General features: G+C 43.7%; 7 protein-coding genes across 7 annotated transcripts; 3 read left to right on the top strand and 4 right to left on the bottom strand.

The window, feature by feature from the left end:
* Positions 1-3,494: 3,494 nt before the first annotated feature.
* LOC131264821 (nuclear pore complex protein DDB_G0274915-like) lies at positions 3,495-8,293 on the bottom strand. Its single transcript, XM_058267087.1, has 3 exons — positions 8,277-8,293; positions 5,338-6,745; positions 3,495-5,276 (listed from the first exon to the last, which is right to left on the bottom strand). Exons 1-3 carry the CDS (start codon positions 8,291-8,293, stop codon positions 3,495-3,497), a joined length of 3,207 nt encoding a protein of 1,068 aa, XP_058123070.1.
* A 3,192-nt stretch (positions 8,294-11,485) lies between these two features.
* LOC131267207 (tight junction-associated protein 1) lies at positions 11,486-27,164 on the bottom strand. The gene is made up of 4 exons (XM_058270013.1): positions 27,144-27,164; positions 21,748-22,083; positions 11,986-12,069; positions 11,486-11,692 (listed from the first exon to the last, which is right to left on the bottom strand). The coding sequence occupies exons 1-4, from the start codon at positions 27,162-27,164 to the stop codon at positions 11,486-11,488; spliced, it is 648 nt and encodes a 215-aa protein (XP_058125996.1).
* A 2,709-nt stretch (positions 27,165-29,873) lies between these two features.
* On the bottom strand, positions 29,874-33,529 carry LOC131264820 (inactive histone-lysine N-methyltransferase 2E-like). Its single transcript, XM_058267086.1, has 4 exons — positions 33,496-33,529; positions 31,927-32,196; positions 29,987-31,846; positions 29,874-29,920 (listed from the first exon to the last, which is right to left on the bottom strand). Exons 1-4 carry the CDS (start codon positions 33,527-33,529, stop codon positions 29,874-29,876), a joined length of 2,211 nt encoding a protein of 736 aa, XP_058123069.1.
* A 5,261-nt stretch (positions 33,530-38,790) lies between these two features.
* LOC131267208 (uncharacterized) lies at positions 38,791-43,159 on the bottom strand. The gene is made up of 4 exons (XM_058270014.1): positions 43,114-43,159; positions 39,884-40,009; positions 39,544-39,813; positions 38,791-38,822 (listed from the first exon to the last, which is right to left on the bottom strand). The coding sequence occupies exons 1-4, from the start codon at positions 43,157-43,159 to the stop codon at positions 38,791-38,793; spliced, it is 474 nt and encodes a 157-aa protein (XP_058125997.1).
* A 1,473-nt stretch (positions 43,160-44,632) lies between these two features.
* Positions 44,633-45,739, top strand: LOC131264818 (leucine-rich repeat and death domain-containing protein 1-like). The gene has a single exon (XM_058267085.1). It carries the CDS (start codon positions 44,633-44,635, stop codon positions 45,737-45,739), a length of 1,107 nt encoding a protein of 368 aa, XP_058123068.1.
* A 948-nt stretch (positions 45,740-46,687) lies between these two features.
* Positions 46,688-47,383, top strand: LOC131264817 (vasorin-like). Its single transcript, XM_058267084.1, has one exon. The coding sequence runs from the start codon at positions 46,688-46,690 to the stop codon at positions 47,381-47,383; it is 696 nt and encodes a 231-aa protein (XP_058123067.1).
* A 9,075-nt stretch (positions 47,384-56,458) lies between these two features.
* On the top strand, positions 56,459-102,454 carry LOC131264816 (leucine-rich repeat-containing protein let-4-like). Its single transcript, XM_058267083.1, has 4 exons — positions 56,459-57,271; positions 61,344-61,932; positions 70,433-70,599; positions 102,449-102,454. The coding sequence occupies exons 1-4, from the start codon at positions 56,459-56,461 to the stop codon at positions 102,452-102,454; spliced, it is 1,575 nt and encodes a 524-aa protein (XP_058123066.1).
* The last annotated feature ends 41,725 nt before the right edge of the window (positions 102,455-144,179 follow it).

Genomic DNA, 144,179 nt, shown 5'->3' with positions numbered 1-144,179 from the left:
TGCTTTCAGTTTTCTGCAAGCCTGCCCTCGTCCGCGATTCCATTCCGTTTCACTTCCATTCGACCCCCCCTGAATACATTTCGCTAGCTATGTAAAGTTCCTCTAACCCCCCAGCTCAAGGTCCGTTTTTACTTTTCATTCATGCCTCTTGCCTATTTCTTGTTAGCTAGAACTAAATATATTTATTCATATAGGACACTTAGACGGTACGCTAAACTAGTTCGAACGTCTGCTGATGGAAGAAATGGATCGTTATTGCTTAGGGTGCCGTTGCGGTTGGGGACGACTTTGATCCTTGTCTGTAAGACTTACTTCCGAAACGGTTGGGAATGTGTTCAGAACACACAGAGAAAAGAAAAATATCCCAATGTTGAATGCAAAAAAAAATAGTAGGTTTTCGTGATTGAAAGGTATTGAAACAGAAACAATTACAATGACCATGAGAAAAGGACCCATCAAGGTAAAAGTGGAATGGAGAATTGAGAAACAAAAAACAGCGGAAACTTTACATTACAGATTTCCTGTGCAAAAATCCCTACGGTCGAACGGAAACAATTTTTACGATTCTTAAGCTTCCTGCCTGGGGAAAAGGATCGCTTCCCGTATAAGAACCATGGCGAAGGGAACTACCTGAAAGTATAAACATGTTGCCTCGATGTACTTCCGATGGATTCCGATAGGAAGGTGCAGGGGTTTTGCTTTATCATCGGGATTGCCATTAGTTGTGGCACCGAAAGCAATCGGGTAAACAGGAAATGGAATGTCTTGATGCTCTTCGGAATGGAATGTTGTTGCTGGACGATCGCATTTCTTACCGGCAAGCAGAGATAAGACGCTGACGAAGGTTGATGAGGGAGAGTTAAAAAAGCCACAATGATGATGATGCTGATGATGATGATGTACAGGGATGGATGGATGGAATGGAACGACAGTGCCACATGTAAATAGATACGTTTACGATAGAATAGAGTTGATCGTCTCAAATTAAAGCGTTATTGTTTTTATCAGTTAGATTAGATGGTTAGAGCAATAGTATATGATGATACACTCCTTCCCGTCGTCCTTTTCCCTTGCGGTATAAGCAAACAATTCATCTAAGTGGTGGTGGTATTTTGTTTGATTTTCTCTTACGTTTTTTTTGTTTTGGTTTGTTTCAGTGCGAGTGGCGCGAGTGCAGAGTAACTGTATGTATATAGCAGGTAACGTTCGTAGAACATCACGTTTTGGGACAACAAATGGCGTATACGAAGCGGAGCAGCTGAGCTTGAGTCGCCGGCGCGTTACATTGCCGTTTCTGTGCGTGCGGGTTCCGTACCGAGGATTAATCTACTTGGTTATATCACATGAAGCCATCAAACAGGTAGTCACATTCTGTGGGTGGATTAGTTTGTACCTTACTGTTTGTGTGTTGTCGTTATTTCGTTTAACAAATTAAATACCCCGCCTAATTGAAAGGAACGGAAACAAATGAGCGTTTTAAAAAAAAGCCTAAGAAACAAAACTCTATTATAAGAAGCGTTTCTTCTGCCAGTTTGCCTAGCGTTCTTCATGATGCGTTTTGCATTGTAACGGCATTCGGTAACCTATGCATGGCGCGTGTGTGTATATATATAAAGTGGTTTATGTTGCACGTCAGCATCCTTGCCGTTAGCTACCTCTCGGTCCGATTTATCTAACTTGGCGCTCAGTTTGATAAATGCGATTAGATATGAATGTTAACGCACGCAAGCGAAGGGGCTATTATAAACCCGTTTAAATGGTTTGCACCTCGGTTTAACTCGGGTGCGGCTTATCTCTACTCTTCCCCCAACGTCCACACGCGCACACACGCACACGCTCCTGGGTTTTGGTATTATTTTATAGGCATCTCCTCCTCCTCCTTCAAACGGGATTACACTTGGTTAGAATTTGGGTTGTTTTGGAATCTGCTTATCTCAAGCGTGGGCTGAAATGTAGAACTTCCCTTAATGGATACATGTCCGACGAGGTCTTCAAGAGTCTGCTGGACATTCCCTCTTTTCAGTGAGTGGGCTGGTATAAATATGCTTATTATCTTCCGTGTATAACGATCTTCTAGCTGGTTGCCCCTCGAAAGCCCTATTTTAGACATTATAACATTCCACTGTCGGCCAGTAGCTTCTAATCTCTACCACCTCGATCACCCCTCGATACTCGCGCCCTTTCGTTAGTCCGGAACGGTGTGTGGAACACTTGACACTTGTCTAAGGAGAAAAGGCGCATGGTTACATGGTGAGTGTTTAGTGGAGCGTGTTGCGTTTGTGTTCATTCTTGCCTTCGCCCTTCCCGATCCCTATATTGGCTAAGCGTCTCGTTGCGTTGCGAGGAAAAGAACGTATTCTGTGCGTTCGGTCACTTTTCCTGCGAATACCTAGTGTGCGTTTTTAATTTTTGCTACCCTCTTCCGTTTTTTTTTTCAGTTCAAACCCTGCGCATTCCGTATATGGTTTTTGTTTTTACAAACAGATATTACACTCTCCTTTCTCGTTCTCTAAAGCCAAACGGGAAGAAAATTCGTACAACTAATTCGCTCTTTCATTTGTGCACAAAATGGCGGTTTGGATGAGCCGTGTCTCGTCACATTCGCATTTTTCTCTGTTTATCTCTATCGTTTCAATCTTTTACGTTCTCGGTCGGTGAGCAATATTACACCCGAACGTAGGTAAATCAAGCTCTGAAATCACAGTAAGAAATTAGATGCTAAAAATACACTGGTTTCACGTATGTGACGTAGAAGTAAAAATTGTTATAAAATAGAAGACAATACAGAACATTAGTCTACGTGGCAAAAGCATTTGTGTGAAGTGACAAGCAATTCTTTTTTTCTTCAATTAAATTTAAAGGAACATGTTTGCACGTTGATTTGATTTGATGAACTGACTTAAAAACCACATTCTGAAAACATTGAACATACATTTGTTTAAAATAGTTTAAAATAATCTCGAAAAAAATGTACATTACGTTAGGAAAAACCACTTGCCACTTATCGTGGCACTTGTTGAACTTATCTCGATAAATCAGTATAAAAGCCACCTTGCTTCCCGAAGGTCTTCTTCTCGACTTCCGACTTGATAATACCAACTGACACCGCCATTCTGTGCCATCCCTTTCCGATAAAGCTCACTGCACTACATTGAGTTGGACGAGTTACTACAGCGAAATTTGGCGATTAAGTCTAAACATAAATGAGCACTTTGATTTCCTTTCGAACATTGTTCCACCCAGGTGTGGGATGTAAACACACACACACACTCGCGTACAGACACGGGTTTGTACGCCGCTTACACTATGATCCTAAACGACTAGGGAGCTGCTGGATAGCCCGGAGTTCCTACTATGCTGGATACGGTATATAGCCCTCCGTGGTGTTAATGCCCTCCTGGGTGTATTGAGTTAGATACTTAGCGTCTACGCGATCAACAATATATCAGTAAGCAACGTTCGGTATATGCATCCGGCCTGTCCTGCCCGCCGGCTTACAGGTTCGTCTCCGTCCGATGGGGATTGATGGGGTACTTGTTGCTACCGGTTCGGGTGTGGTAGTTGCCACCACCGACGGTCCCCAGCCCCCCGCCCGTCGGCGTCATACTGGGATAGGTGCCGTGGGGTGTCTGAGCGACGGCAGTGCCCGGAAATAGGCCCTTCGTCGATGGGGCCGGCCTCAGCGGTTCGTCGCGACCCTTGACACTGGAAGCGGACGAAGAAATGAGCGACGGTCGCCGCGTGTGCACCGTGGACCATTCGTTCTGCTTCAGCAGGAACTGCTTCACGTTGTACTCCATCTGGGCCAGATCGATGCTGTTGCTGTCGTCGTCGTCGTCATCAGCGGCGTTGGCGGCGTCCCCGGCAGATGGTGGAGGTGGCTGAGGACCGCCAACCGACTCCACGAGGCACTCGGTGTGCGCACCGTCCCGGAGCTGCGGGCCCGATGTGCTGTAGCTACCCTTCCGGATCGCCCCGGACGCACTGGAAGCCGGTGGACACTGGAAGGGAACGCCCGTACTGCTGGAGGCGGTACCTGCCGTCGTTGTGCCGGTGGCGTTGCTATTATAGTCCAGCATCAGACCGGCGGTGGCACTGCGATGCTGGAACCCACCGCTAGACATGCTGCTATGCAGGGCGTTATTATATCCATGCTTGGCGCCTCCGACCTTCACAGCGCCATTCAGTTGAGCAAACGTCGAATTGGGAGGGTTATGGTGTGGACTATTATTATTATTGTTGTTGTTGTTGTTATTATTGTGTGGACCAGTCTGAATGTTGCATCGGGCGAATGTTTCCCCTCCAATGTACGATCCAAGCGGCTGCGTGGAGTTGATCCGACCCATCCGGATATCGCCAGCCATCGCCGTTGGAAGAGGTTTGCTCTGGTCCGCGTGCGCAAGGACGGATGTACGGGCGGAGGAAGTCTTCACGGTCGCCGGGGGATTGTTGTTCAACGTGTCGGTAAGCAACGCCGCTCGACTAGCTGCCGGTTCGTGGTCCGACTCCGTGTGGCTAAGGTTCTCCGAGTTGCCTAGCTTGGAGTTGTTCTGCACCCACTCGGCCACGCGGGACAACTGTTGGCGACGCAGGATCGCACTCTCCTGAATGTCGATCTCGCTCGAGATGGAGCTCGATTGGGTGCAGGACTTCTTCGACGTGACGTCCAGCCCATCCAGTTTATTCACGCTTATGTCGAGCCTTGGCGGCTTGGGGTCGAGCCGCGTTGGGCCCAGCTTGGTGTTGATCAGCAGATTGCTCACCTCCTCCCCGATCGTACACAACCGATCGGACGAGTGTGGGCTCGTGGTGGTACTCATATTGCACACCTGCTTCCCAGCGCCACCATCGCCGCCAGCGGCATCGTCCACACGACCAGCCTTACTGCCGTCGATCAGGTGCCCATGACCTTCCGCAGTATCGCCAACTCCAGTTCCAGAACCTCCTACGGTCGCTGCTGTCACATCACCCACTCCACCCTGCTTGGAGGGCGTCTCCACCAGCTTTCCCAGCACACCCGATTCGCCACTAGAAGAGGCCGCCGTCGGCAGGTTAGTAGTTTTGATAGCACCGTTCAGTCCGATCGATGGATCGTCGTCCAGCAGCAACTCCTCGTCGAGGAACTTGGCTCGGCGCGTGTACATCACCGGCGTCGGTGGCTTCGAGTCCACTCCCTCAAGCGCATCGTCGATGAGATTGTCCAGCAGGATGTTGCTCGAACCGTTCTGTATCCGAAGGGCGCAAATTCGCGGTCCGGACATCTTCGGGTTTTCCGCCTACAAGTAAGAATTATTGTTAACGAAAGATCTCGAAAGTAAACGCACGTACTCAGCCTACCTTGATCGTTTTGATGAGGTTCCGGTTGAAGATCTCGAACATCTTCGCACCGTCCTTCTCCGGATCTTTGCTGCTCGTGCGACTCCACAGGCTGTTGGTACTGCCGACGGTGTGGTAAAGGCCACTGCCGACACTTCCGCTTGCCGACGCCGTGCCGTACTTGGCGCCCACCTGGTTGATCGTTCCTTGGCCCGCGTACGTCGACTTCGGCGTCGTGTGGCTTCCGCTCATCTGGTCCGTGTCCTTGATGATGTACGAGGGTGAGTCGTGCGAAAACTTAGACTCGTTGCGGGTCGCCGCTGTTTGAGGCGGTGCAGGCGGTGGTCCACCCCGCTCCGGCGGTGACTGCGTTAAACCGCAGCCTGGGATAGTTTTGGTGGTCGATTGAGGCGTTGGTGGAGGCGGAGGCGTTGGCTTTTTGACACCAACGTGCGATGGAAGCTTCGCGGAAGCGTACGGAGTGGCCGGATTGGTAGGCTTGCCGAGAAGCAGCGGCGCGTGAGGATGATCACCCGGTGATGGACCGTTGGCGCTGGAGCGGTCGTGCGTCGCAAGCCGATGGTGCCCCAGGATGGGATTTACCATCAGGTCGTCCTTTTTCGTCGGCGGAAGTAGCATCGTAGCGAGTGGATCGGTACCCGTTTCGGCTAGACTGTTTGTTTCCCCGTTGGACGTGGCGTTGCCCCCGGATGCGTTGCCTCCGCCCGTGGGGGACACCTTGTCCGGCGTGGTGAGATAGTCAGATACACTGCTCTTCGTCTCCGAGATGACGCTGTCACTCGATTTGATCAGCTTCATGATGTACGGACTGTTGTTGTGGGACGGCGAGTTGAGGTTGCTGTTGCAGCGCAGGCAGAGCGAGTTGTTCGTCTCGCCCTTGATGAGCGTCTGCGTCGCGACGCTGTAGTACTTCTGCTCGCTGCCGAGCAGATCGGCCAGCAGGAGCGATCCCTCGTTGCTGCCGGCCCCGCCGTCTCCCCCGCCGGGCACGTTGCGCGTGCAGACGCACGTATCACAGTGTTTGATCGGGGTGCCGAGCAGCAGGGCGTCACTCGACTTGAGCTCGTCCTCCAGGAACCGCGCCATCACCGACGGTGACACGACATTCTGCCCGTTCGGGGGCGCCACCGAGCGGCTGTCCCCGAGCAGACTGTCGGTGGAGTTGGCGGTGTTGGTGTGGGCGCTGCCGAGCGGCACTAGTGTGGCGTCCTGTGGCGAGTGCTGCTGCTTACTGCCGGCCGCCTGCTGATGCTGGTGCTCCTTTGGCTGCCCGTCCAGGTTGGCGTCTGTATTGGTTCGGTTCAACCACCACGGGATACAACAGATTGAACCGTGCGAGTCGTGGAGGGAGACGAGAGAGAAAAATAGGTTAATCAAAACGGCAGTGGAAGTGCTGGTGTGACTGCTTCTGACAAAGAACAGCACGATTACGACATTTAATCTAGATTAACATGCAACCACTCCGTGGTGCCAAAGGCTACTACGAGTTTACATTTAGCGCTACTCCAAAACAGCCTTCCGTCGTCCGGTTTCCGGAAGGAAGCAAGCAACTACTAAAATTATTCTTGCAAGGTCGACCTGAAATGAAACTGCCGTAAATCAGCAAACGGTTGCCAGCTTCGGATTTCCTTCACTCCTACCAAGTTCGACCAAGAACTTGAGCGTGTCCTCTCGTTCGACACTGCACCACTAAACCGCTCCCGTGTGCATTCGGGTGAGAACTAATGAAACATTCCTTCGGTCCGTCCAAAAAACCGACGCGTGCTTGGATGGTCCATTGTTTTTCCTCTTTTTGTATTGTTTTTTTTGACTTGGTTGTTTATATTGCTTTGAGCTTTAAGGATCGACCGCTTTGCCGTCCTCCTCCGATAGTATGGCGTATGGTTCTGGTGGGTTTGGTGGAGTATTGATTTGTTCCGTAAAAGCAGCGATGGGATACATTTCGGTGCTCTGTGTACGTGTACCTTCCGTTTCTGATTTTCGGCCGAAAACGATCCCGCCAGCGAGGGTTTAGTGTGTGCTAAATGGTTGGCCCTTTTTTCGCATGATGTGCACGTTTTCAGGCGGTTCCGGGAGGAATTGTTTTAACAGTTGAAACGTCGATTGGCTCGGTTGCGTTTGTGAAGTGTTCAACCGGGGTTGAGCCGGAATACCAAAGCACACAAAACGGATGGTCGAAAGAAAAAAACGGCACAACACAAAAGTTCCCGAAAAGGAATGACACGGACATGTGAACCCGGTGTAAGACCGGTCGGTTTGACGTTAGAAGTAAAGAAAATATACAGTTCTATTAATAAACGTTTCGGGCGTTCGATCGGTCGTCGCCCGTCATTTCAAGCTTTCCTTCGCTTTGTTACATGCTTTGCGGGCGGGTTGGAGAGGGGGCCTCGACCTCTGACGAGTCCTGACCGGGCACGCGAACCTCGCAAACCACGTCCCTGGTTCCGGCGAATGGACGAAGGAGGAATAAATGAATCGAAAATACAAAGCGCCACGAAGAAGCACGCGACTCCGGTCGGCAAAACGGTTCGCCGGAGCAGGAAACTTCACCTCCCCCTGTAATGGCGGCACCGTAAACCGCGGGACCACCCAGGGGTTCTTAAGGGGCACATTAGCGCAAGCGGCGGGAAACAAGCGGACGGACGGATCAACGGTGCGGAACTGAGCGCGGAAGGAAAGTGAAATACTAGACAGGAACCGATAAATTGGTGCACACCATACATTATTCTGCCAGTGGCCTACCGTCCCCCTCTAGGCTCCACCATCCACCCACCCAAGAGCCAGATCCTGACCGGGCGATTACCTCCCGCCCTCTCTCACGAAAAGGAGCATTTTCACGGGCGTTTATGGTAATGGGGAAAGTTTCCCCGAGCAACATAAAATAAACTCCGCTGGGCTGCACATGAATTTTTGCAAAACTAAAACAAAAACGTCCGTACCGAGTCTGGTGTGCCATTTTCGTGTAAGTTGTGTGTGAGTGTCTGTGAGCTAGGGTCTCCCTAAATAAATAATCCCCATTCACCAGTGTATCTTCCGTGGGACGCATAAATCCGGAGTGATTGTTGTTGACAGTCGTGGCAATAATTTAGCCCCCGTTTGTGCGTGTGGATGGGTGGATCGGAGGCAAGCCGTGCCATTGATAGCGATTTTGGACTTGTTCCGGACGATAAAAATACCAGTAACAGTTTGCTGGAGTTCATGTGATTTTAAATTTATTTTGAGGACTCAAAACTACAAACTTCACAAAAAATCCACTGAATCGAAATATACCAACTAAGCGACGTTGGCCGCTGGTTGGGAAACACTGACCCAAACAAATATCAATGGCAGATTCGGGTGATTATGATAAACCGGGTCGACACTACCGGCTCGCCTCTCGTGCGGCAGAGGTTTTGCATAATCAACACTGATTTACCTTTAAACTTTCGGGGCACAAGTTTTCCGGCATTCGGGTTCGTGGCCTTTTGTTTGTCTTTCTGCAAGCCACCCAAAACAGGCAAACAGGGAAAGTAGCAGCTGGCTGCTGGCGAGAGTTTTGTAGTGCAAATAGCATGTGGATGGAAAAGTTTTGTTCCGGCGGGCGGATGAGATGATCCACCGAAAACGGTGCAAGCAGACAAATCACTCCTTCCGGAACAGGCAACCACACACACCCACGGGCATCAGATGATTTGATTAAAATGAAATTATGGTAATGGGTAAATGGTATTTATTCATCCATTCATTTGGTTACCATCCCCCGGCTATCCATCTCGGACGTGAAATGGATTTTCCTGCAAGGTGCAACGATCCAGCCATCCAACTAAGGTAGTTTCGGACACTGTTTATCCTTGCAACATCGATGGATTTGGTACGCCAGCGTCGGTAACAATGCACACATCTGCCCGTAACGTTTACATCATCATCGTTCCGGGAAACCATTAGCCGTAATCCCTTTGCCCGGCGTGCTTTTTGTGCTCTCTGACCGTGCCGTGTAGCGAAACAACGGGATGCTAAAGTTCTGAACCGGTAGCATGTTTGTCAGGTTTGTAAATAATGGATAGTAGCACCATTTTAAATCCGTGATAATCGTACAAAACAGAAAACTTGTATAACAGGACGAATCGGTGGAGAGTACAGACGAAATCATATGAAATTATTTGCATTTTGCAAATCTGTAAATGTACTTCAAATGAAAACTTTTTATAGTATTTCTAGTGAAATCTTGGCCAACAAAAGGGTTACACAATCCCTTTCGTGGAAAAGATGAAATATAAATTTCGTTCGAACGTTTTTACAAAATGAAAAGCTCTAATATGTCTCCCTTCCAAGTAGGTTTGACAAACACAAAGATATCAGAAACACTTTTTAAGATACAAAATGGAAAAGAGCTTTTTAAATTTTTGTTTTAAATTTGAGGGAACAAATTAAAATGCTTTTCCAAGGAACATTCGAAAAATTTGCATCAACTGAACCAACATTCAAGAATGGATTTTAGAACGAAACTATTTTTCCCCATTTACCGAGGTACTTTGCCTCCAGTAATGGTAAGCTTTCCACGGTTGGACGTTTGATAATACACTCGAGAATAGTTGTGTTGTTCTTTGAAAAAGTAAAACATTTCAATGCAAGAGTTTCTTTGAAAGCTTTAATTTGGTTGACAAACTGAAGAAGAAAGCATGACCATCGTTTTTGGACCATTAAAAAAAGATTCTTGAAAGTTTTGCATCTGTAACCCAGATTAATTCATTAATACAGTTAGCGAAGTTTTTTATTAGTCCATAGTCGGTGCCATTGATTAAACGAATATGCAATAAAAGAAAGTTGTTCTACCACGAGCAAACCACGGAAAAGACAGCAAAATGTAATTTTCTACTGGTACAGCGACCCGATTACGGTAAACAAAACTAATTCTACTTACGCCACTAACGGATCCTTACATACTAAACATACTTTTAACCTTCTACAACTAACTACGTGCTAGGTGGTACTACGAACTAAAGATGTGAAGAAAGTGTACTTTGTGCATAATTTTCATCCTGGAAGCGCGTGCCAACATGGATTCTAGCGTACCCGCTCTTCGTTTGTGCTACCTTCACGTGCAAATACGAACAAGGAGGCTTGGGAAAGGAGAATTTAGACCAGGTATTGTGCAGTGACAGCCGTGGCCGTGCATTACGAACTGAAAAGGGCGTTACGTTAAAGGGAAACATGAAAGCTTCTTCGGGAGGTGCAGGAACTTTGTGCCGCATCCTGGAATATGTCGTTTCGGTGTGGCGAGAAGGGACAAAAAGCAAAAGAAAAAATCAAAACACACACACAGGAGGAAGGAAAAACTTATTTCACCGAAGGGAAAATGCAACGCTCTAATTAACGCAAAGCATGGGACCGGACGGAAGGTAATGAATGGAAAGTTTTCATAATGACTACGCTGAAACCTAGCGACGATAAGGGATCTTGGGATAATTGTTTCTAGGAAAAACGAAAAAAGGGTAGTTCTTTTTTTTTTGGAAAAACTGCACTGATTTTCAGCACCCGGTGGCTTGGAAAAGGGGAGCAAGTGTAACAATCGGAAAAGTAAATACTGGTCAGAGGCACGCTGGCAAACGCGGTTGCAAGATAATGGAAATTAATGAAGCTGAATGCTTTAGCATAAGTACGGGTCAGTTCACTAACCAGTGGGTGTCAGGGTGTTTGGAGAGGAAAAAAAGTGTGGAGGAAAAAAAGCAAAATGGATAAGAGAAGAGGTCGTGGGGAAAAAGTGTCGCGAGCTAGTGGAAAATAAATTGCGAAGAAATCCAATTTATTATCTCTTTAAATTGGTTTGGGAGAATAAGTGTATGGCCGCCGAGTAGATCAACTAAACCGAACGAAATAAGGATACGAACGAAGAAGGGTGTAGTGAAGTGTTTGGAAGGACATATAATAAACGAAGAGTTTGTGTGTGTGTGTGTTTGTGCAGAGGGCTGGACGTGTCTAACACTACTCGGTGCTGATGACGGAGGTCGCTGTACGCCAGAGGTTCGTCAAGCATATTTACAGCCATCGTACGGCATGCAGGCAATGGCAGGGCAAAGGCAAAGGGCCGCAGCAGCAGGAAGGGAGAGCACAACGGTCGGGGTCTACTTGCGCAGGCAACAAACTATGCAGCGGCTACACTCTTCGTGTACTAACACTTACCGAGTCCCCGCATGGAATAGACCATGGCGGTCGGGGGGAAGGGGCAGATGGTGGGCGGACTGTCGGAGGCGGGCAGGACGTGGTAGGAGCTGGTGGTGGCCATACCGACCCCGCTCGTGCTGCCCTCCGAGTCCGAGTGGGAGTTCGTGTCGAGGCGCATGTAGGTGGCAACCTTCGACTGGATCTCGATCGGAAGCTGAAATTAAAAATGTAAGAAAAGGAGTGCAAAAGCGAGCGACGATGAGCGAATTACAATGTGTACGCTATCGTAAAAGTATCTAATAACATTTTTCAAAAGCACGCTATCCAACAGTTGACAAACAATTTTTCAACCTCAATGTGAACTTATTCATTCCGGTCCGTCTCCGGGACCAACTTTTCGTTCTATTTCCTTCAAATGTGTCCCATTTGAAGCTCGCTGACGGAGGAATGAATGAATGAGTGATGGTCGTGAATGCAGAAACTTGCCGACCCGAGCTGTTCACTTACCGAGGAAAGTTTTGGCGAGACGAAGCTGTCCGGTTTGCACTGCAGCAGCTGTATGGCGACGCTGATGTCGGTCTTGTAGCGTTCCTGCAAGAAAGTAGATAAGAGGAAGTGGTGGTTAAAAGCACGGGCACAAACAAAAAGTGGCCAAGTGTAAACTCTCAAATCGACCACTCCACACTTCACTTGTGTTAGCTAAATTGCGAACGGTTCGGTGGAAGGATCGTTCGTTCGCTCATTGCGCTGCCTCGCGGTCATAATATATCCCTTGGCGGTTTGAAGAACCAAACCGAAAGCAAAAATCTTTACGTCGGCGTAAAAAAGCCTTGCGGGCTTGTTCCGGCCCCCTGCCACCGTGCTCAATCAACCACAAGGAACCATTTCCGGGTGCACTTTGGGCAAGGGTGGGACAGCGCGGGATGGCGGATGTTCGCCATCAACGAAATCCATCAACGGCAGCATCGCGCGTCTGAGTAGGAAAAGTGCTGCGAAAGTAGTAAAAGATTGATCCATTTCGAGGAAGCGCCCCGTTTTTTTCTCCATGTGCTGGACGGCGTTCCATGACCCCGCGGAGCCGGGATCGTTAACGTCAGGGTCCCTTTGGCCTTTTCTTTTATTCCACCACCCCATAGGTTACTCCATCATCGTCTCTAATTTATTTCCCGGCCGCCAATCACTACCGCCGCGCGCCTCGGAAGCAGTGCGTAATGTTAGGAAGATGGATTTTTCTTCCTGATTCCTGCGAGAAAATTAGAGATGAATAAAAAATACGTCGGGTTGCTGCAATGATCTAGTGAATGCTCATTAACCAACGTTCGAGGGTGTTCATTTCTTAAAAATGGCATTCAAAACCATTCTTTTCACTTGAATATATAATCGAAAGTACAATTTGGTAGTACAGTTAAACATGACTAAAATTGACTATTTGAAATTTCCAGGAAAATATGAAAATACGAAAAAAAAGAAAATGAATAATAAATTAACATCAATAAACTATAAACAAAAACAATACATACAAATATGAACAAAAAGTTTTAATAGAAAAATAACGTTGAATTTTTAAAAACCAGTTCCAATTATGGCACACAGTAAAGCAAATGAAATATCGTTCATAGTATACTTGAAGGATGTTTTTGTTGAGCAAAATATTTTAAAACGAGATCCATGGATGATGATCCTTTTATTAGATTCCAGGTCATGAACGTGTTTTCCCCCTTGTAAAGGTCGATGCCCCGCGTCCTGTGTGAGTCAATGGTTGCTCAGCAATAGCGTTGAATGTGTACACATTTTTTTTTATTTCACACTAACGTCCTGCAAAAGTGGGTGAGTCAGAATGGGGTCGCACACAAGAATTCGTTCAGTATCGGAAAAACCAGCACTTGTCGAGGGGAAGTAAAGAAGCAGAAAGGCACCAACTTCAACGTAATGCACGCGCAGGAGCGCCCACACTTCCAAAACAATATCCTCAAACATACTTTTCTGCGTCCGATGCGTACGCAGCCGGATGGTTGAAGTAGTATTTTCCTCCATCCCGGGGTTACTTGTTCGCACTTTTCCAACCATGCGTTCAATGATGGAAGAAGATTAATGGGAATATTTCTTTCCCCGGCACAGTCTCGAGAAAAAATGCTGCAATATCGCTGCCGGAAAGGACGTTTTCCGCCCCGGAGCAGCAATCCCGTGAAGAATGGAAAAATTTAATTATGTACACACGCCGTTACGCTCCGCACGGCAAATGGTTCCGGGTGGCCACCGGGGACTGCGTTTTCCGCCGGCTCTAAGGAGAGGTTGCACCGCCGGCAAGGATATGAAATTACGTTTCGTGGATCTGGTGGTTCTAGACGGTAGTTTGGTGGCATGAGTGATGAGATTCATCAGTGGTATATTTGTCCGAGTTCAATTACGGCCCGCTAACGACCGATGCTGGAGGATTACTCGAGTTTGGAGTATGATGTATGCGTTCGCCGCGAACGATGAGTGTTGAGTGTGTTTGTATTCATTTTTGCAACGAAAATTTTGAAGAAATAGTTCGGAATAGCCCTAAGAATATCTCGCAGATACAAAAACGGGAGTAAACAATATCATTTTTCAGAACAAGCCAAGCTCAACAACACTTCAACTGTTTATTTCTTCTCCGGTGGAATGGCATCCTTTAACAATTTATAAACTTTAGGTTAGTACGCTCTCGTCACCGTAACCCTGGTGAACTCATTTGAATTGCTGACAGTGTGCTGGCAGTTGGCAAATTCGTCGTCCTTGACACGTGTCTCGCCACTTCTCGGCGAGCTCTTCGCGGCAATCAGCATAATCATTTCATCTTGACAGGCACTTCTTTAATTTCCATCAGCCGCACGGGCCGTGCCGTCGTTTTAAGCCGTTCATTACAGCCTTAAATCTAATCTCTTTTGCACTCACACTATCGCACTGCTCGCTTCCCGTGTTTCGTCGGTTAATTATGTAGGAAACAATTTTCCACCATTCCCGCAGGTCATTGTGAAGGGGGTGCTGGTCTGGGTGGGATTTCTCCACACTTACCGCCGAGGAATCAGTGACATTCATTTTGAGAGAAACTGTTTTTTTTTCTCCGCCTCGTTGCTGGAAAAATGTAAGGCGAAACAAAATAAGCAAATGTAAAAAGATGTTGTTCGACTGAAAGGACCCGGAGTGTCCTTAATAACAGAAATAAGACACCCAGTTACGCAGGCTGACGAAGCGACATCCTTTATTACTCCATTCGACAGGACGGGGAAGGAAAGGCCCACGAACGAACTCAATTTCATAAGACAGAGAGAAACAGAGAGAGAGAGAGAGAGAGAGAATGTCACTGGAAGGGTTTATCCTATCCATTATTCACATACCTTCTTCGCGTTGGAAGAGATACCCTGCGAGCCGGGACTTTTCTTTGAAACCGCCCCATCTTTGGATTCCGGCGCACAAGAAACGTTCCAGCAATTTACCGCCCAATCCATCGCCCAACGACCAGAACAGGTGAGGGTGGGTTTGATCCAGCGTTCTGGTGGAAAAATCTCCACAAGAACTCGCTGAAGAAGTTTTTTCACGCACGGTTACCAACATCCCCAGGGGATTACAATACAATGCGGCCGAAAGGGGGGGTGTGGTGGAGTGAAGAAAAGAAACGTAATCCATCGAGTGGTCGGTTATCAAATAAACCGTTCCATCCTTTGGCTGGTGCCCTTCTGTTCACGCGCCACTCCGCCACGTACACTCCCCATTCCGATAATCGGTGCAACAAGAAGCGGTCGCGGGGAAAATGATACTCGCTCGGTTGGCCAAATATTCGTAAACACGGAAACCGATCACCGCATGACCTGACCTTTTTCCTTTCCGACGCTCCCGAATAAAGAAGGACGTCCGCCCCATCCCGGGGGAGGACGAAGGATTATCACTTCACTTCCTCCCGCGAGAAGTGTGGGGTTTCGGCATATTTCTTCCCCGTTATTGTTGGGCGCGACTTTCGCTCGACCCCGATGTTAAAGGTTTCGTTTAACGAGGGTGGGAAAATAGGAAAAATAAGCAGAACAGCAACTTCTTTAAAAGAATGCTTACTTTGCAGGTGTTGGTAGAATTTTCACGTGGAATTCACAGAAAGGTATTAAAATTGGGCTTCTTTTCCAAAATGATCCGGTAGGTTCTATCAATTTAGATCAACTTTCTGTTCTTGTTGGAGGGCTCCCTTTTGAATTGATTTGTTTGATTTCAACTCAGCAACATGTAGGGCACATTTATCATTAAAAATTACTCCTGATTCTATCGCAAACTAATCGGGAAACCACTTTCTTTATCAGAGCTAAAACTTATATCACAAGCTCGATAAAAAACTGTCACTTGAACCAAGATCCTTATAACATTGTTCGTGTTGTTGAAGCAGCTCGTCTGCGTACATGTTTCCGAATTCGTTTCAATTGGCCACATCGTTTCGTGTTCTCAGCACATTACAGCCAGAAGTGTTCAGATATGGTTTTCGGTGGAAAATCTGATATCTAGGTCAAGAGGATTTCAACTGTGACTCATCGGTTTTCCGGACGAGACTTTCAGAGGTTTTACAAAACGGAACATCTGTTTGCCTTGGTTTTTGAACTTGTCATGATCTTTCCTCGCATGCTTTCATTCCCATTGTGTTTCGTAGGGAAAAAAGTAGAACTCCAGGTTTATGCGAGACTTGCAAAAGGCGACATGTCTGAGGGAAAATGATGGTTTCCCGGTGAAAAACAAAAATGTAAAAAAATTGCGACTGTAAAATCACGTCCCTGACAGGCGTTCGAATGGGAGGAAATAAATAAAAAGCACATCCCAGCCGGAAATTGTTTTCCACTGGTGTGCTTTTTGACCCGTCTGCTAGCGAACTTGCGAGCAAAGCTTCGTTACTTGGGGCCGGCGAGCGTCGTCACTTGGCAGTCGCGTACGAAATGTCGCATATTTTTGCACCATTCAACCGAATGACAGTTTGCTCGTTACCGTCGTCACTATCTTCCGCCCTTGGGAACACGTTACCGCCTGGCGGATCGAGGCAGACCGTTGGAATATGCCGGATTACCGATATCGGCCCACCTTTGGCGTAAATAACAACCACCGGTTACAATTCGGCACGTTCGTCAACATCACCCATTCGGTGACCGTTTTGTTTCCCCCAGCAAAAGGATGGTGATTTGGTGGATTGTTTTTTTTTTTATTTTTGCACTTGGCTCTTTCTAGATAGTCCCAATTTTTCGGACCAGTGAAGCAAAAGAGCGCACACCGGGGACACTTATTCTGCTTCAACGGACTCAGCAGATTATTGGGACGATTCTGTGGTAAGTGACAGGAGCCTTGGACACGTATCTCAAGACAATAATAAAAATGGTTGTTGCAAGCTAGTTGATTCTTTTATATTGTTGAGCCGACCGTTGGTGAGGAATATTTAGTACTAGCTTGACGCCCCGGCGTTGCTCGATGACGAAGAGATTGAGAAAAGTATTATGGTTTTGACTAATACTTGAAAGATATGTTTGAATTTAATAGTTACAATAACGACATATTTAAAATGTTTGATATTTCATCAAATTCCCCTTGATGTATAAACCTTAGGGTAACTATGTTGGATGGGGGGTGCCCATGGCGCAGCGGTAGCGCGAGGAAACACCACACCACAGGTGTGGGATCGAATCTCGAGTCTGGCACCCCCCGGTATTACGAACGGCTGACCACCGATCTATAATATACCGTCTTTCGGTCACACAAACTCTCTTCGGAGAGAGGCCTTGTCCCACTAGGGGATGTCGTGCCACATAAAACAAAAAAAAACTATGTTGGATACACTTTGACATTTGTTTACATGCTTGTTGTGTCTGTGTTAGTAAAACTGAGTTTAAATTGTAAAATTTAGATGATTTTATTACAAAATTGTGATCAAAATGATGATGATGAAATGATGATGAGTCCCACCGCTTACCCCTACATAGGTTTGAGAGGGACGAAAGTATCTTGCGATATTGAATATTAATCATCAAACGAGAGGGGGCATTGGGGCATTACTCTCCATAACAATCGCATCCATCTCTGCTCCATTCATACAACGGTCGCCATCAATTGCACAAAGAGGTACATCTTAGATTTCCCAACTAGCAAAAGGGGACCACTTTCCGGAGTAGGGCAGGTATTTTCGCACAGATTTGGTTAACACCGCCAGCTATCAATGGTTGTGGTGAAACACACCAGTACTACTTAAGGGACCTGTTCTTGTTCCTTGCATACAACGGTCCCGAGCAATCACCTCAAAAGGCAAATCGCCGAGTCCCCCAAGGTAACGAGGCACCACCTTCCGGAGTGTAAAAGGGTATTTCTGCTCTGTTTGTAGTTCACACCGCCAATTACCATTGGTTGATAATGTGGTGCCACTATCAAGAACAGAAAGGGACCCAACTACAGCGAGATGTGTAGATACTACTAGTTCTTTTCGTACAGCCATGTCCACCAATTGTCCTCATTTACGCGCGCGTGTCTCAAAACTATGTAGACTCATTCATTCTATTAAGTTAAATTAAATAATAAAAATAAAAAGTCCCTGTTCATTTTTTTACTCATCATCACCATAGTCAAAGACCGTGTTGACAAATGCAATACTACGGGGCTCAAAAACTACAACATTTACTAAATACATTACAAGCACAGCGTCAGACCACCTGCTTCACGTATACGGCGCAAAGGCGTTTGAACTCCCTTAGATTTCGCGCTTGTTTAATCTCTCTCGGCATCCTGTTGTACCATTGTACTCCTTTAAAAAACAACGAATTTCGGGCCTTTCCGGACAGATAGCTGGGAAGTCTCGGCTCACCGGCACTACGAGTGTTATACCGATGCACGTCAGACCCAACCACTATCCTTTCCCCCAAATACGTTGGTACCAGGCCTTTCAAAATTTTGTACACAAAGACTGCAGTTTGGAACACTATCCGCTGCTTGACCGACATCCACTGTAAGACGTCGAGCATAACAACCGAAGGAGTATACCAGCCGCAACACAAAATCATTCGCATGACTCTGTTTTGCAACCTCTGCAGTCTCTGTAACTGTGTTTGATTGCCGAGAAATAAAATTGATGCACAGAAATCAAAGTGCGGTGCTATTAACGATTTGTAGAGCTGAACTTTTCCGAAAAAATTCAGATTGTTGCCCAATCTACTAATCACACCACACTTTTTTGCCACTTTTGAGGTGACATTGTCAATATGAGGCCCAAAAGACAGTTTTTCGTCTAATATAACTCCCAGATATTTTATCTGGGAGACTCTGTCGATTGGTTCCTGATTGATGACAATAGCTGATTGGTCAGTAATTTGTCTCGAAGACAATACCATGAATTTGGTCTTCTTGATGTTTAAGGCCAATTTCTTGTATTTTAACCAACCATCTAAGGCAGTGGTGTCAAACTCGTTTGACCTCGTGGGCCACATTTCGCCCCAAAATAGGTTTGCGGGCCAAACTTGGATTGATGAAAATATGTTCTTATCAGTGTGGTTTGTTCCAAACAGTCAATTTTTTTCAATCCAAAAGTCATCTATCAGTGTGGTTTGTTCCAAACAGTCAATTTTTTTCAATCCAAAAGTCAAAATTTAACACCTTCAAATTTTTGTAAATATTATATTACTTCTTATAAAATTTACAACTTTCAGTAAAAGATAAATTTTCTTTAACACCATTGTGCATTTTGGTAAAGATTAAAAAAAAGTAAATGAGCGTTATTACTACAGCTAACTTATTGCTCCATATCTGTTATTTTATTCAGAATGCTCTTGTAGTTCATGATGTTTGTTTTGTATAAACACTATTTATTCGCTTGTCTCGAAAGTCTGTGCGAAATCTTTGCTCTTGTCAACTGCGATATATCGGCGTAATGTGGATCAAAGTTGTATGTCACTTTCTTATAGAAATGGTTTAAATTGAAGTTCATTCAGTTCTCTTGCAATTCATTCGATTCAACAAAAAAACATTTTGCTATTCAAACCAAAGCTAATACTCAAAGATCCAAACTTTCGATGTATTGCTTCAAAGGGGCCGCGGGCCGGATCCGATGTTCTTGCGGGCCAGATGTGGCCCGCGGGCCGTATGTTTGACATCCCTGATCTAAGGCATCTAAATCGACATTCAAAAGCTCCTTGGTCTGTTTTAAATCTTTCCGCGAGACAAACAAGACTGTATCGTCCGCAAAAAGATTGATTTCACATGACTGTAAAACCTTTTTCATGTCGTTTATATACATAATAAACAACACTGGACCAAGAACACTTCCTTGTGGAACCCCAAGGGTGTTTTCGATAGGGTTTGAACAACAGTTCATGAAAATTGTTCGTTGCGTTCTTCCACTGAGATAAGAAACAAACCTTCAACAACATCTGCAGTACTTAAACTTAATGTGTGAAAAGTTTCAGAAGCGACGGTTCAGTATTGGTCGAATTTTTAGTGTACATAGAACTCCATACATAAAAAAAGCTAAAATATGTAGTAGATCTTAACATTAATTGTTTTAGATGTTCCATTCCGTTAAAACATTCAAAACAACAAACTTTCCGTTAATACTCTTTTAGGATCAAGTACCCCAAAAAGTTAACCACGTTTATTGGATAGGAAAAACCATCCTTTCTAACGTATTAACGTCTATAATTTAATTGCTGCTTTAAACCTTCGTTCGATCATCCTACTTTCCAAACTTCCTCCCGCAGTTAGGTGTCACCGTTTTCACGTCTCCAAGCCGAATACTTCCTATAAATCAATTTAGTGTGCTGTCACTCAGCCCAAGCTCGAAAACCGGGCTTTGGAAAACCCCGAAGATAAGCGTCCCCTCCTCTTTTTTGTCGTTGTTGTGCCAAGCAATGATCTACGGATGGCTAACCGCAACCCTGCGAGCGGTTCTATTTTGGTACAGTTTCCACACAGTCCCCCAACCGCCCGGTAACCGCCACCACAGGCCATCATTCATCCACGACGGCTCGACGAACCGGGAAAACCGGGCCCAATCCAATTGGGTTCTCAGGGGGAATCTGTGGAAAGGGCGATGATCGAACAAATCGGAGCGAACGAGGGAAAATGGACGATACCTCCTGGATGATGCGGGGAGGATCTATTCAACGGTATCCAGTTTATATTGGAAGTATCCTTGAAAGGGTGCTTATCCACACAGCCACACAAATACATTGGATGACCCTTTTTCAAAAAGGCTGAAAATATGATTCATTACGAACGCTGTTTTAAAGACGCAATCGAGCGGGAAATATGGAGCGAAACACTTATCCGAGCAACAGGTTGAACTGCGCCAGGGGTTGATGGTCAATAAAAATAGATTTTCCGAATAGAACGTTCTAAACAGCATTTTAAAAATGTGTTTCATTCGATTTCCCTGTGGTTTGATTTTGAATAAAAACGATGAGTTAAAAGTGTGGCTAGCATAAGTTTGTTTTATTCGTTGTGGTCTCAATCAATATTCACACACACAGATGAAAGATAATACAATATAGTTCGTCGGTCCAGCATTCGAAAACGAAGCGCAATGACATCACCGGGAAAACTTAATGTGCATTCGATTTTCCCAACCCGCTCGCAATGTGCTCGATTATGTTATCCGATGAATGTCACTTCAGCACACAATTGAAAATCGGGTCAACCACTCGGTATGTTTGCCATGTTTCGCATGGCGGTATGTTTGCCATGGTCTTTCGTTCATCCCCGTGCTCCCCGCAATGAGTCATCGAGCGATCGTTCCGAGCCGGAGCCGTTGTCTAAGTTCAGCGATAATTGGCTCGATTGTGAGGCGGGATGCGAAAGTCGGTCCGAACGTCGCCAGAGGCTCACTACTACGAGCCAACCAGCCTGTCCGGCTCTCGAACGATGAGCCTCGAGGCAAAAGCCGTGCCACGGACGTGGACAACATTGGTAATCGAATCATGTCCGCAGCGGGCCGGACAGGGGGCACGGGTTGAGGAACGGCAGGGATAAAATCGATGACCTCGACACGGAAAAAATAGTTTAAAATTTGGAACAAATGCTTTTGTGGTGTTTTTTCGTGGTCAACATTGAACCATCCATCGGAATAAAACACTCATGGCGGACTTGGGCGGACTTTTATCAGAAACTGGGCGCCTCCATCGAGAAAATCGAATTAAAATAAATCTATATCGAAGGCATACATATATCGAAGGCATACAAAAACATTGCTCCCATCGTTTAAGTTTTGATACTGAAAGATAAAAAAATAAGTGATTGTCGTATACTTACGATTTCCCGCTTCAGGCTCTGGATGTTGTAGTTCGCCTGGGCCAACCGGACGCTGAGCGTGGCCACGTCGCTGGTCAGCTGCGCCCGCTCACCCGAATTCCGGTCAACCAGCTTCAGCAGCTTGTCCTCGAGGTTCTGGTTCAGCTTCTGGACGCGCTTGTGCGACTCGTACAGCCGCTCGTACTTGTCCTGCCACGCGATGATGCTGTCCTCGAGCTCGACCTGCCGGTCGCTCTCCTGCAGGCAGGCGCTCTCCATCGCCAGCAGCTGCGAGTGTTTGTCCGCCAGGGCGCCCTTCAGCACCTCGATTTCGGCCGCCAGCTGCACCTCGCAGTTCTGCCGAGATTCGTCCGGGAACGAAGGAGGATGGAAAATGCGTCAGTACCTTCGGTCCTGGGCACGATTTGCGGGATTTGTTTTGTTCCCCCCCAACTCCACCAGTGTGACGTTTTATGGGAGTGAAGGGTTCTGGTTTTATTTTACGATGTAAAAAGTTGAAATCATTCGGCTGAATTACAGGTACAAAGGGCGGAAAAACTCATCGCTCGGGTGGAAAAACGCCGCAGCCAAAGGTAAATGGAAGGACTTGCAAAAAGAGACTTTCGGAATGTCAGCTTTGTCATTCCACTCCAACACTCTAACGGTTTGCGGTTCGAGGAGTGCCTCTGCATCGACCATCTTGCTACCAAATGGGTTGTGTGTGTAAGAGTTTTTTTTCTGTTTATGCATAGCTGTGGTTTACGTATGATTGTCGACGTTGTCGGTCTCTCGAGGAGGAAGATTTTTTCACGATTCCAGCTTCAGATGGAGCATACAAAACGATAACAAAGCTACGTCAGCCGGAGTTGCAGGAGTGAAGGCTACCCGAATACTGATTTTTCCATCCATAAATGATACCACAACAGTAGAGAGGACGAAAACAAAAAAAGAAAAGGTGGAGTCAGAAAAATGACACAACTCTCGAATCCCCAATGGACCATGTAAAGCACGAGGAAGCACTATGTTACGGGCGATGTGCATACGGTGCCCCGGCGGCCATTGTTGGTGAGCAGCGTCTTTTGCTCTGCGTTGTGGAACACGAAATGCCGGAACAGTCCCACGGCTCGAGCGAACCACAAATGAGAGCAAATAGGCAGCGAAAAAGTCAGTCCTTCGCCGCGCAGTGTTCCTTTCGTCGCTTTGTTCTGTATATATCCCTTTCGGTGCACGCTTCAAACCAACCCGCGCCGCCTTTGACCCCTTTGATGCCCTTTGACTGATACACTTTTTTCCCGAAGGGGAAAACATAACAACAATGGGAGCAAAAGAAAACATCGCACGGACAAACATAATCACTCGAAAGTCACAAATTGTAATGGAAACGGCTTCAACACACAGCACCGTGGACGTGTCTGCCGTTTGCCGGGTTTTTATCCGTTGCGAAAGGGCTTTCCCGGCCGGAAAAGCGGGGCTGGATTTTGGTTGGTTGCGATCGGCCATTAAATCCAGCCGCAGACACATTCCATATTGCGGATTACGTGGTGTGTTATTGTGCAACCAGAAGCGCGAATCTGTAGCCACCGCGTTAGCGTTTGCAATAGGGGGGGATGAAGATTAAACCCGGGATTAATGAAAGTTTCACGAGTGTAAAACACTTCGATGCCCGGCTGGGGCACGTACCGATAGTGTGTTTCCATTTACATCAGCCATATCCAATGAAAGGTTCCGATTGTGAAATGCCTTTCTTCACAGTTCACTTCGTTTAAAGAGAGATTCTTCTGTCTTTTTGCAAAGGTTGAGTGTAATCTAAATTCTTCATTTCGTGGTTTTAATTACACTTTTCCAAACGTTTGAATGAGTTTTATCATTATGATTTTATAACGTTAACAAAAAACCTTATCTTATATTCTTTGTTTGTTGCCTTCAGATTCCTTTAAATGGAGAATATTTATTTGGAATTAGTAAAAATTTAAACTTCCAATTTCGTTACATTCTGTTAGTTCGAGAAAAAGGTAAACCCTAGAATGTAGATGTGCCCATGGCGCAGCGGTAGCGCGAGGAAACACCACACCACAGGTGTGGGATCGAATCTCGAGTCTGGCACCCCCCGGTATTACGAACGGCTGACCACCGATCTATAATATACCGTCTTTCGGTCACCCAAACTCTCTCCGGAGAGAGGCCTTGTGAGGTAAGGCTGAGACTAACTCATTCTTTGTACAATAGTCACAGCTTAATATTTTTTGTTCAATATCGTTTAAAGATTGCTATAAAATTTATTTAGGAAGCGTTAATTTTTTTAAAAATTTTATCCTGTTCGATATTTAGTGTTTCAAAATTAAACGAGATCACCTCCAATCCCTGTTGTAGTGCGTAACTTTTGAATATATACAATTAGCCGAGAATTATTTGATTTTAATTTTCTAAAACAAGGTACGACACATCTGTACCCCCCATTACCCTACCCTGCCAAGTTCGGCCAAGTAAAGTAAAAGGTCTCGGCAACGCTATTAAGCCTCGCCTTGGCACTGGTGGCGCGGTGAAAACCATGTCGCCGGCTTTAAATTTTATTTATTACAGTTTAATCTAGCGTCAAAACGCTTTTCTGCTCAATTCTCCCACTCGGCGGCGCCGGAGATAGTTGCCAACGATGGCCCACAGCCGTGGTCGTAATCTTGTCTTGGCGGTTCCGTAGAATCCACACCCGAACGCGAATGAAAGAGACACGACACTCCATCATCGTCCCGATAGACAAAAGACGGCGTGTGGCAACTGCGGTCGCCAATCTTCGCGCCATTCTCCGGAGACTGGGAAGATTGTCGCACGTGTGCGTGTGTGTGTGTGTGTGTGTGTTTGTGGTTTTGTGTGTTTCAATGTTACCGCTGATAAGAGTCGGCAATCCGGCGAGTGGGATGAGACCGAGTTTGGCGCCCGCGTTCCGGTGGCGTTGTTTCGAGAGATAGTTCCAAGCCGCAGCATCGAACGGCAGCTCCAACCGCCCCGAGGTCTGAGATGATGCTTAACGGAGTGGAATTTGTGGTTGGGCCGGCTTTTTTTTGGAAAGTAGTACCCATCGTACGATCGATTGTAACCAAACCTCAGACCGGCCGCGAGGTTAAGCTGGAGGTCGTGCACTATCGGCAGCCGTCGGTAAAATAATCACCACAAGCCGCGATAGGACTTCTAGTTCCTGTTTTAGATTGCTGTTGTTGAAACAATTTGATGTGTTTGGCTCTGACGAAAGCAGTGTGGAGTGATGAACCTTGGACTTGCTGTTCTGGCTGTTTGTTTCAGAAAGTACAGACACTAGAATAACTTTAGACTATACGATGCTGTTCCTTACCGGCAAATAATAATCGATGAATCCAACACGGTGAATTGAATACGTGCCAAATAAATGTTCAAGTTAATCGACTCGAAAAACCAATCTCCGAAAAATCGAAACCAACAACATTTAGTACACCGTCCGGGGGAGAATCCAATCATCGTAAATGGATGCTGAAATGTCCCGTAACAGTTTACGTTTGTGTGGTGAAATAATTACAGGGAGTAATTGAATTCCCCCCTCAGCACCAGCTTCACGGCAGCATCGCCAAAAGGTAGGCTGCATCTAACACGCCATGACGGACGACCTGTTGCCAGCCAGCCTCCTGGAAGGTTCCATCTCCCTGTGTCCTTCGGCTTCGGCCTTGCAATCCCGCTGACAACCAATTAAGCTATTCGCTAGCAGGGCGCCAGCAGGAGACAAGAATTAATTAAAAAATAAAGCTAACGTGCCCAAGTCGGACGGGGGGGCCCTTAGGAGGGCGGGGGTGTACACTGTATCCGGAACCTGCTACGTCATTGCCAAACGATGACGACAGCGAGCGTCGACCATGGAAACCGTATGATGCAGGTGTGTTAGTGCAATGCACCAATGCACCGGAACCTGCAATCGAACATCGTGCATCGGAGGAAATTGAGTGCTGGTGTTCGCGTTCCCGTACCGTTTTCCCCCAAACACGCAGGACTCGCGGGGAGAAAACTACAGAAATTGCATTTGCGAACGTGCATTAACGTAATCACATCACCGCAACGGGAAAACTTTCTATCCTATTTTCGCTCGGGCGAACAACCAATCATCAACAATGGTTTACGTCACGAATGCAAACGAAAACGAACGGGGGAGTTTTGTGTTCTGTAAAGTTAGTGTTCTCCATTTTAAACGTTCACTTTTGCGGTGTCAATGACCATCGGAAAATGGTACGTCGTTACCGTAGGAGAAAAGGGGTTTGCAAACTAGTACGTTCCATTAAAGGATTATGATGGAAGGCTTTCCACCAAAGCCTTCTTGTTTGAGTAGTTTTTCGAATCGATTAGACGATTTTTCTGCCCTTTGTGGTATTGTGAAATCGAAGACAACGATCTGTAGCCCACTCTTCGGCCAACTCGTCTCGGACGTCCTTCCACGCCTGTGACACCGATAAATTCATATACGATATACGAACAAAGAACCTGTCGGGCGAAATTCCGCGGTCACCTGGAACGGTTCGCAGGGTGGGGTGTCGGTTTCGAACTGCAACGCCGGGTCAAACTGGTGTGGGTGGGGAGGATCTGAGGGGAGGAGAATATTTATGGTAACCCTCCGGCTTTAAATCGGCCAGCGATAGCTCGCTGCGAAACTTTGTATCGTTTCGAGGTAGGGGTTGTTGCTATCGCTGCTGGGTGTTTCCTGCACACGAGCAAAATAGGGCTCCGGAAAATGGGGGTTGGTACGGCAGCGACGGGGAGGAGAGTCCAATGGATTAGTCATTCGAATCTGGAGGGACACATCGCACCAATACACCGGTGCAGGAGGTATCTTGTGTGACAGCAATGGCACAACACATTGGCTCGTTTTCAATCAACAGATATCCTTGTTCATTTTCGATGATTTCTATGAGCGCTGGGCGGTGAGGTTCGGGATTTTGTTTTGATGTGCACCTCACTTTCACAAGCACACACTGTTGGGGACACGTTTGATGGGCGTCAGAGCAGTTTTTCCACACCGTCCACAATTTTTCTTCTCGAAATACGTAGAACTCATTCGGTTCGGACAAGTTTTTATTTACATTTTTACACGAAGGACGAAAATTCACGTTTTATTACTGCGGACTGCGTTGCAACACACACTACTACAACTGCATGGATAAAAAATCAACACACATACACGCACACACAAAAACCAACATACACACACACACCCACTGGTCACACATGCACATCCAACACACGCACAAGACACGAGCGCCCTCTTCATTATGGTCGTCGAATCGGAAAATCAGACGGGAAGTCAAAAGGACACACGGAAACAGGAACGACTTGACGGTGGAAGGTTTTTCCTTGATTCTAGCACGGGGCGTATATTTTTTTTCCCCCACCGACGGGATGCGCAATACCTGCTCGCTCGTGGACGACATTTTGCAGGATTTGCTTTCTTCCTGTCGGCTTTTCTTCGCACTGCTGCTTCTTCTGCTGCTGCTGCTGCTGTTGCGTGCTGCACACCTATCGAACACACTTTTCTTGCATCACAGGGGTGGAAAATGGCAACGATTTCCCCCCCGCGTTCACCAGCCACGGCGGAGACACTGACCGTCGGAACACCCCGCCGCGTCACGGGCGATCTTTTGCGCAATGTGCACTTGATTTTCGTATTTTTATCTACGCTGCGAGTGTGTATGTTTTTGCATTGGCTCTTATTTCAACTGTTGACGAAAGGCTTCTCCGCGAGCCACCTTGTTTGCCCGCACAAGCACACTTTGCTGGGGCCACCGTTGTAAATAATATTTCCTGGTTGAAATTTGTACTTCACTCGCGTTCGCTGTGCAGCTTCCGGGCAGCAAAACAAGCGACCGACCGACCGACCGACGAATGACGACGATGGAAAACAGTGGTTCTCGCTGGCAGGATTTTCCGCGACCGTGAGAGACATCAGCGCGCACACGGCATACCCTTTTCTCTCTCACTCTCTCTCGGTGTTTGCTAGCGTAAGGAAAACACTGATTATGGAGCATCGTTCGGAGCGGAGGCCATGCTGAAATCGTCACATTGAGCCAAACCATTTAGTGAGGAGTGGACAAAATTGGGACACTTTAATAGTGGAATACATTATATTAAATGAAAATAAAATTCAAAAGTGGCGATATCCATGTTTTCCATTGCTGCTCATTTCATATACGTATCTAATGTTTTACATGCCATTTCGGATTGAAAAGATTGTAATTTAAAGCACTTATAACATACTTCCTTCCCATAGTGCACCATGCTGGTGCGATAGGGAGAGAAATTGTAACATTTTGCGCGAAAGAGATTCCCATTTCTACTCTCCCTGAAAAGCACTAAATGTTCTAGTGTAGAAAGTTTCTACTCAACAAATCTCGTTCTCCACCGTTCATCAAACGGATTCTTTTGAGCGAACAAATATATTTGAAAATCCGTTCTAGAAATCAGTTGTCAAGGTGGATACCGAAATAAAATTTAAAGAAATGAAAATAAATGACAACAAAACAACCGTGAGCACCCTTCACTGCCAAATCATCATTGTAAAATAATTTCCTTATAACGTAATTAACGTTCTTCAAGCCTAACAACATCGTTTGAACGAGATTTACTTCTTTACTAAGAAGATCTTAGTTTTTGAAAAGAAAACTGTGCGGGATAGAGGTTTAATGCTGAAATAACAAATTTACGAATATCGTGTTAGAAGCTTCTATTAACCAATTAAAAAGGTTTTTAAGACCAACAATTTAGTTTATTTATTACAAAATTATTTGAAAGATAGAGCCAACAGAAGAGAGAGAGAGAGAGATTTTTGGCTTTTTCAATCCTTGGTGCAATTCGTTAATATCTTTTTTGAGGTTGGACATATGACACCTCAAATGAAAGGTCTTTTTAACACAATGCTTTTGCACTTTGTCCAAAGTACGATTTTTCCATCTTTCGTAATGTTTAAGAAAATTCATCGACTATAGGTTCAACGATCAATCAATAGTCGGCTTTCGAACAAGGTTAATAAGATCAAGGTTTGGATAACGGAATTAGAGTTGCGTGAATGATCCTACAGATGTCGCTACCTCCTTCAAATTACTGCAGATTTAAAATATTTCTCGAATTATTTCAGGTTGTTTTTAAAATAATTTTATCAACTGACCGTGTTGGGAAGAAAAATAAATTTTTAATAAAATCATCCGAAATTAATCTAATAATCATCCAACAAGATCGGACATTTGATAACAATTGAGGTTTAAAAATGGCACGAACGTTTGCTGCTACACTTTATAAAGCGGTTGAACTGCCTTACGTTGTTTAGAACATTTCTTTCTACTACCAATACAATTTTCTGCCGCCGTCAAATAAATTATCATCACCATTTATTTCGTATATCTTTAGTTTCATCTCCTTTCACGCTGGGCGAAGGAAGGTGTCTTTTTTTCCAGAGGTATTTGCTAAAATAAACTTATCAGCTAGGCGTGTGTGCAGAGTAGGTGAATGTGCTCGAGTAGTCGATTCGACGTCGGCCGTTGAGTAAAAACAAAACTAAACCACAACAATGGTAACAACAACACGGCAGTACGTTCCACCGCCTGCTCGGACGGCGAAGTGTGCAGCTTACGAAGAAATAAATAAATAGTTCACTTAACGCTACTTGACCTACGGATGCTGCGGACCGAATGGTGGGAGGTGGTCTGCCTCGATCCACGATCGATTTACAGGTGAAAGATGAAGGATGAGCAATGGAAAGATGAGCCAGCGTAGAAGGAAAAAAGGAGGAGAGAGATCAGACCATAACAGGGAGGTAGAAAGAAGGAAAGAAAAGCATAACTCTCCTTCCCTCCGGAACGACCGCAAGATTGTTTTTTTTCCAGCCGATCAAACCGACCGGTGATGAGCGTTGGAAATCGGGCCGAACCGAAGCTTTTGTTTTTCCACCGCCGGGGAAAACCGTCTGCGCCTTACCGTCTAATGATTTCGGATAATAATTTTCTACACAATTTCCGATCAGGTAACCAAAATCGGTGGAACCAAGTGTGATGGGTGAAAGCGGAAATGATACCACCGCACGTTACGGGGGGAGCGGAGGTCGTCGCGGTTTGTTTTGGGCTGGACTGAAAAAGGGCCGAAAACGGTAATTACGCCTTTCCGGGTGTGCACTTGCCGTAAGCTCGGATTTCAAGATCTGTGGAGAAAAAGGAAATGGATTTCTCAAACGATCGATCGTGCGCGGTTATTCTCGTGGACGTACCATCTTTTCCGCAGGTTCTGGCGCAGCGAAGTTTTCCCCGATTGGAGTACGTAACGCCGTCGGTTCCGCAAACCGGCTCGTTGGTTTGGACTGCCACCGTGTTCTGGATGCAGCGTCGTTCGCAGCTGTTCTGAATCTGCTTCGGAGTTCTGGTCGGACCGGAGTTCGGCGTGCTGGCCGTAGAGTTTGCCGTCTGCTGATGCGTTCCTACCGGTTCGTCGATGCGGTCCTGAGCTGTCGTCGCATCCTTGGAGTCCTTCGTTGGGACTGGAGTCTCGGTGGTGACACTCGTGGCTAGCACGGTTGTGTGCTTCACTTGACGGATCACTGCTCCGGACGCGGCATGCTGGCTATCCGGCGCTGGTTCCTGCTCGTGCACGTTCTCTACGACGGGCTTCACAATGTCCTGGTTGCGACGTCCAAACTTCCAGTAGCTCTGGGCACCCGGATGGTGATGGTGATGGTTATGGTGATGATGCGGCTGCATTACATGGTACTGGGGAACGTTGTGCTGGTGGCCAGTCGCTTGGTGGAGCGTTTGAGCCGTAGGACCCGACACCGTCGGTACCGCGTGTTGCTGAGGCTGCTGGAGCGCTTGGGGTTGTGGCAGAGGTAGATACTGTGGGGCTGCGTAAGCCTGAGGTTCCGGTAAGGTATGCGGGTGATCACCCGTGGTATCGTTGTGCCCTGTTCCATGATACTCGGTTACCACGTTCTTCTGGTGGTTCTTCGAAGACGGGAATTCAAAGTACTTCTGGATGAACACGTGCGGTTGCTGGTGGTGGTGCTGCTTCTGGTACTTCTGCTTGATGTGCGAGCTGTACGTCTTGTGGAGTGGCTTTTCGGCCGGTGAGTCCACCACGGACGGAGCCTTTTGGACGACATATTCGATCTGCTCACCAGTGGTTCCTCCAGCCTGCACGTTGCTGTACGAGGTCGCCTGATGTGGATGTCCGCCATGGGAGGTTGGCGAGTGCTGGACCTGGTGCGATTGTGGAGCGGACTCTTCCTTGGGGAAGTAGTAGCTCAGGTGCGTCTGAACGGTCGGCGTAGATGATGGTGTCGCCTGGTTAGCGAAAGGCTTCTGAGCATGCTCCTGCTCGGCATTGATCGTCTTCGGGTTGTAGTAGTTGGTCGACACGGACACTTGGGGTAGCTTCTTGGGCACCTCGTGCCACTGGTGTTCGCCCACCGGCGACTGCACATGGTGGAAGGCCGCCGGGGCGGCTTGCGGTTTGCTGAACTTGGACGCCTCGGCCTGACTGCCGACGTAGCTGGTTGCTCCACCGGACGGGAAATGATGGTGAGCCTGGTAGTGGTGATGGTGATGGTCGCCCGGCGATGGCTTCGACAGTGGGATCGCGTTCACCTTGTAGTGGCTGACCTCCTCCTGCTGCTGCACCTTGAAGTTGAAGCTCGCCGGCAGCTGCTCCGGCTTGACGAAGGCCGGCTTGTCCTGCGGTGAAACCAGGGATGAGAAGGAAGGTTGTGGTTGACCAAGTTTCAGTAGTTGGACTTCGGAATTTACGGCCGGTACGTAGTTGGGCGGGGGCGGCGATGGGAGCGCCTGGGCCGGGATCGCTTCCGACGGCTTGTGCGAGACGGACAGCAGCTGGCTGGGCTTCAGCGCGGAGGGCGTCTTGTCGTTCCCAAACGCCAGCTGGTGGTGGTACTCTTCCTTCGTTTTCTGTGGCGCCAGCAGATGATGGATGTCGGAGGGCTTGAACTGCGGCGACGGCACGAAGTGGTTGTGGCTGACCGGGGCACCGTGCTTGGGGAAACCCTTCAGCATACCCTCCAGGCTGAGGATGGGCAGCATGTGCTCGAGGGTGAACATCTCCCCGTCACTCGTATGTAGTTCTGAAAATGCACGCGAAAGTAAGGACTCAGCCATACCAATCAACACCCTCACCGCAATCCGAAGTCGATTGCTTACGTACCAGGATACGTGCCATACGTGGCCACACCGCCGGACGCAATTTTCACCGTCGGCTCCTTGAAGTACACCTTGCGCCGCTTCTCCACCGGCCGGATGATGAGCAGCGGAATTTCCCCGTTCGAGCGCTTCGGCTTCCGGATGATGGTCTTCTTGTACTCGGTCACGGTCGTCGGGCTGGCCACACTGTCGCCCAGCGGCCCAACTGAAGCCGCCGGCGCGGAGTGAACCACCTTCGGCTTCTGCCTCTCTTCCGCCAGAACCACTGACACGGCTTAGCGAAAAGGGAAAAGAAAAATGGTCGATTGAAAAGCGGCTGGCTTTTATCACCGATGAAAAGCACCCCTAATGCTGACGGGTCCGGAGGACGGTCCGGCAGCGTAATAGGAAAATTGGACACCGCGCCACTTTCACCACCACCATGCCGTCGATGTCGAAAATTGCGCTCTGCAGATCGATGAAATCGAAATGATTTGCCGCTTCTCAACGCAAAGAAAGACGAACTATTTTGGGCGAGTAAAAGCGATGTGAAGCGATTCTTTTCCGATGAACACAGTTCCATTCGATAGAGCACTCTGCCAGTGCCAAGGCAGTTTGATGGAAAGCTTTTGCACATAATTACGCCACTTTCTCTCGCACGCAGAATCGATCGTGTCTCGGCATATGAGCGAAATTAAATCAATTTCCAAAAAGGATAGCAAACTGGGGCAACCGTTTTTGCATTTACAATTGATTGGAAGTAACCGGTCACTTGAGTTCAGATATTTTTCTTGAAATTGTATTGTATTTTCTTGAATCATAAACACATTATTTTTTGTTATAAACACTAGAGTCGTGCTTATACTCTACAACAATATCTTAGTGGAAAAATTACTCTTTTTCTCCAAAGAAAATATTTGAATGTCTTAAATTTTATAAGTTTCATTTGATTCACGTGTATAAGCGCAAAGAAGAACAGATATATGAGCACAATTAGAAACACTTTAAGTGCATCTTCTCAATGTAGCAATATTGAAGTGTTTGTGGAATATTTTCTACAGCAGCATTTTTCAATTGCTACGAGTGTTTGCATTCAAATGTAATACAAACCAAAAGAGTGCTGTTGATTATGAAAGGAATTGTCCACATTTTCAAGGATGTTCATCCTTTCTTCAAATTTATTTTTATAAGTTCTGTTTCATGTGGTTCAATTTACGTCTAAGAGTACTTTTGAAAACATTTACTATGGAAAAGAATGGAAGAATACAATCTGCCGTTCCTTTTTTAATTCTCTTCCGCACGTCTGCATCGTTCTGTACGTTATCCTGTATAGAGATTTAATAAAATATGCTGTTTTACGAGCTGGAATGCAGATCCAGACGGATTGTGATGCATGGCGGTTGACTAAGGAATTAAATGAAACAATCGCAAATAATGAGCTCTCCAACGTCAGTCTGCATCGCCAAAGTGGAAGTGTGACAATATACAAACTAGCGCGTCTGTATGTTTTAAATTGCTTTACCCAGGAACAGGACATCCGAGTACATCCTCATCCGAGCTCCCACTACCACAGTCTGGGAACGTTTTGTCTTACCTGCTAGCAGTAGGAAAACCCAAAATGACTTCATGTTTTCCGCCACGTTAGTTTCGGTCGCTGGTTATTTTTTCTTCTGTGTCTCGTCGTTTGCGTTTCTCGTTACGGGCCGTTCTGGGCCAACGGATCGGAATGGGGCGTTAACACGTGCAAATTAATTTTCCCTCTTGGTTCGGCTTTTTTCACACTTTTGTGGTAAAATATTTTAATTCACTGTCACCGCACGAATCGTTTCTGTGTTCTTGTGCAGGAACTTGTGATTCCGCTTCCTGAACCACCAACACACGGATGCACTGTTTTTCCTCTTCTCCTCGAGAGCAAGCTTTTGTGTTTGTGTTTCACAAATTATGCCACAGAATATGTTCACGCTGTGTCGCGATGAAAAGAGAGTTTGCACAACACAAGATGGTCCACAGGCAAATATTCACCGGATTAAAAATTACACACCAACAGATTATTCCACCATGCACCGCGTTCTGCGGGACAATGTTCGAACCTTCCCGGGCAAGCTCTGGCCAGTGAATAAACCAACGGCCGGGGTGTGATCAAAATTTTGAAACCTTACGTCCCCGGGCGGCGGCGCCAGCATCCCTCGTTTTCCCCAATTTCCATCGCGAAGGGGGTAGACTGGGTCGGCTCGGCTCGGCTTGGTGTGCGTTGCTGGGCCGCATACATGCATAGCAAGTTTTTGGGCCTGCCTGCTTCGATCGCTGCTTTCTTGACACCGTTCGCCGCCGGTTGATCTTCGGCTGTTCGCGCACTGTTTCCTTTTTCCTCCCTCTCTCTCCCTCTTTCTTTCGCTCTTTATTGGAGCTTTTCCGCAGGCGTCGTTCAACGCTTCCCCTCCCCACGAATTTGGGGTGAATTTTGGAGCACGCGTTAGGCGCCCGGGGAAAATCCGCTAGCCCGGCCATGAGAGTGGAACGAGATGCGCAAACCATGCATTAGCAACCTGATTAAAGGTGAATTTCGGCCCTGTTCGAGCGTTCCCTCGTGTGGCAGCACGTGTTTTCTTCCAGCGCCAATTTATTGTTGTTTCGCAACGAACGAACAATGCTACCTCCATTCGGTTTATTATTTTCCTAGGGCATTTCATAAAATATGGTTGGTGTAAATAAGTAACATTTTATGATCCGCGCGATGATTGATTTATTACAGTAGTTGGCAATGATTGGGTCCTTTTTTGAGGTTTGTTAAAATCGTTAGTAATTTGACATAATTTTTACCATTTCTTTGGTGGTTGAGGTTTTTATATTTTATTTTATTTAAGAATTTATTTTATTACAACAGGGTTTATTTTATTCTTGTTATTAGTTTCTTGCTTTTCCATGGATAACTAAGTTGGGCTTTGCAGTGCACCATGTGATTTAATGCTTGATGAGATCTTGTAGAAAGTGAATTTCCACACAAGCTTGGAAATTACATTCACGGACACCGTTATCAAGCTTGGCTGACATTTTCGCTGCTGGAAAAGTGATATCTGGTTGTTTTTATCCATGCATCGGAAAAAGGAAACTCACTAGCAGCTGAAAACAATCTCTCCCTAGAGCCATTGACACGCGCGATGTTTGCGTTTTGTTATGAAACTTTATCTGCCGTCGGAAATTGCATCCGAAGTTCGGCGGAAGGGTTCGTTTTTCTTTTGCACCGTGCTTTTCCGGGTGCTCGATGGAAGCACTGTTTTAGTAGGCTGTTTTCTTTTACCCGCATCCTCTAGCCTTTACGTTGGCCTGATGTTCAGCCTGCCCAGCCAGGGAGCCAATTGTATTTGAGGTTTTTTAAGTTTTATTTTTTCTCTCGTTAAACGCGCATTAATTGTCCCGGCTTTCGTCCCGGACACGCCGAACGGAACGGTTTTAATGGGCCCGCGATGTGTTGAAACAAAATTAATTGAAATTGAAAAAGGAAAAACATTACCCAGCCGGTTCGGTGGCTTTTCCGGGCGCTGTTTTTCCCTGATGGTGGAATTATATCTTGTGCCGAGTAGCGAAGGCGGCGACGTCGACCACAACGACGACGACGACGACGACGACGTTGGTGATGAGGCTAGATCGGGCAGGTGCATTATCGAAATTAAATTTGAGGTCAGACGCGATCACTTTCTCTGCCTTTGCGCGCGTACGCACATATGTGCGGCTGCCGGAGTTAATTATGAACGAGAGAAAAATAGTAAACATTCGGAGGGATCAATAAAGCACCAGGGAAAAGTATAATGTACTTTCCATAACCCCATATGGAAAATACGTCCGTCCGAAAAAGAGAGAAAACCACACGGAAATTGCCCCATGAGAAGGTGTGTAGGTTTTGTGTATTGGAAAAGGTTTCGAAATGTAATAATCTTGCCACATGTGATGTACAGTATCATCAAATTTCGGCAGTTTAAAATATTCCGTTAATGTAAAACAAATTGTTGGAATAATCCCCGATATTGTGAGAAAAAAACCTAAACTTCTATCAGTTCATCTTTGATAGGTTTATTGTTGAAAACAATGCATAGTATTAAATTGGTTTACTCAAACCCGAGTGCGGCCAGTGCTCAACATCTTGCTTCAACGAATTTTTTTTGAAGATGGTTTAAATTGCTTTTATTTTTATTGCGTAGTGAAGCGCTTTCGTTTTCCTTCATAAAGTACGCATCGCAATGGAAGATTCGAGCGGTTCAAGAGTGAATAAGATATGCAGCTGCCCTCACCTTGCCTCCCGAGGGTTCCCTCATGCGATCACATCACTTTCTACCGCAGGGCTTTTCTGACCGAGAGCCACGTTTCTTCCGCGAAGCATAAACGAAAAGATGTGCCCCTTGAACGGAAATCAAAACACTTCCAATGCATGGCGTCGCCAAGAATGATGGGCCAAACGATGTGGCACTCATTATGCTCCGACACGCTTAAAGATGTAGATCGGAATCGGAGATAAACGCCTCCGTTCGGGGTTGATGGGTGAGTGTTGTTTGTCTTACGCCTCCGGTCTCGACCTTTTGCCGCCTGCGGCGATGAATCAATCTTCTTCAAAGTGTACAAATTGGCCGGTCCACGATTGCTACACAGAACGCCAGAAGGCATATCTGGCACTTATATTGCAGTCCTCACGTGCACTGATTGGGCCGAAATGCGTTGCCAGCTAAAGGTGTCGTAAAAATAATTCTCCATCGACGTGAAATTAGATGGAAATGAAAGATTAGAAAGCCATTGTTGGAGCGTACATCTTTACTCAGATTGCAAACGCGTGGCCATGTTAATGAAAATGATTAGAGATAAAATTAAAAGCAGGAAACAGAAAGGGTGATCAATTTAAATGAGATATTTAGGACAAGAGTCGAACAATCGAAAATTTACAATGTCGGTTAAAGGCCACCCATCATAAATCATAACATTTATGGCCATAAAAATGCTGAACAAAAGACATTAAACTACCTTAATCCAATACATTGCGATGAAATAAAGAATCTTAGGTGCGAAAAAAGATGAAATGGGCAATAGTAATGTTTCCCCCATCGAAACTAGAGCCTTCAATGGTGAAAGAAACCCAGAGTTGGCCCAATTGCATTGACATGATTTTTGGCGTTCCTTTCTCCTCTTTCCGCCTACCGTCCCCACACAAGCGCCCCTTCCCCTGGAACTTCAAAGTGCCACTGTTGTTGGAGCCAAAGTTCAACCCATCCTTCGGTGGTTGAAATAATTCATGGCCTCTCATCCACCGGTACGGGGGTGTGTTGATTTCTTTCGTATTAGTTTTCTTTCGTTCGTTCGCGTTTTTTTTTCGGGGGTAATCAAATGCTTCCGTTTCGATCGTCATCGCGATCTGGCGCCGCGGCGATGGCGAAAGAGGCATTTTTAACGGCACCACCGACCGGTCACTTGTAGGCGGCAGCATCCGATTCCATGCCGTGGGTTTGTCCGGTGCAAAATATGCGCCGTTTTATGAGGAGGGCGTAGGGCGCCCGAAGAGTTGGAAAATGTGCGGAGCAAGAAACGTACAATTTTCGAGTTATCTGAGATCCGGTTCAATGTGGTGACCTAGTTCGCTCGCGCAAAAGGGTTTTTGGCATGGAAACATAGGTTGTGGCATTAGAGAACGGCATACAAATTACATCATAACGTCATTTTATGGTATGGAAGATAAACCATAGCTTACTTAAAGTATTTCGTTTCATTCATTCAAGTCTTTTAGTTTCATTCCCCATCAACTGGTTTGTCTAGCCAACGAACATAGGATTTATTTAGTTTTTCGGCTTTACTGCATAGATCTAAATAATCTGCATTTCAACATATTTCATTCTTCTTATAGGTTTGCAAAATAATCGATCGATTAAATCAGGATCGATCAAAGATCATTGAATAAAATCTCTTGTCATTGTCATTACTACATTGAAAATATTAGTATGTTTATTTTCTCCTCTTTGTACCACATTATTTTTATGTTTGCTTGCTTCCGATTTCACACCATCAAAAGGGTGAGATTTTGATGGTGTGAAATCGGAAGCAAAATTTTGTTTTTGTCCATTGGAGAAAAACTGGTTGTTCCACACCTCATTTAATCTCCTACAAAACGACCAGATACGTACGTCGATACCCTAACTCCAACGAGGCGCAATCGAGCATCCGAACGAAAGCAAACCGATCGAACGGCGCGGGTGCCCACATTGCGTAACGTAGGTTTTCCACACCCCAAATCGACTCAAATGGCCGAAACAAATTGCCCCACGGTTTACCTTTCCTGCCTCCGGGCTTTTAAACTTCACTAATTAATCATAACGCCAACGACACACCCCGGTGCGCCGCCGGATGTGAATGCACGTGACGGTTGCGCAAGTGATTCCTCTCGTTTGGCTGCTTCCCCCGGAAAACTCGGTTGGACACACCGGAGTGTCACCCGGGCCCGCGCCGAAGCTGTCGGCACGATCCACGTCATATCTCGTTAAAAGCACACGGTTGGATTCGTCGAGATTGAAATTTTCTCCTCATTAAAAAAAAGTTTGCCCCCGACTGGTAAGGGGGTGGATGGAGGTAGGCGGAAAACACACTTGTGCCCTGAAGAAAATCCTACGGCGAGTGGGAAAACCGACGGCACGGTGGTAAAGATTTTATAGATTTGTTTTCTTCAAATTTTATTTAACATTTTTCACCGCCCCTTTCCGAGACGTATGTTTAGAAATAAATTATAAATTTCCCTTTTTCCTTCGAAACACTTTTCTTCTGCTTTTTTTCGTATAAATCACTAATATCTAATCTAAAAGGAAATGTTCCATCAGTGGGCGGTTTGTGTTTCTCGAAATCGGTGCATTTGATGGTTTGCCTAACAAATGCCCGACTTGTGGATTGAAACTCCTGTGAAAGGAAAGCGAAAGAAAACAAAAAATAAATATAATTGAACTACAGTCTGGTTGATAGATAAATACTTGTTGATAGTTTTCTTGTTAAAGTAGCCGGGTTTCTTGATTACTGTTACAAATATCTAGAAAACATTTTTCTATTTTGTTTTCAAAATGCAAATGGTGTAGGGATTGAGAAGAGCTAGATGAATATTTAGAAAAATAGTAATAATGAACGAATTGATAAACGAATGAATTGGCAACGAAAATTAGAAGAGCGATGGCCTACTACTGAACCGAGATGGATCTGCAGATGGAAAAAGATGGAACAAAGTAGACATTGAAAAACGAAAAGGATTGAACCATCAGTCTTGTGATTGATGAGAGTGGATAGTAAAAATGAAACTAATAGATGAATTTGGAAGTTAAATTCTATTGAAATAGAGAAATAATTCGTGAAATCACGACACAAGGAAAGTTATCTGATTCAGCTGTTGATAAGTAAGTAATTTTAAAAAATACGAAAGAAAGAATGTTTTGATTTTCAAAAATTATGAAATTTTTTAAATTATTGATGATGTCTTGGATCAAACTTGGATAATTGAAAGTCGTTGATCTTATAGTAGGCATAAGCAAACAATCAAGCGAATGTTTCTAAAAAATCTTGCAAGTCTTCGACTGAAAATGGTAAAGAGTAGGTCAGCAATTTAGGGATGAGCTAAGATTATTTCACTCACTTGGACTAGCTCCGCACCGATTGGCACACTCCAGTTTGTACACGTTGTGGTAGGTGGTCTGGTCGGTGCCGCACACCGGATTGTACTGCGACAGGGTCAGGCAGCTCGACATGCAGTCGTAGAACGCTCGGGATCTCGTAGCGGGTTTACTGTCCGTCTCAAGTTCGGCCACGGGCTGTTGCTTTACCGGCGGAAGGTTGACGGCCCGCACCGGAATGGCCGTGTTCGTCTCCAGGGCGAGTGTCGTGCTCGACAGTGGTCGGTTGCGCGCTGGCGGAGTAGCGGGAAAGCTCAATTGGTGCGTTGTTCGGTGAGGTTGAAGTGGCCATGATTTACATACCGAATTTCTTGCCCAGCGTAAAGGTGTTCGGGGCCCGGTGAAGCCACGGGCTCTGGCGCCGGACTCGCCCAGCAGTGGCCTCCGCCCGACTCGACTCTGGAAGCGTCGCCAGCAGCAATAAAGTTGCTGGAAGATGGTAAAGGGAGATAATTCAAAGTCAATCGCGGGCACAGCTTAAGACACGCGGTGGGTATTTATGAGAATTAATCCGGGCTCCAATTCGCCGGCACCGTTAGCTGGCTGGCGAGCGGGTTAGGGTTTAGGCCTTATTGCACCGGATATTATTGCACCCTTAATAACCGTTGCCCGCCAAGGCCCACCGTCCTCCAACCTCTAGCACGCCATTAGCGAGCGCTAGACACGTAAGACAAAACCGACCAACTCCCTCCCGAAGAGCCAACCTAGACCAGAGGAGCCCCTAATAAACCGGTAATGATGGCATTGCGAATCGCGGAAAGGCTCAAATCAATCGCACCACCGATCGACCTCCACCGACTAACACACAAACGGCCGCGCCTGGCTTCCCCCGGCCGACAAACGAGCTGTCTCCGCTGGACATTGACTTCGCGAAACGCGCACGTGTACACCGGCGTGACGATGACTTGCGGCCTGAAGTCGCAGAAGTTGTTCGGCGGCCCGTCCACCGTGTTCCTTGAACTTGAACGTTGATTTATGGGCTACCTTCCCTCTGCCGCTCGGCGATTCGTGTGCCGATCCACCAAGTCAATATTGGCAGCCATTGCCGTTTGCCTCCATTTTGCACCGTTTCGCGCGACCTGTTACTTAATGCGAGCGGATTGCTAGTGACTTTAAACAGTGTGCGGCTGCGACTATTTGCGATCATAGACGAAAGGAAATCGCTCGATTGGGACGCATTCGTCTATTGCATAACGGAATGGATTGGTGCGAACAATTACAACAGCATACAGATGACTAATCACACAACGGTATTATTGCGAGGCCACCATACAAACGATAGAGAAATTAAGTTTCCATACGTTCCAACCCACCAACAATTGGGAAAGTAATTTGAAAATTTAAAAATTTGCTTCTTTTTTAGCTACAATCCGTCATTCAAACAAATAAACTAAAAGCCCATAAATTAATTATATTTCGATGTACGGATGTAAATGAAATATGGGAAAGTGAAACAAGAAAAACTTTTTGAGACAGTTAAAAACCTTTAATATGGTCTTATTTTTCGTAACAAACATTTACATTTAGATAACGTTTAGATGAAATATAAACCTTCAGTTTCTCGGGATACAGAACGTTCCAGAGTTGATCATTCCGTAAAACCCAAATCAGAGAGGTAGAACTGGCCAACCATCGCAAGGTGCTTGAACCTGTTGCAGTTTCGCCCGATGGGGCGAAGAGAAATCATTAGCTACGCCAACGATAAACAAAGCAAAAGATATCGGAAAAAAGAGAAACCATACGTCATTTCAGTTGACTGTCGGTTGTTTTTCGTTTTTTTAGAGGCAAATGTCTTAGCTTGCCGTTCGTCTGAGGAAAATACAACCCCCACCGGCTCGGGTGTGATTCAACTGCGTGCGTCTTCGGAGCGGATAAATCACGAACTACCTCTACATCCGGCTGGGGAGTACGGTAATACGCATGAGGCTGCCGGAGCATTGCTCTTATCGGGGAAATGTGGAAAATGTGGGAGAAAATACACCGACGAGAGGGAGGAAGAGAGGTATGGGGTTGAAGAAAAACAAAACAAACACGAGACGGATTCAATTAGCCTCGAATCAAAAGCAGATCACGTTCGGTAATTATTGACCACCGATATTCGACGAGTGTCTGGTTCGGCAGAAAATTGCACCGAAGCAGTGAAAAATTGTTCAGCAGCCAGCAAAATCGTGGCCAAGGCCAGTGACCAGGCAGTACTAAGAAAAAAAAACAAATAGCGAAAATGAACTCAACTTCTGTTGATAACATTTGGTTTCCACAGTGCAGGTAGATTTCGTTTCCATCGTTGAAAGTATGAGTAAGCCTACAAGTTCTGTAGGGTTAATAGCTCTTAAGTAGTAAAAAAATTCATTCGACAAGGTGAAGAGAAACACGTCAGGGTCTTTATCCGTTATCTTGTTTCATCACCTCAAATGATGGACCGCCAACACTTCGCTCCATTGCAGACACGCGTCTGTCAGGGCCGCAGGATCTGTCCAGCCGTTGGTAGAACCGTGCAAAAAGCTCGAGACGTGAAAAACATGAGGATGCGTAGCCATTTTCCGTCCCCTTCTCCCGCGACGCTGGCTGCACACCGCACACAGTGCCGTGGCACGGTTCCGTGCGCACGTATGCAAACAAGCACATCGGTGCACGTGTGGCCACGTCGCTCATCCGGAACAATCGCGCACCAAATGAGTCATATGTGGTGGCGCACGTTTGGCTCCGTAGACGAAGGTCCTTCACATTGAAAACCTTCCGAGCTGCCGTACTCGGCTCACACGGTCGCACGCATATTATGTATCGTACGCTCTCGAGGTTAAGCTGGGGGGAGGCACAAGGGGGTTTTCCAAATGAGAAAACGCGCATACACCAAAAGAACTGAACCAATTTCGGAATTAATTCGTTTGCGTTTTCCGACTTATGCAAAGCTTCCGTTTTGGTGTCAATATAAAGTCAACAAGGACATGCATACAGTTCAAACCAAACTCACTAAAACAAATCGAGATATTATACAATTGTTAGAAAATAATTTAAACTTCCCATATTATTGATTTACTTGAACTGCTTAGATAGCTACAGCGAGTTTTGGTTAATGGTTAATAATTCCCTTCAGAGCAGTAAAAAGCTTTATAAAAATAATATGAACTAACCCGGCGCTGTATGGAACGCTTGTGAGGAATTTTGGCCAATTTTACTCTATCTATCTACAGGTTCCTTGTTTTACGGCATTTGCGGCATGATCAGCATATTTTTTAAGCTGTTCCATTTAGATTGAGGGGAATATTGCAAATCACTGTGCTTTGTATAACCGCTGAAGCTTCCAAATAATTTCAATAAATTAAAATGAACTCTAACTACAACTTTGTGAGAATTTAACTGATGTCGACTCTTTACAATTTTAATTCTGATATACCCGGTACACTACGCTCCGGTAAACTGTTTGTCACTATTCTTCCGAACCGAAGAAAAATAACGAAATAATAACGCACGTAATGAGCAGATAATGAGGTTCGCTAGTGGTATCACTAAGCTGAATGTTTCGATTTACTCACCGACCAAAAGCATCCCGGCTAGCGCGAATCGGCCACTCCGGTCCATCACGTTTGGGGTTAGGCGAAAAAAGCACGGATAGCGTAGATGAGCTGGGCTGCGTTGCCTCGGAGCGTCTGTTACCGAACCGTTTCAAACCCGATTAGGGTACGGAGATTACGTACTGCGCCACCTGCAGACTTCTGTCGCCGTGACACTGAGCTGGCGACCCGGGGAGTTCCGGTTTCGGGGTGTTCGGTCCGATCGGAGCTTCACGCGCAAACCACTGTTCTCTGCACTGCTAGGGAGGGAAGCCCGGCGGCTCGTCCGGAGCTAACGATGTACCGACGTTAACTGAACGCTTAGTCCGGTCGCGACTCGAGCGACTCGGCCAAGAAGAAGGCCACCACGATCGCGCCATTCATTCATCGGCGGCGGTTTGCGGTTCCGATTGTTCGGCGGAGTGGGCAGCGTTCTTGGGTTGACCGATCGGAAGTGGAACGTTTATGACGATTGAAAGTGGCGAGAAAATAAAGCAACAAAAAAATAATGAAATGATTCGTACACAAACGCGCGTCTAATGTTAAACGACCAAATCGTTTGGGAGGGGATGTATCTCTGAAATCGAGTTTGGCGTTTGATTTCTTTGTTTGTTGGTACTAGTTCGCTAGTGCCGATATTAACCCCCCGGTGGCAAAGGTATTTTATGCAGGCACAAACTATCGCCATGCTTGAAAGTTTCCTATTATCGTACTGAAGTATGATCATATAGAAGAAACTACATAACGATTTCTTTTAAATATAGGGACATTAAAATACATCATTAACACGACATAAATCCATTATAAATAAATAACGTGAAGCTGTGCTTTCGAAAACTTTATCGATCACGTTAATGGCATTATCGATCACGATTCTATTCGCAAAATATATAAAAAAGAATTAGACTGTTATAATTATACTGAATATGGCCAATGTTATCAACACACTCCGTAAAATACATAAGACTTCTACTAATAATAGATAGAGTTTAATAGATCATCTATCACAACAGCTACGTGCTATTCAGACGTCATATTTAGAAACATCACATTAAATGTAAGGAAGCATGAAATTGCTTTTTATGACTTTAGTAGCTCATTAGCGAACAATGCCGAATGTGGTAAACAACTCTCTATAAAGGAACTGCTATTTGATGCGACTGGGTTAGTTTACAAATGGATGCTATAAAGTTTTATTCTTCCAAAGGCGGTTTCAACAGAAAAGGTATTACTTTGATAATCCTACTCAATCCTTAAGATCCTGCTAACTCTTGCTGTCTATTTCGTAGGGCTTTATCTCTCCCACATATGGATTCTGTTAGTTCTGCTTCAATCATCAGCTAATGGGCTCGAATGCCAAAGAGAAGTAACCAGCTACTGTTTGATTACGCGACTGAACGCAACTGAAAATAGTTGGTCAACGGATATCGCGTCCGTTGTTAACAGAACTCGATTCACGGTCGCAATCGCCAACGTGAAACTTCCGGCGTCGCCGATGGCGATGGCTGCATTTGTTCAGACTATATCGACCCTAGCCGGGTGGCTCCAGTTCGATAGGTTTCACGACAGTGAGCTCCACGTGTCCGGAGCGACCACATCGGCAAGGCTGAGCATATTCAGCGCGCCACAGCTGAGGCAGGTGTTCGTGCAACCAAATGAGCATATCCGTGAGCTGTACATCTACAAAACGGCGATCGAATATTTGCCCCGTGGATTGCGCAACATGGCCAATCTAGAGATACTGCAGGTTTGCGCGGGAAAGCTCTCGCAGTTTAACCTCGGCTCACTATCGTCCTCGCAACGGTTCTCCCTCGTAGATTTGTCGAGCAATAGGGTTGCTTCCTTGGTCGGTATCGGGAATACTGTTAACATTGGAATGCTCGAACTGAGTGGCAACGAGCTGTCGGTCGTGGATATGGCATTTTTTCGGCAGATAGAAAATCTTACCTACCTCAACCTGGAGGCTAATCGTATCGCTCGAATCGAATGCTCACAGCCAGTCTCGTTTGCCTCTTTGGCACAGCTTTCGATGGCTGAAAACCAGTTGTCATCGTTCCAAACACCGGGCATGGAGTTTCCTGTCCTAGTGGATCTCCTTCTAGCTGGCAACAATTTAACAAGCATACCTAGAAATCTGGCCAAGTATCCTGCGCTGCAGCGGTTGGACCTGAATCGGAATAAAATTGTACTAGCAGATCTTGCCTCCATACGGTTAGCCCGGAACATGGACTCGCTTTGGCTGGGCGAGAACAGGATCACGTCCATCATATGCTCGAGCCCAGTTAGTCACGACAGGTTGAAGATCATCTTGCTTAACAAAAATCAGCTCGAGCGTCTTAACTTTTCCGGGTGCAATTTTCCCAACATGACCACGCTCGCTGTGCGATCCAACAAGTTTACAGTAGTTCCCTCGAACGTCTTCCAGCTGTTGCCAGGCGTACGTATAAATTTGGAGGGACATCAGTTCCCGTGTGCCGACCTTTTGAGCTACAGTAAAGAACTCAAAGATCGTAAAATAATCGTCAATTCAGTTTGGGGCAGTGCGCCCTGTCCGACGAAAGGGGGTTTCTTCATAGGCTCGCAGGAAAAGGCCTGTTGCGTGGAATAATCTACTGATAATAAGCAGCTAATAAAATCACTAGAAATGAAAGGGAAGTAAGAATACCGCCAATGTTCATTTGCGTTAATCTAATTCATTTTTAATGTAACCCAATATAACTGCGCAACGATAACTGCGCACTGTTGTCGGGGGCAGAAAATGTAATTTGCCTTAGTCCAGGCCTATAAAAGGAGTGAAAGATTTTTCAGGTATTAAAACAGTGAGAAGCATGGAACCAAAGCGTCTGCATGGTGTCAGAGGTAGGAATCGATTGTTCAATAATATGAACAAAAAAAGTAACATTATACCGTGTGTTTTTGGTTCTTGATAGTGTGGTGCATCTATCGCTGCTGGTTACTATCAGCTGTACTCTATCCGGCAGCTGTAGGCCTAGTGGAGGTCCCTGGAGCCCCGTCATATTTGTGGATTAAACGGCTCGACACGACTCAAAATGGTTGGGCAGGCAGTATTGTTACGGCGCTGGAACAAAAACGTTCAGTGATCACCATTCAAAACGTGACACTGCCCGTCTCTTCAGGTGCGATAGCATCGTTTGTCCAAGTTATCTCTAGGCTCACAGAGCAACTTGCATTCGCAAAGTATTATGAGCGTGTATTTTACATATCTCGAAACACTGTAGCAGAATCACTCTCGATTTATAAAGCTCACGAGTTGGAAGAATTCGAGATTCAGGTAAATGATCATATACAGGAGCTGATAATTTATGATACCAAGCTGAGTCGTTTGCCAAAAGGATTACGGAACCTGTCACAGCTGGCGTTGTTCGATTGTATGTTAAATCGGCTTACACAGTTGTCGCTTGGGGCCTTCTCTAGTACGCAGAAACTCGCTCGTGTGGATTTCAGTGAAAACAAAATCAGTCTCCTTCTGCGCTCAAATCACACCGTCAGCATCGCAAAACTGATGTTAAATGGAAACCTTCTAACCGTACTGAATATGGACTTTTTTGAGCAGATAAGTGATCTATCATATATTGCTCTTAACGGCAATCGCATCATACGAGTAGAGAGCACAAGCCCGGTAACTCTGGTCACTCTAGCGGAGTTAAACTTATCGAATAACGAATTGGTATCATTCCAGCCAGAAGGAATTGAATTTCCAGTGTTAAAAACACTAAAAATAGATAAAAACAATTTGACCACCCTTCCGAGAAATCTAATGAAGTGCCCTCTGCTCGAGTCGTTACAATTGGGACGCAATAAGTTAACGCGCCTTGATCTGTCATCCTTGAGGAATGCGAAAGGTCTGATTCATTTAGATGTGCGTGAAAATAAGATCACAAGTGTGGTGGCTAGCAGCCCGATCAAACTCGATGCTCTTCAAAGCATCCGTATTGACAACAATGACCTTGGGCAGGTTAATTTCACGGGATGCGATTTTCCGAACATCCAAGAGGTGTCACTAGCGGAAAACAGGCTGACAAGCGTACCTCCGAACCTGTTCAAACTGTTTCCTTCGGGAGTACTGAATTTGGCGAGAAACGCAATAGTCTGTGACAAACTGATGAAGTTCAAGAAACAGGTGACCGATGGAAAACTGCTACTGGCATATCCATGGACCTTCGAAGAGTGCCAAATAAATGGAACTAAAGTAGAACTCAACAACCAAACGGTCGTTTGCTGTAATATTTAAACCATTCTAACAAATCAATTGGTGTGAACCCAACAGTAATAGAACCTCTCTAGGGATGGCACTAGGTTTGTTGAATTGAAAGATGTAATGAAGTAAATTTAGCTGTACCAATTAGGAAGATTGACTTAACGTACCACAAATATAGTTTATACAATTTCACTGATTGTAGAAGAAAAATTGTTAACGTGAAAAAACGTGACGAGATAAAAGTGATTCAAGGCAGTTTACTTCGCTATTTCAATCAATAGCTTACAATTCGAATGTTTCGTTGCGATTGAACTTTATTCATTTACGTTTGGATCATGCACAGATAAGCAACAGTATTTCAGTTATACGTCAAATGTTTACTTACGGTTGAACAGTGATACAGAAGCAGTTGAACGATGCTTACCTGGGCTCGAAAATGGTGTATCTTTGCAGCATCGAGCTGACCATTCAAGCTGTGTTACGCGAAATACAACTTCTCAAAACAATATAACTTTTTTTCAACGAACAGATATCGGCTTCATTACACAGGAATTAACAGTTTGCCTGAGTTTTGGGAAAATATCCATAATTGAAGGGGTACTACTTTGAATATGTTTGAATTATACGAATATGAATTTCGTTTGAAAATATTGTGTTTGATTTAAAGTAAAAACGATTGTTAATTTTCAATTACTACACCTGGTTATCACTAACAAATCTCTCACATATTGATAAAAATAGTCAAACTGCAAAAATGGTTGTCTAATGAGCTGCTTGCTCCATTTATGAAATTGTTATATTAACATGTACGATTCGCATTAAACGCCAAAGAATTATTTCGTCAACTCTCAATGGAGGAAATTAAATAAGATAAAAATTAAGTTTTGTCAATTCTTGTAGGACAAATTTTATTATCACAAACAGTATTTTATTTATAGCAATGTTTAATATTGAATAAAAAATGCAACGCGCTCAAACATCGGTATGCTAGAATATTCTTGGTTTATATACAAATTTGCTCTGATGTCCCCACCCATTGCTTCTTTTATCTGGATAAGTGTGAATATATAATCTACTGCCAAACAAAAGCCTTTCATGCTCGTTATCTACGGAAGTCACATGATCAGATATTTCTTTTTAATGAGACTTTATTGAAACACATTTCAATCAAGTGAAATCATTTAAAGCACTACATTAAACATGCATTAAAACGTGGCATACTTAACTATAAAAGACAGAGCAAAGAATTCTTGTTTTTTTAACTTTCAAGGATGCAGTTACAAGGATCGACACGTGTCCTTGGTAGGACTTTAAACATTGCTCAATCAATTTACGTTTTGTAATTTAACAATAGTTTGTCGTTGTTTGTTTTCAATATTTTCAGTAGTGTGGCACGTGTATCTTTGGTGTTGTGTATCTATGGAACTCACTCCGCTAGCAGATGGTCAACTGTGTGGATGGGGGCGTTGCACGATTCCACGACTCAACACGACACAAAACGGATGAGCGCGCACTATTGTTTCGGCGATTGAACAAGCACAGTCAATGGTCATAATCGAAAATGTGACACTTCCGGATGCTCCAGGTGCGATGGCGTCGTTTGTTCAAATAATGTCTACTTTCACAAAGGACTTGGCATTCCAGACGTACTACGAGCGAGTATTCTACACACCTCGGGATACCGAGGTTGAAACTGTTGGTTTGGTCGATGCTCCTGTGCTGCAGGAGATCAAGATCCAGCCAAATAGTCACATACGTGATTTAAACATTTACAATACTGGCCTGAGTCAGTTTCCTCAAGGATTGAAACACCTTGCAAGACTTAATGGTCTGTATGCTTCGAAAAATCAGTTCACTCAATTCACACTAGCATCGTTCTCTAGTACACAGAGGTTGTTACGCATGGACTTAAGCGACAACAAAATCAATCTTCTAGTCGGCACAAACCATACTGTTAGCATTGAACACCTTAACATGGAACTTAATCGACTTACCACCGTGGATATGTCATTCTTTGGTCAAATAGCAAATCTTTCTGTTCTGTATCTAGATAACAATCAAATCATACGAGTTGATAGTAAGATCCCTGTAAAGTTTCGGGCACTGGAGCAGTTGATGTTAAGCAACAATCGACTGACATCGTTTCAACCCCAAGCGGTATCGTTTCCTGTGCTGAATACGCTTTCCTTACGAAGTAATAATTTAACCTCCATTCCGCGAAATCTCGTCAACTATCCTTCACTGGAGTCACTGGACCTAGGGGAAAATAAGATAACGCGCGTGGATCTGTCTTCCATACGGCAAGCGAAGAAGTTAGGCAATTTCAACATAGATCGTAATATGATCACATTGCTATCAGCCTCAAGTCCGTTCAAGCACGATGCTCTAACCGTACTGAATGTTAATAGAAATGAGCTTGTTCGGGTGAATTTCACTGGCTGTACCTTTCCGAGTTTACGTTACATCTCTATGAAAAATAACCGATTGACCAGCGTGCCTTCGAACGTGTTTCAGCTGTTTCCTACGCTACGGTTATTCATGGACGGGAATCCAACAAACTGTGACAGTGCGTTGAAGTTTAAGAAACAACTAGTTAATGGTACACTTTCGTTAAATACCGTTGGGAGAGGAGCATCCTGTCAAGAGCATGAAAGCCCAATAGAAATTAACAGCTGGTCGAATGTTTGCTGCGTCAAATAAACATAGACATCTGTATAGTTAGATGTGAGTAAACTCAATTTCAGCTCACAAAATTCGCTGAAAAACAGAAGACCAGAAGGCGTCGGAAGACCTTATAGCGTCAGAGGGCTTGAATAAGGCATCGTAAAACAAGCGGTCCATCGACGATTGGCGGACTAGCCCGAAGTGATCCTTATTTTGGCAAGAGTAACAAATTCATTTATGATAAAGGTGACAGGGTTTACATTTACAAGGTTACTACTTAACGTGTAAAAGATATCACAGGAGTTTACACATCCAATTTAAGTGAGTTCAAAATCCCAAGAATAAAACTGATGGAAACAAGACGATGGATGGAATGTCAGATTTACATTTCATTTTTATACCACTCGAACACAAAAGGTCCAAGAGGTGTCACTAGCGGAAAACAGGCTGACAAGCGTACCTCCGAACCTGTTCAAACTGTTCAACACTCCTTCGGGAGTACTGAATTTGGCGAGTAACGCAATAGTCTGTGACAAATTGATGAAGTTCAAGAAACAGGTGACCGATGGAAAACTGCTACTGGCATATCCATGGACCTTCGAAGAGTGCCAAATAAATGGTACTAAAGTAGAACTCAACAACCAAACGGTCGTTTGCTGTAATATTTAAATCATTCTAACAAATCAATTGGTGTGAACCCAATAGTAATGGAACCTCTCTGGGATGACGCTAGGTTTGTTGAATTGAAGGATGTGACTTAAAGATTGACTTAACGTACCACAAATAAAGTTCATACAATCAGTGTAGCAGAAAAATTGTTAACATGAAAAGACGTGACGAGATAAACGTGATTAACGGCAGCTTACATCGCTAATTCAATCAATAGCTTATCGTTGGCGCATCGAGCTGACCATTCAAGCTGTGTTACACGAAATACAACTTCAGAAAACAAGACAAATTTATTTTTCACACAACAGATATCAGCTTCATTGGACAGGAATTAACAGTTTGCCTGAGTTTTAGGCAAATGTCCATAATTGAAGGGGTACTACTTTGAATATGTTTTGAATTTCGTTTGAAAATATTGTGTTTGATTTAAAGTAAAAACAATTGTAAAGTTTCAATAGGTCCGCGACAGCCGAGCGGTAGCGCCGGTTAGAAAATCGGCCCACGCCGGGGCTCACCACCTCGACGGGCGTGGGTTCGAATCCCAACCGAGACCGGACCCTCCCCTGTACGAGAGGACTGACTATCCACGTACAACAGGGAAACAAGTCTCGTAAGCCCTTAACGGGGGCAGGCATGACCAAGAGGTCGTTACGCCAAGAAGAAGAAAGTTTCAATTACTACACCAGGTGATCACCAACAAATCTCTCTCATATTGATAAAAATAGTCAAACTGTAAAAAAAGTTGTCTAATGAGCTGCTTGCTCCATTTATGAAATTGTTATGTTAATATGTTCGATTCGCAATATACGCCAAAGAATTATTTTTCCGACTCTAATTGGAAGAAATTAAATTTATTGGCATAAATAGTATTTTATTTAAAGCAAGTTTCAATATTGAATAAAAAATGCAACGCGCCCAAACATCGGTATGCTAGAATATTCTTGAATCCGTATACAAATATGCTCTGAGAGAAATGCCCCTACCTGCCTCTTTTATCTGGATAAGTGTGAATATATAATCTACTGTCAAACAAGAGTCTTTCATGCTCGTTATCAATCGACGTCACATGATCAGATATTTCTTTTTAATGAGGCTTTATTGAATCGCATCATTTAAATCACTACATTAAACATGTATAACAACGTGGCATACTTGACTATAAAAGACAGAGCAAAGAATTCTTGTTTTTTAACTTTCAAGGATGCAGTTACAAGGATCGAAACGTGTCCCTGGTAGGACTTTAAACATTAGTCAATCAATTTACGTTTTGTAATTTAACAATAGTTTGTCGTTTGTTTGTTTTCAATACTTCCAATAGTTTGTGGCACGTGTATCTCTGGTGTTGTGTATACACATCTCGAGATACCGAGGTAGAAACAGTTGTTTTGGTCGATGCCCCTGTGCTGCAGGAGATCAAGATCCAGCCAAATAGTCACATACGTCATTTGAACATTTACAATACTGGCCTGAGCCAGTTTTATCTTTCCGAGTTTAAGTACCATCTCTCTGGGATATAACCGACTGACCAGCGTGCCGTCGAACGTGTTTTTACGTGAGAAATTAACAGCTGGTCGAAAGTTTGCTGCGTTAAATAAACTTAAATTATGTAAATTTGGATTGCACAAACTCAATTTAAGCTCACAAAAATTGCTGAAAATCAGAAAATCAGGAGAAGTTGAAGCATCAGTGAGCTAGAATAGCGTAAGGTATCCTAAAACTAAAGGTCCGTCACTGTGTGCGGACCATCATAAAGAGATCCTTAGTTTTGCTAGTTTTTATGAAAATCCAAAACCATAAAACTGATGGAAACAATATGTCGAATTGAATGTTCGATGTTTTTTGGAGGTGCCCATGGCGCAGCGGTAGCGCGAGGAAACACCACACCACAGGTGTGGGATCGAATGTCGAGTCTGGCACCCTCCGGTATTACGAACGGCTGACCACCGATCTATAATATACCGTCTTTCGGTCACACAAACTCTCTTCGGAGAGAGGCCTTGTCCCACTAGGGGATGTCGTGCCACATAAAAAAAAAGAATGTTCGATTTAAAAAAAAATACCGCTCGAAAAAAAGGAAGCAAACAGATAAATGAAAATGCCTTAAATTATGTTGCTTCTTCTTCTTCTTCTTCTTCTTAGCGTAACGACCTTTTGGTCATGCCTGCCCGTTAGGGGCTTACGAGACTTGTTTCCCTGTTGTACGTGGAAAGTCAGTCCTCTCGTGCAGGGGAGGGTCTCGTTTGGGTTTCGAACCCACGCCATCGAGGTGGTGAGCCCCGGCGCTCATGGGCCGATTTATGCTGCTTCTATGCGTTTTATTATTGATTTCTTTTGATTTGGATTAAACCCACGAAAAATTTTCTTTCGTACGCAATGTTCCGCAATGGAGAAGTTTGCTTGTAAGAAAGGAATAGTTACTCGCTTGGTAACCTTCATCCAGTACCCACGTGTGGCTATGTAATATTTTCGAAATGTCAAACATCATTTTCTACTCGCACTTCGGGAGCAGTTATGCTTATGGCACTCAAGAGTTAACTGTTGTAGCGATTCACGTTTGTAGATGTAACAAAGCTGTCTATCGGAGCTACAGATCGTTGGCGGGCTTAGTAACTGACCATCCTCTACGCCGTGGGCGGCGCGGTTAATCGTTTTCGCCATTGAGCTCTGTCGCTCGATCGTCAAGTCCAGAGTAGAGCCCCTGCCAAAGTAGCCACCATGATTTAGCAACCACAAGAACGAGTTTGGGTTTCCAGAGCAGCAGGCCGAGCAAGAACTGAATAAGAAACACGCTTTCTTTGTCCCTGCGCTGGGTCAACAATTATTGTGTTGCCAGGAGGACTTTGGCTCGCCCACTGAAGATAAATGATGATTGAAGTGATTGAGAAGTGGGAGAAGTTTTCAGGCAGAATGACATATGATCTCGTTCTAATATCATTTGAGTATGAAGCCGTTTTAGATTAGCTTCTCTTCGTTATGGTGAAACGACTGTCTTCAAGGGCAAATGCGTGATTCGTGAAGGACAAACAATTGATCTTATACTCATACTAGCTGATTAACCCGATTTCATTCGGGTAGAAATAAATTCCAAATTGAAGGGTGTTGGCATTCAGAATCAGTTTTCAGTTTTACAATCTTAAATTTTGCTATGTGGTGAAAATTTGTGTATTACCTTTAGTCGACGAAACCATGTAAATATACATTTTGCATTCATTGCATTTTGCATTCATTGTGCTTCCAGCTTAGTGCAGCATTTAAAATTAATCCATTAAAGCAAGTATGAGACAAACTGTGCCTAAGCCACAGATGGACCAGGTCAACAGATAATCGACGATTATTTTAGAGCACTTCTACCATCACCTCGCAATAATTACGGTGTTAAATATTGTCTTTTTTAAATCCGTCGCATCTGTCGTAAGGTGGCATCATCTTTTTTTTAGATACTTTCTATCGTTCAGGTGATCGAAAATTATAAGCAGCAAGGAGGCATAAGAATGTTGGACATTTCACACTTGAAAAATTGGCTTTCTTATAATTATGTTTGGTTGAATTGATTAGACTGATTTTGTATGATTGAGAATATTTATTACGTAGGAGACATGAGATTGAGCACTCAATCTGTGACCATTCGATTTAGTGACCCTAAATTGTACCAAAATTATACTGATATTGCATTGTAACCATTATTGAGCTAGAAGGTAGAATGGTAGCCCCCCTCTCTCCTTCCGCCAAATGAATGAAATATTATCAAATGATGGCTACATTTTAAAATAGTATGTGGTCCAATTGTTGTAAGAACCCATTCCAAAATTGACGAATTATTATTATTTTTCATCATTTCAAGCGATAGTTGTTCAAAAGGGGGGCAGGGAAGGAGAGCATTCCAAACAATAAAAAATTAGCTACATTCCAGCCAAGTACAGATGGACTTGGTAGATTTTGCGTAATGCTGTTGCATACATGTGATAAGAATATTCACTTTTTTGTGAGCATGGCTATGGTTTAGCTGAAAAAGAGGAGGGCAGAATTGAACATTAAGAGTGAAGCCATTCGATTTAGAGACCATAAATAACTCGAAATTGATACCCATTTTGCATTTTTATTATTTTTGGGGTAGGTGGTAATATGAGAGCCCCCTTGAATATCCTTTTGCTACTGAAATCCACGGATAAAAAATCATTTAGGTGCCCAGCCCGTTACATTTATCTGCGTCGTTACAGGGTGTATACAAGCCGTTCGTAACAATGCATGTTTGCAGTTCTGCTATATAGTTTCTATGTTTATCAACAGAAAAATTCTAAAAAAGTATTCTGCTATTTTTGCCAATTCGGATATAAATCTTACCACGAATATCAATTGAACTACATGGGAGATATAGGAGGAAAATTTAATTGCTAACGTTTGAAGCCTATTTGTTTTGTTCATAGTTTGTAACGTTTGATTTGTTTTATAATTTATAACGCTTGGATTTCGATTTAGATTTAATTTCCAATTATTTTTATAAATTTGCAAACAATATGTTGTGATAGGTAATTCTCATCTGCTTTTCCACTATTTACATGTTTTTGTATAAGTAAATCTACAACCTATTGTAGCATACGCTATGCACAATTTTAACCAGACACACTTTTATTGCTCGATGTCAATGTATTCATACTTTGATAAAAGTACCAAAATTGCAAAAATGGTTGTCTTATGAGCTTCCATTTATTGAATTTTTATATTAATAATTTCGATTCGTATTGAAAGCCAAAATTACTAATAATTTGACTTAAAGGAACTCATTTGCGGAAATTCAATAAGATGAAGCTTTCATCTTTCCGATGATGTATCTATTTTTCAACTCAAATGCTGGACTGTGGGGTTTTACGTTAAATAAAATGCACATGAAACACCAATTGGGCAACATTTATTTCCACAGATAAAATTTCCACCGTGTTGGTTATGCCTACCCGTTAAGGGCTTACGAGACTTTTCCCATATGTGTACGTGGATAGTCAGTTCTCTCGTACACGGGTGGGTCCAGTCTCGGTTGGGATACGAACCCATGCCGTTGACCCACCCATAGGCGCTCGGCTGTCGCGGAGAATTTTATTTATAGCATCGTTTAATTTTGAACAAAAAATGCATCTTCCGCAAACATTGGTATTCTAGAATGTTATTCAATTGTGCACAAATTGGATCTGAGAGAAATGTCCAAACCCCTTGCTTTGACATAGATTTATCTGGATAAGTCTAAACACGCAACTTAAAGCCAAACAACAGCCTTTCATGCTCGTTATCAATGAATGTCACATGATCGAGTATTACTATATAATGACGGTTTAATACATCAGATCATTTTCATCACCATATTAAAATAGCATTAGAGCGTGGCATGGTTGGCTATAAAAGACAGGACTGTGAACTCTTGTTTTTTTAATTTTACTTACAAGGATGCAGCTACAAGGTTCGAAACGTGTCAGTGGTAAGATTTTATATATTTATCAATCAATTTGGATTTTTGTCATTTAACAAGAGTTTATCGTAAGCTTGTTTTCAATATTTCCAATAGTGTGGCTTGTGTATCTCTGGTGTTGTGTATCTATGGAACTCTCTTCGCTAGCTGATGGTCAAGTTTGTGAAGAAGGGCTTTGCACGATTCCACGGCTCAACACAACGCAAAACGGATGGGCGCGCAAAATTGTTTCGGCTATTGAACAGGCACAGTCGACGGTCATCATCCAAAATGTGACACTTCCGGATGCTCCAGGTGCGGTGGCGTCATTTGTGCAAATAATGTCTGCTTTCACAGCCGAATTGACATTCCGCAAGTACTACGAGCGAGTATTCTACACACCCCGAGATACCGAGATACAAACTATTGTTTTGGTCGATGCCCCTGTGCTGCAGGAGATCCAGATCCAGCCAAATAGTCACATACGTGATTTAAACATTTACAACACTGGGCTGAGCCAGATTCCTCAAGGATTGAAATACCTTACAAGACTTAATGGTCTGTATGCTTCGAAAAATCAGTTCACTCAATTCACACTCGCATCGTTCTCCAGTACTCAGAGGCTCTCACGCATGGACTTAAGCGACAACAAAATCAATCTTCTAGTCGGCACAAACCATACTGTTAGCATTGAAACTCTCAATATGGCAGTTAATCGACTTACCACCGTGGATATGTCATTCTTTGGTCAAATAGCAAATCTTTCCGTTCTGAATCTGATGTATAATCAAATCATACGTGTTGAAAGTACAATCCCGGTAAAGTTACAGGCACTGGAGCAGTTGATGTTAAGCAATAATCGACTGACATCATTTCAACCACAACCGGTGTCGTTTCCTGTGCTGAATACGCTTTCCTTGGGAAGTAATAATTTATCCTCCATTCCGCGAAATCTCGTCAACTATCCTTCACTGAAGTCACTGGACCTAGGCAAGAATAAATTAACGTGCGTGGACCTGTCTTCCATACGGCAAGCGAAGAAGTTAGACAATTTGAATTTGGATCGCAATGTGATCACATCCCTATCGTCCTCAAGTCCGCTCAAGCACGATGCGCTAAGGGTACTGAGTGCTAACGATAATGAGCTTGTTCAGGTGAATTTCACGGGATGTACCTTTTCGAGTTTACGTTACATCTCTCTAGGATATAACCGATTGACCAGCGTGCCGTCGAACGTGTTTCAGCTCTTTCCTACGTTACGGTTATTCATGGCCGGCAACCCAACAAGCTGCGATAATGCGGTGAAATTTAACAAACAACTAATCGATGGTACACTGACGCTAAATATAGTTGAGAGAGGCGCATCCTGTCGGGAACATGAAAGACTAATAGAAGTTAACAGCTCGTCGAATGTTTGTTGTGTCAAATAGACGTAAACATCTGTGAAACTTTATGGGGGTAAACTCACTTTCTGCTCACAAAAATCACTGATGATCAGAAAATCAGAAGGCGTTGTAATATGAATTTAATAAGAGCAATAGGACTGAGCCATTAATGAGTTGATAGAATTGAGTTATAGCGTGCAGAGGAAAGTTTTTCTTTTTTCTTTCTTTTTTTTACCATTGGTGTAACGTAGAATAAAAACCGCGTTTTTTAAAACGTGACTTGGAAATGATACCAAATCAAAGATCACGTTTTTAATGTTCAATCCGTGTTGGATACGATAAATATGATCGTTAGTTATCCGTGAACTTTGTTTTGATTCATTTGTTGAAAAAAAAAACTCAAGATAAAATGTTGTTTTTTAAACATCAATAAAATGTTTGCGATGAATTTAATTAAATTCACCTGGATGAAAAAATTCCACCTGGAAAAAAAAATTAGCTCTTTTTCTAGTACCAAAAATTATCAGCAGTAGATGTCAGTGGGAACAGAATCAGTCTCCTAGTTGCATCAAATCATACTGTTAGTATCAACATGTTAAATATTGGTCAAAATCATCTCAAAGTAGTGAATAGGGCAGTTAGCAGAGTTATCTATCCTCTTTATTGACGACAACCGCATCATACGAGTAGAGAGCGCATCGTCGATCAAGCTGCCTGCTCTTCAAAAGTTGTACTTGTTAAGTAATCAATTGAAAATTCAATTTCAAACAAATTTGGATAATTTTCCAGCGTTAACCATACTCAACATAGGTAGAAACAGCTTGACCACCCTTCCGAGAGGTTTTATGAAATGCCGTCCGATCAAGTCTCTTGCGCTACGATTTAATAAATTAACGAACGTTGATCTCTCATTTCTGCGAAACATGAAAAATCTTGAAACGTTGATAAGATCACCTCTGTGTTCGCAAGCAGTCCGATTACACTTGATGCACTCAATGCCATTTGGCTTAGCAGCAACAGCGTGAGGAATGTTAATTTTACGGGATGTTGTTTTCCGAATGTTCATACCACCTTATTAGACTACAACATGTTGACAAACGAACCGACAAATGTTTTCAAACCGTTTCCTAAAGTTTCACTGAGTCTAGTAGGACAATGTGCAAAGATTTGGGACGTTCCAGGCAACAAGTGGTTAGAGGTAGACTGCTTTTGTCGATCGAATGGAGTTTTCGAGAGTGTCTGATAAACGAAGCAAAAGTAGAAGTCAAAAACCAGATGAAAGTGTGCTGTACTAAATAAAACGCATGACCCAAGACAGTAGCGTGTCGATAAACAACATGGAGCCGGGTTGCCATCATGTCGTAGCATATCAAGTTAAGTGAGTTTTGCATCACATAACATAATCCGGATAAAATATCAGTTAGAAACTTCGATAACATTGATTTTTTTAACCAATATAGTATTTGTGATTTGTGTCTAATGCATTTGCTCCAAGGTTCCTGCAAGGTCCTGTTGAGCATATTATTTGCATTTTGTAATTTCGTGAAAAAAACGGTTCTCGATTGAAGATTAAATTCATTATCAAATGAATAAATAACCAACAGACAAAGCAAAAGAATTGGTAGGATTTGTTTTATTTATTCAAAAGAGTGTGATTGATGTCATTCCACCACTTACCACCTTGGATATGACATTCTTTGAACAAATAGCTAATCTGTTCTTTCTGAATCTGGTTAATAATCAAAACATACGAGTTGTTAGTACACCACTGCCATCGATACGACATGTAAAGATGATAAACAATTTGAATTTGGATCAAAATACGATCGCATCCGTGTTGGCTTCGAGTAGAGTTCGGCAGGATGTACCTTTCCGAACATACGCGCCATCTCTCTGGCTCATAACCGCCTGACGAGCGTGCCTTCGAATGTGTTTCAGCTGTTTCCTACGGTGAAATCATACTAATCGGATAACTCAACTAACTGTGATAGTTTTATGAAATTTAAGACACAACTAGTCAATCGAACACTGATGATGACTATCGTCGGAAGAAGTGCTTTCTGCCTGGAAAATGAAAGCTTAATAAATGAAGAATGAAAACTTAAGAAAAGGTTATAGTACGCTGAATATTTGCAGCGCCGAATAGAAGCAAACCCGATTGATGATTGTTCAAATTTCTCTGATATCATACTTTAAGAATCAAGATCTTGTATTTAATCGAAAGAGAAAATTATTATGGTGGTAAGAGAAAATTATAAATGAGGGGATATCAAACTGAGTCACTTCACCATCTTTCCATGTAGTCGGTTTACGTTGGTCAGTTCTTTTGCTGAAACTATTTTCATACAAGCGAATATAGAAAAAGAGATTGATCGTGTGAAACACATGGAGGCAAAGATCGAGATGAATCTAATCAAACTTGTTTGCCCTTTAACGCCTTCTTTTTTAACAAGAAGACGCTATTTCATCAGCAATTTTACCTGGATATTACCAATTATATTACCTTTTTCAAGTGATACGTCCCAATTTATAAAACATCAGGTCATTCTTCATTCATGACGACTCCAGAAGCTGCTTGTAACAGTAAATGCTGAATGGATTGAAAACCAATTATACATTTTTGTTGCACAGACAATTTTTCAACACTACTATTTTTAGTTGATCATATTCAGTGGACATTGTGCACTGACCTGGGGATCAATAAAATCAGCTACTGCACCATCAATACAAAAACTATACATATTTATAAAAATATTATATTAATAAAAATGGTTTTATAATGGGCTGCTTGTTCCATTTATTAAATTGTTATGTCAATCTCTCGATTCAAATAAATACGCCAATATAATTATATTATTACCAGACAGGAATCCATTGAAGGAACATTTGTACGAGTTGGACAACATGTATTAAACACAACCAGTATTTTATTTTAAAAAATGTTTAATATTGAATAGAAAATGTAACACGCCCAACCATCTTGTTATTCAAATGTTACAAATTTGATCCGAATGAAAGCAATGTGGATGGACATTGCTTTCTCCAAAAATTTATCTGGATAAGTGTGAATTTGTAAATAAAGCCAAAAAACTGTCATGCTCGTTAACAACGAAAGTCATATGTTCAGGTATAGGTATATAATGAGACTTTATTATATCAGATTTTTTTAATCACCACATTAAACTAGCATTAGAACTTGGCATGGCTAACTATAAAAGACAGGGCAGAGAATTCATGTTTTTTAAACTTTCAAGTATGCAGTTACAAGGTTCGAAACATGTCCCTGGTAAGACTTTAATTATTTCTTAATCAATTTACATTTTGCTATTTAACAATAGTATGTTTGTTTTCAATCTTTCCAATAGTGTGGCACGTGTATCTCTGGTGTTGTGTATCAATAGAACTCTCTCAGCTAGCCGATGGTCAAGTGTGTGAAGGGGGGCTTTGCACGATTCCACGACTCAACACGACACAAAACGGATGGGCGCGCAATATTGTTTCGGCGATTGTAGAGACTAAGTCATCCACATATTGTCAGATCATCATCCAAAATGTGACACTTCCGGATACTCCAGGTGCGGTGGCGTCGTTTGTGCAAATAATGTCTGCTTTCACAGCCGAATTGACATTCCGCAAGTACTACGAGCGAGTATTCCACGCACCTCGAGATACTGAGGTACAAACTATTGTTTTAGCCGGTGCCCCTGTGCTGCAGGAGATCCAGATCCAGAAAAATAGTCACATACTTTATTTAAATATTTACGAAACTGCCTTGAGCCAGTTTTCTCAAGGATTGAAATACCTCGCAAGCCTTATAGTTTTGTATGCTCCGAGAAATCAGTTCACTCATTTTACACTCGCATCGTTCTCCAGCACTCAGAGGCTCTCAAGCATGGACTTAAGCGACAACAAAATCAATCTTTTAGTCGGCACAAACCATACTGTTAGCATTGAAGCAATCAATATGGCATATAATCGACTCACATCATTGGATATGTCATTCTTTGGACAAATAGCAAATCTTACCATTCTTGATCTGTATAACAATCAAATCATACGAGTTGACAGTACATTCCCGGTAAAGTTTCTGACACTGAAAAAATTGTACTTAACCAACAATCGACTGACATCGTTTCAACCACAAGCGGTCTCATTTCCTGAGTTGCGGATGCTTTCTTTGGGAAGTAATAATTTAACTTCCATTCCACGAAATCTCGTCAACTATGCTACGCTGGAGTTTCTGGACTTAGGGAAGAATAAATTAACGGACGTGGATCTGTCTTCCATACGACAAGCGAAGAAGCTCATCGTGTTGGATCTCAACGAAAATAAGATCACATCCCTATCGGCTTCGAGTCCGCTCAAGCACGATGCGCTGGAAATACTCACCGTCAACAGCAACGAGCTTGTTCAGGTCAATTTCACAGGATGTACCTTTTCGAGTTTAGATACCATCTCTCTGGAATATAACCGATTAACCAGCGTGCCGTCAAACGTGTTTCAACTTTTTCCTGTGGTAAAGTTGATGATGACCGGCAACCCAACAAGCTGTGAAAGTGCGGTGAAATTTAAGAAACAACTAGTTAACGGTACACTGAGGCTAAATACCGTTCTGAGAGATACATCCTGTCGGGAACATGAAAGCGAAATAGAAATCAACAGCTGGTCGAAAATTTGCTGCGTCAAATAGACATAAACATCGCTGTAAGCTCAATTTTAGATCACATAAATTGTTGAAAAACCAAAAAATCACAAGGCGTCAGAATATCTTGAAGCGTTAGAGGGCTTGAATAAGAGAAAGAAACCTAAAACGAAAGGAGCCCGTCACGGTTGGCGGACCAACCCGAAGTGATCCTTATTTAACGTATCAGAGCTGTTACATGAGTTTAAACACCTTAGTTTGTTGGAATCTCCACCCATAAAACTTATTGAAAGAAGATGTTGAATTAAATGTTTGATTTTTAATTCTTTATTCCACTCGACCACAAATGAAGTAAAAAGGTAAATTTAGCAGTGTTGTTGTATCGATGTTGTATCAAGTATGTGGCATAAGTATTCAAGTGTCAGTGGTAAGACTTTTCATATATCTACTCGATCTCGATGTTGATTTACGTTGTTTTTAAACAAGAATCTTTCATTTATTCTATTTTCAATTTTTAGAAACTTTTGTATTTTGGGAATAAAAAAATACTTTATTATCCTAGCCCGTTAAAATACATAATTAACAAATAACAGATTAAAACTGGCGGACCGTCACGACGACGCGTGCTGAAACAAGGTGCGATGGTGAGTCATCGTTCGTCCAAGTTATCTCTAGCCTCACAGAGCAACTTAAAATTCCAGAAGTATCTTCTTCTTGGCGTCATGCCTGCCCGTTAAGGGCTTACAAGACTTTTTTCCTTTCTGTACGTGGATAGTCAGTCCTTTCGTACAGGGAAGTGTTCGGTCTCGGTTGGGATTCGAACTCACGCCGCCGAGGCTCATGGGCCGCTCATGAGCAGAGTTATCTATCCTCTTTCTTGACGACAACCGCATCATACGAGTTGAGAGCGCAACGTCGATCAAGCTGCCTTAGTTTGACCACACTTCCGAGAGGTTTTACAAATGCCGTTCGAAGTCTCTTGCATTACGATTTAATCAACTGACGTACGTCGATCTCTCATTTGTGCGAAACATGAAAAGTCTCAAAACTTTGATAATATCTCTTAATAAGATATTGCCTCTGCGTTCGCAAGCAGTCCGATCAAACTTGATGCACTCAATGCCATTTGGCTTAGCAGCAACAGTGTGAAGAATGTGATTTTTTTTATGTGGTACGACATCCCCAAGTGGGACAAGGCCTCTCTCCGAAGAGACATCCGTCAGCCGTTCGTAATACCGGGGAATTTTACGGGATGTTATTTTCCGAATATTCATACCATCTTATTAGACTACAATATGTTGACAAACGTACCAGCAAATGTTTGCAAGCCGTTCCCTAAAGTCCTAGAGAAAATTTGGGACGTTACAGGCAACAAGTGGCCAGAGGTAGACTGCTATTGACGTTGGAATAGAGTTTTGGAGAGTGTCTGAAAAACGAAGCAAAAGTAGAAGCCAAAAACCAGGTATAATAAAACGCATGACCAAAGACAGTAGCGTGTCGATAAACAACATGTAGCCAGGTTGCCATCATGTCGTAGAATAACAGGGGTTGTGAGTTTTGCATCACAAGGCATAACTCGGATAAAATACCAGTAAGAAACCTCTATAACATTGACCATCCAAAGTGCTACAAATGTCACATTCTCAATTTTAATTTTAATAAAAACTGTTTTAGCGCATGCTAAAACTCACGTCTTCTACTTCTTTCTCCTTCGGTGGTTCTCATGGAGTGGTGATGGACTCTCCTGCCTTCTAATCAACATCGCTCTGGAAGGTGTCATGAGGAGCGCGGGCTTCGACATCCGTGTCACGATTTTCACCGGCTCGCTCCAATTCCTCGGCTTCGCGGATGACATCGACATTATCGGGCGGAACCCTACCAGGATTAGATTAATGATCAATGCGACGAAAACAAAGTACCTGGTCGTTGGAGGCTCTGACAGTGACAGAGTCAAGCTGGGGAGCAGTATATCAGTGGACGGTGACGAACTTGAGGTAGTAGAGGAGTTTTGCTACCCCGACACTATCTTAACCTGCGAAATCTGGGGGCACATTATTCAGGGGAATCGTGCCTACTATGGGTTCCACAAACTCCTGAGGTCCAGAAGGCCGGTCGTTTTCTATGGGCATGAATCTTGGACTCTTATGCTTACGGAAAACGTCTATGTCTTGTAGTTTTGGAGCGGTGCGTGCTCCGATCTATCTTTGGTGTGTGTGTGTGAGCAGGGCGTGTGAAGGAAAAGGATGGTCCACAAGCTAGACGGGCTGTATGGCGGGCCGAACATCTTGACGGTGACAAAGGTCGACACTATTCGTTGATTGGGACATGTCATGAGGATGCCCCACCAATAAGGTGCTCATCAGCGACCCACCCGGCACAAGACGACGAGAAGCTCAGCGAGCTCGGTGAATGGACAAGTTGAGCAGAACCTGAGGGACATCGGATGCGACCGGGAGGAGAGCTGCAGCTATGGATCGAGCTACCTTGAGAATGAATGGTGACCAGACCAGGTTAGCACCACGTGCTCAACTGTGAGCGGGCCAGAAAGGAAGAAGATGAAGATACCCTTGGATCTTTCAGGAAGTAACAAACGCAGTGGCGTCTCGTGAGAAAATGAGATGGGTGGGCATCTTCAAAAGGCAAAAAGTAATACCTACTTAGGTAAACCTTATAACGTGGTTTATTAGAACCAGAACGGCATGATACAGGACGACGAATTTGGTCAGGATGTTAAGTGAAAGAATAGTTTGAGGAACCGTGAATGGTCTATTTAGTTCTGCAATCTTTAATTGCTACTAAATGAATCTACCTGAAAAATGAGTTTAACAGATCATCTACGATGTCCTGGTCAGTGTCGATGCACAAATGGACTGGTAATTTCACGCTAAATATAACAATGCTGTGCACCAGCAGTATTACCCAGTCCAGCGTGGCTGCTGAGACATTTTTTAATCAGCTTTCAATTGGTGACTATATTTACGTGTTTGTTTCCTCGATTTTATTCCAAAGTTTTATTTTCTTCCAAATTTACTTCACGAACGCCAATATCTACTCGATAAACATATCCGCGGTTAGTCAATGTCTGTGAATCAAATTCTTATTTGGCAAGTCAGACTCACCTCGGGTCCGGCCTGGGTACAATCTAATGTGCACGGGAAAGGCACCTATTCATTGACAATTTCACATGGACGCATTCAACACATGCACGAGAGAACTAATGTGTGCATATACGATTGGCTACTGCACTGGCGGAAGTCCCCATCCGTAAACAAAACTGATTGACTTTCCAACTGGAACTCTTGCTATTACGAAAACTACCGCTTCTTCACCGTTCGTAATGAGAATTGTAATATGAGACTGTGGTTAAGAAAACTGTTTTTATTTGATTAAAGAAGCTCGTTTGTAGCAGCGGTGCACCAGCAGAAAAGCCCAGCGCAGCGCTGTAAAGCGTTAAGTAGATTTTGAACGCAACTGTTCCGGGTGGAAATCACAATACCATAACTTAACAAATAATTTTGTGATTCATTTTAAAAATTCATGACTGTGCAGTGCACAGGTTGCTCAGGTGGACGACACGCCACTGGACAAACGAAATAAATAAATCAAAAGTGGCAATCAGTCGCCAGACGGTTATTTTCAATAATATAAACGAGAAGTCGTGTGAAGTCGAATTATTCCTTTTTGAGACCATCCATTAATGTTTTCGCTGTTTTTGCAACTGTCTGGTTTAATGAAAAGATGTATCGCTCATCAACGCAAATGCATTGAAAATATTAAACGGAGCAGAACATTTTGTTTCGAAAATGTGCGGGCAAAGTGAAAACCTTCGCTTAAAACAGTATTCAGCTCATTAAATAGCGGAAAGTCTAGTAATGCAAACAGAAAAAAAACATGTCCCTAATGGACTTGTTAGGATTAAAACACCATTTATTCTGCTTCGAATGAATCATGAGAGGAGTATTATCTAAAGACGTATTATAAACTAGCCTAGATGCCACAATTGCGAAAAAAGGCTGGATGGTTGGGTATAAAACCATTCGCGTGTAGCATTCCCTCTGCATTCAAACATAAATTATGGCGTTTAAATCTCCCATAAGTTTCAGTGGTAAGACATCTTCTCAATCGATGTTGTGTGTTTTTGGCTAGAATGTTTGAATGTTGTTTGTTATTTTTCACAGTGTGGCACTTTTATTTCTGGTCTTGTTTGTCTGTTAATAATTTTTATCCGGAAGTTGACGGCCAATTGTGTAGTAATGATGGTTCGCTAACTTGCACGATTCCACTACTCAACACGACACAAAACAGATGGGCGCGTAGTATCGAGTCGGCATTGGAACAGAAAAACACAATGATCATCATTCAAAAAGTGATTCTTCCGGATGCTCCAGGTGCGATGGCGTCGTTTGTGCAAATAATGTCTACTTTCACAGCCGAATTGACATTCCAGAAGTACTACGATCGAGTATTCTACATATCTCGAAATGCAGAAGTCGAAACTGTTGTAATGTGGGAAGCGCCTGTGCTGGAGGATATTCAGATCCAGCCAAATAACCACATACGGAATTTCTACATTCCCAACACTGCTTTAAGACAGATTCCTCAAGGATTGAAATATCTTGCAAAATTAAATTGGCTACAAGCTTCGGCGAATCAGTTCACTCAATTTACACTTGCATCGTTCTCCAGTACACAGAGGTTTTCACGCATGGATTTAAGCGACAACAAAATCAATGTTCTAGTCGGCACAAACCATACTGTTAGCATTGAAACTCTCAATATCGCACGTAACAGACTCACATCATTGGATATGTCATTTTTCGGACAAATAGCAAATCTTTTAGTTCTGTATCTGGTCAATAATCAAATCATACGTGTTGAAAGTACAACCCAAGTAAGGTTCCCAGCGCTGAAGGAGTTGATGTTAAACAGCAACCGACTGACATCATTTCAACCACAAGCGGTGTCGTTTCCGGCTTTGCAGAAACTCTTCTTGACTGGCAACAATTTGACTTCCATTCCGCGAAATCTCGTCAACTATCCCTCCCTCGAACTACTGGGTTTGACAGGGAATAAATTAACACGTGTTGATCTGTCGTCGATACGACAAGCGAAGAAGTTGACCGAGTTAGATCTGGATGGAAATAAGATCACATCCCTCTCGGCCTCGAGTCCGCTCAAGCACGATGCGCTGCAAATACTGATTGTCGATAGGAACGAACTTGTTCAGGTGAATTTCACGGGATGTACCTTTCCGAGTTTAGATACCATCTCTCTCGCTCATAACCGACTAACCAGCGTCCCTTCGAACGTGTTTCAGCTATTTCCTACGGCGAAATTATACTTATTCAAGAACCCAACAAGCTGTGAAAGTGCGGAGAGATTTAAGACACGACTGGTCAATCGAACACTGACTATGAATACCGTTGGAAGAGGCGCTTTCTGCATGGAAAATGAAAGCTTTATAAAAGTTGACAGTAAACTGAATATTTGCTGCGCCAAATAGAAGCAAACCGGATTTATGATTGTTTAAATTTCCATGATTTCCATACTTTAACAAACAAGCTCCTGAATTGAATGGAATTATTCTCGCTGCACCAGCTCTGGTGAGGTGGTTGAAAGGTAATGGTAGCACTTTGAAGAGCCCCTAAATAAATGGGGATATTATGATTGGGAGTATGGACGTGGAAGTCGAATGAATGAGTTTATGTTGAATGAAAGTTGCTGTCATCTATGTGCACCTCACATGTGAATCTAACACGTCCTTGAAAATTCGGAGGCTCATCTTCGTTAGAAATCGCTCCTTCTGTAGTCTACGCAAGTGGCTACGATCCGGTCGAGTCTCCCGGCGAACAAAACTGACGCTTCAACGGACTCTAATAAAGCCTGTTATACTCTATGGACATGAGACATAGACCTTACTGGAAAGAGATCTACACGGTATTTTTCAACGCAAGATGCTACGTTCGATCTTCGGAGGAGTACGGGACGCAGATGGCGCTGCGGATGGCGAGGGGGATATGAAATTGAATCAATCGAACATCTTTCCATGCAGACGGTTAACGTCGCTCCATGATTTTCTGAAATTAATTTAAAATAAGAAGAAAAAAGCTTGATATTCAAAACATGTGCAATTTATACAATTTGTATTAAGTTATCAGCAAGACGTACAAAGAAAATGGAAAAAAAGAGATTGATCGTGCAGTGACAATGGAAGCAAAGCTCTACGAAAAGTTATCCAAACTTGTTTTCCCTTTAACGACTCTTAGTTTTACAAAAATACTCTGTTTCTTGAGCAATTTTACTAGAACTCTACCAGCTTGTTCAAGTGATACGTTTTGAATGTTCCATATTCCATATAGAACTCATTGGAAAGCAGTTATTCTTCCTAGTCTTACCCATACCCAGAATATCAGTCTTACCCCGATATTTTTTCTACACTACTTTATCTGACAGCGATAGCTTACTATTTCTGGTTGATCATATCTAGTGGACATTGTTCAACTTTGTAACTCACTCAGTTCTCGCTAGCATCATTTGCTCGTAACCAAAGGCTCTGGTGACTGTGGGTCTAAGCGACAACAAAATCAACTTTTGAACGGCTCAAATCATACGGTTTTTATTGAAATAATAGGAAGTGATGTGCTGCTAACTGTGCACATGTCACTCGACTTAAGTTGGTAAACCAAGTGACAGTCCTGGAGCAGTTACAATTCGATAACAATAGAATCACATCTTATGATGTGTAAGATCACTTTCTTTGTACCAAACTCAGCTAACCGTTCCATGACACTGTATACGTTACAAAACGCACCGCGTCGTATGGATTTGAAGATATACAAGAAAAGTTGAGTGATAGCACACAGGTATATGATCCTTTTCTGGTACCAGGTACTTTCCTATTCCAAACCAACTGTAGCATAAGTCGATGCTGGAAATACGTGCCAAATTGAGTGATGCATTTGTATCAACTCGATACTAAACAAGTAAGTAAATAGAAATTTGACAAACAAATCGCACCTACAAAGGTTGAGTTGTTTTTCAGTAAACATCAATTTGAAAAATTGAGGACAGCAACACCTGGTGCAATCATAAGCTTATCCTTAGTGCTTCGACGAGTGTCCGATAAACGAAGCAAAAGTAGAAGTCAACAAGCAGTTGAAGATGTGTTACATCAAATACAGATTTAGAAAACAAGACAGTGATCAGTCGAATCGTAAGCAGGCAAAGAATTTTCCACAGAACAGATATCAGTTGTATTGGCCAAGACTTTATAATTTGCCTGAGTATTGTGGAAAGGCCCTTAGCCGTAGGGATACTACTTCGAATAAACATGATTTGAAGTTTGTTTGGAAATATTGTACCTATTTCAAAGAAAAACGTATAAAATTTCAATCATTACATCTGGTGATCAATAAAAATCTCATACAAATTGAAAAAAAGCACAAAAAAAGTAAAAAAGATTGTCTTATGATCTGCTTGTTCCATTTATTGAATTATTGTTAATCTGTCGATGCACATTGAAACGCACATGCACATTAACTTCCATTGGTAAAATTTGAATAAGAATTAGCTTCGGTTTTTTGAGGGGCGAATCTATTTTTTATCTAAATTGTCAGATTGTGGGTGTTTGTTACAGTTGAAAAATATTTATTGGCATAAATAGTATTTTATGTAAAGCATTTTTTCAAAATAAAATAGAAAATGCATCTTGCCTAAACATAGGCATGCTAGAATATTTTACTATTGTACACAAATTTGGTGAAAGATTGTCTGGATAAGTGTGAATTTACAATCTACAGCCAAACAACAGACTTTCATACTCGTTATCAACGGAAGTCACATGGTCGGTTATTGCTATATAATGAGATTTTATTACATCCAATTATTTTAATCACCACATTAAACATGCATTACAGCGTGGCCTGGTCGACTATAAAAGACAGGGCAGAGAATTCTTGTTTTTGAACTTTCAAGCATGCAGTTACATGGTTCGAAACGTGTCAGTGGTAGGACTCTTAACATTTCTCAATTAATATGATTTGTCATTTAACAAGACTTTGATGTTTGTTCGTTTTCAATATTTCCAACAGTGTGGCAAGTGTATCTCTGGTGTTGTGTATCAATAGAACTCACTCCACTAGCTGATAGTCAAGTGTGTGGATGGGGGCTTTGCACGATTCCTCGACTCAACGCGACACAAAACGGATGGGCGCGCAAAATTGTTTCGGCGATTGAACAGGCACAGTCAATGATCTTCATCCAAAATGTGACACTTCCGGATGCTCCAGGTGCGATGGCGTCGTTTGTGCAAATAATGTCTACTTTCACAAAGGATTTGACAATCCGCAAGTACTACGATCGAGTATTCTACACACCTCGGGATACCGAGGTTGAAACTGTTGCTTTATACGATGCCCATGTACTGCAGGAGATCCAGATCCAGCCAAATAGTCACGTACGTGATTTGATCATTTACAATACTGGTCTGAGTCAGTTTCCTCAAGGACTGAAACACCTTACAAGACTTAATGTTCTGTATGCTTCGAAGAATCAGTTCACTCAATTTACACTTGCATCGTTCTCTAGTACACAGAGGTTGACACGTATGGAGTTAAACGACAACAAAATAAGTCTTCTAATCGGCACAAACCATACTGTTAGCATTGAAACTCTCAATATGGCAGTTAATCGACTTACCACTGTGGATATGTCATTCTTTGGTCAAATAGCAAATCTTTCCGTTCTGTATCTGGTTAACAATCAAATCATACGAGTTGAAAGTACAATTCCAGTAAAGTTTCCGGCACTGCTGCAATTGATCTTGAACAACAATCGACTGACATCTTTTCAACCACAAGCAGTGTCTTTTCCGGCACTTCAGAAGCTCTTTTTGACTGGCAACAATTTGACTTCCATTCCGCGAAATCTCGCCAACTATCCCTCCCTCCAGCTACTAGAATTGAGAGTGAATAAATTAACACGCGTTGACCTATCGTCTATACGACAAGCGAAGGAGCTTTTTATGTTAGATCTGGATGGAAATAAGATCACATCCCTCTCGGCCTCGAGTCCGCTCAAGCACGATACGCTGAAGATACTCACTGTCAACAGGAACGAACTTGTTCAGGTGAATTTCACAGGATGTACCTTTCCGAGTTTAGATACCATCTCTCTGGAATATAACCGACTCACCAGCGTGCCATCGTACGTGTTTCAGCTGTTTCCTTCGGTACGGTTATTCATGGACGGAAACCCAACAAGCTGTGACAATGCGGTGAAATTTAAGAAACAACTATTAAATGATACACTGATGCTAAATACTGTTGGGAGAGGAGCATCCTGTCGGGAACATGAAAGTCCAATAGAAATTAACAGCTGGTCGAATGTTTGTTGTGTCAAATAGACATAGACATCTGTAAAGTCCCATGGGGTAAACTCACATTCAGCGCACAAAAGTCGTTGATGATCAAACATTTAGACAGCGTCAGAAGAAATTATTGCATCAGAGTTCTTGATTAACAGAAGGCATCCTAAAACGGTAAGCGTTCGTCACGTTCGTCACCAAGTGATCCTGAATTTGGCAAATGTGATAAATTAATTCTAAGGGTTTACATATGCATGGTTTCTGCTGAACCTATAAAGGATACTACATGAGTTTACACATCGTAATTTATTAAAATCCCCAGCCATAAATGTGATGGAAACAAAATATTGAATGAAATGTCTGATTTTAAAAGAAACCATACAACTAAAACACAAATGAGGCAAACAGATAAATGAAGATGTGTTATGGTAGGGAGATCCTTTATGTTACGCTTATTCGCTAGATATGAAAGTGAGATGCATATTTTATTATATCCTTTAAAACATTTTATGATTTGTACGGGTAAACTTATTATGAACAATTTCGTTTCGTATGCGCTTTCACGTTCAGTAATGGAAAATATAATGTACTCACCCGCGTTTGCGAATGTTTGATGATCCAATTTGCTGGAGGAGTCGCTGTCAAACAACAACCGACTGACATCTTTTCAACCTCAAGCGGTTTCATTTCCTGTACTGCAAATACTTTCCTTGGGAAGAAATAATTCCATCCTCCATTCCGCGAAATCTCGTCAATTATCGTACACTGAAGTCACTGGGCTTAGGGGAGAACAACTTAACGCTCGTGGATTTATCGTTCATAAGACAAGCGAAGGAGCTTATCGTGATAGACCTCAATGGAAATAAGGTCACATCCTTATTGGCTTCGAGTCCTCTCAAGCACGATGCGCTAAGAGTACTGAATGTTAACGACAACGAGCTTGTTCAGGTGAATTTCACTTCACTTTGTACTCTTTCCTATGGTAGTGTTAAACATAGCCGGCAACCCAATAAGATGTGACAGTGCGATGAAGTTTAAGAAAAAAAAACAAACTAATTAATGGTACACTTTATTAAATATTAAAATACCGTTGGAAAAAGCAGATCCTGTCGGGAACATGAAAGCATAATAGAAATGAACAGCTGGACGAATGTTTGATGCGTCAAATAGACATAAACATTTGTGAAAATAAATGGGGGTAAACTCACTTTCTGCTCACAAAAATCACTGATGATCAGAAAATCAGAAGGCGTCGTATTATGAATTTAATAAGATCAAGAGGACTGATCCACCAATTGATCAATTCAATCAATCCTTCATGAATTGATATAATTGAGTTTTCGCGTGCAAAGGAAAGTTTTTCTTTTTTCTTTCTTTTTTAACCATTGGTGTTCGCGTTTTAAATGTTCGATCTGAGTTGGATAGAACAAATATGATCTCTGTTTTGATCCATTTGGTAAAAAAAAATGCTCAGGATAAAAAGTTGTTTTCCGAAGATCGATAAAATAAATTTACGTGGAAGGAAAACTGCCATTTATAAATCCTTGGACCTTCAAAGAGTTGGAACTTTTGGAATAAATGGAACTAAAGTAGAATTAAACATCCGAACGGTTGTTTATAGTATATATTTAAATAATAATAAAAAAAAAACAGTTAGTATGAAGACATCGTCAGTGGAAGTGAAATAGCATGTGAAATAAATTAATCATTGAGTGATCCCTTTTTAAACTCTGATATTTTACAAGAGAATAGTTTTACCAGTTCTTTTAGCTTGATAGCGTGGGATCAGACTCGGAATAATAAGGCTTTGAGGACATTATATAATTTGTTCCAAGAGCTGGTAGAAACTCGGCTCGACCAGTTGAGTGATTAAAACACCATTAATTCTTTGTCAAAAGCAACAAGCGTCTAATATTAGCTAATGACGCATTATTACTCAATCAATTCGCCACGTACAATGGTTGCGTACCAAACCATGAGCAACACATTTCAGTCTAGATATAAACATCAAGTATGTGGCTTAAGTATTCACGTGTCAGTGGTAAGACTCTTCATGTATATATTCAATCTCGGTGTTTACATTGTTCTTCATCAAGAATCTTTCATCTATTTCATTTTCGATAGTGTGGCATGTATATCTCTGGTCTTGTGTATCAATGATCAGCTCTCCGCTAGTTGATTGTCAATTATGTGAAAATGATAGCTACGACTATTGCACTATTCCTGGACTCAACACTACGCAAAATGGTTGGGCACGCAGTATTGTCGCAGCGCTGAAACAGGGACGCGCATCGATCTCTATCGAAAAGGTAGCGCTTCCCGTCTCACCAGGTGCGATGACATCGTTCGTCCAAGTCATCTCTAGCCTCACAGAGCAACTTATATTCCAGAAGTATCATGAGCGTGTATTCTACATATCGCATGACACCGCAGTAGAATTTCTATTTATTTACAACGCTCTTCTATTAGAGGAGTTTCAGATTCAGCCAAACGGTCACTTGCGTCAACTCACACTGATCAGAACTAATATCAAACGTTTACCACAAGGGTTACGGAGCCTGACACACCTGGTGGTGTTGGATGCTAATTTCGGTAACCTCACCCAGTTGGCTCTTGGCTCTTTTTCTAGTACCCAAAAATTATCATCTGTAGATGTCAGTGGGAACAGAATCAGTCTCCTAGTTGGTTCAAATCATACCGTTAGTATCGAAATACTAAATATCGGTCAAAATCATCTCAAAGTAGTGAATATGGCCGTTTTTGAAAAAATATCAGGTCTATCTATCCTCTTTCTTGACAACAACCGCATCATACGAGTAGATAGCGCAACGTCGATCAAGCTGTCTGCTCTTCAAAAGTTGTACTTGTCAAGTAATCAATTGACAACATTCCAAGCAAATGTGGATAATTTTCCAGCGTTAACCATACTCAATTTAGATAGGAACAGCTTGACTACCCTTCCGAGAGGTTTTATGAAATGCCGTTCGATCAAGTCTCTTGCGTTAAGATTTAATCAATTAACGTACATTGATCTCTCATTTCTGCGAAACATGAAAAATCTTGAAACGTTGATAATATCTTATAATAAGATCACCTCTGTGTTCGCAAGCAGTCCGATTACACTTGATGCACTCAATGCCATTTGGCTTAGCAGCAACATCGTAAAGAATGTGAATTTTACGGGATGTTATTTTCCGAATGTTCATACCATCTTATTAGATTACAACATGTTAATAAAAGTACCAGCAAATGTGTTTAAACAGTTTCCTAAAGTTTCACTGAATCTAGCAGGAAATGTTTTAACGTGCGAAGATTTGGAGCGATACAAGCAACAAGTGGCCAGAGGTAGACTGCTATTGGCGTTCGAATGGAGTTTTAGAGAGTGTCTGATAAACGAAGCAAAAGTAGAAGTCAACAACCAGTTGAAGGTATGTTGTACTAAATAAAACAGATTATCCAATACATTAGCGTGTCGCTCAACGACATAAGCAGACATCATGTCGTAGCATATCAGGTTAAGTGAGTTTTGCTTCATATAAAACATCCTGAATAAAATACCAGTTAGAAATCTCGATAACTTCGATTTGTTAAACTTATGATGTATTTGTGTTTTGTGGCTAATTCATTTGTTCCAATGTTCCTGCAAGGTACTGTTGAGCATATTATTCGAATTTTAGAATTTCGTGAAAAAAAGGTTATACCCTCTGTATCATTGCAACGAAAAGTTACCAAAATGTAGAACCGATTTGGACCAATCATGCCAGACCTACGCGACGGAAAAAGGACTACGGATGCAAACTCGGTGCGCCTCATGAGCGCCAGAGCTCACCACCTCGACGGCGTGGGTTCGAATCCCAACCAAGACCGGACCCCCCCCTGTACGAGAGGACTGACTATCCACGTACGTACAACAGGGAAAATAGTCTCGTAAGCCCTTAACAGGCAGGGATGACCAAAGAGGTCGTTACGCCAAAAAGAAGAAGAAGAAGAATAGTTATTAATAAAACAATTGTAAAATTTCAACTACTAAACCTGATGATCACTAAAAAAAATTCACACATACTGATAAAAATATTAAAAATAAAAATATTAAAATGTAAAAATATTGAAATAATAAAAAATGGAATCGCATTAAAACGCTAAAATTATGATTTTATCATTTTACCGGAATCAATCGAATGTAATTATATAAGATAAACCTGTCGATTTTTTAATGACGAATCTATTTTTCATCTAAAATCTTAGATTGAGGATTCTTGCACTGAATTAAACACACATGAAATACTATTTACACAATATAATTAGCAAAACGAGTGTTTAATTTAACGCATTGTTTAATATTGAATGGAAAATGCTACTTTCCTAAACATCGGTATGCTAGAATGTTATTTGATTGTGCACAAATTTGATCTGAGATATATGTCCACACCCATTGCTTCGTCAAAGATTTTTTGGTTAAGTGTAAATTTGCAGCTAGCAGCCAAACAAATGCCTTTTATGCATTTTAGAGACAGTCCGTACCCATGAGTCAAGAAGGAACAAGATAAGAGGAGAAGCATCAAATAGTTACAAACACAACTTTTGCACTCTGTAGCAAGCAGTTGGAAGTAAATAAAAAATTTGTGATTTTCTATACATTACCCCGAAATTCCTGAAAATTCTTTTAAATATTCCATGCCGTAAGAGAGTGTTTGTAATAATGCTCGCTATAAATGGAAGTCACATGCTCGAGTATTAGTGTATAATGATGGTTTATTATATAAGATAATTTAATTACCATATTAAAGATGCATTAGAACGTGGCGTGGTTGACTATAAAAGACAGGGTAGAGAGTTCTTGTCTTTTTAACTTTCTAGCATGCAGTTACAAGGATCGACACGTGTCAACGGTAGGATTTTATATATTTCTCAATCAATTTACCTTTTGTTCTTAAACGAAAATTTATCGTTTGTTTGTTTTCAATACTTCCAATAATAGTGTGGCACGTGTATCTTTGGTGTTGTGTATCAATAGAACTCTCTTCGCTAGTTGATGGTCAACTATGTGGATGGGGGCGTTGCACGATTCCACTAATCAACACAACACAAAACGGATGGGCGCGCAGTATTGTTTCGGCGATTGAACAAACACAGTCAGTGGTCATAATCGAAAATGTGACACTTCCGGATGCTCCAGGTGCGGTGGCGTCGTTTGTTCAAATAATGTCTACTTTCACAAAGGACTTGACATTCCAGAAGTACTACGAGCGAGTATTCTACACACCTCGAGATACCGAGGTAGAAACAGTTGTTTTGGTCTATGCCCCTGTGCTGCAGGAGATTCAGATCCAGCCAAATAGTCACATACATGATTTGAGCATTCGCAACACTGGCCTGAGCCAATTTCCTCAAGGATTGAAATACCTTACTAGACTTAAAGTTTTGTATGCTCCTAGAAATCAGTTCACTCAATTTACACTTGCATCGTTCTCCAGTACACAGAGGTTGTTACTTACGCACTTAAACGACAACAAAATCAATGTTCTAGTCGGCACAAACCATACTGTTATCATTGAAACTCTCAATATGGCAAATAATCGACTCACCACCGTGGATATGTCATTCTTTGGTCAAATAGCAAATCTCTCCTTACTAGATCTGGATAACAATCAAATCATACGAGTTGATAGTACGATTCCAGTAACGTTTCCGGCACTGAAGGAGATCATGTTAAACAACAACCGACTGACATCTTTGCTACCACAAGCGGTTTCATTTCCTAAGCTGCAGGAGCTTTCCTTGGTAAATAATAATTTATCCTCCCTTCCGCGAAACCTCGTCAACTATCCTACACTGGAAATGCTGGGTTTAGGGAAGAACAACTTAACGCGCGTGGATTTATCTTTCATACGACAAGCGAGGAAGCTTATCATGTTGGATCTCAGTGGAAATAAGATCACATCTCTATCGGCTTCGAGTCCGCTCAAGCACGATGCGCTAAGCGTACTGAGTGTTAACGACAATGACCTTGTTCAGGTGAATTTTACGGGATGTATCTTTCCGAGTTTAGCTACCATTGTTTTAGATAATAACCGCCTGGCTAGCGTCCCTTCGAACGTGTTTCTACTCTTTCCAACGGTAGTGTTAATGATGGCCGGCAACCCAACAAGCTGTGATAGTGCGGTGAAATTTAAGAAAAAACTAATTAATAGTACACTGACGCTAAATACCGTTGGAAAAGGCAGATCCTGTCGGGAACATGAAAGTCCAATAGAAATTAACAGCTGGTCGAATGTTTGCTGCGTTAAATAGACTTATACATCTCTAATGTTGGGTCACCGGAAACTAATTTTCTGTTCTCAAAAATCACTGAAAATCAGAAAATCAGAAGGCGACAGAAGAATTTTAATCTCTTTGCGATCAGAAAATAAATAACCTATTGGACACTTCTTCACACCAATTTTTACACCATTTCTTCACACCTGGTCTCGGTAGAAACAAAAATGACTCTATATTCACATTTCTGTTTTGCTTTTCAAGGCATGCATTGTCGTGGTTTCTAGGAATCAGAAATACTTTTTTGTTTGTCATATTATGCTCAATTTATAAATGTTCAAAGCCATCCCGCTAGCTCTTACCGCCTGGACGGTATTCGGGATTCAAAGATAATTTCCATTCACTGGCAACAGCATCTGTCAAAGGAAAAAGAACGGGATAAGAAGAAAAGCATCAAATAGTTACAAACACAACTTGTCCACTCCGTAACAAGCAGCAGGAAATATAAAGTAAATTTGTGATTTTCTATACATTACCCCGAAATTCCTAAGAATTCTTTTAAATATTCCATGTCGTAAGAGAGTGTTTGTAACATTGTTCGTTATCAATGGAAGTCACATGATCGAGAATTACTAAATAATGATGGTTTATTATATCAGATAATTTAATTACCATATTAAAGATGCATTAGAACGTGGTGTGGTTGACTATAAAAGATAGCGTAGATTTCTTGTTTTTTCAACTTTCAAGCATGCAGTTAAATGATGATAATGAGTCCCACCTCTTACCCCAACACAGGTTTGAGAATGGCGGTTATCTTAAGATATTTGACGATCACGAAGTGGTGGGATCAAAGTGACCCTTCACGAAAAAGACTACTCAGCTCTCTTTTCCTTGCGTACAGCGATTAACACAACTTCCAAAAGATAGAAATCTATCTCCTATTCGTGTAGCCGGTATCTTCCTTGTCCAACATATGGAGGGGAGTTACCACTTTCCAGGATTTGCAAATTAAGCAAACCTTATCCGTGAGACAATTGGTCGCGTCGAAAAAATCATCAATGGATGAATTCGAGGCGCCTGTCACGTGATTGCACAAGAGCGACTGATGCAGTTCCTACAGAAAGATCAACTTCAAATTTCCACTTTTACGCGCGCGTGGCTCAAAGATATGTTGTTCCATTTTTTTATTTACATTTAAATTTGCAAAACAAAAATCTCATCATCATCATCTGTGAGATCGTGATGACAAATGCGATGCTTACAAACATTAAATTTCACAAAATACAACTTTGAGACATTACACATTCTACAGGGTTCTACTTAACAACCTGCTTAACGTACACGGCACACAAGCGCTTGAACTCGCGAACGTTTGCAGCCTCGGCAATCTCTCTTGGCATGCTGTTGTACCATTGTATACCTTTACAAAATAGTGAATTCCTGGCAAATACTGACGAAAAGTTCGACGTCCTGGGATCATGAGCCCTACGAGTGTTGTACCGGTGAACGTCAGAACCCCTAACTACTCTTTCTCCAAGATACCCCGGTAACAAGCCCCTCAGGAGTTTGAATATTAGTATCATAGTCTGATACACTATCCGCTGCTCTACCGACATCCATTGCAGGACATCCAGCATAACAGCAGACGGCGTGTACCGACTACAACACAACACTAACCTCATTACCCTATTTTTCACTTTTTGCAACCTTTTGAGCTGTGTCCGATTGCCGAGGAACAATATTGGTGGACAAAAATCAAAATGTGATGATATAATTGCTTTGTAGAGGTGAACTTTCCCAAAAAAATTTTGGTTGTTCCCCAGTCTACTTATCACACCACACTTCTTTGCCACCTTAGCGATGACCCCATCAATATGCGCACTGAATGTAAGTCCGTCGTCAAGAATGACTCCCAAATATTTGACCTGGGAGACTCGGTCAATTGGTTCCGTGTTGATGGCAATGGAAAGCTGGCCGATCCACGACATCACCATGTAGTGTATTTTACCAATGTTTAATGTGAATTTCTTGTATTTCAACCAGCCATCCAGAGCCACCAAGTCTGCATTTAAAAGGGACTCTGCCTGTTTCACGTCCTTTCGCGATATAAATATTACTGTGTCATCAGAAAACAGATTTATCTTGCAGGAACGTAAGACCTGCTTCATGTCATTTATGTACATGATAAACAAAATTGGTCCAAGAACACTTTCTTGTGGAACCCCAAGGGTGTTTTCAATGGGATCTGAAACAGATTTTTTGAAAATTGTCCTCTGGGATCTACCTGTCAGATAATCGCTGAACCAACTGAGTTCCCTCCCCTCAATACCGAATCGTTTAAGTGTTGTGAGCAACAAGGGTCTCGATATTGGTCCTTCCAACACCCCTCTCCATCGATTGGTTAATCAAATCCAGGAGCGTCTCCCCTGCCCCATGAAAGCAATCCTGCAAAGTTTTTGCATTTACATTTCCTATTCCTGCCGTTTTGGTCAGGTCAAAACATATCTGCCTAAGCTTGCTCATGTCTATTGGTTGAAAAGAAAATCTATGCCTGGGAGTATCAACTTGTCTCAGCTCGACTGATTCGTCTACCGTCGGAATGTTGCTGTTAACAAGTGTGACGTTATTCACAAAAAAGTTGTTGAACCATGCTGCGATCACCGCCTCATCGGACTCGAAACAGTTATCGAATTTCACGCATGAAGCGGTATTCTCGTCGGGTTTCAACATGCTTTTAAGAAGTTTTCAAAGTTCCCTACTATTACCCTGATGCTTGCTAATTTCCCTACTGAAGTATTCCTCACGAGTAGTTTTTAAAGACCTACTGTACTCGTTTCGTAGCTTAGTGTACTCACACCAATGTGAAGCCAGATTAGTCTGAACAAACTTTTTATACACTTTGTCTCTTTTCCGCTTTAGACGTTCCAGAGCCAACGTATACCATCTGCCAGAGTATCTAGTCTCCATGGTCCTTTCATAAACTAAACTATTCATAGCACTATCTAGTGTATCCTTCAATAGATCTGCAGCTTCCTGGAAATTTGTAGTTTCCCTCTGTAGTCCCAAAGTGACCGCCTGACAAAGACCCTCTTTAGAGTACCTATTCCAGCATTTAACTTGTTTTTGAACTGTCCTGAAACGTTCATCATTCAAGTTTAAAAGCAAAGTTTCGTGATCAGATAATTTTGCACAAGCATCTGCTACCACGCTAATTGAGTCTGTGTTGCAGTACACATGGTCAATCAATGTCCTGCTATTATTCGTAATACGAGTAGCTGCACTAACCTTCTGCTTCAGGCACATCGAGGCCATAAGCTTCTTCAATTTTTCGGACCTCGCATCATTGAACAAATCAATATTGAAGTCCCCAACCAAGACATTACGCTTGCCAAAATCTAGAAACCTGTCTAACCAGGCCTCCAGAATTTCGACAAATCGTGGGTCACTTGAACTAGGTGAGTGATACAGAACGCCATAGTTTGCAGCCGCCATGCCTCGAGTCACAGTAAACCCTTAAAAACCAGTTGCCTTCCAGTGACTCGTTTAGAATCACCTTCAAGACAACCGAGTTCCCAGCATAAACTGCAACTGTGTCGTGAGTGGGATAAACAGGATACGGCCCTGTACCCCGGTATACTAAACTGATCAAATGCTTCGCACTCCGTTATATGCGTCTCAGATAGAAGGACCAACGCAGGTTGCATCATTTCTACCGAGTCGCGTAACAGAACATAGCTAGACGACAGGCCAGCGGCATTGCAATACATGATTTCATATCGCTGCCCTATCCCCAGCAATCGCTGCTATTGGGAATGGTTAGCAATCTTTGATGCCTGTTTTTTGTATACGGGGCACTCGCTACTAAAAGCAGCATGTTTCTAAATTATTAGAGAAAATCGTAAATGCGAGGGATGTGAAATTGAATCAATCGAACATCTTTCTATACAGTCGGTTAACGTAGGTCCATCCATTCTGAAATTAATTTAAAACAAGAAGAAAAAAGCTCTTTATTCAAAACATGTGCAATTTATACAATTAGTATTAGGTCATCAGCGTAAACGTACAGAGAAGATAGAAAAAAGATATAGATCGTGTAATGACAATGGATTCGTGACTCAAACTTGTTTTCCCTTTTACGTCTCCTATTTTTACAAAACGACACTGTTTCCTAAACAACTTTGCAAGAACTTTACCCGCTTTTTCAAGTAATACGTTTTTAATGTTCCATATTCATGGCGTTGCATAGTCAAGAAACTTTTGGCTCGTAAATGATGGTTTTAGCAGCTATTGAATTATCTGGATGAATGCAGTTCCATCAGTGGTGGTATCAGATTATTTGAAACATGTCGAAGAAGTTCTGATTGGTTACTAACCAATTAAATACATGTTTTTACTCAGATATTTTTTCTACATTACTTTATATGACAGCGATGGCTTATTATTTCTGGTTGATGATATCTAGTGAACATTTTGCGCTAATCTGGAGATCAATAAAACTAATTACTGAACCTGGTGTTCAACACAATATCTCATACATTATCATAAAAATACTACAATAATAAAAATGGTTGTCTAATGTGCTGCTTACTCCATTTCCTGAACTGTTATGCTGATCTGTCAATTTAATACCCAAAACAAAATTGTTTTACTACCATCCAAGAATCCACTGGTGGAACATTTATTGGAGTTTGACAATCTTCATTGGCACAAACAGTATGAAATTTAAGGAAATATTCAACACTTAAGCTTAATGTGTGAAAAGTTTCAGAAGCGACGGTTCAGTATTGGTCGAGTTTTTAGTGTACACAGAACTCCATACATAAAAAAGCTAAAATATGTAGTAGATTGTCTAGAAAATACAACACGCCTAAACATAGTCTAGAATGTTATTCGATTGTGCATAAATTTTATTTGAGAGAAATGTCCATTCCCATTGCTTTGTCAAAGCTTTATCTGGGCAAGTGTTCTTATGTTACTTACAGATAAACAACAACCTTTCATGCTGGTTAACAACGGAAGTCACGTGATCGAGAATTACTAAATAATGATGGTTAATTATATCAGATAACTTTACCATATTAAACATGCATTAGAACGTGGCGTGATGGACTATAAAAGACAGGGCAGAGATTTTTTGTTTTTTTAATATTCAAGCATGCAGTTACAAGGTTCAAAATGTGTCAGAGGTAGGACTTTAAAAATTTCTCAATCAATTAACCTTTTGTTCTTTAACAGTAATTTGTCTTTTGTTTGTTTTCAATATTTCCGATAATAGTGTGGCACGTGTATCTCTGGTGTTGTGTATCAATAGAACTCTATTCGCTAGTTGATGGTCAAGTGTGTGGATGGGGGCTTTGCACGATTCCGCGACTCAACACGACGCAAAACGGATGGGCGCGCAGTATTGTTTCGGCTATTGAACAGGCACAGTCGACGGTCATCATCCAAAATGTGACACTTCCGGATGCTCCAGGTGCGGTGGCGTCATTTGTGCAAATAATGTCTGGTTTCACAGCCGAATTGACATTCCGCAAGTACTATGAGCGAGTATTCTACACACCCCGAGATACCGAGATACAAACAATTGTTTTGGTCGATGCCCCTGTGCTGCAGGACATCCAGATCCAGCCAAATAGTCACATACATGATTTGAGCATTCGCAACACTGGCCTGAGCCAATTCCCTCAAGGATTGAAAAACCTGGCAAGACTTAAAGTTCTGTATGCTTCGAAAAATCAGTTCACTCAATTTACACTCGCATCGTTCTCCAGTACACAGAGGATCTCACGCATCAACTTAAGCGACAACAAAATCAATCTTCTAGTCGGCACAAACCATACTGTTAGCATTGAAACTCTCGATTTGGCAGTTAACCGAATGACCACCGTGGATATGTCATTCTTTGGTCAAATAGCAAATCTCTCCGTTCTGTATCTGGATTACAATCAAATCGTACGAGTTGATAGTACGATTCCTGTAAAGTTTCCGGCACTGAAGCAGTTGATGTTAAGCAACAATCGACTGACCTCGTTTCAACCCCAAGCGGTGTCGTTTCCTGTGCTGAATACGCTTTCCTTGGGAAGAAATAATTTATCCTCCATCCCGCGAAATCTCGTCAACTATCCTACACTGGAAATACTGAATTTGGGAGAGAATCAATTAACGCGCGTGGATCTGTCGTCCATACGGCAAGCGAAGAAGTTAGGCTATTTGAATTTGGATCGTAATAAGATCATATCCCTATCGACCTCAAGCCCAGTCAAGCACGATGCGCTAAGCGTACTGAGTGTTAACGACAATGAGCTTGTTAAGGTGAATTTCACAGGATGTACCTTTCCGAGTTTACGTTCCATCTCTCTGGGATATAACCGACTGACCAGCGTGCCTTCGAACGTGTTTCAACTCTTTCCAACGGTAGTTCTAATGATTGAAAGCAACCCAACAAGCTGTGATAGTGCGATGACATTTAAGAAACAACTATTCAATGGTACACTGATGCTAAACAAGGTTGGGAGAGGAGGATCCTGTCGAGAACATGAAAGCCTAATTGAAATTAACACCTGGTCGAAGGTTTGCTGCGTCAAATAAACATAGACATCTGTAAAGTAGGATGGGGATAAACTCATCAATTTTAGCTCACTTAAGTTGCTGATGATCAGAAAATCAGAAGGCGTCAGTAAGGAAGGCTAACAGAAGGCAACGTAAAATAAAAGGCTTTCGACTTAGTTGGTGGAACAACACGAAGTGATCCTGTTTATACAGAAGGGACAAATTCATTCTCAGCGTTTACATATACAATGTTACTGCATGTCGCAGATAGAATATCACACGAGTTTACACATATTACTCAATCAAACCGCCTGCATCACATAGCATAACTTGAATAAAATCTAGTTAGAAACCTCGATACAGGATTTTCCATTTAATAGCACAAAATAATCAGATGATACCACAAACGCAGTAGATGATTCCACAAACGTGACAGACGACAAGCCAAGTGAGGCATGTATACAACAATCGTGGCAGATGATATCACAATTGTAGGAGATGATAGCACAAGCCGGTACGGATGGTCTGTCAATCGCGCGTATAAACGAATCCACAGCGATTCGACAGACTTGTAGACCCGCGTTGACTTGCGTTTATACGCGCGATTTTGTACTTCACTGACTCCATCGTACTGGCTCGTGCTATCATCTCCCACAATTGTGATATCATCTGCCACGATTGTTGTATACATGCCACACTTGGCTTGTCATCTGTCACGTTTGTGGAATCATGTACTGCGTTTGTGGTATCATCTTATTATTTTGTGCTATCAAATGGAAAACCCTGTAACAATGATTTGTTCAACCAACGCAAAACACAAGTATTGTGTTCATTTCCTCTATTGTTCCTGCAATGTACTATTGAGCTTATCATTCGAATTTTGAATTTCGTAAAAGAAAAGGTTCTACTAATTGGTTGATTGAAGATTGAATTCATTTTCAAATGAATAAATAACGAACAGACATAGCAAAATAATTGGCAGAATTTGTTTTATTTATTGATGCCTGTACAACAACAGTAACGTCTGAACAGTATGCAACGTAAACTATTATAATCCTATAACTAGGATTTTTGGGGGTCCGTTTAAAAATCGGCCCATGGGCGCTGGGGCTCACCATCTCGACGGCGTGGGATCGAACCCCATCCGAGGCCGGACCCTTCCCTGTACGAAAGGACTGACTATCCACGTACACATGAAGTACTATATCTTTGAAATGAAAACTCTTAAGTACAAATCCTTTGGTAGTTCATCAAAGTTTCATCTCTTGTATAGCTTAATTTGTGGTTGGTTTTAAAATAACTGCGTAATGAAACATTTTATAAGCATTTTTATATGTTTAACGATCATCAGCGAAGAAACAACTTGGTCTGCAGGCAAAAACGACCAAAATAAGCGTGGCAGTCGACGTCAACGAAAACAAGATCAAATCTTTTGATCGACATAATTCGGCATTGAAAATTTTGATATTGGAAATAATCATCTTACCACCGTGGATATGACATTTTTAGGATAAATAGTTAATCTGTTCTTTCTGAATCTGGTAATGTTTCCTGTCCTGCAAACACTTTGTTTGTGGAGGATGATTTGAACCTCCATTTCGCGATACCTTGCAAACATCCCTGCACTCGAGCTACTGGATTTAGGGAAGAATAAATGAACGCGCTTGGTTAAATTACGGCGCCGAGAAAAGTATCGCTCATCAATACAAATACATTGAAATGGTGAAACGGAGCAGAACATTTTGTCCTGAAAACTGTCGAAAAAAATACGAAATCCTGCGCTTAAAAAAGTATTCTGTTCTTTAAATAGCGGAAAGTCTAAACATGCAAACAGAAAAGCAAGTCCCTGATGGCCTTGTGGGTATTAAAACACCATTCACCATTCTATTCCGAATGATTCATTAGATGAGTATTATCTAATGACATTTTATAAACTGGCCAATGCGTCACGTTTATAAAAATTGACTGGATGGTTGGGTATAAAAGCACTAACGATCCCCATTCAGTCTGCAGATACACAGAAAATATGGGGTATAAATCTCCAATAAGTTTCAGTGGTAAGACTCTCTTCGCAATCTACGTTATGTGTTTTTTGACTAGAACTACTTAATATTTGTCATTTTCCACAGTGTGGCACTTATATTTCTGGTATTGTGTATCAATTGATGTATTCTTTCCGCAAGTTGATGGCGAGTTGTTTGGTAATTATGGTGGGTTGACTTCTACAATTTCACGACTCAACACAACACAAAACGGATGGGCGCATAGTATCGTTTCGGCATTGGAACAGAAAAACACAATGATCATCATCCAAAAAGTGACACTTCCTGTCTATATAGGTGCGATGGCATCGTTTGTGCAAATAATGTCTAGCTTCACAGCCGAATTGAGATTCCAGAAGTACTACGATCGAGCATTCTACATATCTCGAAATGATGAAGCCGAATCTGTTGTCATTGCGGATGCGCCCGTGCTGGAGGAGATCCTGATCCAGCCTAATAACCACTTACAGAAATTGTACATATCCAAATCTCCTCTAAGAGAGATTCCTCATGGATTGAAATACCTTGCAAAACTAAATTGGCTACAAGCTCCGGAAAATCAGTTCACTCAATTTACACTTGCATCGTTCTCCAGTACACAGAGGATCTCACGCATGGACTTAAGCGACAACAAAATCAATCTTCTAGTCGGCACAAACCATACTGTTAGCATTAAAACTCTTAATATTGCAAATAATCGACTTACCACCGTGGATATGTCATTCTTTGTTCAAATAGCAAATCTTTCCGTGTTGTACTTGATTAACAATCAAATCATATGGGTTGAAAGTACAACCCAAGTAAAGTTATTGGCACTGGAGGAGTTGATGTTAAGCAACAACCGTCTGACATCTTTTCAACCACAAGCGGTGTTGTTTCCTGTGCTCCATGCGTTTTCCTTGCGAAGTAATAATTTATCCTCCATTCCACAAAATTTCACCAACTATCCTTCACTGGAGACACTGGATTTAGGAGCGAATAAATTAACGCGCGTGGATCTGTCTTCCATACGGCAAGCGAAGAAGTTAGGCTATTTGAGTTTGGATCATAATATGATCGCATCCCTATCGTCCTCAAGTCCGCTCAAGCACGATGCGCTAAGAGTACTGCATGTTAACGACAATGAGCTTGTTAAGGTGAATTTCACAGGATGTACCTTTCCGAGTTTACGTTCCATTTCTCTGGGAAATAACCGACTGACCAGCGTGCCTTCGAACGTGTTTCAACTCTTTCCTACGGTAGGGTTAATGATGGCCGGCAACCCAACAAGCTGTGACAATGCGATGAAATTTAAGAAACAACTATTCAATGGTACACTGATGCTAAGTACCGTTTGGAGTGGCACATCGTGTCAGGAACATGAAAGCTTTATACAAATTAACAGCTGGTCGAAGGTTTGCTGCGTCAAATAGACATAGACATCTGTAAAATTGGATGGGGGAAACTGAAGGCATCAGATCTTTTAGTGTCAACATTCTTGAATAATAGACGGTATCAGACACATTATTTCTAAAGGTTTACGTATACAAGGTTACTGTTTAACGTATTAAAGATATTACATGAGTTTACACATCGTCCAGCCATAAAACTGATGGAAACAAGATGTTGAATGGAATGTTTGTTTAAAAAAAAATATTACTCGATCACAAAAAAAAATAAACAGATTAATTTAGATGTGTGATTCTAGGAGGTTCATTTAAGTTTAGCTAATTCGAGAGATGTGAAAATTAGAAGCATGTTTTATTATACTCATTATAAAGACTTTTTTTTTGTATGGGTATACTCGCAAAAAATTTCCTTTCATACGCAACGTTGCGCAATTGAGAAGTCTACTTGTAAAAAAAATGAATTGTTACTCGTATGGTAACCATCATAAAGTACCCACGTGTCGCTTTGAAATAGTTTCAAAATGTCAAACATTATTTTCTACTCGCACTTCAGGGATATCTGTGCTTACGGCACTCAAGGGTTAACTGTTGTAGCGATTCACGTTTGTAGATGTAACGGAACTGTCTATCGGAGCTACAGATCGTTGGTGGGCTTAGTAACTGACCATCCTCTACGCCGTGGGCGGCGCGGTTTATAGTTTTCGGCATTTAGCTCTGTCGCTCGATCGCCAAATCCAGAGTAGAGCCCCTGCCAAAGCAGCCACCATGATTTAACAACCACAAGAACGAGTTTGGGTTTCCAGAGCAGCAGGCCAAGCAAGAACTGAATAAGAAACACGCTTTCTTTGTCCCTGCGCTGGGTCAACAATTATTGTGTTGCCAGGAGGACTTTGGCTCGCCCACAGAAGATAAATGATGATTGGCGGTGTGGGAGAAGTTTCCAGGCCTAACGACATTTGATCTCGATTGAAGATCATTTGAGTATGAAGCCGTTTTAGATTAACTTGCCTTCGTAATGGTGAAACGATTGTCTTCAAGGGCAAATGCGTGATTCGTGAAGGGCAAACAATTGATTGATTTTTCTTAACTTACAAAACCACTTCTGTACGATATAATTAACAGATAACTCATATAGTGATTTTGAATCATTAGTTAATATTCCATTACCCAAAGTTATTTTCTATAACGCTATTTGCATGGTTTTATGTATGTAGCTTTTATACATCATATTCACCAAAGTCATTCAAACAAGTAAATACATTTCTCCAACTATCCAAATCATGCTGTTCATTACGGCCCCCGAATCTTAAACCTAGACGGCATATTAATTTTGTAATGGAAACTTCGTTTTTAATCATTTTCATCAATAAATTCATTATTTTCTTCGTTGTTTTTCGCGGTCAAATCTATCCTTTTGAAAGTAAAGAATATTTTATATAAAGTGCAAAAATATACCATGGGCCTTTTGATTTTGCAAGGTCGCGCAATATGTTTGAAATATGTTTGAAATTTAGCAATGTTTAGCACTATTAAAGTATACCAAAAATCTAACTAAAGACCTTGTTTAATCTTGCTGGCTGTCCATATCCATAAATGAAAAATATAAGTGACTTATTATTTCGGTAGTTTATTATGTCTAAGATTCTCTGAGTCTCCGCGGCCTCTGCTTCTCTGGAACATATTTTTGTTAGCTTCGGTATTTTTTTCCTTTACCAATTCTGGAGGTTTTTAATAAATACATGTCGCTGAGAGTAGAACTGGAAGTCGTTTAAGTGTTGCCTTATTGGTGTCGCATATTTAGAGATTCGAGAAGTATCAGAAATAGATACCAGCCACTTATGTAGATATCTGTTTATTAGCAACGATACAGACGATTTGGTCGTACAAATATAGCAGAAATCCATTCCGAAGTTCGCGATGAACTCATTCAAGCGACACCAGCGAGTGAAAGTGTAATCCCATAAAGTCCTCCCACGAATCGACCACCTGGCCTGTCAAATGCACATGTGACTCGCATATGTCGATTACACACCAGCCCCCTTCCTCGGGGGTCCTATCCATCTTTACGTGCTTCTCCTTGCGCGTCACCATTACGGCTGGTGAAGAAGCTCTGCGAGGGACACATTTCTGGGCTGCCTTGGGACTACTTTCCCGGGGTTCGTACGAATGATCCTTCAGTTTCGCAGAAAAGTCACTCCACCACCAACCGATGGTGAGGAGTGCTGGGTGGATGGGCCAATCGAAGCATGGTGGGTCGGCAGATGATACCGGTGAGTTATGATGGAGAGCTTAGCTGCTTAGGTGGTTGCTTAGCCTGCCGGAACGGTCGAATGCTCTTTTCTCGGTTCTTACGCTGCTTCGACAGCTGCAGCGAAGCGTGAACGATGATTTCAGGCGCTTGGCTGGCTGTTGCGGGAAAGTGTGACGATCCCATGCCGGGTTTCGCTTCATCCGATTCATTGCCTGGCGCTTTGCGGTGTATAATGCTGCCATTTATATTCGCTCGACGGCGTAATGATGTAAATGTCCCGGCAATCCAGCACGGCGCGAGAACGCTCTTGTCTCTCGGTGGCAGTGGCCTGAGCTAGCAAGACCTTCGTTCAGTGACGTTACGACCGCCGAGATGGGCGTGCTGGTGTTAGAACCATGCCAATCGAGCTGCTGATGCCCACGGCCCGACCTCGGATCGTCCTTCGCCCGACCGTCGGAGGTAAATAAATAATGGCAGACGACATGAACTTTGCCGGTGAACGAAACGGAAGAAAGGAGTCAGCGAGATGAAGAGTACATTCAAGCAACATAGCATGCAGCCATCGGCAGTAGAAAGTTTCCAGATGATGCTGTGCTGCCCATGTTACGATGATACACACAAAACAATCAAGGGGTTGTGAACTCACAACTCGACATTGAGGACTTGGTGGGAAGGATCTGTCGAACCCAACGGCTACCGGTCCTCTTTTAATTGCACATTAGGCAGATAGTTCAAGGTCAATCGTGGACATCTTGGACAACATAGATAAACCATGATTAAAAGTGTTTTGAAATATTCGTTCAAGTCTGGATGGTCACTTGGAAGTATGCTGTTACAAAGACGTTTTCAATAATGCATGAATGAGATTTTTGTATTGTCTGTTTGTCTGTGTCTGTGAAATAATTCTTAGTTTATGTAACTACGTGTAGTTTAATATCTCTTCTTTGTTCTAGTTAAATTTTATTATGGTATTGAAGAGAATTCAACATTCCATTGCTTAGACGTATCATTTTTGAATATCAGTTATTCTATTTTCCCGAGTGAGATACCTTTGCATAACATTGCCCCGAAATTTAGTTCATAGAGTTTTAAATTTCACTTCAAAATAATTTGTATCTATATGCCGCTATTTTTACAATTGGAGGCAATGATTATGGGTTGAAAAAGTGATGCTATGCAAATAGTATTTTCTTACAAAATGAACTTAAAAAAAACTAAGGTGAGTAGCTTATTTCAAAGTGGTTAAAAATGTTTCTTTCATTTTCATTCAGTAGTCTTACGTAATTGAATATACCTTGTTTTCCTTTTACAAAAGAAACACACACTTCCATTGCACGCCAATCAATTAAACGGATGTTTTGATTCGCTAAAGACCGCCTCGCACTAGAGCTTAATATTCAAATCCCGTGCCACTCGCCAGGACAAACCAAATAGACGATTGATTACAAATGGAAATCCCTGGAGATTTTCACCTCTACACGATTCAGACGGGTGTCTTCTGTTTTCTGTCTGAAAAAGGTAGAGCTACCAGTCTTCATTGAAAGATCATCACGTTGTCTGGTTTTCCCGATACTTTCGCTTCTACTTCTACAGTAGAATCAAAACATCTGTTGAATGGGAAAACTACTATACGCGGGGTCCCATCCGGAGAGGCGCAGCTTGATACGATTCGCCGAATAATTTTCCAAATGGAATGCTGTGCTGCGGAGAAATTGTTCGCCATCCTTACGCTAGTCGATGGAACGTTTATTTATCTCCCAATGTTTTGATTGTCTTTGGTGTGTATGAATGCAAGACGAGATGCGCAACTTCCAGTGGCGTTGAGACGCGCGGATTTTCGAGTGAAAATTTATCGTGACTAGACATTTGCCTCAAATCCATCCGTTAGCCAGGCTGCGATGTGCAGAAAACCGAGGTCGAGGTGAGCATGCGAGTAAAGGACGGCGAAAGTAAAGTCTACCATCGAAGACAATTGATTTCGATGGAAAGCCAACGCCACGGATGCGACGAGGTTGGGAGACAGACAAACACACACAAACACACACACACATACGCAGAGGACCCAAACGTTACGGAATGCCGGTGGAACACCCACCGAGAGACCATCCGTCTGGCAACGCAAGCATCATCCTGGACAGGTTCCGTGGGTGGAAGACTGGAACAATCTCCGACTGGCCGCGTTCGTCTGGCACCGGAAACACCTGGCTCCGGATTGGGAAAACGTTTCGCGTCTGGCGAAACGGTGCAAACATGCCGAGAATGCTAAACGTGTAACGGTCGGCTAATGGATTGTTTTAATCAAATTTCAGGTTTGGGTTGGAAACTGGATGGAGTCGGCCCGAACGGCACGTCCGCCGAGACGCTATCGAAACACAGAGGAAATTAACTTTCGACCTAACGTCTCGGCCGACTGTGGATGTGCTGCACACCCGGACGTCGTTAGGATGGAACGTACACAATTATTATGATTATGTAGATGTGAATCTGAGCGAATTGTGAAGCTTTGATCGTCGCCATTCGGGGAAAATCAACGAAAACTCCAGGTGGTGTAAAGATGATGAACAAACTCATTCAGGATAGGGTACAAAGCTAAAACTTACCAAGATGGTGTATCGTAAGGTTTATCAAATAGATTTAGAACATATTACTTTCACTTTCAAAGCTGCAAACCATTCCAATTCATTGTAAACCAATTTTTATGAAAGCGGTTAAACAAACTCAACGAAAATCGGTGCTTTGTGGTAAACGCCTAAAGGTATGCAACATGCGCTACGTTCCCCTACAGTTGATCTTGAATGTTATCGTACATACATTCTAGAAAATTTTCTTCATCTTTCTTCAAATACCCTTATTAGACAAGGAATTTATCTGCCATATTTTTCCAGACTTTTACTGCCAAAGTAGGCTCTGGCAGGGCGTTGGACATAAAAATAATGTCCGCTCGTGTAATAACGTAAAGTTCCATAAAAAGGGTTTTGCAGTTATTTGATCATTTTCATGTTTGAATTTAGCTTATTGTTCATCCTTGAGTAACGAACAAAATCCGTTGCAAACAACAAAGCAATAAGTAAACAAATCGCCACTTTGACATATAAATTCCAGTCGAAAGAAAATCGGATACATTCCTCGTCTAATTAGGGTATAAATGGCGATTTCAGGTAAATTCTCAAATTAGGCATCCTCCCCATCGCATCGTCACCATATTTTTCTACGTTTGTACCTGAAGATCATGCAATCTTTGATGAAGATGACACATCTATTCAATTTGAATATCTTAGAATTTCCGTTAGAAGCTGTAGTAGTTTGAACTAATCGGTTAAACTGCACAAGATGGACAGCATAAACCAATGCACTCGACTGAAGAAATGAGTATGAAACGGAGGTGCGCCCGCAGCGAGCACAGCGTTCTTTGGTATAAATTTGTGAAGGCCCGTGAGCCCCCCTTTTACCCGTTAGTTAATTGCGTAGCCGAATTTTCTTAACCTCATGTGAGTTATGCATGAGAGACTTCATGTATCCAGTACAACCATAATCTGTAGTCAACATCAAATGTAGTCAAAGACCTGGAGTCATCAAATTCAAACGGTTCACCTAACGGAATTTGTATCATCCTTTGCATACTTTTAGGTACATCTTCCTACAAAAGATGGAAAAACGATTTTGATTTAGGGGCGGTGTTGGTGGGGGGGGGGGGGGGGGGGGTATTATTCATGTGATATTTGACCCTTGACGTAATGAGTAAAAAGAGTTTCACTTTTCCACTAAAACGGATTCCCAAATCATGCATTATTGTCCACCTACTAGGCCAAATACATTAAACTGGTTGGCGATGGTCATCAATGACTGGAAAGAGCTATAAAAACTTTTGCAATGTACAGAAACCCGTTGTCCGATTGCTGAATCGTGGAGAAGTTTCTTTTCTTTTGCGTCCAGGCACGCACTCACGCTGAGTCATTTTTAATACATCCGAAAGGTCGCAAATGCGTCGTCGATAAAATACCACCCGAAAAACTGCTCGCACGACAAATTGCTCCATTAAGCACCCGCACCGCGAACCGGTGGAACTTTGGGTCGTGAACATATTTCCTCACCCCTATCCCCTTTTCAAGAAAGCAGACGTCCACAAGTGCACAACGAAATGGCTTCATTCCGTTACCAATTCGGCCGCCGTCCCACGCGTACCAAAGTGTGTACGCGTGTGGCAAACGTGCGTGGGTTCCGGGTACGACGCATAACTTCCCTTCGCCCTGGCCACACGGAAACACGGATAGCAAACAATATCAATAATGCGTCCTTGCCAACGCCGGGCGTCGGTAACTTCGGGAATTTTTCCAGACCGGCGTCAAGCCGTCTGCTGGGTCTCGGGGTAGGATCTCGTGGCGGTCTAAGGCAGACTGAGGACGGTGTATCGCGTTGGCTGCAGGACGATGGTAAAACCTACACAATTTGTTAGGTTGTCTCAGGGCTGCTCGGTTTACTTTTTTTACGTCGTTCGGAAAAACCGGTGCCCATTGCACGTGTACGCGTGAGTAATGACTCCGATAGCTTGTCTCGACAATGCCCATATTTTACATGTCTTGTTCGGCCCCAAAACCGGTGTGCGTTGGTGCGAAGCCTACAAGCTCCATGGAGTCTGGTCTGCAAGGCCAAACTTACGAGTGCAATTTGCAATCTGCATTCTGGTGTGCGCATTTGCTCGGGTTCACGAAAGTCCTGCCGGCAACATCAACAACCTGGAGGAAACGTAAGCCATATCCGCTTTGGGGATTCTTCCAAGGCCACGGGTAGGATATCTTACGGTTCAGCAAGTGCGAGGATGTAAGTGAAAAGCATCCAAACTCGTCGGCAACATCGTCATCGAAAAACGTTTGTAGGCTAGGAACTACGCCGCCAGGATAGTAAACAATCGCCTCCCAGATCCGAATTCTGCCACTGCTGCGGTGACATTGATATGCACACCAGACACAGCCCTGTGGGACATTCCGCTGGGACGGATGGGGTAGGACTTGGTGCAGTTGTGCAGCCCACTGAGCTCGAATAGACTTGGCAAGCGCTTGTAGGCTTCAACTGTTCGTACGCCTAGCATGGGGACACGAACACCGTGTCTAGCGTCAACTGCATGCGAGACACGGCCGAGACGAGCCTTTCCCTTCGGTTGAACCACGGTTGATGTATATGCATGTGTATGTGTGTTTGTGTGCCCTGAACAATGGCCAAAACAAGCATGCAAACGCGGTAAGACGACAGGGCGTAGGCAGTGAGCAGCGACGTGCACCGTGAAGTATCTCGGCGTCTAGACAGCGGCTAGACATGCCTCGAAACGTCAACTGCCTCGTGGCTCGTGACCGTCAACCGTCTCCGCCTCCCTGTCCACCAGTGCCACAACGCGACCATCGTTGGTCCTGCCATTTCCCGGTTTCCATCGCGTACGACCGGTTTTGGCGGTCGTCAGCTGCTTTATGCCGACTCTGCCGGGCCACCTCCCCATCCTCTCCGGCCGACACGCGGTGCAGCTATCTTCGTCATGGGCCTGTCACGAGCTGGCAATAATCAATTTTACCTCTCACCATGGTTCCTTTCCGCCCCCACCTCAGGATAGCTGGGAACGCACAGACACACCAGACTGGAGCTGCCTAATGTGGTTTTGGTTTTGTCGGGCATGTTGCGGTTTTGAACCGCCAGAATAATCATCTTTTGGACGGCTTTCCGAACGCAGCGGTCTAACGCAGATGAGGTCATGGTGCACAGGTTTCCACTGGGAAATTATTGCCGGCCATGTAATTCGTCCACATGGAAAGTAGATCCAGTTGTGCAGTGGATATTGAATTATGGGGGAAATGTTACTTTAGCTATTCGTGACTAAAGCATGAGTGATATTGAATGCGTTCAAGACGTTTCTATACATTTAATTTGAACTTTGATATACATTACAAAGACACTTGCATGTCAATAATAAAGTACCTCTTTATATATTTAAAATATTCTTGTAACGCATTTCAAAACTATGTTCTGGTAATTCTGACATAAATGTTCAGTTTCTAGTTTTCAAAAATAACATTTGTGTTCATGTATGTGTTCATGTAAAATGGGTTTGTAGAAAGAAAGTTATTTGTATCTACGTTCTTCTAAACGACATATTGATACAAAGGTGTTATTTTGATGTTGATGGAAAGTGTTTTGTTAGTGGATGATAGAGGTTGGACTGAAAATTCTTGCTAACATGTTATCGACCGGAGGGATACTTAGTATGTAGCCTGATTGACAACCACTAAGCAGAATGATAAGTATAAAGACATGAAAAAGAATTGTAGCAAATTGAGGTTCAACCAGAACGATCAGAAAAGTCCGATTTGTGCGTTTGCCAATGGATCAGGATAGGTATGCTGCAAGGGATTCAAATTTAACGAACTCGTGCTGGTCGGTACTAAATAAGACCACCGTAAACACATGTGTCATAATTGTGGCTTAACTTTTGGGTCCTAATCAGTAGCTATGTCCCGACAAACGATAGTTAAATTATAGAAGTGTGTGAGCGAAGGAACATCACATCCGCAAGGAGCTACGAGTTGATAGTTTAAAGATAACGGAATAATACACGAATGGTTCAGCAGCGAGATCTGAATGATCGGGAAGTGGGAAATTCCATTCGCAGTGAGCAGAGCTAAGAGCATGAGAAACAGCCGGTGAGATGGGCTGTCCATTCGCTTTCTCACTTTCGGCGCTATGCTGCGCTCTCTATTTTAGAAAAAATAGTATTTTGCTTTGAAGGGTATAAACTTAAAATAAAATTTTCGAAAAACGCTTTTAATGCTTTAACTTCGAGAACAATAATTATGCTTCTAATTTGATCAAACCATAGTTGGTTGAGACAAATAGAAGCGGTTGTATCGCATCGTCGAAAACTTTGTAAAACAATTGCAGCAAATCCTTCCACTAAGTCCTCGATCGCGAAGAGTCCACTCTCACATCAGCAACAAACTTTCGCAAACCGTTACCAGAGTAGAGTGAAATATTAATGAAGCGAATAAATAAAAATAAACATCAACACGCAGCGCGTAATAAAATTGGTACCATCGCGATGGCGTTACACTATGGGTAGAACAGAGGCCATCAGTGACATGAACCAAATCCAACAATTCTCACTCTAACCGTTCCAACATCTTTTTCGAATTTTAATGAATGCAATAAAATAAGGTTTTTTGATTTTCCCGCACATTGGTAAAGAGTAAAATTTTGTTTTTAACTTTCAATTTGATTACAAGTGATTCGCGTTCGGCCTTCGCGTAAGCTATAAGTTACCTTATTTTGTGTTCATCTGAATGCAATTATCAAATACTGACAATTTTCAATCAACTTATGGCTTTTCTAAAGGTGAACCATGTTAAAGCATTAGAAATATAGGAGATAGTAGTTTTTGATGGAGGCGCCTGGTGGTAATGGAGAAACTTTGTCGGTCACTGATATAGAATGAACGATGCTGAAGGGTTGCGGTTAATAAACGTTTCTGCAATACTTGGAATTTATTATGTTTTATGATTCATTTTACAATCAAAGTCACCAGTGCGTCAACATAATGGAGACGCCAAGTGTGTTTATCATTTACCATACTAAATTAAACCTGATAAAACAATTGCATTCGTACTATTTTCATAGCAAACCTTTTGTTTCAAAATTTCTTAAAATGTTATAACATAACTTAATGTTAACCATAAACCATTAATGTTGGGCGTATTGTATGATTGGCAGATGGTTAAGAATATTGAAAAAGTTAAGAGGTATTTTTAATTGCAGGCAATTATTTCAAAAGTTTTTCCAGGATTAAACAAAAAATGGCTTTTCAAATCGATCATATATGTAGTGACCGGCGGAAGGGAATTCGATTTTCGGACTAATTTAAAACGTCGCACTCTAACTTTATAGGTGTTCTAGCTGACAGTTCTAACTCAACTGACTAATTTATTTTTCTTCAAAGCTTGATCATACATACATCATACTTCCCTCTCTTTTTCTTTCTATCTACCTCTGTCCCTCTTCATATCCCTCTTAATCCCTACAACACCAACCAATGTTTTAAATTGTACTCATTAGCTGTTTTCTACAAATATCAGCATAGACTTTCATAAATCTTTACTTTACCTATACATATTATTTCATATTATTTGTTAGTTTCATACTGCAGCAAGAGAAAACATATTTTCTATAGATTTAGTTCGTAAACAAAGTTGACCTTTTGACTTTTCACCCCGCCGTTTGCCTATAGTGCGTGGATGAGTGCAGCGAGAGCGTCCGCCAGCACTAGACGATCAGTAGTGCGGAGCTAACGGTTGCGTGAGGACACAACATAACGGTCGGTTCGTTTCGAGACGGTGATGGGCGGGACGCGGGGAGTGCTTACTGACGTCCTGTACCGTGGGTAGTGGATGCTGTGCGACGGCGGCCATGACTATTTGACGTGCGTTCGTCGCGTGTGTGAGTAGGGCGCGAATAGCGGCGTGCGGCGGTTGTGTGCGTGCGAGTTGGTCACGTCTCACGTCTCACAACCGCGTGTTTTCGCGATGCTAGCCGTGGGATGAGATTGCTCTCACTACTGCATCTTCGCACTACCATAGTTCCCCAATACGCTCAAATCCAAACACACACACAAACACACGCGAGCACACGCAACACGCAGTTATCCTACACATGTGCTTTTCCGCGCCAGTATCGAGGTGATATGAAATCGGTTCGGTTGGGTTTACTCCTACCGTCGCGGGGTGTTTCCTTTTCGGTGCCGACAGAAGCAAAACGGGTTCGGTTTTTGTGTGTGAGAAAGTACCGCCACCAGCGGCCAACGGATCCGGAAGGATCGATTCGATCCGCGCCCGGGTTTTCCCGCGCCAACCGGCGGGCAGTAAGGATTTAACGTGGCGCCGCCGGAAACCCCAACTTCGGGAGGGAACGGGAACCGACAGGGCCATTTCTGTGTTGCCATCGTCGTGCGAGTTGTCGCGAGTTGCCATCTTTGTCGAGTCGCGGTTTATTATTAGACCTCGTGAGTCTTGTGAAAATGCCGAAAAAGCGGCCCCAACAGCAGCGGGCAACACAACGGTCCCAGTGTGGGGCTGTTACGGTACCAAGTGAGTGTACGTAGCGGTGCGTTTGCATCATTCGCCGGGGACCGGGCGGCCCGTAGCGAGCGGCAGCCGGAGCGGAAGGCTATAATTCGCATTTCATATGCAAAATAGTGGATGCACTTGCACCGGTTGCGCGGCCAGTTGAATCGACTGCAGCAGATTCCGTGCGTTACCGCCACCATCGTCGGCGTAGTTGTCGTGGTCGCTCGTTGCATTTGCAGCTCGTTGTCGCCACACCGTACCGATGCGCTTCGTGTGAGAGTGTGTGTCCGGCGTGTGTCGCGGGATGGCAGTTTTTTTGAGGGTGAATTGTTCATTTATTTTTGTGGCCTACGTGGCGCGTTACAATTGGTTACGGTGAGGGTATGCTTGCGGCGAGCAGTGTTTATCAAATCCTCACCGGTGACAGAAGGAAGCTAGAAGGTGACAAACAAACCTAACCCTATCTCTGTTCGTCGTGCGGAAGTGTGTGTTTAATTTTGCTTTCTTTCCGACACTCCACTTGCGATAGAGCTTCAAGGTAAGTTTTCGAAATATAACCATCTTTCAAATCGCAGAAACCTGCGGGGAAAACAAACACTGCCAGACACACTTGGGTCGGGGAAACTCGCGGGAACATTCACACACACTCTCCGATCGCCCGGCGAGCTGCTCGTGCTGGAGCTAGAGAATTTTCCGCACCCTAGCAACGGAGAGTGCCGCGTGCTGGGGTCGCCCCTAGGGCTCCAACTCCAACAACTGGGCTGGTAGCGTTACGGGGAGACAGCGTGGAGAAAGAGGGAAGCCGCCCGCTTTCACTTCGCCCGTCCCCACCATTGCATTCCTCCCGAGGCGCAACGCTCACTGGGCGAGCTTCTCTCCTTTCTCACCACCAAGCGAGATCGACGCGCCAACCAGTCCGGTCTATTTAAAGAACGTTATTTTTCCCTCAAGGAGGATTTACAGAAAAATTCTCTTTCATATTATTTTCACCTAGAAACGAGCAAAAAATGGTCGCCGAAACATAACGGCCAGGGCAAGGGGTGGTAAAATGGAACCAATGGAAGGAATAAGACGGACGGGGGAGAAAGATTTAAAAAAAAAGGTCGTTCAAAAATCTCACCAAAGTTGTGGCACTGATCTTTTATTTTAAAGATTTTGTTGTTTTTCGTATGGGCTCTTTTTCATTTCATCTCGCCTTTCTCGTGGAATCTGGTGCTGGTTGTTTTCGTCGGTGTGTGTATGATGTTTTTCCCTTTTTTTTTGTTGCTGTGCACATGCGCAGTTGCGTTTGTTTTGACGGGATTCACCAGCCAGCAGCCGAGACCCGGACCAGACGATGGGAGACAATCGGCCGGCTGATAGTGCGTAGCCGAACGTGTCGAGCGGCATCGGGAAATCTTCTGAAACCTCTCTTCGCTCTCTCGTTCCCTTTCCCTCTCTCTGCCCTTTCTGTTGCGGCAGCATAACAAGAAAAGAAAAACACATACCCAGCTTCCATACCACGCTGCACGTGTTACACTTTCGTCTCATTTCGTGAAAAAAATAAATAAAAAATGAAGCTAGCCGAAAAAGAAAATAAAAGTCCACCCAACGCGATGTAGAAGCAGAGATCCGTGCAAGTAACCTTACGCGCCGAGCAGCGCGCGGGATCTCAATCAATTTCGACATTTCACCGGCCGGACAGTTTTAGCGGCGACTCGGCCGGCGATGGAAGCGAACCGAAGTCATAATTATGTATCCGGTTCGGTTGGCACACATCCTCGACCGTCCCTCGATCCTTCGATTCACGGTGTGTCGCTTTCCCCCTCGCGCAACCGCTCCCTTCACCGTCTCGGTGACTTTAGCACAAAATTTAAAAAAAGAGCCGAAGGAAAAAAAGATTCACAATATCCTGCAAATGTCATCACTCAGAGAAAAATGAGAGCTAAATATAAATATATATTTTCTTGTACGACGCGACTTCCTCCCTCCCCCCACCTTCTACCTTCTTTACTGTCCGAAAAATGGTCCGAATCCGTCCGGCGGCCTGCCGTCGATCGAAAGTCGGCCGGCCGACACGATTATGATGAGGTGCCGATGCGAATTTTCGGCCAGCCTGGCGGCACCGAACCTAGGATAGTTGATAGGTCGAGCATTGGTGGGTTAGGGTTTTTTTTCTTTGCTTTTCCCGCGCTTCAACGCCAACAAGCGCTTCGGGAAACGTTCTGGTCGCTCGAGAGGAAATGTGTGTGTTTGCGTTTCTTCCCCGGCGTGTAGTGACCACTAAGTTGGTAGTAAATCAAACGTACAAGTGGTATTTTAAGTGCTTGATTTCCCGCGCCCCCAACCCCTCCCCCAAGGGTTTGGTGACAGGAGGATAAGGAAAAAGAAAATCCAAACGGGAACGGAACGAGACCAGTTTCGATCAACGCGATAGGGCGTTGCTATAATTGAAACCGATCGAAACGTGGTAGGCGTCCGTTGGTGGAAAAGCTGATCGAGCGGGGGACGTGGTTTTGAGGAAAATCAATGACATTTTAGAAACTCCACAAAATCCTCTGCCTTAGCTTAGTGGCTGATATTTTTTTAAATTTATGGATACATCATGTAGCGTTAATTATTTCTTAATTTCTAGAAATGCAAATCATCTTCATATTAGAGCACTGATTGAGTTGAATCAAAAGTAGATCATTTAGTTTCAAAATATGGAAAACCTTAAAAATCCAAATTCATCTAGGTTTATGTTTACATTAATATTTATATTTCAATCAATTTTGCTTTTGAATCAACTGTTTTCAATTTCGGTGTTTGCCAGTGTAACATTGTAGAAATAAAATAAAAAATCTTTCTTCCTTTTTCCATTTCTATTGAAGTTTTTAAAGTTGACTCTATAGTGTTTCAATATTATGGGATTTATATCAATCAATTTTCTACTAGGTTGAAACATATGTTAGTTCTAGTGTTGTGCCTTATGAATCTTTTGGCGAGATTCATTCATATACATCTTTCTCCTAAGATTCATTCAAATGGATTCATGAATCTTATGCGATCTTCAAACGTTTATGAATCTTTCGAAACCTTAATGAATCTTCATGAATCTCTCCAGGATCTGTCACGAATCCAAAAAAAAGTTGTCCTTTAACCCATTTTGTGCTCATAAATGTTCATCGGTTGATGTTTCTTTAGGATGCATCTTTGTTTCTTTGGGATCTCTCATCAAAAGATTCATGAATCTCCAAAATGCAAAGAATCATTCAGATTCATGAATCTGAATATGAATTACACAACTTTAGTTACTTCAGAAAATGTTTCCTGATTGTTTTCTTTCATGTTGTTCAATTAATTAACCCGTTTTTCACTCTATTTGATTTTTTGCAGGTTTAAGGGCACAACAAGTGCGAAAAACAAGCGTAGGCGGTGTGTGTGTGTGTGTATGTGTTACATGACCCGAGAAAATTTTTAGTCAACTCGTCACTGGAGTAGATTCGAAAAGTAGTGAGCTTAGATATTCGATCATAGTTGGAAGTTCATTTGGGAAAGTTATTGGAAGTTACGAAGTGAAGAGAAAGAAAGTGTGAAGAAATTGTCCAGAGTGTGGTGCGGTGTGTGCGGGGTGTGCGCGGGGCGATATGGTGTTGTGCATCGTTGCCTCAGCGGGTAGCTGTGGTGGTAGTGGGTCACCATCGCGGTGAACACCGGTCGTCGCAGTGGCCCCCCAGAATGTGTCCAGTGGTGCCGCGGGGGCCAGCCGAGCGTACGGGCTCATACTGATGCTGCTGACTTCACTGCTCTCGTCGGCGAGTTCCCTAGCGGTGCCATCGGGGGCACAGAAACACTTCGAATCCACCGGCGATCAACACGGTCTCGTCTGGTCGCCGCCAACATCATCCACCACCATCGTTCAGCAGCATCCAGCAGCAGCAGCAGCAGCGCCATCTTTGCTCGACCAGCAGCAGCAGCAGCAGCAGAAACAGCAACATGGCCACCGGAGAGCTGACGCAGCCCTCGGAAGCGCCCCCGGGGCGGACTCCGTGGAGGAGAACCGGCCCGACCTATTCAACCTCACCCTGACGGCCATGCGCCACTACCTGCGCAACCACCTGAACGCATCGCGCTATGGCAAGGCGCCCCGGAAGCGATCCCACGTCCAGGTGGACGCCGTGGACGTCGAGTTCTATCGGCGGTTCAAGGAGTTCAACAGCAGCCAGGCGGCGCTCGACGGTGCGACGAACTTCTCCGATCAGCTTCACCATAACACCACCCCACCGGACCGGAACTCCGGCGTAAATGGGACGCACGTTGGCCAGAACCCTCCCGATGTTGGTGCCGGTGCTGCTGCTGCTGCTGCTGTTGCTGGTGGTGGTTCTGGTGCTGCTGGATCATCTCCCACATCGACTTCATCACTGCCTGCTGCGCCATCGCCCGCTCCACCTTCGGCAACCGGAAGTCCGCGTGATTACAGCGTGCTAATGGATGATCCGCGCGGTTATATCCCGGCTTCCACCACGCACCCGTTCCGGCCGGGCAAAACGCCCACCCCCGGGAATTCCGTCCAGCTCACAGGTAAGACCAAGCTCAGAAACACAAACTCCTCGATAATTTACAACCCGGAGTCACAAGAAATAAAATCCCAACCACTCCAGTCGTTAAATGGATGCAGTTGATAAAAGCAAAGTGGAGGAAAAAACATCGCAGCGATTCGTTGGATATACGAACGTTTTAGCTCGCGGGCGTCCCCATCCGGACGATCGTTAAATCGCCCGTTTTATGACCATCGCGTCCGGCGGGTGACACATCTTGAAATACCTTCCATACCCGAAACCCGAACACGGTTTCCGGTGCGGAGGGGGATGCGCCCGTGTGACGGCCATTTCGCAGTTGGTCGTTTGATGGCTCAACTGTCGCTCCGTAATCTTATTTCGAACGCAAAAGAGCCGCGGCCCCAGATTTTGGGAGGTTCAGATTGCACGGCATCATGTCGGTCTTATTTCGTTTCTGGTTCAACTCATTAACGACACACAAATATACGACCGAGTGGATTAATAACGAACAGTACCCGGAACCCCGTCTATGCGCGACGAAAAGATTGGCTTTTGTCCGTTCCTTCCTGTTTTTGAAGACAAAACCGCATCAAACAGTGATGTTAGTGTGTCGTATCAAATAAGAAGTGATTTCATCCGATGGATCCCTCTTTTTTCTGTCTGATTGAAATCCTTCAACCCACCATGAGGCAATTTAGGCCTGAGGGCCTTAAATCTATCAATGCACTCTCTTCGCAGACATGCCATCGCTCAGCCAACCTCCGCTTAACACTTCTTATCCTGAAACCATAATGCCAGCATGTTGCATATTCATTTCCAATGCAATCGCCATCCGGTACTGGTCCGTTTGGCGTTCGTCACTCTCGATTTCCAAAAGGGTCATGGTTAAATGGAAATCGCGGTAGTGTCTATTCCAGGCGACTTTGCTGTGTGCGATAAAAATGGCTGCACGGTTCAATTTGTCAAAATGATGCGCATGGCGTGCTTGAAATCATATTTCACGCTGGGATTTTGAGGTTTTTAGTGAAAATGATTAGTTTATTTTGTAGTAAATGTTATGCAAACACTAAATGAACATAGTGCATCGTATTCTTTGATAAAAATTGCACGGGGCGCGTTGCTAATTATTCTGTAATTACTTTCAAGTATTGAAAAGCTGGCTAGCATATTTTAGAAGGCTTGATTTGTCAAATATAAAAAAGATCGCTAGACGAAATGGTCTCACCCTTTAAGAACTGACATTTAACGATCACTTCTCCCTTTTCGTCTGCAAACGAAACCTTTGCGGCTCGTTCCATCTCTTGACCTTATCCACATCGCCCGTCTTTGGTGACTCCCAGACCTTTCCACGTCACTACTGAACGTCACTTGCGTCGCCTCGGTACGGCATCTCTGTATCTAAATTCCGATCTGCCACTGCCCAAATGGCGGCAGGTACTTAGCGGTCCAGGAAGGACAGACTTCTCGATCTAGGGTTTGCCAAATGGATGGATACATTTCCATGCTGCAGTGGGATGCGTTAGTTTCACGAAACCACACCAACATGTCACTGTGATGGCGGTCCGTTTGAACCGCTTAGATACTCCCACCGAGCCGCACTATCGGTTCGATGGAATCTAGAGTTGCCTTTGGATGGTCACAACAGCGACGGTCCCAACTGTTGCGGCGTAACGTTAATGTCGGTCGGTTTCTTTTACCATCTTCTTCGCGCTGCTGCAAACGGCATCCGACTGGACAATTTTGCTGCAGTCGCAAAGTGCTACGATGCGGCCGAAAACGCTCGCCGGTCACGAAATAAACAAATTGGAATCTAGTTTATTTATTTATGCACCCGGTTGAGGGTCATTGAGATCGTACGGACGGGTTGGAGATGGATTGAAATTGGTCGTCCAGTGTCGTCACCATCGTTTGCCGTTTCTCTTTCTTCGCCCGGATCCACCATCCGCTGGCCGACCTAGTTTCGCAGTTCGAGCGCTTCGTGTCTTGCGCTCGCGAGCTTACTTCTTTTTAGGAGATAAATAGACATCGATGTGGTTCAGGAGGCTCCCTATGCATAGGTACATCGGTGCAAAATGCGCCACCGGAAAGAAGCAGTGACCTACGGCGAGCGGGAACAAACCCACCCCTTATCGTTTAAATCCGCCCAGGGTAGCATGGAAGTGTCGGTGCGTCCTACAACGTTCTATTCGCATTTGCATAACAGATGGAAGTCAATTGATAGCTTCACCGGTTGAGCGACGCTCCGGCAAGGACGGAGGCGCTGCAAACGGTGGGTTTTTGGCGATTGTGGCGAACTGATAGTGTGTCCGCCCCGTCCCTGAGCCCCATTCTAGTACTTCTCTTATGTGTATGCTCAATATCTATGCTCGACGACGCCGAGTGGTTGCTCACCCGCTGAGAACTATCTGGCAGCTTTGCTTTCCCGATGATGGAAAAGATTGGTTCGTTGTGCAAAAGGGTGTGTTCTTCTGAAGATTCATGGTAGTCTCCTCGTATAACACTCATAATTGTTTGACAGTTAACTTGTAGATTCAAAACTCAACAAAGCAGAAACTAGCAAAACTAACCGAAGCCGAAACACACCTCTTCATTAATGTTTCAAATGGATTATCCTATACATTTGAAAGCTTGTGATAGTTAAAATGTTGTTGTACAAAAAGAAGTAGTTGTTAGACTACTCTGAGTGAAAACTAGCTTTTAAAGGCAGCAGAAGCGCAGTATGCAGAAGCGGATCATAGGGTTAGCAAACTAAACAGCTGCTTGGGACCCGAGTTACTGAGGGTCCCTTCCTTTTAAAATAAAAAAATTTAAATGTTGGCATAATGTTTATCATCTTCCAAAAAAGTGGCATGTTTTATCAAATCAGAAATGCATTTGCCAATGAATTGTCCTTTGAATAAGAAAAGGTCCCTAAACGTCACATGTTTGTGATTGTTTTTAAGTTCAAATATGAAATATTGATGCACAAACATACACAAAAGCGATCAGCGAAGATTAGTTCGTAGAAGAGGAAAATTCTCAGAATGGTTTAAGGATCATGGACATGGATGAACAAAAGTAAAGCCCTGCTCATTTCCAAACATTGTTCTAATGATTTACATTTGAAATAACCTTTCCTTTTTCTAACTTTTCGTTAAAAACCTTTTCGATCTTTAATAGCTAAGTAGAATAAAACGAAAAAAGTAAATTGTTCGTCAATTTTGTTCATAGAAAATACTATTCGTAAAAAATTAGTCTCTTGCAAAGTTCGCCAAGATGGTTTCATATAAAATATTGTTTTGATAATAATACTTTTGGCATCTAAAACTTGGGATAATATTGAGGGAAATTTTACTTTGTAGTGTATATGAAATTTTAAAAAATTTTGAAGTATAAAAAGGGAATGTTGAGTGCATTGTATATTTTTAGGGCCTAGTAGCTACAAGTACTTGGGGTCTATAGAACGCTTAATCCGCCTCTGACAATATGTTAACAGCTAGGAGGAATTGCTAGGATTTTTTAAAATGGTGAATGGGTTTAGTTTAAACAAGTGAAAAACGTGCCTTATGCCATTGACACTTTATAGAAGTTAATGTAAATAATGGTTGACTACAAATAACAACCAGTTTCATTGCTGCAAACGATCATCTAGCCGATTGCAACAATGTAAGCGATGTTTCACCACACATGGTTCAGCGTGGTCCTACACTGTACACCCGTTTTTTTAAACGTTGATCAACATCGTTACAATGTTTCCTTACGCCTGCGAGGCTCTTTCGAAACGTGCCACCAGTAGGACGGTTCATGCGAGCTACGGTTGTAATTTCCCTTCTGTGGTCGTGTTTCCATTTTGGATTTGTTTTAAATCTGCCCCCCGTGCCGGGCACGCTTGGCCGCTAGGCTTGTGGGTGGAGGGCCCAACAAGTGTCAAGGGGTGGTGTTTCATTTTTTAATTTATGCTCCCTCCGTCTCCCCGGAGTTGTTCGTTGTACGATTTTGAACGTTGCCCTTAATTATCGAGAGTGCTCCGACGAGGACTAGGAGGAAACTTTTCCCAAGCGAACTAGGAGCTATGAGTTTTACACGGTCATTCCAGGAGTTAACCTGCAGTTGACTAGGCTGGAGCAGAGCGCCGGTTACACCGGAAGCACCCGGTCCATGTGGGAGTTTATCAAAGATTTATGCCTAGACATTATTGCACCACTCCGGTGCATTGAGGTACGAAACCCGGTCGACTTTCGAATCCCATTAGCGGCCCGAGATAAAAGATGCAACATCCACGTGTGTGCCGGTTGGTACCGGCTGCCGGGGAGTACCTTTTGGTACCTTCCCTTCCTCCCACCTCACCGCCCACCCTATTGCAATGTAAAAAACCTTCCACCTGGTTCCGGGAGGTTTATCGCATCGGGAAGGTGTGTCTTTCGGGTTCGGCGAAAAGTTCTTGCAGCGAATTATAATTCATTTTAAACGTGTCCTCCACCCGCCGGCCAAGTCGTCGCAGATGGCCTCGGTGTTGGGGCCACTCACAATGGTGCCGGTGCCGAAACTCGTAAACGTCGCGATGGTAGTAAACGCTTGGTCGGAAGCCAACCTGCCGTCGTGAGCGTTGAGTCGATCGTTAAAATCCCGAAAATACGTTCGTTCCAGCTGGCAGCGGGTGTTGCAGATATGACAAAAAAAAAATTGGGCACAACATTGATATGCACACGCTCGTAAAGTTAATGCCTGCCCGATGACGTTATGCGCTGCAAATGAGTTTAAACGGTGTTACAGTGTGAAACTGCATCGGTGTTTAATGTGCGTTCGCTTGTTTTTTTACAACTCTTGTTGCATTCTGTCTCGTCTGCCCAGAGGGGAAGGCGGGGGGGGGGGGGGGAGAATTCGGAGAACGCACCAAAAACGTGTGACTTTGTGATTCAGCCCTTCCCCTCCCCCTCACTACCCAGCCACACAGCGGAACCGTTGAAATGGTCAATAAAAAGTGAGAAAAAAATTGTAAAATTTGGCACAGAAAAATAATTACGACCTCTGCCATCTGTCAAGCCGGTCGCAGTCGCGAAAACCATTCCCTTTCACCATTCCCCTTCAACGTCCGTCGATAAACGTCAGCCTGACAGGATGGCGTATGACAGGAGCACCTCGAGCAGTGTTCGATGTTCCACGAGTTTTTCGTTTCATTTAACGATGCTGTTAAGTGGGTGATTTGCTTTTGGTCGTTTTGGCAACTCCAAGTTTAAAACGATACACCGTAGGGGCTAACGGGCTGTTTTGTCGACAACCCCCCTCTGTCCTCCCGGGAGTTGCCCATAAAGCTTTCGCGGTGGTCGATGGATAGCACTGCAAAGATTGTGGTCGGTTTTGCCGAAATCGTCCAACGGCAAGCGAGGAGTTTGCATTCGACAAACTCATGGTGCCTCCATGGTTAGGCGTTTGTATTAGAAGGTGCAGCATCCAACCGGATGGATGACGATGGTGCGACCGTTAATGACCATTTAACGGCCCCGAAGGAGAAGTTTCTAAAACGGCTGAGGTGCACACACTGCAATAATTAGTCCGCGTTTAGCGACAGGCAAAATTATGGCAACAGAACGTCAAATGAGACGGCGAAACATCGCTTATGTTTTGTAATGTTGTTTTTCGAATTATTTTTGTTACACTATATTTTGAACCCATTAAATCCACACGCTGCTTGGCTTTGCATAAAATACTTTCTACATCTTAAGTGCATCTGCATCGAAACGCATTACATCTACCACCTTGCCGACGTGATCCGTGCCAAGTTGTAGAGATTTTGAAGCAGCACCTTTATTTTTTTCTTGAATTAATTCAAGGTACCGAAAACGTTACTTTGTTGCAACTTCGACTGCACCCGGACAACCGGGACAGGATGTTGACTATAAAACCTCGCTGTTGAATAAAATCATAATTCGTATTATGACAGATGGACAGCGGTGAGGATTTTGGCACTTCCTTCTCGTACAACGCGAGACTCGAGTCCCTCTTTTGGACAGGGAACGTGGTGTGGAATTATCTCGCGAACGCCACGTCCTGCAACGCGATGCCAGACGCAGTGAGACGGTTCGGTTCGCGTTGTAAAGCCGACATTGGAAATGGATTGTATTTCGGTCGTTTTATTTCTTTAATTTTTGTCTGTCCCATCGGCTTGTCGCGATTCGCTTCCGTGAGAGACGCGACCGCGAATGCAGTTGTGATTTAATCCTCCGTAAAGCTGATTTATTTGCATGCACGTGCAATCTCCACGCGAAAGCGAAATGTCGGCAAAAGAAAAGGACGCAGGTAGAGAAAAAAAAACTCCGTCGCATTTCCATCAGCCGTTGGAGACGCTCGATCATCCCATTGAAGATCCGTCTTCTGCAGATCCGCAGCTTATGTCGTTGCCATTTTCTTCATTTATGCATTGCAAAGGTATTTTAAGTGAAGCTTACAAATGAAATCAAATGGTGATTTTCAATATAAAAAAAACCCAACAAAAATTCACCGGCCACGCTTCTCAGACGCCGGCCGAAAATCTCTTCAGTGTTCAAAATATGTGAGTGCCCAGTAAAAAGCACAAGTTTATGCTAGAAATCGTATCCAGTTTGCGGTTTGCTTGTTTGCGGTCGAGTCGTTAAGGAGCGGTACACTACCTCGATGTAACATGTGTTGCACCGGATTTTTTTTCCACCACTTTTTCGATGATTCGAGATTAGAACGGGGGAGCGACGGTAGCGGGCTGCTATAGCACCAGCTGAGACTAGCTGGTGACTTTTTCATAAATACAATCTACTGCCGCCCGTGTTCGCCGACTGCGGAGGCGCAGTCTCGAAAGTTTTTCGTGAACAAGCTTTCGTGGTAAAGTTTTGGGACTGACTACGAGGGTGAGGGGTCGAGAGGAGAGGGACGCTTGAAGAAAAGCGGTAGAGGTGCGGGGAATATTTTTAGGATAAAGTTGGCCCGACAAGCGCCACCGGAGAGCGTAAGCAAATGGGATTAAATTTGGCAACAGTTTGTGCTTCATAATTTATGCAAAATTATGAGTTTATAAATCAAGCGCTTCTTGTTCTCGTCCGTCGCCTTACCTCTCCTACCATTGCGTGTTTCGACCTATCATTCGCGTGATGCTTTCTCTATTTGTCGGGACGAATGAATGGCAGGGCAGGCTGACGGCGGGTCGATGTGTCTCACATTTCCAATTTCTTACCTCATACTTTTCGTCCGGATGCAACTCCGTCTGTCGGACTGTGATCGAGCTGATCGGTTCAAGGATAGCCCTCGTGAAGCTGCAGATATAACTTACTCCCGCGTCGGGAAACGTGAAACCACCTCTAGTAAAATAGGGTAAAAAACCCACGAGACGAGCACATAACGAACGATAAACGCGAACACTGCGAAATAAAGTTTGATGTGGCTCGATATGTTTCCCCTTAGGGTTTACCCCCTTTTCCTCCAATCCTTCCGACGCACGTGGCTTTGTGTATGCGCTAGGTAGTATGTTTGGAATGATGCCATATTTTACACAATTTGATGATTGTTGCTGCTTGTGTCGGTATTTCGGTTCGCGAAACGACCGCGCTAGAGCTCCCGAAACTCCCTGCCGAAGCTGGAGCATTCGAATGAAACTGCAACTTTATTAGCGCCGATACAGTTCCAAATTAAATTGCTTCGCCTCAACTTTGTAGGTTGTGGTGGGTGCTGCCATTTCGATCGAGGAGAGATACGTTTACGAATATTGAAGAGATTCTCATATTGAACCGTTGATCTTATCGGGGAGTTTAAAAAACGTACCCAAACGAACCCGGACTGGTTAGAGTGTGTTTCGTTGACTAATAAAAGTATGTCTTTTAATGAGAAAAAACCAAAATAGAAGCTTAGTCCGAGGAAAGCATAGCTAGGGTAGCGTAATTATTTCATCAGTAGATTATATAAAACGAAGGACGAAGCTAATGAAAAGTACAAGATTATATAAACTGATTAAAACAAAGCAAAGAAGATAGATTAAAATATACCCTAGAGAGCCAGTATTTATTTTTGACGCTCGAATAAAATTGTTGTGAACAATACTGGATGCTGCCAAGTATGATGATTTCATGAATAAATGAGGATACTTCAAGGAGCGACTCAATTCGAGAGAGTTTCACATGGAAGAAGCGTGTAATCTTTCGCCTCGCTTCGGACAATAAATCCTTTCCCTTGAACTTAACATGATAATAATACTCACATTGGCCCGGCTCAGCTGCCAGGATAACTGTCGAACGTGGAGAAGGTCCGGTTCACCTGTCCAACGCCCCGGGAACGTAATAAGCCGCACAATGCAACTCCTTAGGGGCGTTTTATCCTCTTAAAGGTCACTCGCGCCTCGGACAGCGCCCAGACAGTCAATCACGGTAATCCGGCCGTCGATTCCTTCTCTCAATCCCTCCCGATTTTCCGTTCGGCCCGGAACGACCTCGTTATCGTGGAGACGTCCCGTTTTGTATACCTTTTTTTATTTTTTTGAATTTTTGGTCAAATGGTGAAAATTGGATTTACGAACCTTCGTGCCCCGGACCCGAACGTGTCGCGTCTTTGCCCGACGGTGTTTTTGGTGGAGCTGCTTAGTGGCCCAAACCTTAAGGTGGATGCATACCATTTCCACGTGCACCTTTTGCCATACAACACCTGTGACCTGGTACGCCCGGTTATCGAAGTCGGGTTTTGGGTGTTTCACTTTGCCATTATCGTCATTGGCAGCATTTGCAGAGTGTATGTGTGTGTGTGTGGGCAGCTCGTTTGCATCTCGCTGCTGCCGAAAAACCGTGACAGACACCTTTCCGTCGATAATCGGCCCTGGGGTCGAGATCGGTCAGCCATCCCGGTGCAGCCACGTGTCGTTCCGAACGCTTTTGGCAGCGATATATTGTCGAACCTAAACGGTACAAGTGGTGTATGGCGCACACCGTCCCGATTGTTGTTGCCCACCTTCAGACGAAAGCCAAAGGCCAGCCATGTGCCAACCGTGCGCCCATTCTGTCGCACACCGGGACGGTTTCGAGTGGGGCCAGCGCAAGCGTCTAGACACGGGCTAGACTTCATAAAAAGCGACCTAAAGCATGCATGCATTTTCACGCTCCCGAGAGCACGACGGGGGTATGAGTGGGGGTGGGAGGAGGGGGACCCGATGCAGAATGTCGATACGCCGGTGAGCCACGCTTCCAGACACTTGTTTCCTACTCCCAGCGAGTCCCGGAATCCTTCGCTCCACCGCGAGACCTCCCTTCGCCATTCGGCGCATCACACAGTGTTGCATACTACCAGGCGCTTTACCTTTGATGCCACAATTCCTTCCATTTTTCATGCAAAAGGCGGGCGGGGTTCTTCGACGTTTCGTTTCTTTTTCACATTCTCCACTCGATCTACGTCGGTTTGAAATGGGTCCCTTTGACTCCAAATTATCTGTCTCGATGCAGAACGCCTCCCCTCCCCATCCCGCAAAACCCTCCTTTCCCAAATGTCAATCATTGTTAGCACGTTTGTGAGGCATTTGTGACGAGCGCGAAGGGACGATCGCAGAAGAAAAAAAGAAACGGGAACCCGTCCCCAAAATGAATCCGTTCCGGACAGGGGCGGGAAGTAAAACCCATGATCCTTTTTGAGTGACTTACCCCGTTTGATGGCCGTTCTATGCAATCATCATAAAATATCCTCGTCAGTTTGGAGCGCGCGGGAAAGCGCCATCGTTTCCTTTCCAAAATATCCCCGAGTCAATCGGGAACACTCGTAAAACTAATCCCGGCGGTACGGGAAATTGCAATTATCTGTTGCTGATTGTACCCCGGCTGTAATTTCACCATTTTACAACAACGACCTGGGTCGAAAACACGGCAACGGTCCGGAATGGGATTGCAAGACGCAGTTGCAGTGCGGAAAAATAAACTTGCGATTTTTTGTCCCCCGTTAGTTTTCGCCTTAATCAACGGCATAATTACTTTCCTTTCGGCAACGCGCTCTCGCCGTGCTTCCTTTCCAATCGGCAGCCAATCTAAATGATAATTAAAAGCAGACAGAACGGTTCTCCGTTGTTTCGTGGCTGGTCGAGACGATGGAGGCTTTAGTTTAGCAATTTCCTGCTGCCTTTGAAATCATTTGGTTCCTTTCTCGTTAGACTACGTTAATTTCTTTTGCACATCAAACGTTCCAGCCACGCTGGTGACTCTTCGGTGGGAATGTATTCAACGAACAAGCCACTTTCAAGTTGTATTTTTTACGCATCGAAAAGATGAGCTAAGCTATCTAACGTTATTTGTAAAATTATTACCCTTAAACGGACTCCGCATAAAAAGCGTACCAGTTTATCAATAGCGTTATTAATTGGAAATGAAAAAGAAATAAACCTAGCCACCCGAATAAAGAGTCTCTTCGTTGCACTTCTTTCGGTTAAAATCCTGGTCCGGAGTGTCAAGAGGAATATTTTGATTAACATCCCGCTGTCAGCGTGATGGATGATGCATGCGGTTTTAATATGCAGCTCAGCCGGCGCAGCGCGTCGAGCCAAAAGCATAAAAGCAGCGACTTCCAATAGGTCAATTAAATGACTGATGATCATCCAAATGCGACAGCGGCCCCGGTGGGGTTTTGTTTTCTGCCCCTTTTATTCTCGCCATGTTTTTCTTGCGTTCACATTCAAACGAGACATTCCACTGCACTTTGGTTGGCTCGTTGGGTGTCGCTCGGCAGTTCCAAAATAAAAATCGATGTCATGTCTGCCGACAAGGCAGGAGGGGAGGGGGAGGTCCACACTTTAATGTAGGGCCAGCCACCCTTTCCAACCCCGTTTGGGTTTGGGGGGATTGGGGGAAAACGTATGTCTGTCTGTGGCGGGAAGCAGCAACGGAATGGAAAGCACGCGCTGTCCGGAGGTGCCAAAAACAGACATCCGTCATTGGGCTGGACGACGGTGGGCCACAGACAGCGGAGAAGTGATGGCAGAAAAAACAAAGAAAAGAACGAAAATGAAATGGCAAAAAAGGAAACACACCGAGGAGAATAATAACGCCTCATCGTTCACGCGAAGGCGTCAGCGTCGCAGAGAAATTATTCATCGTGCAAAATATTCGTACGAATTGCAAGCATTTTGTTCGGTGTCGAACAATCTCGTCGTATGATTTTCTTTTACATGCTAACCAAATATTTTGCATCATAATTAAATCACAGTACTCTGATGGAATGCATGGAAAATTTATCCAAAAGATGAAAAACGGATTTTTGGTTGATTTTTTATTTTTAGCTGTAAAACAATACAAACTACTGCAGTATTTTATGCTGGCTCAGTTCTGCACGTTCAATTTTATTTGACCAACATTTAGCGAAAAAAGGTGTACTCGTCTAAAACTTTCACAACTTGATCGTTACTAGGAACTAAAACTACTAAAAATTTAGTTTCCGGCTGCCGCCACTAGAGGCACCACAGTAGTGCGCTTTCCTTGGCTCAATTTACTTACGGCCAGACTTTACTGCATTAGAAAATCTGCTGAATTAGTTATTGAACTCAGGGTAAAGTATTACGGTATATTTCCTAGTATAACGAACTTCGTATATAAAGACCCTCCTAAAAAAATATTCAATGTAAATGAAAATTAAAAACTTCAAATATTCACCATTGTCAATTTTATTCCTGTTTTAACCTCCACTCTATGATCGTAGAACTGCTTGGAGGTGATCCAAAATTCTTCTCTGTCGTATGATTTCCTTTCTCTTTTGCGTATTCCATCACTTTCAACGAAACTCTCTGTCTCTCTCTGTTGGAGGCATGTTGCTTAAATTGCGCGATTTTGATGATGAATACCAAAAATCTATAAAAATTAATCAGTTGTTAACAAATCTATCATACACATAGTTGTCAAAAGAGTCTTGAAACGTAAGAATCGAAAAGTTACTAAAAAGTACCCGTGTATAAAGACACCCTTAATCTGACTTTGGTCATTTTTGACCTAAAAGGGGGTCGTTATACACAAAAAAATATGGTACTTTGTTTTCGTGAAGAGAAAATAAATAAACACCTTGATATAATAAGAAATTGAGAAGCAAATAACGTAACATATTGAAGTTAGTGAAGAATGAACATCAAAACATGCTGCAAGTTCTTAACGTTTACAATGCTGTGGAAGAGAAAAAAACGATGCAGCATGTGCATTCATTCCTGTCCAAAGAATACCATAACAAGAAGAATGGTGCCAACGGACGGTGGGAAAAGTCCAGCGTGCAGACAAAAACAAGAAACAAACCATTTCCCAGCCACACTGCAAACCCAAAAGGCGAGTAGAATAAATGTCGTCTGGAAATTTATGTGACTCCTAGGGTTTCACCAGGTCCAACACCCTTGAGTGGCATTAAAAAAAACCTAAACTGTAGCTGCATACTGCCAGAGTGGAGTCCTTTTTCCTTGGCGTGCATTCCCGGCTGGTCATCGGTCGGTCACTGGACGGTGCTCGCCCTCGTCGTCGTCGGCGTCGGCTGTCGCCGTGTCGGGGTTTCGCAACGCGGTTCATAAATTAACTCTAAATGATCGATTAATTATGAGCGCACAGCGCGCCGTTCACCGTGTGCATCCCGGATAAGATGGCGCACTTTTTTCGGATACCCTTTTGATGAACCCACTGGCACTTGCTGTCCAGTCGTCCGTTATCGAACGAATGTCATCCGGTTTTTGTAAAACCAAAAACAAAGGTTTAGAAAAACAACAAACCCCCTTTTGCTGATCCGAACGATCTATCTTCATAAGCACCGATCCTGGCACGATCGCAATACGAGGCAGAGTCCTTCACCTCGCGCAAACGATGCCGATACCCGATATGCACCCGGGGAGAATTTATGCTTCGGACGTGCCGACCTTCCCGTCGATGTTCCTGTCCTTAAGTGCGCACTCTCACAAAACCGGCGAAGGTCAGACGAATGGATACTAAATTAATTAAAGTCGAAAAAAAGGCAGCCAACGTGGTGGCCAGTGTCGTAATGCTGCTCGTTTTCTTCAGCCTCCGGAATTGGCCCGTCAGACGGAATGGAAATTACCTTCGCGCCAGCAACCGGGCCATTGTGCGGCGGCCATTCGTTTGGATAGGTTAAATGGTTTTTTCATTCGCAAGGTTCGCTTGTCAACCACTTAATGCCTCGCGGACGAAAAACGTTTAATGAGCTTGCACTCGGTTTATGCGATTTTTATTACCAGCGCCGAGATGATGGTGAGCCAGCACGCTCGTGCATTATGCGATCCGTGTGCGAAGTGCATCGGGCAGTGAGTGATCGTCAATTTAGGTGGATCCTGTTTGATTTGCCTGTACGTGACGATGTTGAAGAGCGCCTGCGTCAACGTCTTCGAAAGTTGCGATGGAAAGATAAGCGATACCGGCTTGAATCTAAATCAATTTTTAATTGTCTTTATCGTTAAGCTGGGTTTATGCAATTAACTTTGCGCAAAAGACACCGTGCGTTAGTTGATGGCTGTTTCAGTGCGTCCTGAACTCCATCTGCATTCTTTACCTCCTTGAAAGACCTTCGTGAAAGGCACAACATGTCCAACACAAGCATTGTCGGTGCAAAGGAGCTGGATGTAGAGAAAATTAACATTTAAAAATCTTCTTTTTAATCTTGAAACACTAAAGTTGTGGTGGTCTTAATGTCCTATGGCTTGTTGGTGGGGATGCAGAAAAATGATTCACAATTTTGGCGCTTGCATTACATGCCGAAACCTCTTCTGTTCCTCAAGTGAAAAACCATCGGAAACGTTTCAGGAACGAGAAGAATAACCTTTTTTTCCCTGTGGCTTGCGTTTCTCCCCGGATCATGAGTGCATTGCCACATCGTGGTCTTAATTTCCTTTACTTCTTGCCATCTGTTTTGCGCATCGTGGAGTATCCTCCACAGTAGTCTTGTAAAAAAGTCTTGCACCATCAATCTCTGTCGTGAAATTAATTTCTCTCCAAAATGCACATGACATGCAGCGGTGGTTTACAATGGCGCAGCGTTTCGCTAACGTCCAGCCAAAGTGTGTGTGTGTATAGAACTGCAAAGTTAAAAAGGCCACGTAAAAACCACATACACACCGCACATGTGCACGTTGTGGAGGATGAAGGACGGTTGATGCTGTGCGTACGCTGTCAGATTTCCAGGGCGAAATATTAATTATTCTCGAAAATAATAAACAATTACCGAAAAAAGGAGGCCTTTTAAACTGATTTATGGCTGTAGCAAACCACCGCCCAACGACGATGACGACGTTGATGATGCTGATGACGGTGATGATGCGGGTAAACGTGATCCTCAGATCGGTATACTGTACCCTTTTTTTCCATCTCTCACGTTGCCCATCCAAGAAAGGACCCTGCAGTCGTCTTGGGCCGCACGCATGCAAACGGACGCAAATGAAAGGAAGACGGGATGGAGAGTGAAAAAAAAACACCAACATACACCAAACCACCTCCAAAATCCCCGGGTTCGTTGTACGCGCTTCCAAAATTGCACACTCGTTAAAATGGCACGGCATCGTCCGGGGACCCGATGTGCAATTAACTCTGGCGGCTGTGTGGTCGTCTAGGTCACGGCGAACAAAGCGAGTTGCATGCGGGACGGTGTTGCAATTGCACAATCGGTTGCATCGCATGCGATTACAATGTTGAATATTTAAGTTGTCCTGGCGTGCCGGTTTGCCGGTAGCCGGAGTTGATTTATACACACGGTGCTTTTTTTTGTTTTTGTTTGCGGAAAGTAGCGAGACTTCTTGACAGGATATGAAGCCAAATGGGACATTCAGATGACTGTTGTGAAACGTCGACGTTCGATTTGTGCATGTAACAATCTACTAGTATAATTATTCTTTACCAAACACATAAACAATAAGAATGTTCTAGAAACGAATGACCGAAGAGGTCAAAGTCTCTAAAATAAAAAAATAAAAATAGTAATAAGAATAGATAGGGGTCCGCGACAGCCGAGCGGTAGCGTCGGTTAGAAAATAGGCCCATGAGCGCCGGGGCTCACCACCTTGTCCCTTGACGGACCCTCCCCTGTACGAGAGGACTGACTATCCACGTACAACAGGGAAACAAGTCTCGTAAGCCCTTAACGGGCAGGCATGACCAAGAGGTCGTTACACCAAGAAGAAGTAGAAGAATAAGAATGTTCATACTATTAAAATTGCAGTGTACATGATGCGTGATGAATATTTGCAGTAAATTTGAGAATGTTTTTTTTTTTACATTCAGGTTCATTTAACATCACTGGAAGGGTAAATAATTAGTCAACAACACTATGTTGATCGAAGAGGGCATTTGGTCGACCACTGTCTTTTCATCCCACGTCGTATTTTGAATCATAAAGGATATTTCAAGATCCATAAATGTGTTACAATGAACAGTTTTGAAGTTTTTTTATGAATAGGGCATGCCCAAACGCATCTAGCGCACCCTTGAACATCAACAGGTAAAAAATCGCCACAACAACACAACGGCCGACATCAATCGGGAATCTTTAAATCTCTTTCATTAGAAAATTGTCAGACCAGAGGCCAGTTTGTTTTGATTTTTCATACGTTATGTACATTTATAAAAAGCAAGCCAAACCATTTTAAAATACCCTATCGGTGTTTATCGCCACCGAAGCCTTCACTGGCTTAAAAATAACATTTATCTGTTCTTTTCGAAGTTTAACGAGACGCTGGTGTTTAAATTTGGTCTATCTATATCAATCCTGTGTACTTTTTTCGAAGTATCTTTCGTTTTCGTATACTTTCACCGGTTAAACAAACTCCTTTACTCTTGATAACCGATTGCTCTCTTGTTTTGTCATCGTCACGGTTTTTCGCTTCCAGGTTATTTATTTATTTAGTTTTTGTTTTTGATACCATATCTGTTTCTAATACACTTACCATAATATTGCAACCCAAACATAAGAAATAATTTTCTAAAGCTTCCTACAAAATATGATTTGATTAAAAGCTTCCTACAAAATATGATTTGATGTTTATGAGTGTATTTGGTTATAAAATGTTTTTAGGTTTTCTAAATCACAATGTGGCAATGAGAGTGAACGTTTGATCGTGATGGGAAAATGATGATAAGTTCAATTTAACAAAACGGATGAAAAATGCTTGGGTGGTGTGATGCAAGAGTCGTGTCATACAGAATAAAATACGGGTGTTTTGTTGCAACAAAATGCATTCACTTTTACCTTCGATTGATGGGCCAACCATGTTCCATGCCTTGAAACACAAGAAACTAATTCACCTGAGCAATAATTAACCACACAATGTATGGCCGACGGACAATTAGTGCCAGAAAAACCAACAGCCGACTTTACACGATGCTGGGAGGCCTCGGCACCCGTGGGAGCTGGAAATGGTGGCAGAAAAATGCTGGTTTTCCGGTTTTTGCACGCACCGGCATAGAAAATTAATGGCAAACCCTTCGTACATTGTCTCACAATGTTTCACAGCTCGGGGCGAAGGAGAAAAGGACACACGCGCTCGAGACATCGCAGCGTTTGCTCCCCGGAGGGATTTTTGCGAGCCCGCGAATGCCACCTTGCGCCTTACATGGCATATCGGCCGGGGAACAGGAAGACTGTAATTTGAGCTGTCTAGCGAAGTGCAATTTTTCCGTTGGAGGTTTCCGTTCCACTGTCACGCTGTGCTCGACGTCTAGAGGGCGGTACCACATTTGTTTTTTTTCAGTATGCAATGGAAACGGACCGATATCTCATCTGCTGCAACAATGTTTTTTTCTTCTGCTGATTCCCGATCCTCCCGACGCCGAGCCCAAGGGTTTGAGACACTCCGATGTGAAAAAGAAGCCACCTCAAGAAAGTCTCCCAACCCCAGGGAAGCCATGGCGGGCTGGAATTCCTTAGGGAACTTCCCGCTGCACCCATGGTGCCATTAGGGACTTTAATTGCAGGGCGCGTATCAAATGGCGCGTGAGGAAGCAAACTCTCTCCGCGCCATGCTCCACGGATACAAAGTGATGTAAAGTGTCTCGAAAGTTTCGCCAAAAGTTTCGCCTCCCGAAAGTGCCGGGGAGATAAACATGGGAAGCAAAAACAAGCGGTGCCACCAGAGTCCGCCGTAAATCGACACGGCGCTCGACCGGGAACTCACTATCGACTGGGTTTACGGATCGCCGATCGAGCGATTCGGTCGAACTTCCTAAGACAAACGTCGACACGTCGAGCGAGAGTTGGACCCGCACGCCAGATCGGAGATCCTGGAATATCTTAAATCAACTGCTGGCCAAACTTTATCCGTCACGCTTCCGGTGGCCACAGGATCGCTCGGGACCGGGTAGGGTGAACCGCGAGGGTTGGCATTTATTTCCGCTTCCGGTGATGCCAATCACACCGATGGGGGAAACTTTCCCGTCGCGGAAACCGAAGCGCCATGCCGTTTCGGTGCGAAATATTTCATTTAAAAAGCAAATACTTGGCCCGGACGAGGGTTGGTGAAGTAAAGAACCACGATGGATAAAAAAACATCCTCTCCAGCTCGTCGATCTCTGGAGCTGGAAGTTTTCCGCAAGTTTGCATCGCCTAACTCGCTCGGGATGCTGCCAACATCGTTAAGTAACACGAACCATCCGTGCACATGCTTTCCACTAATGGGAAAGTTTGGCCGCTGCAGACAGGAAATCTCCCCCGGGGCGTTGCATCCGGTTCCAGGCGGGAGGAAGGAGTAACGAAATTGATTGGAATGGACGTTCCAATAGACGTTTTGAGCTGTTATGATTTTCGTGCAAAGTTGGTCCGTTCCGATGCTGGGATTATAATGTGACGCAAATGGAAGACAACACACCGAGGCAGCTGTTGAAAGATTCGAGAAGAAATTTTACAAAGTGAAGGCGCCAGGATGCTGGTCAGCTTATTGATTCCTTACAAACACTGGAATGTCGGAGAGAAAGTTTAGTTACCATGTTGTGTTTTCAATTTAAGTATTCAATCCATATTCAATTGTTAATGAAGTAGCTAATACTGAGCCTGTTTTTAAAAATATGCCACCCTTTTTAGGTTTTATTTACTTGTAATGTAAATCAACAGAAATTCTTCCATTTGAATTATTTGACCTTTTCCAATTCGTTGCGAAGTAAAACCAACGAGAAAAACAAATGTAAATGAAAACGCTCATGCCATAAATCGTTTCCTGCGTGTTGCTCGGTGCAGCGTCACCAAAAAATGCGAGGTTTACATTTTAATACTCCACACACACACACTCACACACACAATGGCAGCAGACTCAATATTGCCGAAGCCGTGTCAACGAAGGGGAAGGAGAGGAAATAAATGCCCGTGGCCGGTAAAACATAAAAATTCGTTTTCGCACAAATATTTCGCGCAAAACCCACAAGTCATCCAACAAACGGGCCGATCTATTTATTTGTGCAATGGCATCCGCCTGTCTCGGGATCAGCGAATCCCACACCTAGCGCCGCCACGATCTACAGCGTTTGGGGGTAGAAAATAAAAGAAAAATGTGCCGCGCTAAAATAAAACGAACAAAATGTAGCAAAATCACATTGGCATTCGAACACACATCGCGGCAGTGGAATTTTTCTCGCAATCGCGTCCTTCAAAATGAAGCAAATACGCACGGGCAGTGAGGCACTGAAGAACCAAAAGGACCAATCGAAAAATACGGTCAGACTGGAATACATAATCCTAACCCGTCACGGCGGGTGATATATGATCTCGGTGGTCGTAAAAATGGGTTAAATTAGAAAATTTAATTTTCCCATACATTGTGGTTTTTTTCTCTGGATTGCTTATTGCAATACCGGAGTTTATTCAAAATTTGTTAATTTTTATAAAACTAGGGAAACAAAAAACTACATAGAAAATTAAAAGACCATACGACGATTGGTCTCACGATCACACGATTTTCGTAAGAAAAGGAAATTATAAAATCTTATTATAAAAAAATAAATAAATTATAAAATAATCTACCAACTTTGCCTTTAAAAAGAAATATAACGGACTTTCTTAACACGAAAGATCAACGAATGCTCTCTTCCGTTGACTTCTGGTGTCCAAGTGGAACACCATTCGACTGGCCGGATGTTCTACCAGCTCCATTCAAATATGTGGACATGGTAAAGGAACCACACGCCCGCTCGTGTACTCGAAAAACATGGCGTCACCTACGAAACGTTTGATTTATTACCAACCGGCAGGACTCGTTGTCCTCTCGCGAAGCTGACCCGCAAAAGGTGCACCGCAAAGATGGACACTTCCCGGATGTCTCCGCCCGTCCCTACGCGCATCGTAACGGCGACTTTCGTGAATACACGTCACCTGTCAGCTCGGTAAAAGTGAACGGATTCGAGCCGATGGGCCGCAACATTGTTGCAATTGCGTATTTGGGCCCGTCACGTCGGCGTATCGGTCAAAGTGATCGAAATTATGTGCGACACATTGGTGCGTCCGGCGCAACGGGGCGTGAAGAAGGAAACGCTTTCCCTCGTTTGCTTCGATTTCCCGTTTGATTCGGGTGTGATGCGTCGGGCGGGAGACGACCTGGTACACACCCAGGTTCTGATCGCAATCGACGGAACAACGCACTGATTCTGTCGCAGCAGATCCTCACGCTTTGCAATTACAAAACGAAAAGAAAAACCAATCTTGACATGAATAAACGATGAGCGACGATTGGGTAAAGAAAACTAAACCAATCGTTACTTTCACATACACGTGCACAGAATCAAAAGTGAAACGCCACATTAAGTCCATAACAAAGTTTCAAAAAATAAATGTTAATGAAAAATAAATCGACCCAAACGTACATCATTGCGCGTGTATTTTCTCTCCAAACACTTCCATTATGAAACGAAAGCACCCAGTCTAGGGTTATTCACGCCCGAATAAATAAATGCTCTGTTTGAACTTTTTCCCACGGGTCCGTTCTTTCCACCCCTCCCTTCCTCCCCCCCCATGTGTGGCCAAAGGAATCCGGTTCACTACGCAGTGGACAGATGTGAAGAATGCAAGCGGGATGGTTGGAAATCGTTTGCACTTGCAACATTAAATCAACATAATTTCAACACTTTTCACCTCCTTTCGAAAAGCTATAGGCGACCGTCGACTTCTGGAAGCGACATGGAGATATGTTGAACCCATCGGTCTGCCAATGCGTTTGAGGCTGCATATTTATGTAAACAAGGCTACAACATTAATGACTTAACGCTAAATGCCTCGAAATGCATCATTTTTGATGATCTTTTCTGTGAATGTATTATTTGGGACGATTTCGATGAATGTCACTTTGAATCCCAAGTAATTTATACTTTAATATCTTCGATCTTAGTTTGAAAGTGTGATTGTGTGATGTGTGTGAGTATAATCTATTGAATTTATCGATTTAAATCCTCACTGACAGTTTTTGTAATTTATTTTTTAATTGAATCTTTAACAGGGATTCGTATCCCAAAAGAGTGAATGAATTAGTAAAAGAGTCTCGCTAGTCGCCACAACTTCACTGTTTTGTGATTCAAATCTCTGTGACGATTCATTAACCTTTTTTTTTTTAAACATAAAAGTAATTTGAAGATTCGATTCTTCATGATGCTTGATCAGGCTAATTTAAATCTCTAAAAAGTCTTGTTATTCTCATCGCTGGTTTTTAATTCTACACAAATAATTCATATTTTATTTCTCTTTTTTATTCCAGGTAAGACAGTTTTAAGAACCCAAGGGCCGTCGTTACATTTTCCTGACATCAAATCTTGTAAGAAAATATGCACCTATACATTGACCGAATTTTGCAGGGATTGTTTCCATAGAAAAGTTTACTGATATAGGGTTGTTTAATGAACGCTTTGTTTACTCGCTTTTGTGATAGCCTTTGTTCATTCGCCAAATTTTAAATTCAATTGCACCGATCAGTAGTCAAACTAATGGAGGACACACACACTAATAAATATTATTTTCGCCGTGCACTATTTGTCACAAACTTTTCCCTTGCCAACGTCACAGAATTCAGTGCAGGGAAAAGTGGTACTCGGTTAAACGATCCCGGTCCCGTTTTTGTGGCGTCACGAAAAGAAAGGGTGTAATAAGGGTGAGAAAAGGAAAACCCAAAACGATGGCGACTCGTCGAAAAGGACGAAAGGTCACCGGGAGTGCTGGTGTGCCGGCCTGGCCGGGCAATCTAGCGGCCAGTGTTCCACATTGCACATGCAACGAACTGCACCGCCTCCTGACACCCCATTTTCCACGACCATACTGCAAGAGAGGAAGAGAGAGAGAGAGAGTAAATAACGACCAGGCCGGAGGTTGACCTCGTGTCGGTGCACTGCTGCACTGACGCCGTGTTGGTGGCAACATTTCCCGTCAGCTCGACGACACGATGCACTTCGAACGCGAACTCTAACCCGAACAATAGCCTCTCGTCCGGGAGCAGTATGGGAAAATGGGCCAGGAGGAAGGGATGCCCTGGTGGGGAAGCAAATGCGACCTGGTAGAGAGACTTGGGAGGGAGGGGGAAGGGGGAGGATCAATTGCCAGAGCTACCGGGCGATAGAAAGCGAGAGAAAATTAAAACTAGAAAACACAAAAAAGGATAATGACACAGCCGGGCCGGCAGCGTGTTGATGGCGTCACCAATCTCCTCTCCCGGGGCGGAGAAAAAGCGGGCTAAATTGTCCAACCCCTACTCCACGGGAAGCTCCGACGGCCCGAGGTCATCGTGGAAAAGCATCGATTGCATGCGCCCCGCGTACATAACATAATGCAATCCGAATTTCCGTCTAGACTGGAGACAAACAGAAAAGTGCATTGGCCAATGCACGAGATATGCACCAGTTTCTCGGCCGCCGCACACACACACACACACAATTATTTTTTGCCTTTATCACTACGGGCTCTAGCTCTCCTTCTCTCTCTCTCTCTCTCTCTCTCTCTCTCTCTCTCTCTCGATCTTGCTCTCGTCTCTTGGCTGCTATACATACACACCATTGATCGTTTGTCTTACTCGCGTGCATTCTGGCGGACAAACAAAATCTCTACAGGTTGCAGTTGTTGCACACCGCTCTCCGCTGCAGCTTCGCGCACCGCACTTCTCGGTGCCATTCCTCTCTTTCCCTTTCGCCATGATCATCTCTCTTTCTCTCCTTCTCTTCCTCGCAAAGAACGAAACCCCAGACCGAACCCAGACGGTCACATCGTTCACGTTCGGGAACCGGGAACGAGCACAACAACCGGGCCACATGCAAACGCACACATACCCTCGCACAACGTCGGAGGGAGTGCAGTTGCATCGTCATGCAGTTCATGCACCGGGTGTATGCACCCCGATGACCGGGCGGATGGAGCCGATGTCGTCGACTTTTTTGTCCCGTTGCTCCCTCCGCTTTCTCTCGCAACTCCAACCACTCGAGCCACGCACCGGGAGCGAGTTCTAGAAATGTGGTTATCGTTCGGTTTTTGTTTGCTGTGAGTGCACTCTACTGACGTTTTTACCTTTTTTAACGAAAGTTTTCAAAGGGGAGACAAATTTTGATAAAGTGTAAATTATTTTTGACATGTTTCTCAACCACTATCCTCTGAAAGATAAGCGATGAAAATGAATTTATTATTTCTTTGCTTCTATTAAATAACCAAAATGTCTCATCCGATCCACCTCGGTTTATTGCTCCCGCTTGCAATAAACTGCATTTCTGTGCAAGGAACTGTAAAATCGAACGGTTACGATAATGAAAGCTCACTGTCCCGTTCCACGGATCGATCCATGTGACCCCTTCGTCGAGGTTGAGAAGTTACTTGAATGGGTTCGTTGTCACAAAAATGACCCCTTTCATTTATTGGGCCATTGTTTTCGCCATCGAAAAGCGACATAACCACGTTTTGGCCTGAGGGAGATGAAAAGTCATGAAAGAATGCCGTGAGATGCGAGCATCAAAAATGGTTTTGTTTTTGTGGGGTTGAAACACTCATAACATTCCATTTTAATACATTTTAAGTACAATCGATAATAGCTTTAAACGATTTCTGATAGCATAATATAATGTGGGTAAGAAGGAGTCTTATTCAAATGAACCATGGTGTCTTATCGAGTACAGACTCTACTGGCAACATTACGATTCACTTCGACCGCCAAGAGCAACAGTGTTGATGATGATGGTGGTGATGTTGATGATGATTTAATGTTAAGACTGACCCTCAGAAAGGGTAGCGTGGCGCCAGCGTCTGACGTGGCAATGAATTGAAAATTTAATTTAGATTCGCTTTGAATGTAACTCGTTTGATGTTGGCATACCGACGGTGGAAATGGGTTCTTCGTCTGAAACGGATCGGTCAAAGAACACTGTACACTTTGTCTGACTTAACGACCACAGTCTAAACCAAATTAGCTCTGCCGTATAGCTGCCAAATTTAACACTGGCCTTTCACTAGTTGAAGACGCTTACTGTGGGCTGAATGAAAGCCAGTTTAAAACCAACACCGCTGCAACATCACTGAAAAAAAAATGAGATTATTTTGTGACTTGTGATGGATCGAAAAAATAAACTGATCAGAGGTTTATCGTTATGCAACAAATGTGTTTTAGTTTGAGATGCTCATATGATAAGCACAATTTATCCCAACTTATCTGTAAAAGTATAGTCATAAACTTTTGTTCATAAATTTGTATCCGGTGTATTCTACATTATTCTATACACCCATTTTTATCGAACGTTGGTGAAAAGCGAAATTTGTTTGACATTATGCCAATTAGTGGACGCTTTTTATATCCCTTCTAAGGCCATCCTGGATTTTGAGCAAGGATTTGCATTGTGATGAAACAATTGATTTCCTATACTAAGCCTCTTGAGAGAGTTTTAAGTCTACGACTAGTTTTACTGATCAACTGATGGTGTTTAAATTTCGTGCTTTATAATGTTCCCCTTAAATGGCTGATCGCTCAACGGTAGTCGGGCGCACTATGTTCGATGCACCGGCCGTTAACGGTCAATAGCAAAAATAAAATAAAAAGGTGGGTAACGCATGATGTGCCCCATCAAGGCTGGAGGCATAGTTTGCAATTTGAGCTCATCAATAATTGGCATGAATAATTCCTCATTACTTCGGAAATCGTGCCTCAATGGCGGGAGGAGGCAGGAAAATTGTCGAGCCCGAGGGAGGATGCAATAAAAAGCGAGTGAGTCAATGCGCGATCGACTAAAGTAGGACTGCAAAAAGTCGAAGTGCAACAAGCAAATGCAAGGGACAGAACAAAAAAAAACAAATGAAACAAGCGGGAAAAAACCAACCACGGAACGAAACAGACGCCCCGTCGGAGGGCAAGTCGATATAGAGGAGCGAAGAACGAAAAAAAATAACCCGCCTATGTCTGGACAGGGCAGTCAGTCGGCATTGAGGTTCCCTTCGGGTGCCTTTCCTACCCCGCCCGGAGTGCCCCGATAACCAAACGCCCTTGCTTTCCTTCCGGGAACCTATCGCGAAGGGACCTCAGGGTCGGAACTGCACCAGACAGACAGATAGAAATCAATGCACTTGGGCCGTCCAACCGAAACCACTACTGCATCGCACATTGCAACAAATGGTGCATCTTTGTTGTCCATCGGGGGTGGTGGGGTGATGGCGCATGGCAGGCACGGAAGCGGATGGAGGCCACCAGACCGAGACACCACTGTTGGCCGGCCGCCGAGGACCAGAGATCGTCGGGGAGAGATCATCGGCCGAGAAGAATGCAGCAGCGTCGGCAGTGTCGGCAGCAGCGGGGGACAACGTGAAACATAATTGCATTAAAACAACGATGGATGCACTGACAGCGCTGGCCAGAACGGAGAAGTGCAGCATAAAGCGAAATAAAAGTAAAAACATGCAAAAAATGAAATTGAAGAGCAGGTACAACAAAAAGAGAACAACGCATAGAATGAAAAAAAAACGTATGCATGTATATACACTCACAGCAAACGATGCCTTTGCTTTCGCAAGCGGCTCGGTCTTACAATCTCGATAAGACGCAACGCAAGAAGTGAAGTGCTGCAGAGAAAAGGGACAGTGAAACACAGAACAGAAACAAACAAAATAGTCAGGGAGGCTAGACACTCGGCAACACTTTCCGGCCGGGTTTGGGAAGTGAAGTGCCTACTAATGCTCCTATCGGCTCGATTGTTTGCCTCGGTACAGTTATCCTCAGCTTAAATGCTTCATTTTTTTGTTGTTTGAATACAGTTTTAACTTGTTTTTGCTGTAAAAGTAGAGTTTTTACCCATTATACATATTTATTTAAGGTATTTGTTCAGTTTTCTTACTTTTCCGAATAATTATTGTACTGTTTGTAGCACTTTCTATACACGGTATTTTCATAAATGTCAATTTTCATGTTTCGAATGCTTCATTTTTTTTGTTTAAAGACAGTTTTAACTTATCGTTGCTGTAAAAATATTGTTCTTACCCATTATGCATTTTTATTTAAGGTATTTGTTCAGTTTTCCGAATAGTTCTTGTACTGTTTATAGCACTTTGCATGCACGGTATTTTCAGTGTTTTGAAGCGTCAAGAAACTTTAAATAAAATTCAATGTTTATATTCCAAATGCTTCAGTTTTTTGTTTGAAGACAGTTTTAACATGTTTTAGCTGTGAAAGTATTATTTTTACCCATTATACTTGTTTATTTATGGTATTTGTTTATCTTTCTTACTTTTCCGAATAATTCTTCTACTGTTCATAGCACTTTGTATACACGGAATTTTTGGCGTTTTGAAGTCAATTTTTATGTCCATATCCTACACTATTTTTTTAATAAAGTTGTTTGGACCCTCCCTGGAAGTATTGAGCATTTCCATGACAACCACTGTTTAGTTCCCAATGAGCGAAACCCTTCCCCGGTAAAATGCCCTTTGGCAAACGCAAAAACAATGAGAAAGAATGCCCCGGCATCGGGATGCGGCAACATGTGCCCTCGAAAAGAAGTGTTACATTGTAAAACCGGATCGGCAAACGGGGAACCCGCGGGAACTGAACGTGGGGGTGGTGCTGGATCCACGTTCAGTTTCGCCAGTGCAACGCCAATGACGGCCCTTTATCTCGACGAGTTTTTCGTTGCTTCTTCCGAATCCTACTCCATGCCGGCGGGCCAGACGATCCGACCTCGACCAGGACGGCGCGCTGTGTCCTCAAGTGCAATCCCGCCGCATTGCAATTGCACGGTGCAATTTATGTATGCACCGGCCTAACGATGGCAAGTGAACGAAAAGAGAACGGGGCGAAAAACAACAACAATGAAATGTATCACTAAACCCATCGCAAGACAATTGCGGACGGATGGGAGGCCTGTGCAAAGCATAAACAAAGTAGCATAAGCATAGAACATGGAAGGAATGAAAGGGGCTCATGAACACACGGAGGGACATCCCGGCTTTTGTTATAAATAGTTCAAGGTAGGGTTACTTTTATGAAGGGCACGAAATGGTTTTTATATGAACGTTAAAATTGAGCTTCAAATTGAGACTAACAAAAAGATCCAAATATGATATTAACCTATCAAAATTAAATGCAGTAAAACTGTTGGAATCTTAAATGTGATATAGGAGCCATTTTAGTACAAATATGAATATGAGTCCCGCCAAAGAAGAAGCATCATTTTGGAGCCCTTGAAATCTCCAAGTTTCACCGTCTCCAACACCCGGTCCTTTTCCTTGTGGTATTGCGACACCGGCGTCTAGACGCAAATCAGCATTTTCGCACAACGCGACCGCGCTTCCCCGTATTCTACACCCTCCTAACCTTCCACGGCCCATGGCCAGCTAAGCCGTGACTCACGCTCTGCAAATGATATTCAAACCCGCGGCTCCGTGTCAGTTCCGACGCGTGTGGCCTAATCATGTGCCAGGAAACCGATCGAGCCCACCCTTAAGAGAAAAAAGAGGGGGGGGGGGGAATCAGGTTCGCTAGAGGCTTTTCACGAACACGCGTCTCGAAAAGAACGGTCACCGCATCGGAAACTGTCTCGCCATGGCCAACAAACGCCGTCGGTATCGTCGCCGGACAGGTTTGACCCCTTCTTAGCTGGCTGTTCTTCTTCCCCCACCACTCACCTAGCCCCTCACTCCGTCCTTTTCCGCTGTTTATAGATTTTCTATTGAATATTCTACCCCCGTTACCGCGCTGTGCAAAATGGAACGGAACGTCGGCTTTTCCTTGAATGAAACAATATGCCGAACCGAACCTGTGCACCGACGACCGGAATCTCGGAAAATCGTCGATTATTGAGCAGTCCAAGCGCCAACGGACCGCGAGGTTGCAGTGCTGCACATTTGTGTCGCCCGCGAGGCAAAGAGCAAAAGAAGGACTTCTGACACCGAAGTCCTCCAGGAGGTGCAGACACCGATTTTTATGGAAAAATATAGCAACCGCCATCAGAGAAGGTGGAGGAAACCTGAAGACGTGTTAATATTTCATGAAGTTGCGCTCGCGGTAGTTCCACCAGTTTCCGCCGACAGTATAGCGTTCTCAAAGCCGGTGCTGATTCTGGCCGCCGTAGCCCGAGTGCAATGCGATAACAGAATATCGCTTGGAAAGGCAGAAAAACGATGATTCTTTTTCTACTGTAAACTTAAATATTTCTCTCAAGTTTTACTGAAATACGTAGTACATCGAAATTCATCTTTTTGATGAAAACAAGTTCAGTATTTTTAATACTGTTGGCAAAAATATTAAATTCACCATCAACCAAACGCATAAGAAAAAGTTAGAATGTTCATCCCACTGCACGGAAACAATCCACCGTTCGCACGACGTTCCGGTGTGACCTCATAAGACCCTTTCGGCGAGGTCAGATAATCGGCACGGGCTCTTCACACTCCGCGGGGCTCGGCTCGGATTGTGCAGACGACCGTCGGTGTCCATTCCGGCGCGAGACTTCCTGCTGGCGATTGCTATTCTTCGCGACTAATTGCATTAAATATCAATTTTCTATCTGTCTGCACCTCGGCGGAACTTCCGAGCGCACCGGGCGAGTGCAATGAAAGCAAGGAGAAGAAGGAGGTCAACCTCGGGCGTATCGCCGTGATTGGAAACCGTCGCCCGAAGGTTTCACCTTGCCAACCCGACCGGCTCCTTGCGTGCAGGTATGAGAAAAACTGGCATTTTATATTAAGTTCTCGCGCGCTTTTAAACTGAAGCTTGAAACCAAAAATCATCTTGGCGTAGGGTTTTGTTCTCCGAAGCGAATGTACACGGAAACGGGTGTTGGATAGCTACACTTCAGAATAATATTAGCAGCAAAGCAACATTAATGACTAAAAATTTGGCTCCAAATCAAGTCTGATATTTTTCTATTTTTGAATCTAGTTATAAATATCTTATTCGAATTGGAACACAGCTCTTTCTACCATCAATGTTTATGCACTCTAATGGATAGCTACCTCTTATGCACAATCGGGCTCATATCAACGATGAAATATTTCACTACCACCCGTGTTACCCTTTCGCACATCATTACGCTCTTCGGAGCCCATTCCTGGAAGCCGGAAAGTGGCTGTTTTCACGTCAAAGACGCGAAGACACCGAGAACATAACCGTGGCGGTGTTAAAAGCGAACCGGGGCAGGCTCCTTCCATCCGTGTTGTTAGGTTCATGAGTTTTTAGTGGCTGATTTTACATTCCTTCGGTCGATTAGGCTGATGGCGCGTGCGGCAACGAGCTTGACTCACGTGGCGTGTGAGTCTTTTTTCGATCCTCCCCTTGTAGAGTGCAACAATGTAGCGAAATGACGCCCGTAAGCGATGGGTGGTGGGATGCATCATTTAGCTTAATATGCTGCCATTAATGCGCGTGATTCGTCTGGCAGTAAAAGGATCAGCAAAGCTGTTGCGCGCTGGGTGAGCGGAAAACGGTGCGACCCACTCGCGAAAACTCACCCTCCGCCGCTCGTCGATGAGAAAAGATTTGTTTTAACCGTTCTTCTTTTTTGCGTTTTTGACCCCACGTTGGCGGGGAGGCCCGTGCGCTCCGTAAACAGCTGGATCGATAGAATTTTAACGATGTTGTGACTGGTTTATTTCCCATGCCTGACGCAGATACGGTGATCCGCGGTGCATTGCTTCGGTGGAAAGGTCTTTTTCCCGATCGCTATTGAATCGCCGTGCCGTGATTCCGAGCGCACACCCAACCAGCGTCAGACATAACAAACAACTAGCCGACTCGGGGAGCAGCCCGCTCGAGAGGGACCAAACGCGTCGTCCGATGGTTGCTGGTGATGGCACCCCTTTCCCGAAGCGAGCGGAGACCGAAGCTTTAGTTTATTGTTCTTGGGTGTTTCTGTGAATTGGTGTTATTTTTTCATACCCACTGCCGCCGCGCCACCCATCAAAGTTCACTGAGATGGAGTTATGCTGCGTTCTACATGAGCGTTAAAGCCTTTGGCAGCGACACTTCGTTCATATGGCTTTGTTTTGTCTACGTACCATACAGAGTCAGGTCATTAAGCATGTTGTCGGCAAACATAAAGTGGAAACAATGAGAGTCATGAAATATTGCTAAGGTTTATGGGCAAGCTAAGGTTTATGGACAATTTGGAAGCATACCGATTTTATGATAAGTCTCATCAGATTGACTAAAACAAGATGCAATCAATCAAAACTGACGAACGGTTCGTTGGAAGTTAGTTCAAGTTTAGAAAACTATTTCCGGTCCTGTAGCAAAACTAATCCAATTCCTCGCGACCTGCGAAAAGAACTCATGATTAGGTTTCTACAAAGATTTGTCTAGAAAATATTGCTTCGACACCGGGGTTGTTCACAAACTCTAACTTAAGGACACGTTGAATGAAGGTGAAGGGATAGTGAAACGTCGATTATCCGGGGCCGGATTAACCGTGGGTCTGCCAACTGACAAATGCACAACCGTGTTGAATTTTTTAGTGATTGAAAGATGGGTAAGCATTTCAGTTACAACAGCTTTGAGTCTAAATAAGTTTATTTAACAAATTGCGTATGTATGACATGCATTTGTATCAAGGCTCGATTATCCGTGCAATTCGATTATCTCGAGTTTCGGGGCGAGGCGAAAACCCAGATAATCGATGTTTTACTGTACAGAAGATCCCCACAGTAGTCTATACTCGATATACGCGATTGTTTTTTAATGACAGGCCATAGCATTTATGCCCTTATTAGCACGGATTTTATCTGTCATCTTTGCCCAGACTTTTACTGTCAAAGGCTCTGGCAGGGCGTTTGACATATGTCCACTCGTGTAATAACGCAAAGCTTCGCAAAATGGGTTTTGCTGTTATTTGATCATTTTCATGTTTGCATTTAGCGTATTGTTCATCATAGAGTAATGAACAAAATCTGCTCGAATCCGATTTTGAGGAAAGAATATATCTGTTAAACGCGTTTGGCAGAAAACTTCTGGGAAAATATGACAAATAAAGTCCTCGTCTGGGGGTGCCCATGGCGCAGCGGTAGCGCGAGGAAACACCACACCACAGGTGTGGGATCGAATCTCGAGTCTGGCACCCTCCGGTATTACGAACGGCTGACCACCGATCTATTATATACCGTCTTTCGGTCACACAAACTCTCTTCGGAGAGAGGCCTTGTCCCACTAGGGGATGTCGTGCCACATTAAAAAAAAAAAGTCCTCGTCTAGTAAGGGCATTACCGTTGTTGCTTGAATTATGAATAGCAAATTTTGCTTTGTTTTGGTAGAATAAAGTTTTTTATACGCAGTTTCAAACAGTCGTTTATAGATCATGACTGCAACGGCCTGAATTTCAAGGAAATTTCCAATTGTTTTCACCATCAATCACACGTTGGTTTTGTTTCGTAAAGCTGCATTATAATCACTGCACGTTAAACTGCATATCTATAAAAGTAGCCGGATGAAGTGTGCTATAAAAATTTCAGAAGAGTCCAGGTTTCCTAAATGAATAGTCCAGCAATCCAGCAAAGATAATCTGCGGAATTTTGCGAACGGAGTATGGCCTCTCGGAAACGTAATGAGATAGTAGAAGAAATGGAACGCTTCTGATTGATTTCGATAGAAGCTATGTTAAACAAGCCAATTCCTCTCAGTGTCAATTCTTCGATATGAAGTATAAACGATTTGGCAGAGGAAATCCACAGTACGCGAAAACTCGATATACGCTATATCGTTCGGTCACAAACATTCGCTACTGCATATGAAAATGACTTGTGATTGAATCTCAAAAGGGACAGTTTTGGTTTTTAGAAAAAAACAAAGTAGAATCTTTGAAGCAACCCGTCTTCCTGTTCAACGTGCGACACAAAGTTGTAGAACTTATCAATTTGTACCCACGCACATCGCAACGGAACGATCTCGATCACATTATCATAATCCGCTTGTCGAATGTAATTGGACGGTGTCGAGCTCGTGTTGCATTCATTTGCCCCGTTCCCAATTTTCGCAGCCCGTGCGAGGCAAACGATCTGTAACGCCAATGGAGTCGAACGAGCGAAATCAAAAATCTGGAAACGAAACAAAAGGAACCATCAACACAGCCACGCACGGTAAGCGGACCCCGTCAACTGGCTGCAGTTATGGATCAGAAATTTTTGACACGTTCTCAATACCGGGCCTGAGTGTCGATGCTGAACCATGACAGCTGCCGGTGGCGTGTCGGATCTTAAGTAATCATGTTACTTTTCAATAACTGACAGCACCAAATGGCAGGATGAACCGGGCATTGGTAATGAACGACGCTGTGATGGTAGCGATCGTGAGGCTTTTAAAAAGATTTTAACTTGTAAAATAATATTCGGCGTAACAGTAAACCCACAAACCGGGTGAACGAATGGTTAAAAATGCGAGCAATTTATTGCAAAGGGGTCAAAAATGTAAAATCAATTTAAACACGCACCACCGGACAAGCCGAGTCAGTCGAATTTCGTACCACCCATTTGTGGAGCATTGCATCCGATTCCGCACGGCTCGCAGACATCCCGTCGACTTTTTCTCCCCGACTCCCGGCCCAACTCCTCACCGACGATATGGGACGCAATCAATTCGTGGTTCCGTCTTGGGTTTCATTAAAGATCCTCCTCGTCTTCGGCTGGTGCAGTGTCTGGTGTGTCCATTTCCTGTCATGCCACTCGTAGGATGCTCGCTGATGCATTCCACTGCGGGCTGTCGATCCGACGCTCTTTGTATCCAACGAGGACGCACCGGAAAAAAAACATGTATATCTTCGATTTTATTTGCGCCCGCCTGAAGGGAGGGACTTACGTTGCCTGATAACGACTGTTTCGGGATGGGATGGAGTTTCTTCGGCGTTTTTGGTTGCATTCTTGTTTGTTTCTTCTCTCGTGGCGATTGCGTTGCCATGTTGGCAATCCCTTCGCGCGCCGAACGTCCGGCTGAGAACTCGAGACAACCCCTCCCCGGGGCCGACCTCAATTTCCGAGCGACGGAAAGTGCATCCACGCGAGGCACAATGCACCGTGCACAAAGTGCATTCGGCGTCTTCGTCTTCGGTGCCGTCTTCGTCGTCGTAGTCGTCGTCGTCGTTGGTGCTGTCACTATCTTATCCGGCCACTGACCTATAGCATTTCGCGTTTACGGCGGAAGACAGCGCCGTTGTGGCAGCGCACCGACACTCACACACACCCTTTGATTTGGGTCAGCCATGACAGTGCATTTGATTGAGGTTTCCAGTTTCCCTCCCCAGCGCTACCATCACCATACAAAAACCACCCCGGGGGAGGTTGAGGTGTCACGGTAGGGTGTCCTCTTGCTAGTCTCCTCCCTCCCCCACCCCTCTCTTCGCACTCCAACACTGCCCTTAATCCGACACTGCCCTTGAGGGCACGCTGCGCTTCGTGCGTAAGGGAATCAAGCCGTGCTTTATGAGCTCCCGCTTCCGTTTTGCTACGGACCACAAAAGCCAGAAATGAGGACAAATATGTCCGCGGAGTCTGGATTCGCGGACGGACAGACGGAGCGAACGAACGGGGTCAGCACTTTTAGCCGTTTCCGTCGATGCGCTTCGGGGAATGATTCAGCGTGGCGTGGTTTTATGTTTCCGGAACTCGATGATTGGACTGGAATTTGAGCGGAACGTGGATGGCGGTGGGGTATATCACCACTTTCCCGTCGGACGGCTTCCGTGACATAGGTTTTTTTAAATTTTTTGTAAGTAACTATTAGACAGCAGTCAGTTCCATTGACTGCTTCATCTTTCATATAAGTTCTAGGAAATGTGCGATCCAGTCCACTTTAGTTGTTATTTGTTTGGTTTTGAAATAAGTTTTTCTCCTTCGTCACAAACCTGTTTCCCCCGAAAAAAGAAGGCTTCAAACTTTAATCGACTGCACTGATTGCACTCTTTCAATTAAAACTTTTAAAGCCATTCCTAGCCGAGAGCAAAAATTAATGTTTCCTTCGCTCGGAAGTAATAATCTCAACTAGTTTCCCATTAATGCGCCAATTATTAATTTATTTCCCCCCCAGTCTCGTTAGGATTCCATTTGAATGCACAAAAGTTTCCCTCCAACCGTAAAAGAGATTTATTTAACTCAATCCAATCCCTTGGTTGAGGGGGATCGGGGAATTTGCTAGTCCAGGACTTGCTGGAGGAATAAACTTCTCCGAAACAAACGCCCGCAATTTACTTTCCTCCTAACGGCGAGGCGAGGATCATTTTAGTTCGCTACCCACGCTTCCGCTTAGTGAAAATGAAATCCTTCGGGTGTGTCTGTTGTACTTGTGCTGTTGCGAAAATATTTCGGGAAAATCTTCCCTTCGAGTAGAAGGGTACATGCGAGAACTTTCATCTTGCAGGGGGCGAAATTTAATAAAAAGCTAACGAAAAATGCAACTCCCCCGGTGGACCCGCGCGCAAGGGAAGGCGTAAGGTAAGCTCCGGTGAAGGTAATAGAATAATAAATTGTTCATCTTTCTATTGCTCCGCCGGGTTGGCGAATGAATGGTGCTGGCAGAGTCGTCTGCCCGAGCGGATTCCGTCTGGCGCGGAATAAAACCAGCGCTTGTCTTGAAGCCGCTACAAGAACACAGCTCATTGCGGGTTGCATTGCATTGCACCAGCGCGAGGATGGAGTGGAAACAGGAACCAACACCAGGGCCGGGATGTCGACGAGAGGATTGCGCGGAACAAAACCAAAGACATATGTCAGCCAGTTTGCTCGCTGGCTGGCTGCGATTTCTAGGAAGTAAGGAAGCTAAACAATCGTTCCGACCCTTTGACTTCGTTTCTTCCGCGCACAACGTTGGCACTGTACACGTGGCCTCGGAGGTTCCACTGCCGGGTGCTCGACGGCCGAGACAACCAGACAGAAAGTCTCGCGGCGCGCATAGACATCACTTTTTTATCCATTCACTATTTACGCCACGGTACGGAGCGTTGAAGCGAACCCATGCATTCCGACGGCCGTTTGGGTCGATTTGCTTGTTGGGATTTTCTTCATTCATTTTTGTTTGACGTTGTTATTTTGTTGAACAGACTATCTTAATTTTGGTTATAAATAATTTATTTTCTTCTTTTGAGTACTTTGAAATTCGTTGCAACGTGTTTCACTTTGCCTTAACATTTCCTAAAACTGTTTCTTTTATTAATGTACTTCTTCTATTTTTTTCACGTTGTTCGAGCTCTAAATCATTATACTAGTCTACTCCTAGAGAACATTGTGGTTACTGCTACACTTACTTTTTTCCTGAACAACGAGAATAAATTCATGTCGTTTGTCTGCTGGCAAGTATGCTGAATCCGGTTATGAAAAACCGTCCGGTCAACATTTTTTTCTCCACCGGTAGCTTCCCTCGGAACCGTGGGAGCTATTCTCCATTTGACGCCGTTACTTTTTTGATCCCACAAACCGTTCAGAAGTCCTATTCTAGACGATCGTCGCCTTAGTATGGCGGTGTGTTTGGATGGAGGCGAGATTGCTGAGACACTTAATGCATCCGCTGCACTGTCTGCACTTCCGGGACAAGGATGTCCTTCGAAGCGTGTTTGGTAGTTTTTAGTTTTCTTTGGAGTGTTTCTTCCTCGACCATCTTGACCGGGGAACATGAGAACCGTTTCAGTCCGTTTCTTTTTATTGTGTCCTCAGGCAACCGAAAGACTCCCAGAGGACTCTCGCGCGGTCGGAAGGAGACAGCTCATCGCTCATCAGCGCATATGAAAGCCCGACGGAGACCTTCGATTGTCTGGCAGCGTTGCACCTCAACATCGAGGATTCTCGGCGGGCATCGTCTGGATTGACTAAGGGAAGTCACGGTGGGTTCGAATGTAGAAGCATTTACATTCCACCCAGCGCTCCACCGGGAAGATATTTTACCATCAAACTCCAATCAGGACAGACGCTTGAAATTACAATACAGTGGAATATAAATTTGCTTATAGTTTTTGTGATTTTGCAGGCCCCCATCGATTCCGGATTTTCTTATTAAAAATCAAATTACCCTTAAATATGCCTGCAAATCCATTCAAATGATTTTAAACCCCATTGGTGGAGGGAGCATAAAACGAAATCTGTTTCCCGTCGCGATCGGCCTCAAACTCATAATTAAATACATGTGTGTAAATAATATTTTAACGGTTCCCGATGGCCGCATCATACCTAAAAGAGCCATGAAATTAATGTAATTGCCGCATAACGCCGAATTTATGGCCCACATTTCGCACCGGCAGCCAGGCGCTCGAGCGACCATTTTGCGCCGAATAAAATAAAACAAGGCAAGAAATGAAAAATCTAACCCGACAGGCGGGGAGTTTGCCTACCCCGGACTTCCCTCCCCTAAGGGGGTTTGGAAAACAAACCAAACAATTGCGAATTTTACGATCGACTTTCGGCCGTAAAGTAATAACAAAACACATACAACTTCGCGCTTGTTGCACCCTCCGCCGGTGGGTTTCTCTGCCAAAAAGTTTGAGAAGTCGAACGCCACACAGCGCACTGAGGTATTTGTTACCCGCGAACCGATCCGATCGTTGGTTCTTTTTTTTTGCCATTTTAGATCCTTTCACTTGGTCAAAATTCACTCGAAAGAATAAAACCACCCAAGCAAAGGGAAGGTTTCGAACGAGAACGGAATGTAATAAAATATCGGAAACATTGAATTTATAATTCAACGCCAATAAAAAGTAATATCGAACAAAAACCCTATAAAATCTCCATTTGCCAAAAAGTTCGGCCCTCGGCGGGCGGTGGGAGGGCGAAAAACGTAAACAAGTGAATGACAAAAGGCGACCACCCAACGCGATCGCTTTCCCAGTCTCGGCGTCGAGGTTGGAAGTTCCAGAAAGGGGGGAGATATGCATCGCAGACGGAAATATGGTGACTCTGGTCCAATCGCAAATCCCAGCAGGAGTGTAATCGGTGATGTCTTACGGTTGGTGCTTCAATATCTCCCGCGTAAAGTGGGATCCGCGGAAATCGGGGATTGGAGTTGGACGGATTCCGAAAGATCAAGTTAAGTAATCCCATTCGATTTTACGACAGGCGACATGCCGTTTTGGGAGGGTGAATGCGATTGCAACTGCTTGCGAACCAAACGTCATTTCGTACAAAGAATGCAAGACGTTAGAGTACTAAAGCTCTACGAGACGTGCTTGTTTTATGTTGTACTATCGGTTACTTTTTGGTACACCAGAAATGAAAATAGTACGTGCATTCAGATATGAAAACACATTATGGTATTTCTCTACAAGATTTTGAAGTTCTGTTACAGTTGCTCAAAGCAAAAACCAACCAATCCATCCGCTATCTTCTGTGGGACGTTATGCAAATAGTATAGGCAGACAAAAAGCGAAGAAGGACTTCAGGATAAAAACATTAACTGCCGAAAGATAGCGTAAAGAAAAACTGCACCGACCGTCTGAAACATTAACAGTGAACAAAATAATACCACACCGAAGAAACCCGCCAAATGAAATGCATCGATTTTGTTGGAAGGGAATTGAGAGAAAAACAAAACTCCAACCATTCGTTCGTATGTTCGCGTAAAGAATCACGAAACCATCATCCGGATCGAACGTTTGCCGCGTCGCATTTGGCGTTCTGAAAATTTGCGTCGGGATTTACCGAGCATCGGTGAATGCATTTGCCAAAAGCCAGTCCTTCGAGCGCTTGGAAGGAGGTTTTTCTGGCCGGGAACAATTAATGGACGGTTCGGCAAGGAGCCTCTCGCAAGCACAATTATTTGCAAATCAAAATCCCCAGCGTGGTGGTTGGGGGATAAAAATCGAGAATGATTTGATGGAGAGACAAATAGAGGGAAAAAAAAGCTTCCTCATTAAAACCATCCTTTCTAGAGGATTGCTTGTTTTCGTTTTGTTTTTCTTGTCTTTTCCCGTATCGCCACCATTGCCGTCTTCGAGTTTCGTTCAACCAACGATCACGAGCGGCTTGGCAAGACATGAGAACATCGACATTTGCATGACTTTAGCTCGTCAAGAGCAGGGGTGCATGGTATGAGAAAATTTCAAAAAAAGGAGTCGGTAAGACAATACGCAAGAAAGAACGTAGAAGGAACAAAAAAAAACACAATTCCCGCAGGCTCGGCGACGTTATCGAAATTAAAAGTAAATATTGAAATGTGAGTGGCAGTAATACTAATGATATCGTACCCGATCCGTCGGCGCACGAGAGAAGTCATCGCTTCGATGGGTTTGTTTTTTTCTTTTTCTTCAGAATTCCTCCTTTCCTTCGATTTTTGCAATAAAAACTTAATACTATACTCCCTTGCCAGTGCGACTCGGTCGTCGCCGAGCTCCGCCTGTGAACAGTTGTCTTCTGGTCCTGATTGGTTGACAAAAAAATTCCACCGCTATCCGCTGGAAACTCTTCGCCGTATAAGTGCATTTTAATATTTGATACGAGGTACTAACCCTGACAGTAATCGGAATTTATCGTACATTGTCGGATTTCATATGCATTAACGTGCTCGTTGCCGGCGGTTTCGAAACGCAAATCTGCTCACCATCGTCAACGGTTTTTGTAGATTGTGTGTGTGTGTGTCTACAAGCTTTTTTCCGATTTTTTTTCGATCTTACTTCGATATCGCTCCGATCATACCAATTATAGTGCATTTTTAGAAGGAGTCGCCTGCTATCCCCAATGCAACGTCGTGATAATCCTCGGATGGGTGGGAGGCGAAACGAAACGGGGACAGCTTATACTAAAGCCAGTTTTATGTTCTCACTACACGACGCGATTCGGCATTTATGCGACACACGAAAATGCAGTTTCAATGGCGCCCGCGGTTTGCTTACTTGAGCCTCGATTGTAGTAAAGGAGCTTTAAGTGTGGGGTATAAAAATTCGCATCGTCGAAATCTTGAGATCCGCATGCGAAGAGCACAGAGGCAAAGTAGGTACGCTGGTATAACGTGTTTATAAAAATCTCATTTGTCGCGAATATTTTATTTATATTGCTATGACCATACTCTTTTCACTGATCGAAATTAGATCATATAAAAAGGAATACCTATGTTCTTAAAGAACCCTTGAGTATCAATAAATCTTGCACTTTGCTTCGAACCCTCAGTTAGTGAAACCGATCGTCAAACTAATCGTTGGTGGATTTTTTTTACTCAAAAAAAGATTGAATGTTTCAAAACCATCACACCACAAAAGGCAGGTCATTGTCTCTGAAAACTTGAGCATGATTATGATGCCTTATCGCAACGCAATGGTTCCATTCCGGTCGGATCACGTAAGGGCAGTCGGATCGGTGGTCGGACATACTGTTGAAGTCTCATTGAACTTCATTTAATGGCTTTCCTTCGGCCACCGTTCGGAGATAAAAGTGCACCGTATCGTAAAAGTGCTCTCACGATGTAGAACATGAAAACATTTTGTGAGAACCGCAAACAATGTCTCGGTGCCGTTCAAGTGGTAACTGAGAATAAAACACACCGTTGCAGTTGCAGAAGGAGAAAGGCAAATAAAATCGCGCAGCATATGTAACGAACATGGCCGCCTGCCAGTGTCCAACTCACTGTCAATTACTATCGATCGTGCCCGGAGTGGGACGCTCAGTTCATAACTCTTATTTTTATCTCAGCACTGAAAACTCGGGCCAGGATTTCCAAATGCCCGAAGATCGGGTACCGGTTGCGAAGTGAATTATCCTTTGTGCACGCTTGTCTGCCACCGGCACGATAAGGTCCTGCGCCGGAAAAACGGGAAAAGTGTCACACACGACCACAATAGGGGGAGGGGAAACATCGCGCTGGAAAATTAAGCTCAAGGTTTGACGTTAACGAGGTTCAAATTTTCCAAACCCCGTGTCCCTCGCGCGGAACATACCGACACCGAACGACGACAGCAACCGGTACCAGGGTACCATTACGACCATTATCGTCATCACCATCGACATCATCGCCGTCATCGTCAGCTTCAAAAGCGGGTGACAGCCCCACTCGCCGGGGCGCCATCTTTATCGGGCAACCGTTTTGTCTCGTCAAACGGGAGGGTTTTTCGGTGGTTGGGACTGGTACAGGCGGTCGGCAAACGTCAGCTCGTTTCCAACGACCGGCCGGCGTGTATGTGAATGTCTACCTTGGCTTCCACATCCCGATCGAATCGTATCAGACAAACGGTAAAGCACCTAGGCGAGCGTTATATCAAAGGATTTGTCAAAGGGAATGTGTGCGCCCTTTTTTCATTTATTTCGCCTTTCATTTCTTTATCTCGAGACATTCCCGCGTTGCTGCTAGCATTCTCGTCCGGTCCCGGTCCATGCTTTGTGTGCCCATTTGATGTTACTCGCAAACGGAATGATGATATTCGCTGGAAGGAATATGTTTGTCCCTCGGTTTTCCAATCGTACACGATGGGCTTCCACTTCGACACACCAAACACCCGTCACTGACAGCGCTGTTACTTCGAACGGGAAAGGCGTTCTGAATCGCTTCGTTGCTTGATCCTTTTTCATACGTGGGATTTTCCTCTCGAGACACTCGTGCCACATCGGATCCTGCCTCGGGTCTATCAGGTAAAGCTCCCGGCAGACTGCGTAAATATTGGATGATACACACTTTCGTGACACTCATTCCTGCAAAATGCGTGCTTCAATTCCTCGTAATCAGGTGCAACATACTGCCTTCCGCTACAGACTTTCGACGGATTTGGATAGGGCAAAAAAGCCGAGAGTCCATGCGTAGATGTATGCTATTTGGATTTCCAACAAACCTTCGGAGGCAACGTATCTCTTACCGTAGTTCTCGATCTGCTTGCTCGAAGGCAAACGTGAGGTAACGACCAGAAACCCGAAACTAAGGCCAGTATTTTCTTACTCAATCAGTAGCAAACAACGTGTACGCCGGGGGCTGGCCCGCCATGAGAGTTGTAAGACTACACAACCATTGCACAACGCGCAACGAACAAGGAATGGAGAAAATAAGGTGGTATTATTGTACCTTTTTCTCTGTAAACAGCTCGGAGGAAACCTCGTGCTGATCAATCCGTTCGACACATCCTCATCTTCATCATCATCATCATCAGCACTCACTCAGGATGGCTGAAGTGCTCATCAGCATTTGGCAAGGCCGGTATATGACGGAATGAGAAGCTGTTCGCAATAAGCTTTCTCAAGGGATTCCGTTGAAGCTTGTGGTGTGCGGGTGAAAATGTTCCTATCTGGAA

This window comes from Anopheles coustani, chromosome 2, assembly GCF_943734705.1.
Source record: "Anopheles coustani chromosome 2, idAnoCousDA_361_x.2, whole genome shotgun sequence".
Taxonomy (NCBI): domain Eukaryota; kingdom Metazoa; phylum Arthropoda; class Insecta; order Diptera; family Culicidae; genus Anopheles; species Anopheles coustani.
The sequence above is the reverse complement of the archived record's forward strand: the minus strand, read 5'-3'. Positions and strand labels throughout refer to the sequence as shown.

Excerpts from the sequence above, each read along its gene's own strand:
- LOC131267207 (XM_058270013.1), bottom strand. The coding sequence starts at position 27,164 with ATGTCGTCCACGAGCGAGCAG. Across the intron at positions 22,084-27,143 it reads TGTCGTCCACGAGCGAGCAG|AACTGCGAGGTGCAGCTGGC; the intron begins GTATTGCGCATC and ends GAATCTCGGCAG. Across the intron at positions 11,693-11,985 it reads TCTCGCCAAAACTTTCCTCG|CTTCCGATCGAGATCCAGTC; the intron begins GTAAGTGAACAG and ends TTTTAATTTCAG.
- LOC131264820 (XM_058267086.1), bottom strand. The coding sequence starts at position 33,529 with ATGAAGTCATTTTGGGTTTTCCTACTGCTAGCAG. Across the intron at positions 31,847-31,926 it reads CACGTATGGCACGTATCCTG|AACTACATACGAGTGACGGG; the intron begins GTACGTAAGCAA and ends GTGCATTTTCAG. Across the intron at positions 29,921-29,986 it reads CAGAACCTGCGGAAAAGATG|ATCTTGAAATCCGAGCTTAC; the intron begins GTACGTCCACGA and ends TTTTCTCCACAG.
- LOC131264816 (XM_058267083.1), top strand. The coding sequence starts at position 56,459 with ATGTCTGCTTTCACAGCCGAATTGACATTCCGCAAGTACTACGAGCGA. Across the intron at positions 57,272-61,343 it reads ACGATAATGAGCTTGTTCAG|TTCACTCATTTTACACTCGC; the intron begins GTGAATTTCACG and ends CCGAGAAATCAG. Across the intron at positions 61,933-70,432 it reads TCAGGTCAATTTCACAGGAT|GTGCGATGGCGTCGTTTGTG; the intron begins GTACCTTTTCGA and ends CGGATGCTCCAG.
- LOC131267208 (XM_058270014.1), bottom strand. The coding sequence starts at position 43,159 with ATGGACCGGAGTGGCCGATTCGCGCTAGCCGGGATGCTTTTGGTCG. Across the intron at positions 39,814-39,883 it reads TACGCTGGGCAAGAAATTCG|CGCGCAACCGACCACTGTCG; the intron begins GTATGTAAATCA and ends CTACTCCGCCAG. Across the intron at positions 38,823-39,543 it reads TCGGTGCGGAGCTAGTCCAA|GAGTTTCAATCCACAAGTCG; the intron begins GTGAGTGAAATA and ends TTCCTTTCACAG.
- LOC131264818 (XM_058267085.1), top strand. The coding sequence starts at position 44,633 with ATGGCTGCATTTGTTCAGACTATATCGACCCTAGCCGGGTGGCTCCAG.
- LOC131264817 (XM_058267084.1), top strand. The coding sequence starts at position 46,688 with ATGGACTTTTTTGAGCAGATAAGTGATCTATCATATATTGCTCTTAAC.
- LOC131264821 (XM_058267087.1), bottom strand. Across the intron at positions 5,277-5,337 it reads ACCTCATCAAAACGATCAAG|GCGGAAAACCCGAAGATGTC; the intron begins GTAGGCTGAGTA and ends TCTTACTTGTAG.